The sequence below is a fragment of the Astyanax mexicanus genome, chromosome 13 (genome assembly GCF_023375975.1).
Source record: "Astyanax mexicanus isolate ESR-SI-001 chromosome 13, AstMex3_surface, whole genome shotgun sequence".
In the NCBI taxonomy this organism is placed as follows: Eukaryota; Metazoa; Chordata; class Actinopteri; order Characiformes; family Acestrorhamphidae; genus Astyanax; species Astyanax mexicanus.
In genome coordinates, this window is record NC_064420.1 from 42,826,855 (window position 1) to 42,948,750 (window position 121,896).

The 121,896-nt window shown below is 37.1% G+C and overlaps 4 protein-coding genes across 9 annotated transcripts in view; all 4 read left to right on the top strand.

Annotated features, from left to right (window-relative positions):
• Positions 1-7,308, top strand: part of LOC103041955 (integrin beta-1-A) — a 14,237-nt gene extending 6,929 nt beyond the window's left edge. The window contains exons 9-14 of the mRNA XM_049486358.1: positions 600-740; positions 1,671-1,861; positions 2,930-3,156; positions 4,898-5,108; positions 5,879-6,060; positions 6,909-7,308. Of these exons, the coding sequence (XP_049342315.1) occupies positions 600-740; positions 1,671-1,861; positions 2,930-3,156; positions 4,898-5,108; positions 5,879-6,060; positions 6,909-7,042 (1,086 nt within the window). The 3' untranslated portion in view covers positions 7,043-7,308. The remainder of the gene's footprint in view (positions 1-599; positions 741-1,670; positions 1,862-2,929; positions 3,157-4,897; positions 5,109-5,878; positions 6,061-6,908) is intronic.
• A 1,387-nt stretch (positions 7,309-8,695) lies between these two features.
• On the top strand, positions 8,696-37,115 carry LOC103037486 (La ribonucleoprotein 4). Of its 3 annotated transcripts, none has more exons than XM_022676881.2 (17): positions 8,696-9,491; positions 16,272-16,398; positions 17,586-17,729; positions 17,841-17,928; positions 18,770-18,906; positions 20,119-20,222; positions 20,746-20,856; positions 21,003-21,056; positions 21,611-21,823; positions 21,937-22,037; positions 23,189-23,230; positions 25,032-25,232; positions 26,960-27,011; positions 27,108-27,266; positions 31,297-31,421; positions 31,567-31,759; positions 33,198-37,115. In XM_022676881.2, exons 1-17 carry the CDS (start codon positions 9,339-9,341, stop codon positions 33,600-33,602), a joined length of 2,409 nt encoding a protein of 802 aa, XP_022532602.2. In that variant the 5' UTR covers positions 8,696-9,338; the 3' UTR covers positions 33,603-37,115. The 3 variants fall into 3 exon arrangements, with proteins under 3 accessions (XP_022532602.2, XP_022532603.2, XP_022532601.2); XM_022676880.2 differs by having other exon boundaries at positions 8,697-9,491; positions 31,294-31,421; XM_022676882.2 differs by lacking the exon at positions 23,189-23,230 and having other exon boundaries at positions 31,294-31,421.
• Positions 37,116-39,604: 2,489 nt separating this feature from the next.
• asb8 (ankyrin repeat and SOCS box containing 8) lies at positions 39,605-46,552 on the top strand. Of its 3 annotated transcripts, XM_007243376.4 has the most exons (5): positions 39,605-39,701; positions 39,877-39,951; positions 42,069-42,252; positions 42,514-42,618; positions 43,679-46,552. In XM_007243376.4, the coding sequence occupies exons 3-5, from the start codon at positions 42,124-42,126 to the stop codon at positions 44,312-44,314; spliced, it is 870 nt and encodes a 289-aa protein (XP_007243438.1). In that variant the 5' UTR covers positions 39,605-39,701; positions 39,877-39,951; positions 42,069-42,123; the 3' UTR covers positions 44,315-46,552. The 3 variants fall into 3 exon arrangements, with proteins under 3 accessions (XP_007243438.1, XP_015459833.1, XP_007243439.1); XM_015604347.3 differs by lacking the exon at positions 39,877-39,951; XM_007243377.4 differs by lacking the exons at positions 39,605-39,701; positions 39,877-39,951 and adding an exon at positions 39,717-39,824.
• Positions 46,553-53,201: 6,649 nt separating this feature from the next.
• On the top strand, positions 53,202-121,204 carry atf7a (activating transcription factor 7a). Of its 2 annotated transcripts, XM_022676878.2 has the most exons (12): positions 53,202-53,274; positions 79,429-79,500; positions 93,254-93,350; positions 95,638-95,768; positions 96,032-96,199; positions 98,649-98,806; positions 106,613-106,706; positions 106,823-106,942; positions 107,285-107,434; positions 109,474-109,662; positions 109,956-110,061; positions 113,113-121,204. In XM_022676878.2, the coding sequence occupies exons 2-12, from the start codon at positions 79,453-79,455 to the stop codon at positions 113,340-113,342; spliced, it is 1,491 nt and encodes a 496-aa protein (XP_022532599.1). In that variant the 5' UTR covers positions 53,202-53,274; positions 79,429-79,452; the 3' UTR covers positions 113,343-121,204. The 2 variants fall into 2 exon arrangements, with proteins under 2 accessions (XP_022532599.1, XP_022532598.1); XM_022676877.2 differs by lacking the exon at positions 53,202-53,274 and having other exon boundaries at positions 79,082-79,500.
• The last annotated feature ends 692 nt before the right edge of the window (positions 121,205-121,896 follow it).

Genomic DNA, 121,896 nt, shown 5'->3' on the forward strand with positions numbered 1-121,896 from the left:
GGTCTCAGTTTATGTCTTGTCTCTTGTCAGGTAGTTCTAGTCGAGTCAGTTGATTTCTTTTGTTTTGTATTTATTTTAAGTTTGTGATTTTATTTTGAGTTTATTTCATTAAAATTATTGCATTTACATCTTCCCATTCCCATTTCTCTCTAACCATGAGAATTACAGACATGCTGAATTGTTTATGTTGACTGTTCCTGTACAATAACAGTATATTTGAAACATTAATACAGTTGTTTAATATTATTTAAAAAAATAATAGAATTATTTTAATTACTGTGATAGTTTAGCTTAAGCTTGAGTTAAATATGGAGACAATATGATAAATTAATTTATGAATAAACGAATATTAAGTGAAATAAATATTATTAAATGATGAACATGCTGCACTAATGTCTCTGATATCAAAGGTTACTTTCTTAAAGGGGCAGAGTTGTCCCAGGATCACAGGGCGGACAGATCATTCTTGGACACGTTTTAATAGCTTGATATTTTATGAAAATAGCTAAATTAATTATCAAAATGATTTTTTTTATTAATTTGAAAGTGGTGCTCTAGTTTGAAAGCAGTGCTAAAACTAAATGTTGTAATTGATACAGGATTTGGTTTCTAAGTTGATCCTGGAGCATCACAAAGCTCCAGCAGGACTGGACATATCCTACAGCTCAGAGTGCAGTGATGGCACTCAAAGTTACGGTCAGAAACGAGGAGAGTGCAGAAATCTGGACTTTGATCAGCAGGTAATTCAAATTTCACCATTCAGTTCAATTACAATTCTCCAGAACCTGATTCAGTGCATTATACAGTCTTAAACATCATCAGTCCATTCAGATAAGATTCTTTAGAAAAAAATTCAGTCGGACAAAATGACAGTTAATCTCATTTTGTGTTGAATCAATAAGTTTGGAAAAATATTAATTCTTTTTTTAACAATAAATACATGCATTTGACCAGTTCACACACTAGCAAAATATACACAGACATAATAAAGCAGAACCCATATTTTTACTGGAAATATATATATATATATATATATATATATATATATATATATATATATATATATATTTAACCAGATGTGAATTTTCTGAAGGAAATAATCAAGTAAAAGCAAAAAAAAATAAATAAAAAATAAATTTAAATAAATTATGATTACAATAATTTTCTATGTTTGTTGGTTTCTGAGATATTGATCTTTGATGAAGAAGAATATAAAGTAGAAGAAGCCAACAGATAATATCAGGTTTTTCTGTGCTGTTATTACCACGTTAGTTATTACTATTATGTTATTACAATGTTATTACAATTTTACATTACGATGTTTTTATCATTGTCCTATTGCAATGTTATTCACTATAATATTTTTCATGTTATTACAATTTTATTGTGTTACTACTGTGTTATTACTGTGTTATTGCTATTGTGTCATTACTCCAACACAATATTACTTTATTAGATAGATATTATTAGATACTAGAGAGAATTTGCTGCCTCATCTTATAGTTTGTGAATAAGTAGGCTCTCCATATATACAATATATGTGTATAAACACTGTTTCAGAATTTCTTGTAGATTCTGGTGTAAATGTTAAAATAGTAAAATTGTAACGCTACACTCTTCAGGTTTCTCTGATTCTACAGTAATGCTGAGTTTAATCTGTTCTCCTGCAGATTAATTTCACAGTGACTGTGAGCACTTCAGTGTGTTTCTCCCACGCCAGATCCTTCACTATCAGACCCCAGGGCCTGACTGAGGAGCTTTCTGTAACAGTGGAGACACTCTGTGACTGCGACTGCAGGGACACTGAACGGAGGTCATCTTACTGTCATGGGAATGGAACTTATGCATGCAGCGTCTGCAGGCAGGTCCCCTTTTAAACCTTTATAACCCATCTAACTATTATTAAAACTCAGTTAATTATTTTTACAATTTCACAACATAAGTTAAACATGACATCTACGTTAATTTATTAAATAATATATATTTTTTAAATAGTAGTGTATATTCAATGATTTGTATACAGTTAAAATGTCATATAAATAGCCCCTTGAGTAACTTTTTTCTAGTAATTATTCATTACATAGTTTTATCTGTATAGAGATACTTCTGTATTTTCAAATGTCTGCAACTGTAGACATCTGTAGCACGTTTTTATACACACAGTAATTTCACTGATTTTCTTTTATAATTTGTATTATATACTATGATAGATGAGTTGGTTTTTGCTTGTTTACTAAATGACATTACTTCTTACTTTACATATTTAGGGATGTATTGTAGTACTGTACTTTAGGGTCCAGTGTATTAAATGTTCTGTCTAGGTTGTTGGGGTAGTTTGATAGGATTCTATGATTGGGAGATCGCTGGTTCGAATCCCGTTCATGTAGCTTGCCATCAGCTGCCGGAGCCCTAAGAGAGCACAATTGGCCTTGCTCTCTCTGAGTAGGCAAATGGCGCTCTCTCCCACATCATTCCAAAGGGTGATGTTGATCAGCACAAGGCTGCGTCTGTGAGCTGATGTATTGGAACTGACTTTACACAGTCACAGTGTCAGAGGAGGCATGAGCTAGTCTTTACCCTCCTGGTGTTGGGGCATTACTAGTGATAAGGGGACTCCTAATAAGTGGGTTGAGTAATTGGCCTTATTACAATGCGGAGAAAATGGGATAAAAATTAGTTGGTGTTGGGTTGGAGAGTGGATAAGGGCCTCCACCAGTGTGTAATTTCTGTCTCTCTCCCTGTTTAAATCAAGTTGTCAAATGGGACTATGAACATGGGATAATGAGACTGTACACATTCTACTATCTATCTAATTTTCCTTTAATTATTAAAAATGAAAATGTTTAGAATCAAGGATTATACTGTAACATAAGGCACTAAAGGGTTTACCTGTGTGTTGAACAGTAGTGTTGATGTGTTTGATGTGCAGCTGTGATGAAGGCTATGTTGGACAGACGTGTGAATGTGAGAAGCAGCAGAATGCAGACTCCATATTGTCCATGGAGGCTTTATGCACTCCCTTTAACAGCACAAACACGTGCAGTGGTCATGGCAGCTGCCTGTGTGGGCGGTGCATTTGTCACAGCCACTACAGAGGCCAGTACTGCCAGTGTGATGACACCAGCTGCAATCATCACAAAAACCTCATCTGTGGAGGTAAGAAAGGCTTTAGTCTGTGAGAAAATGGGGATTTACTGCTAGCTCTTGTTTCAGTGCTATGTTTGCTTTTGCCAGTATTCCATTTGCTAGCAAAAAGCTTTTATGTTGCCAGATGTTGCTTGATGTTGAGAGTTAAAAATATAGAGGTATACAGGGCTTCCCCCACTTTTGATTCTGTAAAGACCAATGTTCGAAAAAAAAAATCGTGAGCTAAAAAAAATATAATATTAAATATAAAAAAAATCTTTAAAAGGATGTATAATTAGCCAATTTAAGCATTCTTCCCACATCCTACTTTACATGGTGGCCCAATCCCATTTCCCTTTTGTACCCCTACCCCTTGTTTTCGAGTGTAACCCTTCCCCTTGGAATAGAGTTAGAAAGGAAAGGAGTGAAATCCTCCCCATAAGAATTGACACAACCCTTCAAGCACCTGACACAGATATGATTGTAGCAATAAAGTGCTGAAGTTAAGCAACCTAGCTGCTGTTGGTTAACTAGTTAACTTTAGGGCTTTACCGTATGTCTTCAGAAAGGAGGCAGTTGGTGCAGCAAATAATATTATTATTATTGTCGATTTCTGAAGCTCTCTATGATGGGAAGCTGAAATGAGCTTTTACTAGCTTTCATTTTATTTGACTTTTCTGTTCCACCTTAAATTCTGCCATCTGTTGCACCATTTAAGATGGAAAGTTAGCTAGCTTGCTAGCTACTGCACACTAAGAAAAGTAAGTACAGATTTGTACTTAAAAGGGTACAAAGCTTGTCGCTGGGGCGGTACCTTATATTGAGGTACAAAAAAGTACCTTTCAGTGAAAGTCCTTTTTTGTACCCATGTTTTTTTTATGCCAGTATAGATTATAAAGATAATAAACATTATCATCAACTGAATATGTGTCAAGAACTTCATGATGCAAAATTGTCTGGCTTTCAAATTAAAAAATGTGCAAATAAAATATATATTGTTTATTAGTACAGTGGTACAGAATACTGAATGTACCTTTTGGCTGATTAAATGGAACAAATTTGTACTTATTGCTGTTAGGAATTACTTTGAACTTCAGAGGGAACAAATCTGACCCTGTAAAGACCAATATTGTACCTTTGAGGGTACAATTATGAAGAGTGTACCTTTGAGTACAAAAAAATATTCATATCGTACCTCTGTTTTTTAGAGTGTGAGATTAAAGGCTTGCAATTTTTTAGGCTTATTTTGAATGAAATGGCCATTAAACATTGTACTTACACCTTTATGTAAGGCATATATAGTATATGTAGGTAGTATATAAAGGTATATATAGTGGATATCTAATTTTTTAACAAGGAAAATATTTAAATTTGTGGGTTTCTTTTGATGCTTGTTCCACCATCTTGCCAGTGATTCTAGACCCTCTGTTTTAAGTATGCCTCTTAAAAAACTTCACTTTCCCATAACCCTCCAGCCTAACAGGAATTGGGACACAGAGGGGTAGGGCCAAGTGGTGAAATGGGATTGGGCCGGTGTGGAGGTTCTTAAAAAATGAGTGGATGATTTGTTTTGACACTTTTCCTATATTTTCATATTGGAGTCTTGAAAACTCCTTTGCTTCTATACTCCAAGATTAATTCCGTTTTCCATGTAAGTGGTATAAAGGTAGCAGGTGTGTCAGTGACCGGTATTAGTATTTGAATATTCACACAATCATTAGCTTATCTATTGATTCTGATCTAGTGATTTTCTTCTGTTTCCCCTTTGCAGGAAATGGGCGATGTAACTGTGGCACTTGTGAATGTTACCCAAACTATGAAGGGCCTGCCTGTGAATGTTCTACCATCACAGATGAGTGCCAGACAGGAAACGACAGCATATGCAGCAACCATGGGTACTGTGAATGTAACCAGTGCATATGTCATCCAGATTTCAAAGGCAAGCACTGCACCATGTCCCTGTATCCATGCCTGCAGTATGGGTAAGCACTAAAAAACACCAAGAGCTCTGTTTTCAGATTGTTTTGACCTAGGCGAAACAGACTCATAAAGTTTATGCTCAGGAACCAGAGATTCTACAAATGTTGCGTGGGCTGATTGGCATATTATACTCAGCAACCAAAGATGACAAAGATGACGAAGCCTAAATACCTGAATGTGGGGCAAGCTTTTGGGACAGAATCGGTTATTGATTCATACTGGAGCCCAAGTAATTTTTGCTATCTGGGAGGAGCCCTGTAACTCAGTTCTTTACATTAATCTAAAAGCTTAGATACTGTCATGCAGGCCAGGTGAGATGTAGACATGTGCAGGTACTTAACATAAAGTTATTAGCAAAGTGGTCAAACTTGCAAGAGTTACGTGGGATAATCATGGTAAATAGAGCTGCAAGACACGGGAGGTCCAAAATAGTGCAAGAGGGCAAGAGGATAAAGAGTGAACAAAAAGGCAAAACAGGTCGGAAACTAAGGAATACAAGGTACAAATGAATAACTGCAACGGGAAACAGAAACAGAGGGGTATTATAAAAGGGGAGGGGTATTTATACAAACAGGAAATGGCAATAGGAAACAGTCACGTGATCCAATTTGTCTGGAGGGTAGAGCTCAGGTGCATACTGGGAAATGTAGTCTTTAGAGCGAGAGCTAGAGTCCAGGACATGCAGAAAGTCAGCGACAGGACTAACAAGTACATTGTGACAGTAAAATAGAAATGATCTTTTTTCTTTTGTTGGTTGTTTTTTTTTCCCCAGGGCTTGTGTTCGTTGTAGGTTGTCAAATGTGTTAGAGAAAGAAAACTGTGAAGAAGCCTGTTCCTCTACTGAACTCATTCATTCCCCTGATGCAAGAATCTTTTCATGTGATGATGAAATGGTATTCTTTAATGTGGAGTCAAACAGTGAGACTGTCCAAATCTTCTACAGGGAAAAACATAGTGAGTTTCATATCCCAAACATCTCACAAGACACATTCTGCTATTTAAATCTTGAATGAAGACATGCAGTGGTTTTCAAACTGTGGTACATTTAGCATTGGTGGCCTACAAAGCATCCCAAGGTGGTATAAAAGATGACCTAGTACTAGTAAGCCTTAATTGTCTTCTGTCTTAATAGGTCTGAATGGAAAATGAAGTTACAAGTATATAGTGCCTTTCATATAGTGACTTTACAATCAACACTCAATCATATACAGTCAGCCCTCATCCACACACCAGCAAAAAGCGGCAGCTTATCAAACACAGCATAATCTTAACTGGACACAACCATCCACCTAGCAGACTGCTAGGCACTAAGGCATTATTGATTCAGGACTGAGTGCCAAGCCATATTCTGTTAGGGAAAACTAAGAGTCCCCAGAGGAAACCTCTGCAGACACAAGTAGAACACTAACAAGAGCCCAGTACTGACAGCCACCCTGCTGCCAAATATGAATTGTATATGATTCAAAACAATGATCCAACTATCTACCGCACTATTGCTAAAAAAAACAGCTCAAAACCAGTTTGTCATCCAGAAAAACATACCCTATGTTGGTTGGCTAGCTTATTAAACTAGCTCTTGACCAGCAGAGAGTATGTATTTTCTAAATGACCAGCTGGTCTTGAGCTGTATTTCTTAGAAGGGGTTACATGTACAAAAATAGTATTTGGAGGTTTTAGATTGATCATAGGTGATACATGGTACAAAAAAGTTTAAGAACTATAGCATTATTGGAACCAATGATATATAAATAAAGGCTGCAATCAATATAACGGCTTCAGTAATATATGATCTCTATTTTCAGGTATTTTCCAGAGAGCCATGTTTGGAACTTTAGTGATTTTCTGCAGTGGAGTTGGAGGAGTTGTCATTTTGGGCACCACAATGATCTTAACATACCTGGTACTGTTGAACATCTACTACCAAATTGTGCCTTAAAGGGACAGTTTACTGAAAATGAATCGATTATCATTCATCAGATCACACTGACCGACAACCCTGTCCCAGCTGTCTTCATGAATTCTGTATTTGTGCATCTTTTTCAATATAAGACTCTGTTTAAAACAGTCCAGTGCCTCTGACACTTTTTGATTAAAGTAAAACATGTCTAATAAAAAAAGCTTCAATAGGGAATTCCTCTTTTTCAGACTTTCAAAACTCAACTGTTAAAATGTAAATGACATCCATAGTGGGTTTGATGTAAATGGCTTGTTGTAGAGCTAACAGACTTCAATATTACCTTTATGTTCAAGAATTTTCCATGCATATAAAATAATTGTTACTATATAGAATCACTTGTTGACCTACAGACCTTGTTCTGAGTTTTAAATGTTCGATAGAGCTGACAACTCTCATGTGTTTTGACTATTCGACAGAACACTGGCCTACTGGCTATGATAACAAGTTCAAAATATTGGACTTGATATAACACAGTGGATCAACACCAGCAATTGACATGACTCTCGAAACCATCACGGACCATCAGTAAATTTAGCATTTCATTTGGAAATAAAGGGAGCATAGTCTGAAGGAAGAATGGAGAGACACACAGTCCAAGCTGCTTGAGGTCTAGTGTGAAGTTTCTACAATCAGTGATGGTTTGGAGAGACATGTCATCTGCTGGTGTTGATCCACTATTTTTATCAAGTCCAAAGTCAGTGCAGTTTTTTTCCCCACAAAATCTTACAGCACTTTATGCTTCCCTCTGCTGACAACTTTTATGGAGATGCAAAATTCATTTTCTAGCAGGACTTGGCACACTGCCCACATTGCCAAAAAGTACCAATTGTTCTTATATAATACTCTAATTTTCTGAGACACCTAAGTTTTTTTTATTGGCTGTTAGCCATAATCATCAACAATAAAATAAATTCACGCTTAAAATTGATCACTTTGTGTGTAATACATCTATAGCCTATAATATATGAGTTTCACATTTGAAAGTGAATTACTGAAATAAAGTACATTTCCACTGTATATATATACAACTCTGGGAAAAAATAAGAGACCACTTCAGTTTCTGAATTAGTTTATCTGATTTTGCTATTTATACGTATATGTTTGAATAAAATTAACATTGTTGTTTTATTCTATAAGCTACGGACAACATTTCTTTCAAATTCCATATAAGTAAAAATAACAAAAAAGATGCTTTCAGACCTCAAATAATGCAAAGACATGTTCATATTCATAGAGTTTTAAGAGATCAGAAATCAATATTTGGTGAAATAACCCTAGTTTGTAATCACAGTTTTCATGCATCTTGGCATCATGTTCTCCTCCACAAGTCTTAGACACTGCTTTTGGATAACGTTATGCCTTTACTCCTAGATCATCCATCTCCCTCTGGATTATATTCCAGAGGTTTTCAACTTGGTAAAATCAAAGAAACTCAACATTTTTAAGTGGTCTGTTATTTTTATCCAGAGCTGTATATACTGATGTAACACTGAAACGAATGAACATTAAATAAACAGACATATGCAGGACTTTTACTTTAGAAAGCGGATGTCGAAGGGAGATTTCAGAGGGCAGGAGGAGGTCGCTGGGGAAGCTGGGACGGCGGCGGAGCGCATTAATGTCCGCCCGCTCGGAGAGAAGGTGCGTGTCCGCTGTGTCCGCTCGGGCTGCCCCGTCAGGAATGCGCCGCATGGCTCTGGCGCCTGTGTTACCGGAGAGGGAGACGCGCTAGAGACGGAGCTGCGAGTGTACCGCGCCTGGGTTCGCTGCTGGGGTCGTGTGGGCTGTTTGCACGCGTCTGTCTGCGGCTAGTTGCTTCGTATTATCATAATCATCACAACCACTAGCTACTACCACTACAACTAGCGTTAGCTAACACCACCATCATTCTGCTTCTTCTCGATATACTGAACAGACCGCTTAGCTTAGCCTGCGAGCAAGCTAACTAGCTAAGCTAGGTTAGCTAGCAGCTTACCGTATAGTCTCCATAGGCTTTAGCTAGTTAACTTGCTAGTTAGCTAACTAGCCAGAACACACAGAGCGCGCTAGCTTGGCTAGCTTAGCGATTCCAACCAGCTGGAGAAGTTAGCTGAGCTAGCTAAAGCGGTGGACGCCCCTTACGTAGTTAGCTAGCTAATTAGCTTAGCTTAGCTGGGTACCGTGATCGCTAGCTAAAGAAGGGGGTGGGTGATACACATACACACACACGTGGGGGCCCGGCCGGGGAGAGGAAGACGGAGGCGACGCAGCGGGAGTGAGCGCCAGGGAGCGGCCGATGAGTTCAGAGCAGGGCGGAGAGCCGCTGCAGGAGGAGGCTGAGCAGCCGGGACCGAGAACCCGCGGGGAGGACGGGACCGGGCCCGGCACTGGGGCTGGGACCGGTGCCGCACCCGGGACCGGCGGAGATTCGGGAGATTCAGGTGAAATGGTGAGTAGTCTGGGCCTTGTATTGGCTGTATTGCTTGTATTGTATTGTGTGTGCTCCATCCTTAATTCGCTTTGTAGCTAAAAAGCACAAATTGCACAATTGCAAGCCGCTTCAAGAGCCAGAGACACTCAATAGTGTCCTGTCTATTTGTGCTACCCATCAATATGTGCTACGTAGCGGTTCTGCGCAGGCGCTGGACACCCAATGTTTTATTTTTTATGCTTAGCTTTTTTAGGGCGTATTTCACAAATTTAGAAGTGTTACATTTTCTGTTGGAAGATTATTATTGTTGTTGGCTTGAGTGCGACTAATTGTGTTTTAATGTAGTTTGCATTTTATATGTTTACATTCATGCACCCTAAGCAATAGTGCATCCAAATACCTGTCTTGATATTTCCTTACTTAAATATAGGTTAGAAGCAAGTTTGAATTTCTTACTGTAATGATGCTGCTGAAATCTATCTATAATCTCTTATACAATTCTAACAATGCATACATTGTGTGTATATGTAACTTGTGTGTAATAATTAACAAAACATTAAACTGGCATACTACTTATGCTTGGATAATTTTCCTGAAATTACCTTTCTCCTTGTTTGAGCAAGGAAGGCAGCTGTAACTTACCTATAATACACCATACACTAAGGTAGCACGTTTTAGATAGATTTCACTATTCGACAGAACACGGGCCTATTCTGAAAGGAGGTTTGATAGACAGATAGAGCGAGAGGGAGGTGTGTTAGCTGGCTAGCTAACCCACTAGCTTGATAGCTGCCTAGCTAAATAAGGCCAACGGCGGGCGGTGTTAATTTGGTCTAGCATTGACACACACACACACACACACACACACACAGCTATACCTAAATGGTGGCGAGTTGTTCATGACGTGAAGCTTCAGAGGGTAGACAGATAGCCTCAACGACACCTGGCCAGCTATTTGATAGTGAATGTAGAAAATAAACCTATATTTCTATTTTATAAAGGAGCTTGGCGTGTGAAGGTGTAGCTACACGCCTTATTCCATTCAAAAACTCTTTAGTTAGCTGGGTAGTATTAGCAATTTTTACTCTGTATCCTAGCGTTAGCTAATGTAGCTTACGATCTGATATAACCTTCCTAGCTAGCGTTAGCTTAGCTAGCCACCCTTATTTGCTGTTTGTCAGTACATTTCAACGTAGCTAACGTACATACACTGTTTAACGTTAGCTAGGTTTACTGGCTTTCCATTAAAAAAACATCAGCTATAACTGCAGTTTGCTAGCTTGTTAGTAAAGTTAGTTTAAATTGCCTAAGCTTGCCTGTCATTCGATATTTCTTTAAAATATAGGTTATAGCTAATATTTACGACTTTAATCAATAGGGCTAATATAGTTTGATTTCACGTGATTATTTTGTAGCTACAAGCCTCTATTATTATGTTATTAGCTATGAACTGTCCATAGGTTAACTCAACATGTTGGCTTGCTGAAAGTAAATAGCATACTACATTGCCAGTTAGCTTAACTCAGACCCCTAGCTAATTACTGTTTTGTTTTTTTAAATATGTGTATGTACACTACGTATTTCATTAAAAAACATTTACAAGCCATTTAATTGCAGTAACGGTGCTGCAAAGGCCACTAAAATGTGCAAAACATCCTTTTTTTTAATTAAAATTCGACTAAATTTTGCAAGGAGAGAATTTTCATTATTAGAATACTGTCAAACCAGATGGGGTTTTGTTAAGAGGTTAATAACTTATTATTTATGAACATTTTATATAGGTTCTATTATTATATTATAAATATGGCTATCAATAATAGCTAAGTTAGCCTAGGTTAGCTAGGTTAAATGGCCTAAGATAGCTGTACAACTTGCCTGTCAGTCGACATTTCTTTAAAATTATAGGGTATAGCTAATATTTACGACTAATCAACGTTGCTAATACGTTTTTTGTCTTTTTGTGAACTTTTTGCTCGTTGTTATTCACTTATTTTGTAACTATAAGCTTCTATTATTATGTTATAAGACATGAACTAAGGTTAGATTAACTCAATATGCTGGCTAGCTGGATCTGGATGGCTAGCGTTAGCAGGCTGGCTAACTAGCTAGCTAATTTGCTGTGACAGGCGTTATTGAACTGTTTTTAATGTTTGTTTAACGTGAATGAAACCTACAATATTCTACAGTATATTATAAAGCAGATATATGCACTAATAGTTCGTTGTTTAGCTAACAAATGTCTGCTAAAAGCTAATGCTGTTTGATGGATGGCTAAGCTACAGTTGCTGACTAGCTAGCCTAGCAAGCTTATACTGAGTCAATCATATGACAACAAGCACAAACCTTTAATTCATGCAGAATAAAGTAAATTTACAAATCATATCCTGACAATATTTAACACGTGTTATACCTCTAAACATTCTGTAATTTGTTCAAATAAGACAATTCATGCTTTTATTTGTTTATTAAAACACTGTAGGAATCAGGGTTTCCAGTCTGAGTGGAGCAGAGACAGGCCTCATAGCCTCTGTTTTTACCTAAATTCATCATCCTGTTCCCTGTAATTAATGCATTCTGTACACTCTCCTAAAGCAGCTGTCACTGACTTATATTTGAGGGTTAAAGAGACTTTTACATGTAGCTGTTTTGGTGTAAAAGCTTGAAAATTGTACAACAGCTGTTTCTGAAATTAGAGTTGTTGTGGAGGAGGAGCACAATCCTTTTGGAGCAGGTGGTTGCTCACAATTGCGCCCCCATTCACATGTAACATGTCCCTGTGTTAAATATTTTAACATCACACGCTGTAACCAAGTTGGAAACCAGGCTGGGAAAGCCTTGCTGATTTATAAAAATAATAAAGGATGACCTTAATAGTTACAATAGGGCAGTCATTTAACCCCTTTTACAGGCAAGCATCTTTGTCATTTTTCTTCCTGATATTACATGCCTATTTCTTAAGGATTTCTATTAAGGCATTACGTGTGTAATTTTCCTGTTGAACAAACATTACTAATAATTGTAAGTGTAAAACATTTGAAATCTGCAAATGTTAATGTAATGAATACCAATAATACAATTGGCACTGTAATGAACTGAACTTCATTTTAAGATCAATATTTCCTATATACAAATCAAACATTTCATGTCCTCCAAACCTTTAGTTTCATTACGGTTGTCTAGTTTTCATGTCGGTTTTCAAACATTCAGAATTTGGGTTTATTCCTGCTTCTCCAAGTGTCTTGTAGAAATTCACAATGTAGAATAACTTATTTTACTGCAGAAAAAGGTTTTTTTGTATTGCCTACACTTGTAGCCCAGGCTTGTTAGTGTTATCACAGGTCATTCCTCTCTGCTGCTGTTAAACTGTAAAAAACATATGTCTCTGTAAATCATATGCACAGACCATACCCTTAAGCTATGTAGAATTTTAATATATTTTGTAAACATGCCATAACATGTTTACATGTAAAATACATGTAAAACGATCCAATTATTATTTTTCCTTAAGTTTTCCAGGCAGAGATTTAGCTTAGTTTTGGACTACACAACATTTTGAACAGATATCTTGATTTATATCTTAATATTTAGTTTGTTTCCTCTTTGTACTTTTGTGCATCTTGCTATCCCACAGTGTGTTGCTGCTGTTGCACTGTACTGTTTCCCCGCTATGTGACTAAATAAAATAAATGCGTTTCTTGAAAATCATTTTGATCACCAACAGTATCAATCATAATGAAAGATTTATCTCATAGCACACCCTAACCCCTTAAAAGCAGCGTGCATCTGCACATTTGAGTGGCAGTGCGGTGGCCTGTGCGGCACCTTTACTGCGTTAGGCTAAAAAGCTGGGATGGACTTCTGCATTCCAGGAGAGCAGCCAAAAAGACTGTCAGCAGTCTTTATTTCCAGGTGACTATATTTCCTGAATCCTTGATGAACTAGTGACATTCATTTTCTTCTAGCAAGCCGAGGAACCCCCAGACAATTAGGGATTTAATGCTTCCTTCTTTAATTTGTGCTGTGCAGAGCCACATTAAATCTAAAGTCTACACTGAAGAATCTTATACACAACGATACAGGAATTCTGAAATACTGCTAAATGTTTGCATTCCTTTAATTTTGAGATTTTTCTGTTCCCCTAAACACAGCAGTCTTCTAGTTGCAGTTCTATTTTGGGCACACATTGTCATTTTTGTTGAAGTGCATTGTTGTTGTACGTTGGCTGAATTAATCCTTTGCATTAACCCAAATTAATTGTACATGCAGTTATTAAAAAAAAAAATGAAGTGCAGCTATGTCCTGTTTGACGGAACCACAGTACTAGCACCTGTTAAGCACCAGTCTTATAACTTTTTTTTTATTTATGTATTTGAAAACATCTATAATATAATATAATGATAGAGATTTACACAATATAATGTTACTAAATGTTATTAGTTGCTCAGAACAAAGCTTAAGTAATTATATTCCTTAATAAAATGTAAAAAAAAAATAAAATAGATGATTATTCTGTATAAATTAGCATTTGTAGCATTCTGTAGTAAATGCAATACATATTTTGTGTTCTAGCCCTGTGTTATCTGAACATACTGCTCTGTTTTAGTTCATTAAATAGTTGACATGAGCAATCTTCTAATACCAGTATGGATATAACTGTATATCCCTGCTTTCTAGCATATTTAAATCATGCATATGCAGTTGTGATCTATTATTTATGCAGTTGTGTAAACAGGCTAATAAGCTAAATATTTCATGCAGTTCTGCTGCTTGCCTGAAGTAAATGGAGCTTTTGAATCTGTCACCTGATTTATGTAATTTAACTCTTGTAGAATTGCAGTCTTACTGTCTGTTTTTTCTTTTCGAATAAAAGGTTGCACTTCCAGAATACAGTGAATATATAGCGTGCTTGAGTTAAAGAGTATATCTCTCAGTAATTGCTGCTGTGCAGTCTTCTCAGCACATTTAATAAACAAATGCACACTTGGGTTCAGTAATGAATGTGCGGAGGTGGGATGTGGTGAGGAAGAAGTGCTGTAGAAAGAAGCCGGCTAGGATTCCTTCATATCTGAAGGTAGTCGGCAATGTAAGTAGATGGTAAGATCCTCACAATTTCAGCACTACTTAAGATGGTAAAGACAGAGTTACAGACCTAACAAACAAGAAGTTTTTAGCCTCATTGGGCGCACTAGCCACGTTAGAACAGAAAAAGTCTGGTTTTATAACTGAAATCAATGGCTGAAATGTTTGTAAATTAAATTGTTTAAGGTTTGCTTACTGTTAAAAGAATATTTTTTCCTTTGTGTTAATAGTTAACACTGTATGTTAAGTGATATCAGTATAGTCTTGAGTTCACATTAGTAGTGATGTCCTGTACAGTCTGCAACAATATGAAAAAGAACTCCAAAACCAAGCCCACTGAGCAACTCAACTATTTGTAATTGAGTTAAAATGTTCAGTTAATCTGCTAAGTGAATGATTTGAGGAAGGGCTTTGCAAGAACAAGGCTGAAATTATTTTAAAGTGTGCATGAACAATTGTCATCACAGGATGTGCAAAACCTTGTGCTATATCAAATACCTCAAAATATATAAAATTAACTATTAACTAAAAAAAAGTATTTGGCAGGTTTTGACCAATATAATTAATTCCACTTCACTACTGGATACAGAGAGCATTCTGAATTTCAATGACCCATTTGATCACTAAAATCTGGTAATATTATACAGGTGTAATTTTCCCTACATCAATTCAATGGCAGCAGCCCATTGGTTCCCTCTCTGAACTTTACCTATGTTGCTTTAAGCGAGTCTTCTGTTGACAACCTAGACATTAGAATGCCTGCCAAAGGTTGTAGCTGATAACAGAACTACAGTGTGACTTTAAACAAAGGATTAGAGATTGTGGATAGGTCATGTAGGAAAAGGACTGGTAATTAAAATAAAGTTTACTAGCTTATTTAATTTATTGCTGCTGTTACTTCTGGAGACACTGAGTACTGTTGTATAAATGATACACAGGCCAGTGCCAAATAACTATGAATAAGTCTATGAATAAACTGTTCTGCACATTAATAGGTTGCTTGAACAGGAAGCACCTAATTTCATTGATGTTGTTTAATGGTTATCAGGTACAGCCTAGTTTACATCATGGTTTGGACAGAATGTGTTTATATATGATTGAAATGATCAGCTGTGACCCTACTGAATCTGTCTAGTTCTAATCCTTATTAAAACTTTGATCAGGCTTGAAGTCAGTTTGACGTTAAGAGCTCAGTAAGGAAAAGTACCCCTATCAATTGGCTAGCCTGTGTTGGTCAGCTGTTGTGATGGACTTCTGGGATTTTTTTAAGTTCCTATATCTAAACTTCCTGCAGTTTAAATTGCCCCAAAAAATCATGGTGGTAAATGATATTATTGTTATTCTTTGATACATTTGAAGACATAATATTATACATGCAATAATGCAGTAATACCCAATACCTGCAAAAGTCTTTGTTAAATTTCTGCAACTTTTAATGTTTAACTAAATTATGTAACATATTTACTCTGATGAACAAAAGCAGATGTAAAAGACATCTACCAGTAAGGTCTTCACCCGCTGCCGTCTGTGCAAGTTTATTATTTAACAATTAGCCTCGAGCCAAGTAGGCTCGTTTTCTTGTTGTTAACATGTTGGTTAATTTGCAGTGCTTTGCTGCTATAGAGTAATATCGTATGTCTGTACATTTTTGTTGAATGTATTGGTTAGTTGTTGTTTAAATGGGCAATACTAACATGAATCTGATGTTCTGTCCTGCAGGTGACCTCAAAAGGAGCCGGGCTGAACCCTAATGCCAAAGTGTGGCAGGAGATTCCAGCTGCACCAACTGAGGCTCCTGTGGATGGCACTGAGGCCTCCCCCTGGTCACAGCCCAGTATGACTGAAGGTAAATTAGCAGGGTTTGTGGAAAATTGTGCTTTTATACAGGTGGACAAAATGCAAGTGGTAAAATGTAATGTAATTTGTTAAAAAAATAAAAAATAATAAAAATGAAATCGTAAAATGCACCAGCAATATTGCTTCTATGCAACATACAAAACACAGTGTGTTTGTTTAAGAACAGATGTTGCTATATATGTGTAATATTAAACAAATACAGGATTTTACACCAGTAAAACATAATGAAATAAGTGGAAGAAATGTAATTAAATTAATTCACATTGTGTATCAAACAATCATTATTTGGAGCATTATTTGTCTGTATGTGACCTTGCACATTCTAAGCCCATTGTGATGATTATTTAGAAATTATGTGTTGTCTTTATATATAGTACGTTTGTTTTTTTAAACCTTATGTATTTGCTTTACTACATGTTTACTCTTTGTAATCGATCTAAATTTGTTTAGTGAATAAATAAGTGTCACACAACAAGCTTTATCCTATCTACAACAATATAAAGCACATGCCAGATTTAGATTATGTCAAAAGCCCTATCCGGACAGGAGTAGTTTCTCAGGGGGATGTCTGTGAAAAAAATATTTCACGCTTCTACTCAGTGATAAAACTTTTGTATCCAGACTACAATTAAAAAACAGGAGGACCAGTTAGTTTTTTGGCTTTTTCATCACTTGACATCGCGTGCAGTAGCTCCTCCATTTCCACTTGCTCTTGTGTTTACGTGAAGCTCCATGGAAATGCACGTCCACAGTGTATTTATGGAGCGTGGCAGCAAAGAAATAGCTATTTCCTCAAACACAAGGTGATGAAACAGAGATGTGAATCTGGACGGGACTAAAATTATCAGAGGACCACAGACTTCAGCGAAAAAACGTAGGCCTGAGAAAATCACATACATGTTCGTTCCGGACAGGAATAAAATCACAGAGGACCCCCCATAAAAGAGAAAATTACCCTAGGACCCCCTGAGAAACTAATCTCGTCTGGCTACGGCTAAAGTTACAATAAGCAAAAAATCTCAAGTAATTTGGAAATATTGTCAACTTCAATATACTTTTCTCAGTACAGTAAATTAATCTTCCACATTAAGAGCATCATTCTGTCGCTGCCTGTACTGCTTGTTAACAGGACAGTTTGTGCCTGACATCTGTTCTGGGTTGCCTGTGTTTATTCAGAGCCCAATGGATGTAAACCATACACGTCTGGGTTCTCTGCGCTCATGGACAACGGCAGCTCTGCCACTGCGGAGGGTGTGGTCAATGGCTTGGATCCCCCTCATCCAAACTTCTCTGTTTGTGAGCCCAACAGTGGAACTAATGGTTAGTAGCATGTATATTAATGCTAAGTTTGCTGTAGTGCTCAGTGTCACTGGGCCTGTGTTGTTGGAATGTCTCAATAGCTGATCTGTGTGTTGTGTTTCTTTTACACAGTGGAGTCTAAACTCTCTGAGGAGCAGCCGCTGTCAGCAGAGAGTCTCCGCGAGTCCCTCAAGAAAGAGCTGGAATTCTGCTTCTCCAGGTAGGTGTGGTCTCTGAAGCCACAGTGCCGGAGATCAGGGGTGGACGATATGGCCCTAAAATAATATCATGATATTTCATGTAATTTTAGCAATAACAATACTCTTTGCAACATAACAAAACAGTGAATTAGAAAAGTAATTTCAAGAATACATTAATGCGACAGAATTAAAATGAAATTTCATTAGTGCATGCAATATGATATGGCACACCCCTAACTGGGATATAAAAAAAAATACAAGAATTGTATCATATTTGTAACATAATCAATGATCCAGAATGTCATGAGACTAATAATAATGCACTCCAAATGTCTCCATATATTCAGGATTAAAGTAAAATAAATTATACTGTACAGAATAATCTGCCTCTAGTAGATATATAATGGGTAATTAGAACAGTGGAAATTTGGGAATTTTTCTTTTGCTAAAAACAGCCAAAAAGTAGTACCCTGATGTGATAACTAGGGGTGCGTGATATGGCACAATATTCAGAAATGTTGGCGATATTATTGCGTATGATACGATATGGTACACCCCTAATCCCAGCAAAACTACCATCAAGACACAATGCCTTTACCCCAGTTGTGCTATTCTAATTTTTACTTTAGGACTGCTATTCACAGATTTACCTTAGAAATAATTTTTCTGATTATGCCTCTACTACTGAAAGTCCTAATGTTACAGGAAACACTGTGACGTGACTTTAAATAAATAAGTTATTGTTTAGATTTTTGGCAGAATATTTTCAGTTGCTAAATATTATATCCATCACTGCTGTGCAGTTAAATGTCATTCCTGTTCTGGGTCTTTGGTCTCACTTTCTGTGTTTATCACCAACAGGGAAAATCTATCAAAGGACCTCTACCTAATATCTCAAATGGACAGTGACCAGTTTGTTCCAATTTGGACTATTGCCAGCATGGAAGGAATTAAAGTTCTTACTACTGACATGGACCTGATCCTGGACGTATTGAGATGTAAGTGCTTCCTTAGATTTAAAAAAAAAACTAGATTCTGTATACAAGCCTTTTGCCTATTCATGTGATTTAGTCTTTTTTTTTTTTTAGAGTAGAGAGAAAAATATTCTTAAATTAACGATATTTTTATTTTAGTTTTTGAGTGTTCTTTAAAGACCTGCAGTTATCTTAAAATTTTGAAGTTTTGGTTATCTAGTATAAATCAGTGCATCAGATTTGTAATAACACCTTATGGAGTAAAGAATGGAGACCAGCAGTTGTTCTGCTCCTTTAAGTCAGTACCTGCGTGCATCATCGCAGTTTGCTCTCATTACTGTAGTTGCCACTAGTATACTGGAGGGGAAATTAAAACCGGTATGCATTTTTCACATATGCCAGAGGCACTGTGTGGTGCTGTGTAGAACAAAAATCTGTTGCAAAGAAACATACTGGCACAGCTCATTAGCTAAAAGCCCCTAGTTAGCATAACAAGCTAACACACTGGAATAATGGTAGCTCAGCTCTGTGGAGTCAAATGCTCATCTTGCTCTGTCCTGCCTAGAAAGAAATGAGAACAGCACTTTATCTGAGGAGCTACAGTTGCTGTTTCTTTCAAATGCAATATGTGTTTTTACCTGAGTAAAATAAAAAAAAAACAGCAATTATTCACTTAGAAAGAGACAAATGGAATTTCCCAGACAAGCCCAGAATCAGTCCTGGGTAAAAGTCATCTTCAGCTGTTTTTTCTGCTAATGAAGTCTTAATGTTTTATATATCCTATCAGTAGAGCAAGTCACAAACCTATATAAAAGCCCAGTCATGCAAAAAAAATAAGAAATAATAATAATAATTCTTCCTCTTTCAGATAGAAAGACTTGCATAATCACAGGTCTATATTCCTTTGTCCATTATATCATACACTGGACACACCTCTTAAACATTGAAGTTTAGGTGTCTCATTCGTTCTTATTGCCAAAGGTTTATACAATCAAGTACCTAGCAATGCAGTCTTTAGTGAAGTAATGATTGTAAAGAGCTCACTGAACTTCAGTGTGGTTCTTTAATAGGATGGTGCTTTCTTCCCTCTTAGATACATCACAGTCAGCTGTGAGGGATATTATTGAGTATTATTGAAAAATGGAAGCATTGAGGAACCACAGCATGTCTGTGTGATGAGGAGCAGTGTGCTGATCAATAACTTTTTTTTTTTTTTTTTTTTTTCTCCCTCTGCAGCATCTCCTATGGTTCAAGTGGATGAGAAAGGAGAGAAAGTGCGGCCGAATCACAAACGCTGTATCATCATCTTGCGAGAGGTTCCAGAAACTACCCCTGTGGAGGTAACAAGAATGGCATTTCTACCAAGTGTTAAGAAAACTTTAATAGGTTTAAGAAACACCTCTTCATCAGCATCTGAAGACAGAGTTCCACACTGCTGTTTAGTGGTCCAGGTTTAAATTAAATACAAACCTAATCAAATGTATGCCACCAATTGTTATGTCAATGTATCCGTTATCCATCTTTCAGAAAGCAGCTGAAAAGTGTAGCTGAAACAGTTTTTCATATTTTCAGCTGCTTTTTGAAAGGAGGTGAAGGGCTACATGCGAATGCCCATAACCTAGCAACAATCATGGTGACTACTTTGCAAGATACCACAGCAACCACTTAGCAACAACGTAGCCCATAACAACCAGATTGACAGCACCGTGGAAACACCTGTAATATCATTGCGTCCAACTAGCAGCAGCATATAGCAGCTGCCTTGAAGTAAACTCAATTTACTAAATAAAAGTAAAAATAACTAGAAAAGTGTTTCCACAGCTATTGTTCCTAGTTTAATCTCATCCTGTACTCTGTATCCAGGAGGTGGAAGCCTTGTTCAAGAATGAAAACTGTCCTAAGGTCATAAGTGTGGAGTTTGCACACAACAATAACTGGTACATTACATTCCAATCAGATACGGATGCTCAACAGGTAAATATTAATTTAGTTCTGTGTGTTTAAAAGCCTTGACCTTTTACATTACTTTTATATTTCTGCGGGTTAAATATTTTATATACATGTTTATATTGATTATTTAAAGGTTTGGTAATTTATATTTCCATTTCCCCTCCTCTCAGGCGTACAAGTATTTAAGGGAAGAAGTCAAAACATTTCAGGGAAAGCCCATCATGGTGAGTCTGAGAAAAATATCTTCTTATTGGAGTACTTTTCTACTAGTGCATCTAAAAAAAAATGAACTTCGTTAAAAAGTTAATTAATTTCAGCAATTCGGTTACAAATGTGAAACTCATTTTATAGATGTATTACACATACAGTGGCCAATGAAAACCCAAAAATCAGTGTCTCAGAAAATTTAAATGTTATATAAGACCAGTTGGTACTTTTGGCAGTGTGGGCAGTGTGCCAAATCCTGCTGGAAAATGAAATCTGCAGCTCCATAAAAGTTGTCAGCAGAGGAGCAACAATTTTGTGGGAAAAGACTGCACTGACTTTAGACTTGATAATAAAACACAGTGGATCAACACCAGCAGATGGCATAATCATCAACAGTAAAATATATAAATGTATGCAATAGATCACTCTGTATGTAATGCATCTATATAATGAGTTGCACATCTAGAACTGAACTACTGAAATAAAGTAATTTTTGAATAATGTTTTTTTTTTTTTTTAAGATGCACTAGTTTTTACTCCTGATTTAATATGTCGCCCCTGATCTCCACAGGCTAGAATAAAAGCCATCAACACCTTCTTTGCAAAGAACGGCTACCGCAGCCTGGACTGCAGCGTGTACCAACAGCAGTCACACACACAGTCCCAGTACAGCTCACCACTCTTTATGCAGCCGGTTTACAGCCCCCAGCAGCAGTATCCACTATACGGCATCGTACCTCCCACCTGGACTCCATCTCCAACTCCATACTTTGAGACTCCTCTGGTGAACCCTTTTAATCAAACCCCTTGAGCTTATCATAAAATAAATTATTAAATGATATTTATTATGTTCATATGAAATCATATAAATCTAATCCTGTTCTTCGGTTATTTCAGGCACCTTTTCCCAATAGTGGGTTTGTCAATGGCTTTAACTCACCTGGACACTACAAAACTGGATCTAACTCTCTCATTGGACGCCCCTTCAACAGAAATCGGTTTGTTAAAGTTTAATTTTATCTTTTTGACGCCTTTTTATAGCATGTCGGTCAGTAATTATATACTAGTTTTTATCTGTGCATGCCTAAAACTTGGTAAATAAATGTTATACTCATTATTTTAACCTCTAAAACTGGAACATCTTTAGGCTCGGTCCATTCGTATCAGTGTTTCCATACACACAGACAAAAATACATGCATGAGAATGTAAACTCTGTGGGGTGATAGTACCTCAAAAAATCCCAAATTATAAACTTTTAACAAAATTGAAATCTAAATAAAGCATTATGTATTTGTTATAAAACAGTACTTACATTATACATTGGAATCTAGTGCTGTCTGTGTGTACAGTATCTCATAAAAGTGAGTACACCCCTCACAGTTTTGTAAATGTATCTAGCCTAAACCTAAATGAGCCTCTGTGGGGCATCCTCAAACAGAAGATGGAATAGGACTAGAAAACTAGGTGTCTAGCAAGCTCCTTGGTGGCAATATGGAGGATCTCTGGTGAATTCCATACCTTAGAGGGTTAAGGCACAAAATATTGACACTAATTGGGCACAATTTGGCCATTTTCCCTTAGGGATTCACTTGTTGCCAGCGTTATTGGCATTTAAACATTTAATGGCTGTGTGTTGTCATTTTATATACTATATACATATACTATAAGATGTACACTGACTACTTTACATTGTCAATTCTTCAGTGCTGTCCCATTAAAAAAATAAAATAAATAAATAAATATTTACAAAAATTTTGAGATACTGCAGATGCTAGTTTAATAACTTTTGTAGGTCACTATATAGGGAGTACGAACGTATTTAAAATTCTGGCAGAAACAATAGGTTTTGTGGTGTTAATGTCACTTAAATAAATCTCCTCCTTGAATGTTTTCAAAAAAGCGTCCAAAAGTGTCCAAAAACTTAATTTTGTGTGTTAAAGTTGTAAAGTTGTCTTTAGAAGAACACCACGCCTCACCATTAAGGGTCCCTGCAGCCATATTTCCAACACGTAGCATTCACCAGCCTATCTACTGTACAGTAGATAAGACAAATCCTGTAAAAGTAAATAAGATATAACCGGTGTTTGATTAAATGTGTTCCTGTTGGTTTTCATCTCCTTTATCTGATTTTTCTTATTGTCCCCACAGTGTTCCACTCTATTCAAGAAAGAATGTAATAAATGCCTTCAGGTACAGCTGTTAAAACTTAAAACATCATATCTGCATAATCATCACTTCATCCTTTTCATACTTCATAAATAAATCCCCCAAATGAACCATCCAGTGATGATGCATCACATACATACTGTACCGCCTCATGTCAGCTCTGGTTGACATCCATCAGCTTTCCCAATCGTTTATTTTAACATTTCATCTTCATTTGATTTTTAAGTGTCTCTTTATTATACATTTATGCTGTAAAGCTTTTGTTGGTTTGGAAAGAAACTTTTCAAAAAATCCTGCCATCAAAATTCAGATTTGATTTCTTGTGATTTTAATATTCTTTTTTTATGTTTTGTTTTGTTTTTTATTGTGTAAATAAGCCATATTGTTTCTTCAGTGTCTCTTCTGTGTCCAATAACCTTTTGCTCATCATTTTCATTATCATTGTAACTAACACTGTGTTTGCTTCTCTTTACTATGCTTTGGGTGAACTGTAGCTCTCAAAGTAACAGCTAACAGGGAAGGGAAAACTTTTAGGGTTAAAAGAAATTCCCTGGCTGGTGATTTAACACTAACAGTTTGACTACAGAAATCAGCTGAACCACTCTAGCTTTATATCTTAAATATTTTATACTGTTGGACCAGTTTCAGTGTTTGGCACTTACTTTTTACAATCTCTCACCATAGGTTATATCCTGATATGGGGTTTTGATTCAAATTATTGCAGTGCTGTAAGAAAGTCAATATAAAGCCCTGGAGAAAAATAAGAGCACTAAAATGATTTTCTTTGGAATATAAAGAAGAGGAAGATGGATAAACACAAGCCATCAAAACAAGCTGAACTGCTTGAATTTTTGCACCAGGAGTAAAGGCATAGATTTATCCAAAAGCAGTGTGTAAGACTGGTGGAGCAGAACAGGGCAAGATGCAGGAAAACTGTGGATAAAAACCAGGATTATTCCACTAAATATACTCCTAAATCTTTATAAATATAAAAAATTATTTCCGTTATTTGCCGTCCGAAAGCTCTGCATCTTTTTTTGCTATTTCAGCCGTTTCTCATTTTCTGCAAATAAATGCTCTAAATGACAGTATTTGTATTTGGAATATGGGAGAAATGTTGTTTGTAGTTTATAGAATAAAACAACAATGTTAATTTTACTCAAACTTATACCTATAAATAGCAAAATCAGAGAAACTGATTTAGGTACTGAAGTGGTCTCATTTTTTTCCAGAGATGGATAGATATTGTTTGGATGGATAGATATATTTTTTTGTTTGTTGTTTTGCTGTGGAAAATCATTAAGTAAAAATAATAGTACTGCATTCCAAATAAAAGGGTCTCTGACAGAAAACAAAGGTTACATGTTAACACTGAGATTAATGGCACACAGTGCATACTTTTTTTTTTTTTTTTTTTTTTTTTTTTTAAGGAAGATAGGAAAATATAAATATATTAAAATTAAACCCTCTCAAACAGCTTTTACAAGTTAGTTTGATTTAGGAACTAGTTATTGATAAGTCTCGAACCTTACTGTTTGTGAGAGCTGATATAATAATACAAGACATACCATAACACTTCTATATATTGATGTTTTCTTACACACATGCAAAATGATCAAAAACATAGTCTGTGTTTGTCCACTGCCAGGGAATTGCAGTAAATGATTTATTGTAAACTTAATTGCAGATATATTGATGATAAGATGCTGCATGCTGCCCCTGTTGATGGATCATAAGCCATACTGTTATAACAGTCTGATTTATATAATAGTAGATGATTGTTTATCATTCCGTTAAAATCTAATATTAGCCTGTGTTTGAACAGGAACCATGTGAAGCCTCAGACAAGGACTAATGAAGGATTGACCTCTACTGTCCCACCTGTGCCTCTGGTGGACGGACTCCGCAGTCCGCAGCCTCCTGCCACCACTGGCCCGGTGCTGGGGTCCACTGAGCTCAGCTCCTCTTTCCCTCACTTGGCCTCCACTGAGACCACAGACGACAGCACTGTGTCTGGACGAGGAAGGTGCGTAAAAGTGATTAATGATTGGTTTTAGCAGCATTGTTCAGCATTTTAACCTAAACACATTCCGAAGCATTGTGGTGGCATTGAGGTTATGTAATGTACTAACAAAAATGAATATGCTGGTTAAAAATGTACGTACTACAGGAAGATATAAGGAATAGCAGATGTTTAAACACATAATATGCCTCTCAGACATATCTGCATGAATGAAGGAATACTACCTTCAACAAAGGCTATCCAAGACTGAACTACTGGTGCTACCAGCAAAACTAAAATGGGCAACTCCCCACACTGCTCACTAAGCTCCACTGGCTACTGGTGGCTGCTTGTATTAAATTCAAAGTCCCTACATTCAGCTGCTTCTTTTATCACAACAATGTGTTTACATAAACATTTAGAATGAAGACAAAACCAACATAAAGTACAAAAACAGAATGAGAATGCATTTAGAAGTAGCAATTGCATGTTTCCATCACAGACATCTTTGAGGGGTAGCTTAAATAAGAAAGTTTACTTCCTGACTAAACCAGGAGCAAAAAATTATATTTTTTACATAATGCTGCTTTAACTTGACCATTTAAGGCAAATTTAAGTTATTAAATGTTCTCCCATGTTTCTCCCTTCAAACAATTATAGACAGATCAGCATAAAATGTTTTTTTTTTTTTTGGTAAACTTGAAAGTGTGCTCACACTGTAGGAGCACTGAATTAGTTTTCTGGTCCCCTTTTGTGCTGATTATCTCGGGCCACTTTTTGTTTAACTCACTTAGATTTTAATTCAGCAACACCACTGCTTTACTTTGACTGTACAAAACAGTAAAAACACTACTATTTTCTGCAGTTTTAGTTGCATGTATTCCTGTACTTTTGTCTTATTGTCTTTGCTTTCATCCATCACTGCATCACTATAAACACTATAAAAAAACTATATTTTATTTATGATATGGTCCTCTTTCAAAATTTCCAATAGTTCTTTTTGAGACTGCAAAAATTGAGTGAAGCCATCAGTGAGAATTGTAGCTGGTTGAGACCAGCTTTGGAATTCTGTGCATTAAACAATATGAGAAGAATCACCACTTTCATTTCTGAGTTACAGAATAAATCTCTAACAAACTGAGACAATGATTCATTGATTAAAGCCCACATTAAATTCCGGAGCTGTCCAAGTGTGAAAATATCCTAAACGGCTATTGTAACTAGATGGGAAGGATTAGTCTTTAGTCATAGCTTAGCATCATGACATGTCAATTATTACACTTTAGGGTATGAGTGAATTATGTCTAGCCGATTATTGACTTACTTATTAACTGAACAACTTGTAGCACTGTGCAAACCGCTAAAAGCTTTTTGTTCAGTCATTACACTGGATAAAACACATATAAAAGAAATTCTCTCTATATATATATAATATTAGAGAAGGGGGAATTCAATTGTTTTCATGGAGAGGGGGCAATGCTTCAGAGTATGAAGCATTCTTTATCACTCTGTAAAGAATTATTTCTCTCCTACATTTCCATACAGCTCTCAACCCTTTTGCCCCCTCCCCCACAAAAGCCCTAATCCTCCGCGTCAAGCCCGGCGTGAAGTAAGATTAGCTGGTCGGAGCTCTCGAGAGACTGGGCTGACTCATTGAATTAATTGCCGCCCAGAAATCCACTCATCACTGCTCTGATGCATGGCTGCATCCGCTTTACTGTAATACTGAAGTTATAAATCTGTGTTTACAGGAGGACTACGTACAGAGGGACTCGGAGGAGGAGAGAGGATGAACGTACCACGGTAATATTTGTGTTAAAAATGAGTTTTATTATTTTTATTTTCTTAATAAAACCTCAAGCTTTATTTATTCCTCCTCTTTTTTATTTCCTCCTTCAGAGGCCTGTTCCACTCGCTGAAGTGAAAGTTCCGCCACCCAAGTTCGACCTGGCTGCCTCCAATTTCCCTCCATTACCTGGCTGCTCTGTAAGCCCACAGGGGGAACCTGTGTTGGAGAACCGCATGTCTGACGTTGTACGGGGTCTAAACAGAGACAAGGTTAGTGACTGGGTTCAAACGGTCATGAAAAACCTGGATAAGTTTGAGAAAAAATAAAATACCCAGAAAATTTGGGAAAAGTCATGGACATTTTATCTACAAACCTTTGTGTTTCAGTTTATCAATGGAGAAAATCTATTTTGAGCTAAAAAATACATCAGCTTAAAGTTAATTCAGTAATTTAACCCTATACAAAACTCTCAGGATCTGAAACACACATTTTATTAGAAACTTTGTGTGGTTTTCAGGTCTGTGGGACCCGTTTTCATTTTTCATCAAATGATACTAAAAAAATATTTTTTCTAACTCAAACTCATTGGCATTGGCTCACTTTTTGTGAAAAACATATATCAAAACACATTTTCGATAAACACACACTGTACACCCCCCCACACACACATTTATATTACATACAGTCTGTTTGGCCAAGGGCTAATAAACATTGCTTCATTTGTAAATTTGAAACTTAACAAATGTTCTACTCATATCTTGAGTTTAATTCATTTTCTTTTACATTTTATTAAAAAAGTAATAAAAAAGAGTAGCACTTTTTGAAAGAAATGTAACATAAGAAAGGTAAAGGATATTAACCATGTAAGCTGTTTATATTGCTAGCAATTTAGGTGAAGCAAGCATGTGTAAAGCATTTTAATGTAAAATTGCTTAATTTTGCTGAATTAAATACAAGTAACAAAGTAAACGAGTAACAAAAATATGAACACCACACAAGGGTTAAAGATTGTGTGTCAACATTTTATCTGATTCATTTTAGGCCTACTATAATCAATTTTAATCATATAGTTTTAGTTAATTTTTGGTTTTATTGTCCATATCTGCACTCATGTTTTAAAATCTTGTGGTCATAAAAATTAGCCTTGAAGGCATGGAAAAATCATAAGCAAATCGTGGACATTTATTGGTTAAAATGTTGTAATGTTTAAATAAAGTAAGGGAAAAGGCTTCATTGACTTTAATTTAATTATCAAGACTTACAGGTGTGCCGAGATTTAATTGGCAAGATGTTTCTCGTCAGGTGTTAAATGTGTCTCGCGAGACTTAAGCACAGGTAACCAAAACAAATGATTGTTTATTATGGAGGCAAACAGCAGTGCTGGTCTACCTGAGCTTAACTATAATACTATAGTACACTCACCCTGTGTTGGGTGACTGGAGTATGGAGGGTTAACACGTTTGCATCATATGCAGAAACCTTGCATCAGCCTTGCTTGCACCCACGCAGCATCAGGATGAGGGATACAGAGGCAGGTGCGTTTTTAGAGCAGAGAGGTCCTCTCTATACTCTGAAAGGGAGTGAGCTACTGTATACAGTTGTGGTCAAAAGTTTACATACACTTGTAAAAAAACATAATGTTATGGCTGTCTTGAGTTTTCAATAAGTTCTACAACTCTTATTTTTCTGTGATAGAGTGATCGGAACACATACATGTTTGTCACAAAAAACAGTCATAAAATTTGGTTCTTTCATAAATTTATTATGGGTCTGCTGAAAATGTCACCAAATCTGCTGGGTCAAAAATATACATACAGCAACAAAATTTGTCAATTTTGGTGATGTAGCGAGTTGTGTCAATCAAATTAGCTTCATGTCATGGCCTCTTCACTTCTTGTAAGTGATTCTGATTGACTACAGCTGTTGACTTCTCATGAGCCCATTTAAATAGGGCTCATTTGACCCAGTGATTAGACTCAGCTACAAAAGCTACAATGGGAAAGTCAAAGGAACTCAGTGTGGATCTGAAAAAGCGAATTATTGACTTGAACAAGTCAGGGAAGTCACTTGGAGCCATTTCAAAGCAGCTACAGGTCCCAAGAGCAACTGTGCAGACAATTATACGCAAGTATAAAGTGCATGGAACAGTTGTGTCACTGCCACGATCAGGAAGAAAACGCAAGCTATCACATGCTGCCGAGAGGAGATTGGTCAGGATGGTCAAGAGTCAACCAAGAATCACCAAGAAGCAGGTCTGCAAGGATTTGGAAGCTGATGGAACACAGGTGTCAGTCTCCACAGTCAAGCGTGTTTTACATCGCCATGGACTGAGAGGCTGCCGTGCAAGAAAGAAGCCCTTGCTCCAGAAAAGGCACCTTAAGACTCGGCTGAAGTTTGCTGCTGATCACATGGACAAAGATAAAACCTTCTGGAGGAAAGTTCTCTGGTCAGACGAAACAAAAATTGAGCTGTTTGGCCACAACACCCAGCAATATGTTTGGAGGAGAAAAGGTGAGGCCTTTAATCCCAGGAACACCATGCCTACTGTCAAGCATGGTGGTGGTAGTATTATGCTCTGGGGATGTTTTGCTGCCAGTGGAACTGGTTCTTTGCAGAAAGTAAATGGGATAATGAAGAAGGAGGATTACCTCCAAATTCTGCAGGAAAACTTAAAACAATCAGCCCGGTCTTGGGCGCAGTTGGGTGTTCCAACAAGACAATGACCCAAAACACACATCAAAAGTGGTAAAGGAATGGCTAAACCAGGCTAGAATTAAGGTTTTAGAATGGCCTTCCCAAAGTCCTGACTTAAACCCCATTGAGAACATGTGGACAGTGCTAAAGAACGGGTTCATGCAAGAAAACCATCACATTTAGCTGAACTGCACCAATTCTGTCAAGAAGAGTGGTCAAACATTCGACCTGAAGCTTGCCAGGAGCTTGTGGATGGCTACCAAAAGCGCCTAGTTGCCGTGAAAATGGCCAAGGGACATGTAACCAAATACTAATGTTGCTGTATGTATATTTTTGACCCAGCAGATTTGGTGACATTTTCAGCAGACCCATAATAAATTTATGAAAGAACCAAATTTTATGACTGTTTTTTGTGACAAACATGTATGTGTTCCGATCACTCTATCACAGAAAAATAAGAGTTGTAGAACTTATTGAAAACTCAAGACAGCCATAACATTATGTTTTTTTACAAGTGTATGTAAACTTTTGACCACAACTGTATGTGCGTGCACGCACACATAAAATAAACATGTATATACATCTATTATAAAAAAAAAACACACTTAGATTATGGAGATATCAGTACTAAACTACAGAGTGCATTTATAAACTCATAAATGCATGTGAAAAAGCCTGACGCAGCTGCCTAAATGTACACTTCTGCATTTTTTGCCCAATCTCTCCATCTCATTACAGTTTAAACCACAAAGCTGGGAATATGTGATCAGTTCAGTGGACCAATCACAGCTGCTGCTATTCACATTGCACTGCATGCCACATATTTACATTTCTGTAAATAAGTATAAGGAAAGAAACCAAGATAACACTTAGAGCATAGAGCACTTTGCAGCCATTGCTGATAGAGATTAAGTCATAGGTTGACAATAGTTCTAAGGACTAAAGGGACTCCTGTGAGATCATACAGGAGAGAAGTTGTTGTGTTTATGGTAAAACCAGCTGCAGCACTTGCATACTGCGTTTAATAAATCATACATAATTCATAATCAGAGTAAAACCTTATTGATCTCAATTACGGCAGAAATTCAGTTTTCCATTTTGTGAGTTTATATATATATATATATATATATATATATATATATATATATATATATATATATATATATATATATATATATATATATATATATATATATATATATAAATATATAACAAAATTTCCAGGTCATGCAGCTTGCCATCAGCAGCCAGAGTTTGAAAGCTCCATTGGCCTTGCTTTCTCTGGGTGGGTAGATGGTGCTCTCTTCACATCACTACTAGTGTGATGTTGGTCAGCACAGGCATCTGTTAGCTGATGTATCAGAGCTGGGTCACTGCGCTTTCCTCCAAGTGCTCTGGCTACCCAGTGGTGCTGCTACAACGGCAGTTTGTGAAAGTGGCGGTGGCCGATTTCACATGTGCTAGTCCTCACACTCTCCTTGTGTTTGGGGCATTACTAGTGATTGTCATTTGAATAGGGATTGGGTAGTGGTTTTTACAATTTGGGTAGAAAGTGGAGTAAAATTAGAAATACATTGTAAAGATATAACTTCCTCTTTCCAGCAGACAGATGCTAACAAAGAGTCTACTGTGAGCCCCGCTGGTCCATCCTCGGAGGAGACTACTGTCCCCAGGCTTATCCAGCCTGTCAGTAAACAGACTGTTCATCCTGTGGATCCTGCTGCCTGCAGGTGAGACTGATTATTTTTATTATGTGTCTTAATTGCTCTGCTGTTTTGCCTTTAGGATAGACAGATGTAAAAGCTCATTGGATCCTCTTCATCTTCTCTGTTGTTGCAATGAAAGCTGAATCTTTCTGTTTCTTCCATCTTTTAGCCCAAACCCTCAGGAGAAGAAACTGGAGAAAGCTGAGCCCTTGGTCCATAAAGAGATGCCTGTGAACCCAACCCCCACTGCCGCCATTTCACCAACCCCCACGCAGCCTGCCCCCGCCCCCAAGGCTCAGCCGAGTCCAGCCAGTCCTGCAGCACCACAAGCCAATGCTTCCCTCTCCAGCACCGCCGCCCCGGTGAGACTCGGCTCCATCCTTAGGCTTGGATTTGTATTTAGAACGATGGACACCAACTCTAATCCTAGAGCAGTGTTTCTCAATCCTGGCTTTGGCACATTTAGTGCTTTCCCTACAAACACACCTGATTCATCTAATCCCCATGTTAAAACAGGGAATCCTCTAAATGTGCATGACAGGGAGGTGCCAGAACTGGGATTGAGAAACACTGTCTTAGATGGTGTGGTTCCAAGAGTTGCGTACTTACTTATGCACAGTTTTTACTAACCAGAGGCTGAACAGTCAGATCATTTACTATTGCTGCTTATGTGTGCATTTAAACACCTGTAACCAACTTTATCATTTGATTTGTGATTGATACTCCCACATAAAAAACACTAGGTGAAATGTCTGTGCTTACAGGAAATGTTTTGGGTTAAACAGCCCTCCCTGCTGGTCATTGTTTACATAGCTTTTCAATGATAATATGGCATTTAAGCTAAAATAATAAAATATTAAATGAATATTAATTAAATGTCTTAATTTTCATGTTTAATTGCAAATTACACTCATACATTTTTTTTATTATGTCCGAATATATCTACCAATTTTGGACCTATGTGCTAGCAAATTTAAGATTGAGCAATAGCAAAACTTGGCATAATTTCCTGCCAATAATTAAATCATTAATTTAACTCAATGCTGAAATTTAATCAATACAGAATCATGAATGAGATTTCATGATTTTTTTTTTTTTCAATTTATTTCAATAATTTAGTTCAAAATGTGAATTTATATTATATAGATGTATTACACACATTGTGATCTATTGTGTTTATTTCTTTTTAATATTATGTAAGACCAATTGGTATTTTTTGCAGTGTCTGTGTGCCAATTCCTGCTCGAAAATGAAATTCACATTTCTTTAAACCATCACTGATTGGTGGACACTTCACACTAGACCTTAAGCAGTTTGGACTGTGTGTCTCTCCACTCTTCCTCCAGACTCTGCTCCTTTAATTTTCCAAATGAAATGTAAAATTTACTGATGATCAGTGATGGTTTGGAGAGACATGTCATCTGCTGGGGTTGGTCCACTGTGTTTTATTATCAAGTCTAAAGTCAGTTCAGTTTTGTTTTCCCACAAAATCTTACAGCACTTCATGCTTCCCTCTGCTACTGACAACTTTTATGCAGATTAGGCAGATTTCATTTTCCAGCAGGACTAGACCAATTGTCCTTAGATATTGATTTTTGGTTTTTGTTTTCATTGGCTGTAAACCATAATCAAGAACAATAAAAGAAATTACACTTAACACTTAAAGTAGATCACTGTGTGTAATACATCCTAATAATATATGAGTGTACAATGTAACAAAGGCACAAAGCTCTGGTCTGGTTTTTCAGGAGTGAAAATGGTGAAAGACTCATCTCTTTCTTTCTTGTTTCTTGTTTTCAGGAACCTCGAAAGCTCAGCTACGCCGAGGTGTGTCAGCGACCACCCAAGGATCCCCCTCCTCCTCCACCACCTCCCCCTCCAGCCACCAGTTCTGCCCCCGCCAGCGCCAGCTCTCAGCCGCTGAGAGAGCTGCGGGTTAACAAGGTGGAGGAGCAGTCCAGCAGGCCTGCTGACCGGCAGGAGCGGCCTCAGGAGCGAGGAGGGGACTGTAAGGCCAGGGAGGGCCGGCTGGCCCGCGACTCTCAAGGCTTCTATCGCAGCAATGGCCCACCCAGATCCAGCACAGGGGGCTACAAACTCCGCGAGCAGCAGAGACGCCCACCTTTCGCCCGCCGCACTTCTCCCCAAGGAGGACCCAGACACACTGGCAAAGAGCAGAACATCCCCCCTATATCGCCAAAGTAAAGACTAAACAGAATCCTTACAAATGTATGAATATATACACATACATCTATATATAAATAAATATATAAATATATATATAAATATATATATATATTAAAGAGATGAAATATAAGTTTAAAATCAAATGGTAGCCACCTCTCCTGCCTGGAGCACATCCAGAGGGACAAAAACTAAACAAAAAAAGAAAATCTTATGACATGACAATGCACAGACTGGGACATGCGGGCATGAGATCGTTGGATGCGAGAATAAGCTTGATGAAGGAAGTCATCATATAGGAAAAGGATATGTACGCTTCTAACTTGATGGTGTCCCCTCAGAATGTAAATCAATGCTACTTTTTTTTGGTTTTATTTAGTTTTTTCTTTTCTTTAATATCTCTTTTTCATTCTCTTCTCGAGAAGAGGGCCTTGTACCCTGTTGGGGAGAGGTGGGACCCAGGGCAATGTACCGGCTCAGTGCTGTTGAGCTGAAACAAGCTAAAAACGAGCTAAGAAATATATATATATATATATATATATATATATATATATATATATATATATATATATATATATATATATATATATATATATATATAAAGGTGGTCTGCAAAAAACATATGCACTAAAAAGAAAAAGGAACATGCATACTGTATGACATGTACCTATACAAAGATATCACTTTGTTGACATGCAATGATTCATCTGATCTTTTTGTTTTTTGCTTTTATTTTATTTTCTCCTTAGTTTGCATTTGCAGGGCACTGGAAGTGCGAAGTAGTGTGGAGTGATTGGGTGACTGAGGAAAAATGTACATGGACTTTGAGCTTTGGAGTGGACGGATGTGGTGTTTTTTGCAGTAGTGTTAATTTTTTAAATCAATTTTTGGGGGTTAGATCCCATCTAGAACATGCAAAAGTGTGTTTGAGTGGATTTTGGAGAATTAGCTAGGAGCTACAGTGAGGTTTGGACCTGTTGGTCTGGATTTTTCTCTTTTTTTTTTTTTTTTGCATTTATTTGCGTGACGTTAGCTGATTACAGTATGCTGCCGGAATCAGAGAGCCGGTATTTAGAAATTGTAAAGCGCAGTATAGAAAGCTTTGGATTGTTGAGCCTCGGTAATGATTCATATACATCGCTTATAAGGTCAAAGCTTGCCAATGATGATGCGGTGGTGTTGAATGTCTGGTTTGCTGAAGGTTGTTTTTAGTTTCCTTTTCCTTTCCTTTTCTTTTTAAAGCTTGCTTGAGTAACCAAGAGCCTGTGAAGGATCACGATCACAGTCGGGTACTTTGTGTCATCTCATTTATGTTCAGAATTATTATTATTTTAATTTTTAATTTTTTTTGTGCATTATCCTCCCAGAATGGCTTCTGAGCAAGCCCATATTTCCTGATAATCAGGCAGGCACGTGGCTGTGTTTACAACATTTATGTTGGTTTGGGCTAACGCGAGACAGGCTAAGCCAATGGCTGCTTTTTGGTTTTGTTTTGGGTGACGTTTTTTTTTTTTTTTTTTTCTCTCTCTCTTTTCTTAAAATCAGGACATTTCAATATTAATAATTAATGACGAGTAGCTATATTGTGCTTAGTAGATTTGTCAGTGTGATGTAGGTCTGGAAAACCTGAAGCCTATTTGATTGATTGACTAGTGATGTCAATATCCTTTTATATATCATCGGATGGTAATTGGTTGATGATTCATTATGGGAAAAAAAAAAGTCTGGGCAGTTGGTTTTTAATTATGATTATTTTTTATGTTTTTTTCACATCCATTAACAATCCTGTTTATTTTTTATTTTATTTATTTATTGTTTTTCCATTTTTTATTAATTTCATTTAATTTCATTTGTTTGCTTCTGACCTTGGTGTGAATGACAGCAAGTACAGGACAGAACCTTGAAAGTAAAGAATGAGCGTCTCTGGGGTTGCAGTGTGTACGAAACGTAAAATAAAAAAAACAAACACGGGTGGTCTGGCAAAATTCGTCGAGCCACGCCAGAATCACCTGCTCAGAATATCTTGAGGTCTGATTATGCATGAACATGCTCCCCCCCCCCCCTTAATCCCCAACTAAGAGACTTTTTTCATAGGTTGTTTAAAAAAAAAAAAAGAAAAGTTATTTATGGAATGTACTGGATTTCCTTGCTGAAAGAATGAGCGTCAGAATGCATTAATTTTTATTAATTCCAACTATAACAGGTTTCTGTGAGGCAGGGGGCAACAAAAAAAATCACATCTTCAATGTCTTCATGCTTAGTATTCATTGAGTGTCCTCCAATTCTAAAAAATCTTTTGAGCGCTTCTTTCTGAGCACTGAAAGTCTGATAAAAGGAAAGATCTGCTGCTTCCTTCTCTGTTCAGATAGCTAGAGCAATATCTGAAATTCCTTCGCAGGCGTTCCCGTGCGAGATTCCCGAAGGCTCCAGCGGAATAATGTTGGGAATGAAGAGTTTGGGATGATTAGAAGCTGCATTGAACTCAGTCAGCCTGTGCGCTTGGTTGATCTAGACTAGATTTGCTCTCCGAATCTGTGGAATCTGCACTAAAGCACATGAATATGAAGAGGGCTGCTTTTCTGTGTGTGTAAGCTCCGCCCCCTAACCTTTCTTGGACTGCACCTTCTGGGCGGCTCGCTTTCGGAAGCAGGGACTTTGTCGTCACCGCCGCCGCCAAAAGAAAAGTGTAGGTGAAGGAGAACTGGTGCTGTTGATAAAAAAAATACAAGATATACAATGAAATCAGAGGGAGATGCAGTATTGCTGTTTAATTCATTGTTTAAGTATTGCTTTTATGGAATTATAATTATTTTTTCTTTTTAATTTATTTTAATCCTGCTGCCCTATTCCCCTCCTCTTCATCCCCCTGCCTCATCCCAATCCATGTAGGCCGGGTTCCTGACAATGTACAAATATAACATGACATTGGGAGAGAATCACAGATTTAACATTTGTATATTTTTGAGGTTTCAGCAGAGAGAAAATACTTGATGCATTTACTAGAGGCTTAGTAATGCGGTAAATAAATAACGAATCACTGGGGCTTTTATTGTTTATATATATTTTTCTTTTGTTTTCATTAATGAATTTGAGCAGCTAGTGGTTTAGTGTAATGAAACAAAAATGCACTAACTTGTTAAAAAAAAATCTTACTGTTATGTAATGTGAAATCATATTAGAAGCATAAGATAATGATATTGATGTTGACAGGCTTGCAGAAATCTACGGGAATAGCATTCTCCTTAATGCTTGGGGTATTACTGTTAATTGACTTTAGGGGTGGTGTGGCAAAGGGAGGAATTCTTTAATAATGGATTGAAAGTGTGGGAGACACTAAATTCTAGCTGTCTGCATAAAAATGTCACAAAAAGAAAATAAATTATTTTGTTTTGGCCTTAGAGTTTCGCTTCATTTTTTTTTGTTGCAGTCATCTTGATTTACATTTACTAACAGTTTGCCTTTTGACTGTTAAATTTGCTTTTACATGTTAGGATTTGTATGTTTTCAAATGCATTAAAACACCAGTGTGACTCATCTCTTTTTCTTTTTTTTTTTCTTTTATTTATAAATTTGAGACTTTTACACTGAGTAAATTCATACTGTTAGACAGGCTTATACATAAAGGCATTCCTGGTTAAAGTACAGGACAGAAAAGATGTGTCCTGACTCGGTTCCTGTTAATTTTCTGAAGTTACCTTATTGGAAAGAAAATCAATAACATATTTAGCGTTGTTGCTATGTTAAATTAGGCAAATAAATTTGACTGTATTATAATGTTGTTTACTCAGTCTTTATTTTCTTCTGTAATTAACCTACCAAAATGGATTTTGGAGATCTTTTTGCTTCTGGCCAACAACATATATAGTGTTTAGATTTACTGGTTGGAAGATTTATTTTATTTTGTTATTTTAATCCTGTAATTAAATAGTAATAAATTGGAATCGTTTCCAGTACTGTTTTGACTAAATGTAAAGACCCTTCTGCATCTTAAGTTAAAAATAATACTAACCAAAGTAATTTTCCATTGAATTTGAACATTTTGTTTCATCTAGTGACCTAGGAGTTGCAATCACATGATCATATTAATGATATACAAGAGGAAAGGCTGAGTTTAATCATCTATGCAGAAAATTACGCTTGGGCTGTGTATTGGAACTTGGCCATCCAATACATATCATGAAATGAGGGTTAAGATTCAGTGCTTCGTAATATATTGCTTTACTGTAAGCAAGTTAATCTATTGTCTAAATCATGTATAAAAATCTAAATGGAAAAAAGGTTTGCTTTTTATGCATGCTTTCAGTTTAAAAGAAAAAAATCTTAAGAACTGCTGGTTTAAAAACAATAAACTAAGGTCCCACCTATCACAGGAGCTCAGGGATTTTCCTGTGTTGTGATAGGGGCTCAATTATATTTTTTAGAGAGCGAGCACATGAATACATTCACAGTAAGAAAGTGACAATTAGAACATCCTGATTGTTCAACTAATCATGAGTAGAGGGCAATGAGGTTTCTGTGTGGCACTTGAAGCATTATAGAAGAGTGTCCAATAAACACAGAAAAATATAAAACATGTTTGACTCCCTACTACTCTACAGTCCGTCTTTGCTGGATGGTGTGAAATAATGACAGTTCTGTTTGATGCACGGTTTGAACATTGACTTCTGTTACATGTGGTGGGTTAACTCCAGAGAGCTGCTGAGGTGAGTTTAAATAGGGTTCACTCACTCATTAACTGTGATAACATTATTAAAACTAACTGGCTTTGAGTTTGAGATATTGTACTCTGTCATAGATAGATATATAATAAATAATTGATATTTGTTTATTGATTGATATTTATGACAAAAGCATCACTATATATGAAGCCCATTGTATTTTTCTAACAGATGCAAGAGCCATTTTTTATTCTTATATATTGCAATTTATTAAGCAAATGGATAAATTATGAACCAAACATATGGAAAAAAGGTGGTTTACATTAACTAATATTCACATGAATAAAACATGAAACCAGGGGACTCTATACTCCCTCCTGTTGCTGGCACTCACTCCTGTAAACTGGCACTACTGGAACTCACTCCTGTTACTGTACCTGTTAATACAGTTAGAGAGTGGGGAAAGGTAACGTAGGGGTGGGCGATATGGCTCTAAAATAATATCACGATATTTCAGGGTATTTTTGTGATAACAATATACTTGGCGATATAGGAAAACTAAAATAATTAATTCATTTCAGGAATAAAGTATAATAGTATAACAGTATAATCAAAATGTTGCAAAATAAATAATATAGCATAAAATATAATGCAGCAAATAATATTGCAGATTATTTAGTGCATGCATATAAACTGCAAACTAAAACAATTATACAATAAATACACCTAAAGCTTCACAGTAAATAATAGACTACTTTTAAGACAGAATATCACGATATGGATTTTTTATATCATGATATTTCTGTCACGATATATTGTATACGATATAATATTGCCCACCCCTAGTAACATGCTATATTTTCAGTGTTCTAAGTAGTTTTTATAATTTTTTTTTACATAATAAATGCACATAATTTACATTACATATATTGCTTTTGCTGTTAGGTCAATATACAAGACACCATGCTTAATAATAAAATGTATTTTTAAGTTATTTTGTGTGCACATTTTACATATAAATTCCTTGTAACAAAATAGCACAGATTCTGCAGAATATGCCATATTTTCTTTTGGAAATTAAGTGAGCAGAGTCTGGAGGAAGAGCGGAGAAACACACAGTCCAAGCTGCTTGAGATCTAGTGTGAAGTGTCCACCAGTCAGTGATGGTCCAGTAGATACAGATACAGCATTTAAGTACTCGAGTACAGTAGTGAAGTAGTTCTACTTCATTACTGAGCTGATTATACAAAAATCGATGCGGTATTGCAAAAACATAATATCGCAATACTTCGATATGGGATCGATATTTTCATACACCCGCTGCTGGAGAGTCTCAGAATGAGGGCTGGGTGTACAGAGTGTGTGTTTAGAGGAGGAGGAGGGAGCATGTGCTGACTATATTAGGAGTTCAGGAGCTGTGTGTGGAGCAGATATCTGAAACTATTAATAGCTGAGCCTGTAGGTATGTATATTTAGACACTATAGACCCCACTATAGAGCAGTGTGTGTGTGAGCTGGCTGGTAGTGGTGTGAATATAATGTAAGGTGTGTGAGTGAGAGCACAGACCGGGGAGATGCAGGTTTGGTAAGTCACTTCCCATCAGTGACGTTTGCATGGCCGTGTTGTTGTTGTGCAGAGTCGGGGAGGGAGTCAGGGAGGCTGGAAACTTGCCGGTTAGCTGAGCTGAGCTGAGAGGACAGACCTCCAAAAGGTAGTTATGGGTTCTGTTATATTTCTGCACATATATCTAAAAGCTTAGCAGCTGGATACAGGCATTAATACACCCAGTTCTGCAGGTTAGAGCTGTGTAGTTTTAGACAGCCGGTGTTCTGTCGAGTTGCGCTACTTATCGAAACGTGCTACGTAGCGGATCTGCGCATGCGTTAATTGTCATTTTAATATTTTTACGTTTTGTCCTGATAAATTTTTTTAAAAAATTATATATTTTTTCTTGGGTCCATTATACAATCTAAGATCTCTGACATTTTTTGTTTGCTTGAGTGGGAGATTTTTTTTTACAACCGTGTAAAAAAATAAAAAAAATAAAAATATAATAAATTATAACTACAAAACGGCTTCTAATCGCCTTCAGCTTTACCCTAGTGTAGCAAATTTATGCTATTATCTAGGCTATTTAAATATCTATGTTCTATTTTTTGTATTTTTCCCCTTTAGATACGCTAGAGTAGCACAGTTTGACAAGGTCTCACAATTTGACAGAACACCGGCTGTATTAGCTAGGTTAACAAGAGCTAGCCCCGGCTAGCAGAAAAAAAACAAAACAAGCTAAGCTAAGCTAAGCTAACACTAATAATAACAGCCCTTTTTGGAGAATTGTGTTAATGTCATGTGTTTGCAAGGTTAGTCCTGCAGTAAGTAATGTGTTAGAGAGATATTACAACATTTAAAAGACAAATTGCAGGTTGAAATAGTGCGATATTATGAATATAGCTAATCTAGTTAGCTTAGCTAACGTTAGCTAGCTAGCCAAGTTGTCACCTCTGTAGCTAGCTAGTAGTAGCCAAACTAGCCAGCTAATGCTGTCAAAAAACTAGACGACTTTGAAAAGATTTTGAAAAGACTTTTAAACCCTTAAAATGCCTTGTCCCGTATACAGGCTACCGGTGTAGGTGATATAAAATACCTTTTTATGCAGTAAAATTAGTGATTTACATTCGGAAAATTTGAGGGCTTTGAAATCTCCTACATGACACTCGCAGAAGCTGCCTGTTTCTCTCTACTCCACTTAATAATTCCAGATCAGTAGCAATAATCAACCCAAATTCTGCATGTTTGAAAATAGACGTAAAAACTAGACAAACAAAACGAAACCAAAAGTTTGGAAGACAAGAACTGTTTGATTTGTTTTCAGGAAAGTATTGCTTTTAAAATGAAGTTCAGGAGAGAGCCAATTATATGATTTTATTCAATGTATTTTGACATTAGCAGATATACTTAAATATTGTTTTATATTTTCTATTACAATAACAGTTATATTTATCTGTAATGCTTTAATAGAAATTCTCAAGATTTAGTGGTGTAATGTCAGGCAGACAGTTGACACAAATCCTGGCCTGACACCTTCTCACATCTAAAGATAAGTCACCGACTTTTCACTCACAGACTATGATTTTACAAAGACTGGGGACCACTAATTGCAGGACTGCAACTAAATAATTTCTGAGATTATTTCCCATCCTTTTCCATATAATACATACTACATATTAAGTTAAAAATACAAAAATGTGTTTATCAATACTGTGATTTATCAGAGACTCACAACTTTTGTCCCCATCAAGAGTTTATTTTTCTGCCACTCTGTTAGTTCTTGTTTTTTTTAAGAATACATTATGTGTTCAAATTTGCTTATCAGCTTCTCCTCCCCAACTTTTTTGCTACAACAATGTATAGCAAAGAATAACAGTTTCCCTGCTAGACAATACTTCTAGCAAAATTGTTTGTATCAAAAATAACACTGCACAATAAGACAAAGTAGTGCAACATGAAATAACTTTAAATATAATGACTTTAAAGTGCTACCTGTGTTTAAAATACTGTACATATTAAAATAAAGAACCGTATAAGGCATGTTAACTGTGTTCTTTTTTAAGAACACATAAAATATTCTTGCTTTGCGGGTTTCTGTAGCTCTCCTATTGGTTGTTAACATTGTTTATGTCATGTCATTTGCAGGAGTCGAGTCTCAAGACTTACGACAATATTAAAAAGACTGAATAAAACTTTTAAGATGATGACTCATTTCATTTTCATTTGACTCACAGGGAAATTTAATTCTACACATTTCACATGTTCTTTCTTTCTTTTCAGCATCTTCCTGTTCTGAGGTGCCACCCGGCCTGGGTGCCATGTCCTTTTGCTCCACATGAGCTCGACTATGTGGTACATCATGCAGAGTATTCAAAGTAAATACTCCCTTTCAGAAAGGCTCATCAGAACCATTGCAGCCATCCGCTCATTTCCACACGATAATGTGGAAGACCTTATACGCAGGGTAAGCTTAATACGGATTACTTTGTCATTTTGGAGCATTATTATGAGCACCTGTAACTTACATTTCATTATAAATCTATGCTACAGCACCTCAAATACTTACAGCTGTTACTGTTTTAGTTAAGAACTAAAAGGATTTGATACAGTCTTTAGAGGAACAGTGACCGAGCTGCTGCCTCAGCTGCATCCCTTGCTTTGAGACACTGTCTTACACCACGTTGTCTGGTTATAGTTGTTGACCATACCATAACTTTCTTTCCAGGGTGCAGACGTGAACCGGATGCATGGCACCCTGAAGCCTCTACACTGTGCCTGTATGGTGGCCGATGCAGACTGTGTGGAGCTTTTGTTGGAGAAAGGTGCAGAGGTAAAACCCTGTAGATATATAGAAAGCATTACACACTGATGGCTTTGTGATTAAAGCTTTAATTGTACTTTAATTTAATCAACAATGCAGTGAAATACAGTAAAAATGTGTCCATACATAGGTGTTGGTGGTTTGAGTGTGTGTACACTGTGGTGTTTGCTGAGCACTGAGCAGAACTCTTAACCACTTTGTTGTTTGTTCTGAGAACCGCTGACTGCTTGTAATGTGATTGGTCCACAATTCACATGGTTGCCGCTTGCACTTCACTACCCCTCTGTACGACAGCAGCACTTTATACCAAGTTTTTTTTTACAGTACACTTTTACAAAAGGTTTCCTCCAAGGTTCTAAGTAAATGCAGTGGTTCTATATTGAACTGACAACAGAAATAAACTGGTCAGGGACATATATGGACTTTTGCACAGACAAAGGGTTCTTGGCGTAGCTTTAAAAAAAAAAAAAAAAAAAAAAAATTTGTAGATGGTACCGAAAATGGTCCAAAAACTGTTTTCAGGACTATATAGATCCTTGTAGTTTATATTGTGTAATTAGTATAGTGGGATTGTTTTTTAGATTAAGATTAACCTTAAGGAGCCAATTTCCCAAAACCTTTGCAAAACAGAAATGGTTGGTATTGCAGTTTAGCCTGTGTGACCGTTTTTGTTTGAAAAGATGCCTATTTAAATGGAAATAATACACATGGCCATTTAGTACTTGTTTACTTTGTGTTAAATATTGGCTATTTTGATACTGTTGTTTAAATAATAACTAAAAGTTAATAAAAAAAACATAAGATACATAAGATGTTTTTTTTTTTTTTTTTTTACTGCATTGCCAAAGTATTGAATCGGGAATTGGTATCGTCAGAAACTCAAAATCAAATGACTCAGACTCTGGAGCAAAAGAAAATATGTGATTGTGATGCCAACGTTTTGCTTATGATTTTAATTGTTGTATTATTGACACATTTCACATCTGCCTTCTTAAAAACAGTTTTTATGCAGATTTATTTTTTTTTTGCACAGTAAATGTAATCCACTCATGCTCTGTTTTAAATACAGGTCAATGCCTTGGACGGATATAACCGCACAGCTTTACACTACGCCGCAGAGAAGGACGAGGGCTGCGTGGAGCTTCTGCTGGAATATGGAGCTCATCCCAACGCACTGGACGGCAACAAGGACACGCCCCTACACTGGGCCGCCTTCAAAGACAACCCCGAGTGTGTGCGTGCCCTGCTGGAGAGCGGCGCCTGCCCCAATGCCCGTGACTACAACAATGACACGCCTCTCAGCTGGGCGGCCATGAAGGGCAACCTGGAGAGCGTGCGCGTGTTACTGGAGTACGGCGCCCAAGTGCACGTCACCAACCTCAAGGGCCAGACGCCCATCTCCCGACTGGTGGCTCTGCTGGCGCGGGGCCTGGGAACGGAGCAGGAGGAGGAGTGCCTGGAGCTCCTGTGCCGAGCCGCAGGGAAGTTCGACATCCGCAGGGCCGATGGCACCTTGCCCCGCGAGCTCAGCAAAGATCCTCAGCTGCTGGCCCGCCTCACCGGCATGGTGGCCCAGCCCCCTTTGCTGCGAGCTCTGGCCCGCTGCGCTGTGCGAAACAGCCTCGGTGTGCAATATCTCCCAACTGCTGTAAAACAGCTACCACTGCCAGAATCAGTCAAAGAGTATGTACTCCTCAGAGACTGAGGATAGGGGCATGTGCAAAAATGAGAGAACGGACTGCCTGTAAAGCAAGAGAGGAGGTAGTAGTTGTTATTTTCTTTTAATTGTATTGGAATGCTTGCAACAATCTGTCTGTGTGAATGAGAGAGCTTGTTTTTTTTTTTTTTCTTTTTTTTTTTCTTTTTTTTTTCATTACACATTTTTTATTGTCATAAACTAATATGGGTTGTGTCTGTTTGAAATTCACTGTACTTAAATTTACAGAAATTGATCTTTAGCTGTTACAAAACAGTTCTAATCCATAGTATTATAATACTAAAAAAAGGGTTTTTTGCATGAAAGAGAAGATACGTTAATTAGCCATAACATTAAAAGCACCTCCTCGTTTTTACATTTATTGTTCATTTTTACAGCTTTGTTGATCATATAGGAACCCTTTATTTCTATAATTAACAACTGTAGTCCTGTATCTGTTCCTCTGCATACTTTATTACTTTATTAACCTCCTTTCACCCTGTTACCCACAGAACCACCACAGGTTGGCTATTATCAGTGCAGATACAGTCAGATACAGAAACTCTGTTACCTGTTTATTTATGGTTGTTGGACTATTCTCAGTCCAGCAGGGGCACTGAGATGTTTAAAAACTCTAGCAGCACTGCTGTATCTGATCCAGCACAACACATACTACTAATACCCACCACTGTGTCATTGACTGCAGTGCCCACCACCCAGATTATACTTGCTATGTGGTGGTCCTGTAGGGTCCTGTAGGGTTCTGACCGTTGAAGGACAGGGTGAACAGAGGATAATATCTCTAAAATAAGTATGCAGAGAAACAGATACAGGACTACTCTCTGTAATTATAAAAAAAACTACAAAGAGCTCCTATATGCTCAGTAGAACAGAAAAAATGGAAACAATTCAGTAAGTGTAGAAACTAGGTTTGTGATATTAAAGGAGAACTCCGATGTAAAATGTACTTTTGTGTAGTAAAACATGATAAACAGTACTTACCTTTGTTAAATAGCCCGCTTCCTGAGATACAGTACTTTTGTACTTTTTGCCAAGCACTCTATACAAGGCTGCATCGGGGCATATTTTGCCCCAATAAATCGCTTTTTACACCGTTATCCAGCTCAAAATAGCTCCACACCTCCTTGCGAGAATCCGGAGAGCCCTGACAATATACTGATAATGACAGACATATATACATAGACTCCGCATAGTGTAGCAGCTGGTGCCAGGAGTCTATGTATGTATATAAATCTATTATTTTCAATGTAGTGATGGTGGTGCTCGTAGCTGAAAGCTAGCGGCACGGGATGTAAACAGTGGTTTTTAATAAGCTTCTTGTGCACTGTTTAAGTTCTTAATGCCTCGTTGTAAATGGGGTATATATAAATACTGCTGTTGTACAGAGTGCTGGGCAAAAAGTACAAAATGGCTGGATCTCAGAAAGCTGTGGAAGAGAGGAGGTGGGCTACTCAACAAAAGTACTTTTCAACATGTTTAACTACACCAAAAGTTAAAATTAAAGTCAGTTCTCCTTTGATATTATGGCTGACTGGTGTACACTACTTTAAAATATTAGAAAATTGAAAGATTTGTTGTGAACTTTACCTTGACATATGTTCATAAACACACGTGTTGCGCACAAAACAGAAGTTTGCTTATTGGAAACTTTTAAATTGACCTTTCCTTTTGCCTGTTGACTCTGCATTGGCTTTTAAATGAAAAAAAAAACAAATGCTTGAGTAATTATTATTTATTAATCTGAGTTCATTTTAGCTCTGGAGATTGTATTGTATATCTTTCATTTGGTGCTGGGGTACAAGTTTATGTGATGTTTTCAGATGGCATTTTTGAGATGGCATTTTTTGATTCAGTTAGTTTGTTTTGTAGAGGCTGCGAATTCTTCAGTTCTGAATCTGACGATGTTAATTATGATGATGATGATGATGATGATGAATTATCTGGTTTAACACAGCATGATCATTCCATGTTCAGACAACCCATGACTGGTATATCTTAAAACACAGGAATTATACAGAGCTTGTACCCAGCTAAACCTTTGAATCTTGAGTGAAACCTAAGTGACTTCCCCAAAAATGTTATCGCTGTGGTCTCTGTTTGTACAGTACAGTGGTAGCCTGATTAGAAATTGTTAGTAAATGTGATGCTTAAAGCTGAAGTGTGTGCAGCCGGCCATTACTTCCACACCAAGAACTACAACAAGTAAAAGCCTTTCTGCTATTCACACACATGGAGTTTTCCACTCATTATTTTCTGCAGGTTTGGTTTTACAGCTGGGGCAGATGTTCGTTCATCTGTGCACCAGCAGAGGGCTCTAGACCATAAGCTAGACTGGGCTAGATCTCTCACAGAGAGGCCAGTGGGGCTTCAGGGTGATATGACCTTTTTTTTGTTTTTAATCCTACATACGTTTAAGGGCGGCACAGTATATAATTTCAGCGTTTTCATTGCAGTGTGCACATGCTTAATAGTCACAAATCAGAAGTTTAGAAATCAATATTTGGTGGAATAACCCTGGATTTTATCACAGTTTTCATGCATCTTGGCATCATGTTCTCCTCCACCAGTCTTACACACTGCTTTTGGATAACTTTATGCCTTTACTCCTGGTGCAAAAATTCAAGCAGTTCAGTTTGGTTTGATGGCTTGTGATAATCCATCTTCCTCTTGATTATATTCCAGAGGTTTTTAATTTGGTAAAATCAAGGAAACTTATTCTTTTTAAGTGGTCTCTTATTTTTCTTTCAGAGCTGTATATCAGTGTGTATACACAGAATATAAACTGACATGCCACATATTATGGAATAGCAAGTTGTTTGTCTGTTTGTAGAGTTTGTAGAGTAATGCATTGTTATTATGACGTCTTGCCAGTACACAAATGTGACACTGTTAATCAAGAAATGTTAAATGCCCACACATAACTTCAGAAATGAAATGTCCTTTTCATCTGGCACCCACTGTCAGACTGGCTGACCAGGGTTCAGCCTCACTCACAAGATAACACCTCACAATTTATACAGATGTGGCCGCTCCCAAACGTCCCCCCATGGTAATACTTCATGATCAATTTACATACTGCTGCCCAGTGCCCATGCTTTTGGCATGTGAGTTTATTTTATTTTGTCCACATTTGTTTAAGTTAGTTTTTTTTCCATTTTAACTTCTGCTATTACATAAATACTTGTATTGTTTTTTGCATTATTAAACATTTATTTACTAGCAATAATAATTTGCAAAATAAGTAAGCACCAGAAAAGAGTTTTAAATATTTCTTTACAAATATTTTTGTTTAAATTAAATACTCATCAAACTAAATATTCATGATAAGTTTTGTGTTTCCATCTATTTATTTTGTTATTTATTCTACTATTTTTTTTCTATTGATTTTTTGTCAGTGAATATGTCCTGCAGTTTTTGAAAGCCAAACTGTTCCAACTTCACATTATTCAGTCTGATTGTGCAATTGAGACAATTATAGTATAGTGCAATTATAAGTTTCAAAAGTTTGTGCATCTTCTTATATCAGAAAATCATAATATATTCACTTGTCTGCCTTCACACATATGCACTTGAGTGACATCCCATTCTTTTTCTATAGGGTTTAATATGGTGTCTGCCCACCCTTTACAGCTGTAACAGCTTTAAAGCTTCTGGGAAGACTTTACACAAGGTTTAGGAGTGTGTTTATAATCATTTTTACCATTGGTCAGACATGTTCTATCCCAGGTGTTTAGTCAAAGTGAGGTCAGGACTCTGTTCAGACCAGTCAAGATCTTTCACACCAAACTCACTCATTAATGTCTTTATGGACCTAGCTTTGTGCACTGGTCCAAAGTCATGTTAGAACAGAAAGGTAGCATCCTCAAACTGTTTCTGCCAAATTGGGAGCATAAATTTTCGCTGGAATTAAGGAGCCAAGCCCAACCCATAATCCCCCCTCCACCAAACTTTACATTTGGTACAATGAAGACGAACAAGTTTTGTCATTGCATAAACAGTTGCAAAGTTATCTTCATCAAAGTCACAACAATAGACAAACACAGTCTGTTTAAACTAATACCACACAAAAAATATGTTTGCATGGTTTTATTAAAGACAACATGTTAAAACATTTAATGACCAATTTATGCAGGAATCTATGTAATCCCAAAGGGTTCACATGCTTTTTCTTGCAACTGTACATTACTGAAAATAGCATGGGATCTAAAACAGAACCCTGAGGGACCCCTTTAGTTTCTGAATGAAGACAGCTTCAAATGATCACAGCTTTCCAGGGCTTTAAAACACTGTAATCTGTCTGAAAGATCTCCAGTTCTGAAACCATTTAATGGCACTTTGTTCAAAGCTGAAGTTGTGTAATTTTTTTGGCAGCAGTGGATGACTAGCTGTATCAGAAGTTTTTGATAAGTCAGCATTGCATCTTTTCGCAAGGAACAGTAATAAGACCGTTTAAAAAAGGCTGATTCCAAACTTTTGAACTGTAGTGCATATAGAGATTGTGTTTTTAATCCCATTGTTCAACAGGGCTTGTGCTTTTTTGTTTTATTCTATTTTAGCCGCTTGACTAAGTACAGGACGTCCTCTTTAAGAGAAGGAATAAACCGCTCAGGAAGGAAACGGCACTAGGACGGAATAAAGGCCCTCTCTCCGTTAACTTCCTCCGTTCTACACACCTCCATTTTGTTGTGTCACACTATCAGAATCTGAATGCATATTTGTTTTATCAGGTGTAAACAGATGTACTTTGGTGCTGCAGTTTGGCCGTATGAGAAAATCAATACAGATTCTTCATAGGACGTGTTGTGTTAGGGCCGGGCTGACCTGCTGTAAACACTCTGTCTATCTAAAACAGTGCCCACATGCAGGAGCCTGGAACAGATCCAGCAATTATGCAAGACATTATGGTCGGGGATAGATAAATATTTAACGGCATTGCTTCCTTCTTAAGTTCACAAAAAAAAAAAAAAAGAAAAACGAGAGAACCGTTTCAGAGAGCAGAGATAATGAGCTGGCGGCTTGACGTCAGCGGTGGTTATACATTTTGAAAGAGACTGTTAGATAAAACGTCTGGCCTTTTCATTAAATACAGTGTTATATTTATTCTTTTATGAAGATTTACTATGAATCATGCAATTCCTTACCAACCATTTATCACATTTGTTGTTCACAGCTAGGACGTATATTAATCATTGGATTACCGGTACACATTTTGAGGAAAATGTGTAAAGACCTTTTTACACCTGACATTAACATGTGTTTCTAGTTACTGGATCACATTCAGATTTTATTTATTTGCATAAAAAGTCAGGTGTAAACACCACAAAGACATGTGATTGTAATTTGGATTATAATTGGATCCCTCAAACCACATTCAGAGATGGTCAGAGACCGATTTTGTTCACATTCTACACAACACATCAGTGTAAACAGATTCTGGTCAATGCATCTAGATACTATGCAGATACAAAACGCATGTTAATGCCATGTGTAAACAGAAATTGATATTTAAAAGGGAAATATTATGCAAAACTCACTTTGTGCTTGCATTTGTCTTTCTACTTTGGGGTCTAGACTGCACCTATAAACACTCCAAGCACAAAACAAAATCCATTTATCTGTTTTCTGTGAATCAGCTGCTTTTATAAGCTGTTTGGATGGCGCCCTGCATAGAAACCAAATTGTATAGAACCTGCATAGAGCCAAACTGGCACCACCACACTCACCTGTCAATCCCAACCAGAGCCCCACTCACTAGATCAGTTGAAAATCTGTCATTTCTGACTTTGTCTTAAAGCTCACCTTCCGTCGTTTTTTCTTTCATTTTAAAATGTCTAGTTGTGGTCTCTAGTATGAATGAATGACATGTGAGCCGTTTTTGTAAAAAAAAAGTGCTCAGGTGTCTCTGTATAGCTCTTTTTTAATGGACTGTTTTAGGGGTGTGTAGAAAATGACCGGATTCCAGCTTTGCTCATGAATATTCATACATGCAAACAGCATGCAAATATCTCTCCTCTGATTGGCTAGGAGCACTGCGACGCCCCTCCGCCGCTCTGCCGCTCACTGCCTCCCACCTCCTGATGAGCGGTGATGTTGCGTCGCTTCAGCTCCGCCTCTGGGAGTTTCTCGAGCCAAGGTGGGCGGGTCTGTGAGTTTCTGCCTACGTAGGCAGAAAGATAATTCAAAATTCACCCGTTTTTCGGAGGGGGGGAGGGGGGATTTCTTTGCTTAGCTCCTGCAGACAATGGGGGCTGCAAAACAGTTTAATGTGCAGGTGTACACATTCAACTCGGAGAGACCTACTGTATTCCACAAAAAACAAGAAAAATTGGATTTTCGCGGAAGGTGAGCTTTAAGGAGGGATCTGTATCTACTGTCTGTGGCAAGTCTGCAGATAAGAGAGATATAAGTACTTTTAAATAATGAGTTTTGTGCTTCTATTGCAGTTAAGCATGAACTAGCTTGTTCTTGTTTTGCCATTTAGCACAAGCTAAACACTTAAAGAGTAAAAGAGCCCTTAAACGAGTTATTCTGAAAGGAAATGTGACTGGCGAGAATATAGATGGTGAGATCTCTTTATGTGAGAATAATTTTGTGCAAAGAACTTCATGGACATGTTTTGTAGAGCCCATAAACCTATTCTAACTTGTGCAAAAAGATGTGTAATTTGTTGCCTTTAATTTCTATGTAATGTTGGTCCAAATAGAGTAATACACTATTTAAATTTATAGTTTTATTAAAGTTTTTGTGTCAGTGATGCCACAGATGTACACGGAAAGTATAGACATTTAAATCCAGGCTTCCTGCATTGGCCCACATCCCTACTTCCAAATGTGTCTGTTCATACAGACAATTCTAACCAGTTTCTGCCAAGCATGATCATTACCATCCACTGCACTGTCCACTGTGGGTGATAATGCCTTAAATACTCTATTTTAATGCACATGAGACACTGGATTGAGAAATGTTAAATATTCCATCCATTTGCACCCACTATCAGACCTCCAACTCCAACTCTCATAGTTCACTTCGCTTTGCCATGAGCACAAAGATCAGTGGTCATCCTCACTCACAAGAAAACACCTCATAATGTATACAGATTCCAGATCAATGTGTATACTGCTGTCCCATTACTTTTGGCATGTCCTGTTTTAGTACATAAAATATCCACATTTCGTTTTACGCTATATTAACCTTTGCCCGACCTTCCTCTACGTTTAGGGGGAAAACGTTTGTGTTTCTTTCTGTTCTGCAGATCATTATAGTGACGTTTGTTTTGCTAAGGATACATCCTACACCCTTCTTTAGTTCTTAGTCTGATGCCTCATATTCAGCATCGCTTCAGTGCACTGGGGGAACTCCACACTCCGCACATTTCTCTTCATTTCTCATTTTATTACAGCAAATAACTGGTCTGGCAACAGTGGACTCAAGCTGTTTGAAGGACAAGGCGAACAAATAAAAACAGACATCCACTGCACAACATGTGACAGTCAATTGTGCAAAAAACAACGATGCACCATGTATGAAAAATGAATCTTTATCTTTGATCAAACTATTAGTATTCACACATTCAGTCTTTACCTCATCACACACTGCAGCAGGGGTCAACTGAACGATATACCAAAAAAACCCGATCTCTATATACTTATATTTACATTAATTTTAATATTGACTTCCTCAATATTACTTGGCATGATGCAGTTTCTTAAAATAATAATTATCTAAAAAATAACACATCATCTCAAAATATTGAGAAATAATCTAAAAATAATCATTCACATGTCAGAAAGATGATGTAGTATCTCAAAGTAATGTAATTGCTAAAAAGTAAAGTAATTGAAAAAAGGAGTTTTTTTGTTACAAAATGCAAAAAAAAGAATAATATAAATCTTTTTTTTATTTCTGATTGTGAGGGGGAGAAATAAAAAAATGGAATAATAATAATAATAATAATAATAATAATAATAATAATAATAATAATAAACCTTTTCTATTTTCCTCTATATAAATAGTGGAAAATATGAAATAATAAAGTTTTACACTTAATTTTTTTATTTTCAAATTTTTTATTTTCAAATTTTTCAAAATTGAATAAATAAACTAATTTAGCAGTTCAATTTTCTGACTGTATCAAGCTAAATTCAAAATGAAAAAGAAATGAGTTTTCATCCAATTTTTTCAAATATTAAGTTTTTCATTTTAGCCTAACAGAATTTTAAGAATAATGAAAAGTTGAATCTCCTCTTGATTATTAGATTTGGCCAGTTTTGTGTCTTGTAACACAAATCTGATGGTAAAATAAAAAAATGCAAAAATTGGCAAATTACAATATTAAGAAAAGATTCATTTTTTTTGGATTGTGAGGGGCAGAGATGAAAAAAATAAAATTGAAAAAATTGACGGAAACTAATTTATTGTAAACTGCACAACATAAAAAAATGAAATAAGTTCTTACATTCAATTTTCTATTTAAGCATTTAGCCTTATGGTCAGAAAATTGAATTAATAAACGTTACACTGACCAATGATGTACTCTCTCAAAGTGATGACTTATTACCTCAAAATTACTAAGTATCTCAAAATAATCACTAATGTTCTGAATATAATACATTAACCAAAAAATCTTAAATTGATCTTTTTGTCCATGTCATTAATGTAATGTTATTACTTTTTGAGATACTAAGTGTTCTTTTCTGACACACTAAGTAATTATTTTAACATACTGATTACTTTTTATCTACTTTCCCTTTGATTGTAGATGATCAGATAATCAGTGGGTGCAGGATTCAACAGTCTTTGTTACAAGCACGAAAAAGTGCCGCCTCAAGGTGGAAGGGGTGAAATTGTGCACGCGAGGTCTCGCGAGATTTTCGCGGGGAGGGGAGTGTCGGATTCCAACTGAGGACAGAGAGAGAGAGAGAGAGGGAGAGAGAGAGAGAGGCGCCGAGGTGAGTTTGTAAACATTCAACTAACTGTCAGATTAACTCCGCTAGGGTTTACTGGGGGCTTTAGCGCGGCTGTGAAGGGCTCTCTGCGGGGAAAAGTGAACTTTAGCGCGTGTTCGCTGTGTTGACAACTTGGGGCTAGCTACGGGGCGCTAGCTAGCATGCTAAGGTAAATTGGGAAAATCCAGGTCCGGAACGTAAAAATCCGCCCCAGGGTTTTGTTCCGACTACCTGGTCGGCTCTGAGCTGCAGCAGAGCCGCCCAGGTAGTTGGAACGAAACCCTGAAGCGGATTTTTACGTTCCGGACCTGGATTTTGGTAATCTAAAGTAAAGAGTTATAGTAGCTCCAGAAGTAACTAACCTATGTAACTAGTATAGCCTCTGTGTTTTAGTTGTTTTAAAGCCTTTACAAACCTTTTCACAAACTCCTGGTGTTGTTTTCTCAAAGCCTGGACGTTTAGAGAGACTCCAGGGCTCTGATTGGTGTGGACACGGCCGTGAAAGGGGGCTCTGGGGCGGCCACATGCGGGAAGAGGCAGCGGTTGGGTGGCTGGGTGTCTGGAAGCTCAGTGATGGGGCAGATAGCCACTGTTTGTCCATTAAGACACAAGAAGGCAGTTTTCCAGGCCTAGTCCCAGACTCTAGACTTAATCCCAGCCTAAGTAATCCTTGTAAACATGTGTTTTATATATTGACCTTTAAATGGGTATAGTGCACCTAGACATACTGTCTTTATATTGTGGAATAATTTCTGGATTTTTTAGATAGTTTGAGATCTTTCTGACATGCTAAGTCATCATTTTACATAATTTCTCAATATCATAAGATACTTATTGTGGGATACTTTCTATATACTTTTAAGATAAATTGATCTATTGTATATTTTTTTTTTACACAGTAATTATTTTGAGGTGCTATGTAATTTTCCTGACATGCTAACTAAATATTTTGAGATGCTTTCTCAATATTTTGAGATATTATCTTCATATTTTGGCAGCATTTCGAGATATTTTGAGATGGTTTGAGATCATGTATTATTTTCAGACAGAAGTCATTATTTTTATTTAAATTCTTAATATTATAAACTATTATGTATACCAACATATTTATTTAGCATGTAAGGCATGTAAATGCCATAGCACCTCACTATTTTGAGGTGCTACATAAATATTTTGAGATGCTTTCTTAATATTTTGAGACACTATCTTTATATAGTGGGATCCTTTTCGGATATGTTTGAGAGTTTGAGATACTAAGTAAATTAGGGGTTCTAAGTCATTGCTTTGAGATGCAATGTCATTATTTTAAAATACTATGTGTTTTTTTTACATTCTAAGTCATTTTTTTTAACATAATTTCTCAATATTATAAGCTACTTATTTTAATATCATTATTTTGAGGTGTTGTACCATTATCCTGACATGCTAAATAATTTCTTTGAGATGATTTCTTAATATTTTGAGATACTATCTTTATATTGTGGTGGGATTATTTCTAGATATTTTGAGGCAGTTTGAAGTAATGTATTTCTTTCAGACACTATCTTTTTGTTGTGGAATTATTTCTATATATTTTTGAGATAGATTGTGATACTGTATTTTTTATTATTTTGAGGTGCTATGTAATTTTCCTCGCATACCGAGTCAATATTTTGAGATATTATCTTTATATTTTGGCATAATTTCTGGGTATTTTTTTGATGTTTTGAGATTATGTATTATTTTCAGACAGAAGTCTTTATTTTGAGATGCCCAGGCAGTTGGGATGAATTTTAAAATTCTGGACCTGGATTTTTCCGTCTAAAGGAGAGTAATGGTAATAGGAGGTCCAGAAGTGGTATGGTCTCTTTGTTTTAAGCTGTTTAAATGCCTTTACTGTTAATTTTTTAAACTGTAGTTGTAGTGTGGACATGGCAAAAAAGGGGGCTCTGGGGCAGCCGCATGCGGGAAAATACAGCGGCTGGGTGGCTGGAAGTTGGTGTTGCTTTTAGCCTGGAAGCTCAGTGATGGGACAGATAGCCACTGTTTGTCCCTTTAAACACAAGAAGGCAGATTCCCAGACAGGGATTAAGCCCAGCCTAATCCTAGACTATAGACTTAATCCCAGCACAAGTAGTCCTGGTAAACATTTTGCTTTATAGATTTCCTTTTAAGTGGGTATAGATATGCATGGGGTTGGGCAAAATAGTTTATTATAACCAGACATGTTTAAAGTACTTAAGTAAAAGTACTAAGTACTATTGAGCATTTTTTTGTACTTAAGAATTGCAGGTAGTTTATTGTAAAATGTAGGACGGAAGTACTGAAAAACTTCCCACTGCCTCCTGTAATTACTGCATAACGCAGTACTGTACAGTAGTGTGTTATGTAGTTATTACAGAAAGCAGTGGAAAGTTCTCAGAGTGATATAAGATCAGCTTGATCTCTTGATTCACTCAATGATGAGGAGCTTCATCAGAGCATGCAGAGCATCTACCACTCTGGCAGTAATAATGATTCCTAACATTTTTATAATTGTAACGAGTAACACACATAAAACAACGATATGAGTAAAAGTATGTATAGTAATGAATTAAAACTACTTCACTACTGTACTTAAGTACTAAAATCTCACTGTTAAAGGGTGGAATATACATATATACATGTTTTAGGCAACTGGTGAGCGGTGACTGTGACAGGAGCCGAACTGTGATGGCTAGATAACTGTGTTAGAACATCTGCAAAACATCAAGCAGCTTGTGGGGTGTCCCTGGAGTGCAGTGATCAGGTGTACTAGGGTTGCACAATTTGGACAAAAAATGTGATCTGTGATTATGCTGTTGGATAAATTGGATCCTAAAGTAATTTAATGCTCCTTAAATGTTGGTACAGTCCTAGTCAATATATACCTACCAAAAGTGCAAACAAAGTTTTCAAATAGAGCTAACCTACAGAGCCCTGTGTGAAAAACACATTTTTTTAATCAAGAAATTGTTTAAATAGGACCTGTCTGACAAAGCTAAGTAGAGATACTCAAAAGATACTCAAAAGCTAGACTTCATGCCAATATACAAAGAAATTCCTTAACAAATGAGAAAGCAAGTAATTAAGATGTATCAGTATGATACAAACGTTTTGGAACTCCAGTGCACTACAGTAAAAGCCAATATCCACAAATGGCGAAAACGTGGAACAGTGGTGAACCTTCCCAGGAGTGGCCGGCCGACCAAATTTACCCCAAGAGCACAGCAACAACTCCTCCAAAAGGTCACAAAAGACCCCACAACAACATCCAAAGAACAGTAGGCCTCAGTTAATATCAGCGTTTGTGACTCAACCATAAGAAAGAGACTGGATAAAAATGGCCAAGACAAAAGTCAAACTTTTTGTAGGGTGTGTGCCCCATTACATATGGTGTAAAAGCTACACCCCAGTTGTTGCTAATAAGTGTGTCCCAACCAGTTATTAGATTTACACTGCATTTTGTGTTTACTTGTGTTATCTTTGACTAATATTTAATTTTATTTGATGATCTGAAACATTTAAGAGTGATAAACATGCACAAAATAAAAAAATCACGAAGGGGGAAGCACTTTTTTCACACTACTGTATGATGACGTACATTGATGTGCAAAAGGTTGGGCACTCGTAGTCAAAATATCTTACTGTAAATAGGTTATGGAGTAAAGGATGAGATGATCTCCAAAGGACTTAAGTTGAAGCATTTCTTTGAGTTTTTTTTGTTTTTGTGCAACAGACCTAACCATAGCTGGTTAGAGGATGCAAATTACTCTACCCAAACTTTACCTAAAGCTGTGCGTGCAAAATCTAAGTGTGAAATACACTAGCGCATTTCCTGTGCTTTCTTTTTTTTTGCTGTAGTGACAACATTAATACTGTCATTTATTCTTTTAAAAGCAGACCTGCTGTTTTTAGTTGTTAAGTGAGAGGTCAAATGGTTAGCTTAAAGGAAATTACATCCAAAAAAGTATTAACTACATGAAAAGTGTAGTTAATACTCCAAACCATCACTGATCATCACTGAATTTTGCATTTTATTTGGAAATCAAGGGAGCAGAGTCTGAAGGAAGAGTGGAGAGACACACAGTCCAAGCTGCTTGAGGTCTAGTGTGAAGTTATATATATCAGTAATAATTTGGAGAGACATCGAATTATGCATCAAAAATGTCAAAGTCAGTCCAGTGTTTTCCCATAAAATCTTACAGCACTTCATGCTTCCCTCTGCTGACAACTTTTATGGAGATGTGGATTTCATTTTCCAGCAGGACGTGGCACACTGCCCACACTGCCAAAAGCAGCAACTGATATGATATTAAACTTTTCTGAAACACTGATTTTTGGGATTTCATTAGCTGTAAGCCACAATAATCAACAATAAAAGAATAAAAAAGGCATAAAACAGATCACTCTGTGTGCAATGTATCAATACAATATATGAGTTTCACATTTTGAACAGAATTGTTTGAGATGCACTAGTACATTAAGTACACACCTACTTATATATGTTTATATATGCCTTGTTTAAGTAGTAGTAGTGACCATAATAATGGTGACAAGTCACACAAGCTTTTTGTTTTTTAACTTTAGTGTGTGGTTCTTCTGTTTACGATAACAAAAGGATCAATATTTATGTTTAAAACACGCACGCACACACTTTCCAATTGGTTGATTCTCTGGAACTCCAGCTGTTGGAGTTTTTCTGGCTCTGCGGTTGGTTCCTGCAGTGTGTGAGAGTTTTCAGAGTCGCAGCACTTCAGTGTAAGAGGAGAGGCTGATAAAATGGGGTAAATGCAAGTGAAACGCCTAGTGTCATTTGAGCTGTGAAAGTCCTCCCACGTATCTCCTCTCCTGTCATCACCTATTAACCTATATGTCTGAGGAACAGATTCTGAAGTGCAAATATGGGTCAGCAGAGGAATCCATCTAATTCCTGCACTCGTCTAAAAAAAGAAAAGAAAATCAATTATCCATACACAATACGTTTCCTCCTCTGAGGAAATACACTCTCAGGCACCTTTTGAACACTTTTGCAGCTGTTACTGAAACTGCTTCAATTAGCTGCGAAGGCCTGCCGCTCGGTTTCTTCTGCTCTGGCATTAAACCCACGGGCTGCGCTGGTCTGGTTCACAGCATGTGAAATAAAGAGATGAAGGAAGGAAGTCTGTGGGGCATTTTGTGGTCTTTCCCATGATGAAGGGACTTGTGAGTTGTCTTTGACACCTTCTGTTCATGGACAATGTTGTGTTTTTTTCGGTATTACTGCCGTTACACAATGCGATGATTGAGGATCTGATTTCATCATTGGTTATTTAAGCAAATCAGTTTGCCGAAAATCAGTTTGCCAGTACTAGGAGTGCACGATATATAGTTTAAGCGTAGTCATCACAATGTGTGCATGTGCAACAGTCTCATTGCAGCACGTGCAATTAAATCAAACATGTCATGTTGCAATGTTTTAAATCTTGACACAAGATGGAGATACACAGCGCTGTCTCTGTGTCTGTGTGAGGCTGCTGCTGCCTGAGAGGCGTGAGGGGGGCCTCCATCCACATGGTCGAAAGCTGTGCACCTCAGTTCAGCACAGTTTTGCAAAGATATTTCCAGTTACAGCTGAATTTACGCTTTTAATTCCAGAAAAATGCTCTTATTTACCTTTTTAAAAAGCCGTTTAAAAGCCTGATTAAAGGGACGATTACTGTTGTTTTGCTGTTTTCCTCGGGTTTTGAGAGCGTGGTGCTGACTCAGCTCCTGATCGGTCTGGATGCGAGACAGTGCGTGGGTGGGGGTGGGGCTGGTGACGTCGTAGGCCCTGCATTGTTTAATAACGCGATAATATATAGTCAAAAAAGAACATTTGCAATGTAATTTTTTTTCCAGTAGCGTGGAGCCCTATCCTACCAATATCTCACATTATAGCATAAACCTTCGGTGTTCTGTTATCAATGTTTGTTGTTAGATTTTAAGATGAAGACTCGGATTAGGGGTGGGACAATATATCAATGTTTGGATTGTTTTGATTGTATCTTAAGCTGCATTTACACTGCTATGTCGCATCAACACACAGCCCTCTATCCCATTCATTTTCAATAGGAAGCTTCGGCTTCTTCAGACACAGTCGGTGCGGTGGATCATAGGTCTGACACATCGAGTTCGAGGGATTCGATGCGATGAAAAGTTGAGCTGAGGTAAACTTTATGCAAATGAATCCATCCAGCATGATGCGTCTGTCCAATCAGAGAGCAGGTGTTTGTCTCATACGTGTCCTCATACGTGAAAAGAAAAGCCAATCACTGAGATTTTAGGCTTGCCTGTCTTTTATGATCAATCCCTGCTGATTTACAGGGATTCTGATCAGTGTAATACAGCGTGGAGAAAGGCTGTTGAAATTGTTGGGGTTTCTGGTGGGTTTTGAAAATATGAATATACTGTATAATTTAATTGGAAAAGTTTGCTTTTGTTAGCCTATATGCCTCTGCTCACTAGACAGTGTTATGAAGCTCAGTCAAACATTTATATTAATAAATATATATTAATATTTAATAGTTTATGGTAAATAAAACTTTTATAAAACCATTTCCCATTTATTAAAACTGTTTAATTGGAGGATGCAGGGAATACCTTTGTAATGCCCACGTGCGACCAGTTGAAAGAGGCCAGTGCATTGATTTACGTTGACGTGACGGAGCAGTGTAAATGCAGAGTTATCATTATGCGGCTTCAATAATCAATATTTTTATTGAAACATAGCAATCTAAACTCCCTGAGAACGTTTTCACACCTGAAAGTGCAGACCAGAGTCTGCACCAAGGTTCAAGATTTTGTTATACTGAGTATATTTTTTTCGGTTAGTTTAGGTTTCACACTACAGTTTATTTAGTCTCACTGTACTTCATATTCATTGGTTTGTAGGATGTTGGTTATAAGTTTGGCTTTGAGTTGCTTTGTCAGTTGTTGTGACAAATTCTAGCTCTCTGTCAGAATCTGCCCCCCTTTAGGTACACACTTTTGCCCTGCAGCAGAATGAGTGTAAAAGATTCTCCTTAGATTCCTTTTATTTATGTTTATAAATAAGGGTTAATCTACTGTTAGAGAAAATACATGAATTCTCAGTCTTAGCGTTTGTGTTCATACAGCTGTGTGATTTGCCTGCACACCAAGTGGAGTCAGGTTTCAGCACAACACCAGTTCTTTTATTATCTGGTTTGTTTAAAGACTGACTCAACCTTCTGTAATTGGTCTGAAAATCTGAACCATCTAGAAAAATGTTTCACACTGCGGTAAATCCATATAGTAGATCCAAGCAGAGTTTTATATAGTCATATCGGAGATATATAGTCCAGCCCTGCCATGTTCTGTGTGGGCTTCTGCTGAAGATTAGCTGTCACTATATTGTAGAACATTGTAGTTCTAGCGGCTACATAAACAACTCGAGCCACTGATCCATTTTATAAATAGTTCGGGACCGGATTGTTTCCCATTTCATAGCAGAATGCGACTCTGGCTTTGGGCTGCATTGTCTACTGCCTTGGCATGGGTTTAATGTTGGGCATGCTGCAGCTATGCAGACATGCATATAAAGTTTCATTTGTTCCCTATACCAAAGCTCAGGTTCACCGAGGTCACATAAATCCATACCAGCCATGCAGACTGGATCTTTTGATGGCAGGAAATTCAGTTCACTTCATTTAGCCTTCGTTTATCGGTCTTGTTTGCAGTACAGTTCATTAATAGGGCTGTGTATCTGAAAAACCTTGGCAATATGATGCACATCATGATACACCGGTTACAATTAATTATTTGATACTGTAAGCAAGACTTTTTTTAATTCAAAGTATAGGAACATTATATATGTAAGAAAGTAAGAAATGTAAGTTTTATTTTTTTCCAATAAGAACAGTGGGGTCTGAGGACAGAGTACAATGCTGTTGCACAAATTGAACCACTGTCCACCATTGAACCTCAAACCCTACATGTAAAAGAATAGTTTAATATTGTGATACTTCGATATATTCATTTTTTGTACACTCATATTAAATCTTCTTACCTTTATTGCATAATGGGACAGTTTCCGAAACAGGGATTGAGCCTACACAGCATTTTGATTAGAAATTTTCCATTGAAAGCAAAATTTAGTCAATAATTTCTTATATTGGGTCACAACTGACAATGTGATTTAGACCAATTCTAGGTTTAAACCATGTCAGGGAAACCAGCTCTATTTTACACTGACAATCCAAGTCATCGGATAGCAGTGTGTTAATTGATCAGGAATTGTTATGCCAAGGGATGGTGTGAGAATGCCCATGCTTGTATAAGTTCTAAGGTGTTATCTTGTGAGCACTGTAAATACTGGCCAGCTTGTTCATGACAAGGGGATGAAAATCAGAAATAATGTGTTATTTGTTGAGTTTGATAGTGGGAAAGACTTTTCTGCCATGTCTCGTAGTCCCTAGATTTGAAGCTTACAGGGGTTGCCAGATTGACACACAATGACAAGCGACGACGAGTCTTACTCTTTAGCTGATCAGTGAATATGTTCCTTTTTCAAATGCCTGTCTCTACTACACTAGTGGTGGTGGTAAATTACCTAGCTATGGTTAGCAAACTTTACTGAAGCTCAGTGATGACCTGTTCAGCAGAAAAATAGCCAGCTTGCCTGTTTCCATGGTTGCAAAATACTGTCTGTGTGCTGTTGTCTATACCTGGCAACCCAGGGTGTTGAACTGGGACTGGGGGAATAGTGGTGGGCAGACTTGGAGGTCACAGCACACACAGATTACTGTGACCTACCTCACAGTTCAAATAACAACATTCTGACTGAAGCTCTGCCAGTGGTTTAACCTAATATCTAAGGATACATCCTAACTATATTATGAAATATAGTCAAAAAATATAATCCTTAATTTTCATTAAATACTCTTTAAGTACCAGAAATAAATAAAAAAGACATTAGCACCCACGGTGGACAGAGCAGTGGGGGTAATTATGGTAACAATTGATGTATGCCTAGAATTGTCCATGTGAACATATATCCCAAAGTTCAGTGTTGTGTTTTCTAGATATAGTAATAGTCAAGGGCACATAATACAATTTATTTTCCCAAATGTATCAGTAATCAAGTAAATTAACTATTATTTTGCCTTATAATTAAGGTCAAACAATAAGAACAGACTTACAACTAAACCATGCAGAACCTTTCATGTAATTTTAAAATGCTTAACTGTAAAAAATGTCAAAAATACTTTTCAGGGGAAGGAAACACTCTTATTCTATAGAATTCTGTGTTCAGCATTTCTGTCAGGCCATTTATCATGAAGGCATGAACAGCTGCCCAATTCACATTATACTTGGTTCAAAGATGCTATAAATTGTGCTAAAATGTTTTATATAAGAGCAACGATATTATAGTGTTTGTGTTACTCTAGTAAAAATAGATATATCTATAATCTCTGCCCACTCATTGAGAATGTGAATGGATTGTTTTTTACTGGTTAAGGAATCAAGGTTACTCAGAAAGAAGTGGAAGAAGGGGAATGAGGCAGAAAGAGAGGGCATTGAGTTATTGCAGGAGGAGTTGAGAAGTAAGTTGGTAAAATTGCGGAGAGCAGAGGCTATGAGGAAAAGGAGGAAGAAGAAGGAGCGTGCTAGGATAGAGTTCTTTAGAGATCCATTTAGGTTTGTTAAGAGTCTGTTTAGTAAGGAGAAATCAGGAAATCTAAAGGTCGGAAAGAGGGAGTTGGAGGAGCACTTTAAGAGTGTTTACACAGAGAAGGAAAGGTCTAGCGACCTGGACCTACCAGCAGACATGCCTCCGTTAGGTGATATAGAGTGGAAAATGGATGTTAACCCCCCTAGGTGGAGTGAGGTTCAGGAGGTGGTGAAGGCTGCAAAGGCAGGTTCTGCCCCAGGGCCAAATGGGGTTCCATATAGATTATATAAAAGTGCACCAGATGTTTTGAAGTTTCTATGGAAACTAATGGCTATAGTGTGGAAGAAGGGGATTATTCCAAAGGAGTGGCGCAGAGCAGGTGGTGTTCTTATCCCAAAAGAAAAGGATTCTGTAGCTATTGATCAGTTCCGTCCCATAAGCTTGTTGAATGTGGAGGGTAAGATCTTCTTTAGTGTGGTTGCACGTAGACTAGCAACGTACCTGAAAAGAAATAATTTAATTGATACGTCTGTACAAAAGGCAGGAATTGCAGGTTTTTCTGGTTGCATAGAGCATAATAGTATGATTTGGCATCAGATTCAAACAGCAAGAGCCGAGAAAAAGGATCTACATGTGGTGTTTTTAGATCTGGCTAATGCTTTTGGTTCGGTACCGCATGCATTGTTGTGGAAGGCATTCAATTTTTTTAGGGTTCCAGAAGAGATTTCAAGGATAGTTAAAGCCTATTTTGAAGACATACAGTTTTGCTTTAGTGTAGGGGAGTGTGTCACATCTTGGCAACGACTGGAAATAGGTATAATGGCAGGTTGTACAATTTCACCGCTAGCGTTTACGATGGCAATGGAGGTGATTATTAGGGCTTCTAAGTGGGTCGTAGGCGGGGAGAGGCTGCATGATGGCACCCGGCTCCCACCAGTTAGGGCGTTTATGGACGATATGACAACATTAACGACCACGGTGCCATGTACCCGGCGACTGCTAGGGAAGTTAAATGATAATTTTAGGCTGGCTAGGATGAAAGTTAAACCGAGCAAGTCTAGGAGTGTATCAATCGTTAAAGGGAAATTGATACAAGAAAGGTTTATGATGGAGGGAGAAGTCATACCATCTATATTGGAAAAGCCAGTTAAGAGTTTAGGTAGGTGGTATACTGCAGCACTGAATGATAAAGAGCAGGTGGAAGGGTTGAGGACAGAAATGGTGGAGGCCATTAATAGAATTGATAAGTCTTTTCTGCCAGGTAAATTAAAATTGTGGTGTCTGCAGTTTGGTTTGTTGCCTCGTCTAAGGTGGCCACTTACAGTTTATGATATTCCGATTTCTGAGGTTGAGAGGTTAGAAAGGGTTATGAGCAAGGCTATAAGGACATGGTTGGGGGTGCCGCGTTGCCTTAGTAGTGTGGCGTGGTGTGGGAGAGGGATGCTGGAACTGCCGTTGACGAGCTTGGTTGAGGAGTTCAAATGTGCTAAGGTAGGACGTGAAATGCAGTTGTTAGGGTCAAAAGACGGGCTGGTTAAAGCAACAGCACCAGTGACTAGGTCTGGGAGAAAGTGGAATGCTCGAGAAGCTACTCAAGCCGCAAGGAGGGCACTGGAGCACAGGGATGTTGTGGGGCAGGTGCAAAATGGGAGGGCAGGATTAGGTTTAGGTGATTCTTGGAAAGCATTCGGCAAGGCCACATCACCTGAGAAAAGGCGTATGGTTACAGGGTTTATTCGTGAGCAGGAGGAGGAAGCAAGGAGGGCAAAAGCAGCAGGGCAGAGTAAACAGGGGCAGTGGATGAGATGGGAAAGTGTAGAGAAGCGGAGAATCACCTGGCGAGAGTTATGGGGATTGGATACAGGCCGTATAAAGTTTATTTTGGGAGCTACATATGATGTTCTGCCAACGCCACAAAACCTTGCTCAGTGGGTGGGTGAGGATCCAAGTTGTAAGCTATGTGCAGGAAGTGGCACGCTGAAGCACATTTTGTCGGCATGTAAGGTGAGTCTATCCCAGGGGCGCTACACATGGAGGCATAATCAGGTACTTAGATCTCTTGCAGGTGCACTTGATAAGAAACGGTTAGAAGTTAATAACATGCCCGTGGTAGGTTGCAGTAGGGTAATAACGTTTGTGCGTGAGGGGCAGCATAGTGGAGAAACAGCACAGTGCTTGAAAACTGCTGGTAAGTGGGCCAATGCACGAGATTGGAAGTTATTAGTGGATGTAGGTAGTAAACTGCAGATCCCAGAGTGCATTCTGGTTACAACCTTGAGGCCGGATGTAGTGTTGTACTCTGAAAGTAAGCGGATAGTGTATTTTATAGAGCTGACTGTTCCGTTTGAAGACGAGGTAGATGGAGCTTATGAAAGGAAAAGGCTGAAGTATACAGACTTGGTGGCTGAGGTGAGAGAGCGTGGGTGGCAAGCGTATATTAGACCGGTAGAGGTAGGTACTAGAGGCTTTGTTGCGAAGTCTGCCACAAGACTGCTGTCTGAATTCGGAATTAGAGGTTGTGTGCTAAGGACTGTAGTGAAGGAGTTGTCAGATGTAGCTGAAAGATCTAGTCAGTGGTTGTGGTTCAGAAGGGCTGAGGCTGTGTGGGGAAGGGAGTGAGTTTGTGCTTCTACAGCAAGCTTGGAGGGGGGTGGGTTTGGGACGCCAGACTTCACTGTTGAGCCTTCTGGAGGTGTCGTGGGCCTAATTCAGCGAAACACTGACGAAGGAAGGTGCCTGCCTGATGACCCCTGAGAAGAGCTTGCACTGAAGTTTGTGTTTAAGTTTGGATGAAGGGGATTGGTGTGGTCCTGCTCTTGTAATAATTTGTCTCATGAGTTTTTGTAGACGTCTGAGTACTTGGCAGTTGAGGCACGGACCATGAACATAGTTCGCTATGCTTCTGGATTCTTGTCGAGCCAGTATCAGATGGTAGTGGTTGCTGTGTTCTGCTCACGCAACTTATAATGTGATTTATTGTGTGTGATTGTGCTTAGGTAAGTGTGTTGTTGCCATAGTTAAAGGAAGTGAGCTTAGATTAAGGAGGGATTCTATGTGTTCATAGGTTATTTTTTGGTAGGTCTGTTACTTGGCAGTTGAGGCAATGGACCATGAACATAGTGTTAGGCTGTGCTTCTGGATTCTTGTCGAGCCAGTATCAGATTGTGGTGGTTTTGCTATTGTTGTTAGTTGAGTGAGTAGTAGATCCTGGCTGAGCCCTATGCATAACCCCAGCTGTTAGGTGCAGGATTTGTCGATTTCCTGTATTATATTACTTACTGAGTTTAGTCAAGCCTTACTAAATGCCTTCCACAACCATTCATTCCACCCGCACACACTCCACACACTCTCCCAGCTCCACTTTCTGTCTCACTTTTTGTGGGGTCTCCCCTACCCTCTGGCAACTCAAGCTCCAGATTCCTCATTCTTGGCTGCAGCGTGAGCTATTAATACAGTTTGTTTAGTCAGTTTCCTAGCAGGCGGCATCAAACAGTGCACGCCCGGGGCTGATTATAGCCGGGCCGCTCTGCTGTCCACCTGCTGAGTAGGAGAAATCTTAGTTAATAGCAAGATGCTGCTTGTCTGCGGTCGACCGGGCCGAGTCTAGTGGACCAGTTTAGAGACTCTGAGCAGACCTGTGTACTTCACAAAGCTGATTTATTCAAGACAATCTCTGTTGCTGTTGTTTATCAGATGTTGTGTTTCTCACTGTGTGTAAATGGTAAATATAAGACTGTATATATCTCTGTCGAAGTAATTACATTTTTAATTCAACTTACTGTATAATATTTGGAAATTATTTCAATACATTAATAATATGTGTCATGTTATGTGTTTTTTGTTAAGTTTGATAGTGGGTTCAGATGAATGGGACATCAGTCAGTAATAAATGTGAGCGATTGTGTGAAATGGCTCCAGGAGCCCAATTTTCAAACACTAGAAAGAGTTTTCTGCCATGTCTCCTTCTCCCCAGACGTAAAGCTCACACGGGTTGCCAGATTAACAAAAAGTGACAAGCGACGATGAGTAAGCTTACTCTGTAGCTGATCAGTCTATATATATATATATATACCTTTCCAGATGAATGCCTCTACTATGCTAGTGGTGGTGGTAAATTAATTAGCAAGGGTTAGCGAACCTAACTGAAGATTAGTGATTACCTGTTTAGCAGAAAAATAGCCAGCTTGCCCGTTTTTAGAAATATTTGGAATATTTGAGATATTTTAATACTACAATAATTTGATTCCTCAGTTTTGCCTGTTTTTTGGTGGTGACTTTTTTTGACCAGGCAGTGTACAACATAATATAAAATGCTTCAATAGCTGTGATATCATTTTAAAACAAATTTCCAATATATCCGTATGACATTATTTACAAAATATTTTACTTGGCATTTTTCTTTGTTTTTTTAATATTTTCCTTATTGATATCAGAATATTTTATCAACTAAAATTAAAATTATATATTGGGATATACACTTTGGTTGTATTGTGCAACCCCAATGTTGTTATACACTTACTGTCAAAAAAATAGTTGCACCCAAAAGGAATCAAGTAACACAAGGAATCCCAAAGACTTGGAATCACGGAGTGATTCAGAATAGCAGCTGGTTGTCTTGAGTGACGGGTCCTGCTTTTGCCTTGGTGGAGACGACCAACAAATCTGTGTATGAAGGCCTTCAGTCAGCACCAAGATCATTTTGTTGTACATAAGGCTTGCTGTCATGCATGGTGTGGGTCCTGTGGTCTTAATTATAGACTCTTTGACAACCCAACATTCTACCTTTTCTAAATGCACACTCACCTTTTTTGAATGACTAATCCAACAAGACAATGCTCGTTCATGTACTGTTGCTGTCTCAAGAGCTTGCCTTGAAGATACTATAACATGGCCAGCTGAATCACCAGATCTAAAACTTATTGAACAATCAAAACTACTACAAAATCTGCAGAAAGTTTGTGAAAATATTTAACCTGCATGGGATGGATTATTGAAGGACATCATTGGGAATGTCTACATGCATTACACACTATTTCTGTAGGTATAGCTCAATAAATATAACCAAGACTTATAGCCCATATTAGTCTAAATGTATTGTTCTTGGTTGTTCTTTCTGGATGCAAGTATTTCTGCAACTATTTTATTGATAAATAGAGTATTATCTTTATTATAAGTGTCATGAACTAATCTTAATATGACAATCATACCACTTATCACAATTATTTCTCAGACAACATACAGTATTGATAAAAAAATAGTTATTGTTCCTAACTGTAAATCCTAGTCTTAATCCAGATTGGTGATTTCAGAGTTGTACCAAAGACAGATAGACACCAGCCTTTCAGATTCAGAGATCAAGACCTCTGTTCTCATGATCTCTAGGTGAGATTTCAAGCCAAACAGTTGGTTTCAGGCTTTTGTACCAAGAGCTCTGTTTAAATTAGACTTTAAATCCTACTTATTTCTATTATTTTTATAAAGCAATATAACTCATTTTTAATGTGATTTTTTTATGTATCATATTAATATTTGAGATGATGTTATCCTCACTCACAAGTTCTACAACTCAGCACTTAATAAAGGAGCACAACTCCATGTCGGCGCTGTTAAAAACAGTTGAGCTGGATAACACCAGACCTACAAAGCTTAAAGCCAAATAGCCGTTCCTAATGCCCAGAGTCAAAATGTTAATGACACACACAAACACAGCTGTTCAATTTGACTTGAGTTCCAGTCCTAACAGTTTTGACTTGATTGTCTGTGTTTTCAGCTTGTTTAGTAGTATCCTAAGCTACTCTCTCTCTCGCCAAGTGACTGTTGTTTAGCTGTTAATGGTAAATGTGAATTAGTTGGCTGCTCTGTAGCAAAACATTTTATGCACAGTATGTATCACAATATTTGAAGCATTTTAATGATGCATGATACATATCCTAGTATTTATTCAGTGTTTCCGAGGTTTTCCAACAAGAAGAACTGAACCAAATAATGCAGATAGGTTATAAAATACAAGAGGAATAATTAACAGAAATAATCTACTACAACAAAAATAAATCAATAAAACTGAATAATGGCACAGTGGGCAAAGATCCAATATTATTTGTTATTGTGCAGTTTATACAGTGGCTATAGACTCTTTAGTTGATCTAAATTCCATTTATGATGCATGCAGTGTTCAGGCCAATTTATTTTACTGTACCTACAGTACAGTAGGTTCGATGCACAAGTAGAAATTGGCCGTGGCCTGGCACACACCTTCCCTGTGGACAGCAGCAACTGTGATTGGTCTGCTGACCAACATGTTCCCCGCCCATAGACAGCGCATGGACTCTATACAAAAGTATAAACCAGCCTTAAATAATTTTAGTATCTGACACTATGATGGTTCTCTGGTTTGAATCCTGATCAGACGAAAAGCTTGCCATCAGCTGCCGGAGTCCTGAAAAAGCACAATTGGCCTTGCTCTCTCTCTGGGTGGGTAGATGGTGGTCTCTCCCCTCATCACTCCTAGGGTGATGTGGATCAGCACAAGACGTCTGTGGGCTGATGTATCAGAACCGAGTCGCCGCGCTTTCCTCCGATTGTTCTATGATGCTACTTGGCAGCAGTTCAAAAAAGAGGAAGTGGTTGACTTCACCCTCGTGTTGTGGCATCACCTGTGATCGGGAATATATATCTGACTAGCAGCTGAATGTGTTGGACAGTTGAAACGACAAATTGGGAGAAAATGGGGACGAAAAGAAAAGAATTATAGTATTTTGAGGATTAGGGCTCCACAATATCGGGCAAAACTGACTTTGTAATAATGCTTTTGCATTGTGATGATGCTAAAACTGTATATTGTGCAGCTCTACCCAGGATACCTATAATATACGCATCGTATCGCAGTGTATTGTTCTTCATAACAGTAGGATCACTGAAGATCAATAAACATTTCTGCAGATTGCTCTGACCTACAGTATATTGTGTGTAGATTATAAAATGTTTGAGTATGTACATTTATTACAGGTTTCATTCTTTTCAGGACAGTATTATTTTAGTTCAACAGTAAATCTTATTTTTTTTTTCCTGGTATCAGTAAGCTTAGTCATCCTTTCAGACCCACAGTGGTCAGTTGTCTCAGAAAAGACAGGAATACCTGTGGATTTTTTTTTTAAATCTAAAACAGAGTAAAGCTTTATTATTTTAATTATTAATGCTTTGAATGTAGTTCTGGTGGTCTACCAGGTATTGGACAGTTGATGTGTTTGTATAATTTTTTAAATCAGTTTTAAAACGACTTTTCTCATTTTTTTCCCCCTGCTTACGATCTCCTTATTGATGCAAGTGGATTATATTCTATCTAATTTCCTCAGAAACTATTCCATTAAAAATGAATAACTTGTATCGAATGGTAATTTTAACTGGAATAAGTAAATTAAAGTTGGTTTTGAACAGTACTGTATGATTATTATTGGCTGTCGGTTGTATTACAGTTATTGTAGACTGCTCTCAGTCTAACAGATCTGCTGCACTGCAGTATTTTGCTAATACATGGCGAATGTTGTCAGTTTTTTCGTCCTCAGCTTGAAGCTTTCTTGGACGAGGCTCTTCACACAGGGTATAATGAGTGGGTGGTGTTGCTCATTTGTAAATGAACTTCTCGCACATCTCTGTCCAAATAGGTTGTGTGGATTGCATCCATCTTGAAAAGGCTTGGCACCGGGCTGTTGGCCTGCTTGTTGAGCTTGTGAGGTCTGCTAGGAATCAAGCTGCTTGGCTTGTGTTGTCACTTTGATCTCAGCTGGAAGGAAAGGGCCTTTCAGGGGCAAACAAGATGCCGTTATTTTCTTTATGGAAAACAGAACCTGGCATCTTTGCCGTGGAGGCTAATTTGGAGTTGGACTGCACGCCATTCCACAGCAGAAGCTGTCACTGGCCGTGGGGAATTGTGGGCTAGGGTTATTGTGGTGGGGGAAAGTGTTTAGAGAAAGTTGTGAAAATTTGGACAGTTGGAAAATGATTGTTTATTGGCCCTTATGAGTGTGTTCATGTTGCACACTTCATTAATCCATTCTGATTTTTTTTTGCTCAGAACAGATTTGGCTTGTTTGACAGTTTGCATTCATAAATGTGAGTGATATGTAACTGTCTGTAATGTGAATGAATCTGTCCCTGAAATAATAAGCATGCACAAATTAAGAAGTTTATACACTGTGCCTCTGCAGATAGATAGATAGATAGATAGATACATAGATAGATTATAGATAGATACATAGATAGATTATAGATAGATTATAGATAAATAGATAGATTATAGATAAATAGATAGATATATAGATACATAGATAGATATATAGATACATAGATAGATTATAGATAAATAGATAGATTATAGATAAATAGATAGATATATAGATACATAGATAGATATATAGATACATAGATAGATTATAGATAAATAGATAGATAGATATATAGATAGATAAATAGATTTAACTTTATTATCATTGCTTAGTACAGGTACACAGCAACAAAATGCCATTAGTATCTACCAGAAGTGCAAATAGTGGCAGTAATGCAATAAAACAGTGCAAATGTGCAATAAATAATGTCAGTTTCTTTGATTTTGCCAAATTGAAAACCTCTGGAATATAATCAAGAGGAAGATGGATGATCACAAGCCATCAAACCAAACTGAACTGCTTGAATTTTTGCACCAGGAGTAAAGGCATAAAGTTATCCAAAAGCAGTGTGTAAGACTGGTGGAGGAGAACATGATGCCAAGACGCATAAAAACTGTAATTAAAAACCAGGGTTATTCCACCAATTATTGGTTTTTGAACTTTATGAGCTTTATAAAACTGAGTAGGAACTTGTTTTCTTTGCAACTTTGCATTATTTGAGGTCTGAAAGCTCTGCATCTTTTTTGTTATTTCAGACATTTCTCATTTCCTGCAAATAAATGCTCTAAATGACATTTATTTGGAATTTGGGAGAAATGTTGTCTGTAGTTTATATAATAAAACAACAATGTTCATTTTACTCAAACATATAGCTATAAATAGTAAAATCAGAGTAACTGATTCAGAAATTGAAGTGGTCTCTTAAGAGCTGTATATGTACATCATATATATACATCTGTGTAAAAGAGTTGAATGTTATTTACAGGACTAATCAATAATAGTAGTTGCGTGTAGGGGTGAAAGAAAATATCGATATTGTAATGTATTGTGTTGTTTTTTGATATTTTGTCCTATATATTTCCATATATTTTATTAGATAGACAGAACACAGTATTCATTTTAAATTATTAGTTCAGACAGTGGTTTAGTGTTGTACTCTCCCATTGTAGATCCTGTTGTTCTGGTTTTCTTTTATAAAATCTTGCTTATAGTATCGCAGTATATCACAATGTATACTGTTGTATTGTGATACATATTACATCGCCAACTTCTTCTCAATCAGCAGCCCTAGTTGTAGTTGAGTAGAGGAGGTTTAACGTACTATTAGGAAAATTATTACTTTTTTATTAAACCTATCTAAGTGGAGATCTGCAAAAGCGCAGTAGCAAGAACAAGCGTTTTGTGCAATATTGAGCCAAACACTCAAACAATTTGTGAGGATTTTAAAAGATTTTAACAGGGTTTAATTTTGGAATGGGCAATTCGATTGTTCTTCAGTTTTGAGTGTTTTGTTGTCTCCCAATTCATAGAGATGGTCTGGTCTAGAAATAACTGCCTGATGACTTTGCAAAGATGGTCACAGATTGAACACTTTAACTGTATCTTTAACTATATTTACTTTGGTGTCGGTCACCAAGAGCACAAATGCATACATACAGGTGAATAGATGCATTAAACTAAAGGTATTAAAGGTATATCCAGTCTAGTACTTCACATTAACTTGACTCAAATCTGGGAAAAAAAATCTAATCTGCATTACATTTAAGGCAAATAATCTGATGTAAGTCTCTTAAGCCTAATAATTTAAACATATGCTTTGACATTTCACTCATATGGTTCATTCAGTGGCCTAAACTGGTCCACTGCCAGACTGGTGAACCAGTGCATTCTTCATTCTTTCATTCTTTCATTTGAGTGGTGGTGTTTTAGAAAAAGTATATTGGAACAAGGTCAAAAGCTGTGAAGGCTGTGTGAAGGTTTGCAGAAAAAATGCTAGTTCAACAGGAACAGAAAGAAAAAACTAACAATTGAAAGAACTCAATTCATAGATAATGGCAAAGTGGTCTGACATTCAGTTACTGTGCTCTCTGGATCTTTTGGTTTTTAAATGCTTTACAAACTGATATTTTTGTGTTTTTTGAGTGCAGCACACAAAAAAGTATTATAATTATTTGATTATATGGTTTTATCCAGCGTTTGCCAAGATTATCCTGCCTGAGAAGAGAATGGAATGTAAAATCAATTTGTAAAATACTATAAAAAAGTAAGAAAACTGCAGATTGAGCTGACCTGCAGTCAGTTTCTTGTAATACAGTTCCCAATACACGGGTGGAGGTTGTAGCTTTTTTATAGTGTAGTTTAGAGACTGTACTTTACTTGTGGTGGACGTTGTGTAACACACTCCAGACGTCATTCTGAGCTTTGCGGGGTATCATGAAACATTGATGTTCTCTTCCCCACCTTGCCTTTATTTAAATTTAATGAACATGTTATTTTTCTGGAATTCCCAGACTCTCCATGCATGTTTAGAGAGTGTGAGGTAGAGTGAGGTAAACTGAGGAGGAGGAGGAGGAGGAGGAGGAGGGTAGCTAACAGAGACTCAGATAAAGCACCCAAACCTGAATGCCCTTTTAGCTTTTAGCAGATCAGCAGCTCTACTGTACTCTACTCCTAAAAAAAGTCTTTTAGTGATGCCATAGAAAAAACACTTTTGGTTCCTTGAAGAAATATGTTTGCAATGGGAATGTTTAAGTAAATAACTAGCATGTTAATCAAAGTTAACATATAATGCAAAAAAATTTACAAATTCAAGATTCTAGTTTTCACCTTCCAAAATCTGAGACACTGGCTCCGCCTCTCTCTACATCTGACTGGAGGTGCTGTGTGTCCGTTGCCTGTCTCACATCACTTATTGGTTGATTCTGTTTGCATTTTTTGTAAAACTGACCAATAGACACTCAGGAAATCACTAAGGACCCGCCCATCACATCAGAAACCTGTCAGTCATCATCAGAGGTTTCAATTCGTATGATAAGGAAAAAACAAAAAAATAAAGTATCTATTAGGTAATGATTACTGTCTCCTTCCCAGAATGCAGGGAGGTACCAGCATTAACATTTTTTAATCACAGAATATTGTTATATTGTTATTAGTACAGTTTTTGACATCATTGCTAGAAATCTAACATTGATCCTTTTTTTTACTTGTAAATATATACTATTATTATCTTAATTCTCAAAAAAAGAATTTTAATAACAACATAACACTATAAAGAACCCATATTCTGCTGCTACTCTGCAGCTGCATATCCCCCATCACTAGTGATGCCACAACACAAGGAGGTTGAAGACTAGCACATGCCTCCTACAACAGCAAGTCAGCGACACAGTTCGGATACATCAGCTCACAGATGTCTTGTGCTGATCAACATCACCCTAGTAGTAATGACGGGAAAGAGTGCCATCTACTGTACCCACCCAGAGAGAGCAAGGCCAGTTGTGCTCTCTCAGGGCTCCGGCAGCTGATGACAGACAATTTCCTTTTTTAAAAGTAATTTACCTTATGCTCAGCCCAATTATACATTCCTACAATAGATATCTCTAAATCCTCCAAAACGTATAGAATCTCACTTTAAAATGATCTTTTATTAACTATAATTGAGATAAAAGGTTGAGTTTATCATGATTGAAATCATTGTCATGTGACCCAGTGTTATTTATAGGGTGTAGATACACTATGACCCAGGTTGTTGGATCTTGACCTTGAATTCAGTTTCCAGTCCTGGGTTGTGTAATCACTGGAAATTAAAGGAACAGTTAATAATAATGATTAATTGGCCATTCAGTGTCCGCGATTGGATTCAGGGTCCAGATTAGAAGGCCTTTATTCTCTGGAATTATCTGGAAACCCTTTTTAGAAGCTTTATTTTTATAAGAAAGTGCAGACTGTTAAATTATGAATGTAACATAATGTAAAATCAAAGTACCGCTGTAATTCTTTCAAGTATTTCTGCAGTTTTCATGTGTTGCTGATGTAATAACTTAATTTTAGTCAATGTAAAATAGTTATCAGTATTTTTACTAATGTTATAACTTTTGAAAAGAGTTTCAATTCAATTCAATTCAATTCAATTTTATTTATATAGCGCTTTTTACAACAAAGGTTGTCACAAAGCAGCTTTACAGGAAAAACAGGTCCACGCCTCTTATGAGCAGCACCACAGAGATGCCAATTTTATGGTGACACAGTGGCAAGGAAAAACTCCCTTTAAGAGGAAGAAACCTTGGAAGGAACCAAGACTCAGTCAGAGGAACCCATCCTACTCGGGTTGACCCGCTCAGTACAAACAAACAACAAACAAATAACAGAACAAAAACAGTACAGAGAATTAATGTGAACTATGGCTAATATAACAGGTACTAATTTATGAATATAAGAATGTGATGGGCACAAACTATAGAGCTATGGCTAATACAGAAACAGATACTGAGTGTGTTAATGTTAATCAGTGCAGGGTTGCAGAGCCGGAGAACAACACAGCGGCCAGTGGAGAGCCAGGCTGGGAACATCAGGAACAGGGCATCTCCATACATGTAAAAGAGATAGATAGAGAAAACAGAAAGGAAAGGAAGAGAAAAAAAAGCAGAAGTTAGAAGGGTTGTGAAATAATTCTGATTAGTAGAAGGACAGGGCTGATTCCTGAAAGCTGGAACCACAGACGGACACATCCAGGAAGACCGGCCGGCCAGGCGTCTCAGCACATGTGAGAAAGATAGAGAGAGAGAACAGAGGGGGAGGGAAGAAAAAGGGGTTAGAATGGTTTTATAAAACTCTGCTGGAGTGGGATGGGCACTGGTAGCAGCAGTTTCCTCTCCCTTAGTTTGTTTTAGTGAAAGCAAACCAACATGCATCACAATCTAAATTTCTAAATTTCCTTCGGGATAAATAAAGTATCCACCCACCCATCCATCCATCCATCCACCCATCCACCCATCCATCCATCCATCCATCCATCCACAAACCATGTGAGAACTAGGGGTGGGCAATATTAATGTGGGCAATTATATCGTATACGATATATCGTGACACTAATTTTAATCATGATATTAAAAATCTATATCGTGATAATAGGGCTGTTCTGTCTTAAAAGTAGTCTATTATTTACTGTGAAGCTTTAAGTGTATTTACTGTAAATTGTTTTAGTTTGCAGTTTATATGAATGCACTAAATATTCTGCAATATTTTTGCTGCATTATATTATTTTATGCCATATTATTGATTTATGATTATTCTGTTATACTATTATACTATATTCCTGAAATAAATTAATTATTTTAGTTTTCCTATATCGGCAAGTATATCGTTATCGCATAATTACCCTGAAATATCGTGATATTATTTTAGAGCCATATCGCCCACCCCTAGTGAGAACATTCTCTTTTCTTATTGGTCAGACCTGTCTGGCACAAAGTGAGAAAGTTAATACAGGAAGAAGTTTTTTTGTGTTTCTGTACATTTTGGCATGGAGCACTGGCGTTTTTTATAGCTGCAGTATATATCTGGAAAATATACCCAGTTATAATACTCTTTAGTTTAAAATTATGGAGTATAGCTGGATAGTTGGAATTGGATTCAAGCTTTGGAATTGCTCACCCCTTTGTTGAAGCTTTATTTTTAGGAGAAAGTGAAAAATAGGACTGTCAAAATATGAATTAAACATTCTTGACATTCTTTAAAATTAGTCAATAAATTACATAATGGCAATAATTATTGCCTTACTGTTCTCCATTACAGTGAAGCTGTAGATCCCTGTGAATATATTTTATGCAGTTTCTATGCAGTTTTTTTTTTTTTTTTTTGGCATATTTTGGTTTGAAGTCTTCCTTGTTTATATTTTCCCAGTAAACTGTTTTGGAGTCAGTGGAAGTCTTTGCCTGGTTTGTTATTGTTCAGCATTTTGTTTTAGTTTGGTCTAGATTACTCAATTACTAATAGAAATGATATCTACAGTATTGTGCAAGATTTGTTCCCGTGCTGGTCTGCAGTCGAACAGCTCTGTACGAGTGCCTGGAAACTTGTTTTGTCTGACTGGAAATTGCGGGCGAGTAGCTCATGTTCCTCGTTAGACTAAAAGGAGAAGGAGGGGTTTTGGGAATGGGCAGCCAATGCACATGCAAGTCATTCTCCTGGATCAGAGCGGCTCATTGCAGAAATGTCTCTCCAAGATTAGCGTTATTATGCTGCCCGGCCTGCATTGTATCGCATACTCTCGTTACGTTGTGCTCGCTGCCTGTTGAGTTCACTTATCACTGATAGATTTATCTGTGGGCTCAGTTTAGTCTCACTCTTGCTGCACTTTTTATTTTATTTTGGTTTATTTTGCTGTAACTCTGTGTCTCGATGAGTATTTGACAGGCTGAGTCCATCTGAGTGTGACCGTACTGTTGATATGGAGTCTTATTTCCTCAAAGTGGATCTGTCCAAACCCACAAATACAAGCTTTACAGAATGTTGGCAGAGTTTCTATTTAACATAATGAGAAACTGTAGTGCAGTCCAGCCTCTGTCAGATACCTACATTTAATGTGCTATTAGTATGAAATGATACTTATTTTGTGTGTGTTAAAGATTATACTGTAAGAATAAGGAGGATATAATCAAGAGCACATTAAGTATAGACTTCAAGAGTTCCGGGGAAGTTCCTACTTAGAAATCTGGAGCTTGTAAGTGCAGCAACATTAACACTGCAGCGGGTTTGGTGGATTACTATGTAAGGTATTTTTTATATTAGATTCTTCTGTGTGAGTGTGTATGAGTATGAGTGTTTATGAGTATGAGTGTTTATGAGTATTTATGGGCATGAGTGTTTTGTGTATTAGTATTTATGTGTATGAGTGTTTATGAGTATGACTGTTTGAGTATGAGTGTTTATGAGTATGAGTATTTATGTGCATGAGTGTTTGTGTATGAGTATTTATGAGTATGAGTGTTTGAGTATGAGTGTGTATGCGCATGAGTATTTATGTGCATAAGTGTTTGTGTATGAGTATTTATGAGTATGAGTGTTTGAGTATGTGTTTGAGTGTATGAGTACTTAAATGAGTAAAAGTATTTGAACGAGTATTAATGAGAATGCATATTAATGAGTGCTTATAATTGAGTATGACTTTATGACTGAGTATTTGAGTATTAATGAATTTGAGTATTAATGAGTATTTGAGTATTAATAAGTATGAATGAGTATGTGTATTTAGGAGTATGAGTATTTGAGTATTTATGGGTATGACAATTTTGCGTATGAGTATTTGAGCGTTCTTCAGTGCGATTATTTATGCGTATGAGTATTTATGTGTATACGTATTCATAAGTATTCGTTTTTATGCATATGAGTGTTTGAGTATGTTTATGGGTATTAATGTGTATTTATGAATGAGTATTAATGAGTATGATTATGTTATCTAATAAGAATCATTAATAGCATGTACTTGTATTTTTGTTGCATGTGGGTGAGTGAGTATGGCTATAGATTTAATTTAAATTTATAAACTATAACATATAATAACATAATGTTGCATAATCAAAGTAACCTACAAAATGTTCAGTTATTTCTTCAGTTTTTATGTGTAACTGATTTAATAGCTTAAATTTAGTCAATTTAAAATAGTTACCAGTATTTTTACTACTGTTACAACTTTTCACATGTAAATCTGGCAGTTATTCTTTACTTTTTTACTGTTTCTTCACCGTTTTATTGTGTCAAAAATGAACAATAAATGGACCAATATACAGTTTTTAGCGGAGATATCAGGCCTGGATTTTTGTGGACTGGCTTGTGGTTAGTTAGTGAAACGTGGGATGTTTGTGCTGGTGTGTGTGTGGGTGTGTGGTGAGTAAAACACATTCGGAGAGAATCAGAGGTGGGGCCAAATCAGGAGGGGCGGAGTGACGCCCAGACAGAGAAAAGGGAAAGAGGGATGGTATGCTTTGCGCAAATCCTGGCTACCATCTCATTTGTAAACTCTTCCTCATTGGCCAGCCAGATGCCCCCAGTGTGAAGGAAGTATCACTAGGGAAACTTCTACTTGCTGTGCTTCAATGTGTGTGTGTGTGTGTATGTAGTGTGTGTGTGTGAAATGTGTGTGTGTAGTGTGCGAGCGTGTGTGTATGTTTTCTTCTCTGCTTGTGATATTTTTAAACACCCTTCCTGCACTGACTAAGCCTACGAGCAGAGCAGCATCTCTTCTATCTTTATTTGGAACAACTACTGGAGGCTACTGGAGTGTTTTTGAGCTGCTGTGAAAGACCTACATCAACTTCAACAATGTTCTCCTCTGCTCCTCTTCCACAGTTTCATTGCAAGCTATTTGCAAAAATGGGGGATGACAAGCCTTTTGTGTGCAACGCTCCTGGCTGTGGACAGGTGAGTCTGCTTTCCATCTCCGCCTATCTTGGGTTTCAGGGGTGGGTGTGTTTTATAGACGTGTGTATGTGAGGTGTGTTCACCATGCTTATCCAGAGGGCACGCTCCTCAGCTATTGTAGTGTGAAGATTTATGTGTTGAAAGTGATGCACAAATGGACTGGCTGCTGATATAATATTCCCCAGTAAACGGAAACAGTTCCGCCTTATTATCAATCTTCTATTGGAAATGCAAGTGGCTTATTAAAGATTGTATGATGTGAAAGTGTGTCACAGTTTAACAGTTTACAACAAACATTAAGCTGAGTTTCGGTGAGGAGGAAATGCATTAAAGTTTCCGTAATACTGACCTACGCAGTCATTTTAAAACTTGTTGTAGGGTTCTGGCTTAAAGAGTATGATGCAACAGGCATCTTGAATTCATACATTTCTTGCAATGCAAACTTATGTTTGACAGTTTTGGCTTTTATATATTTTTTCTATATCAATATATCATTTTTGACATCAATTTTCAAAACATACTTTGTTAGTTTCCAACAAGATTCCAATAAAAAAGTGAAAATCTCTGCTGAAAACAAAGTTAAATCTGATCTATTTTGTTCAATTTGAAGTGCATATTTGGTTAGTAGTGCATGTATTGGTTAGAAATAAAACAAAGCATATATTATAATATAGACCAAAATCATTTTATGTGTGCTACATGTTGTACTTGTAAACATACAATGTGACACTAATTTTAAATTAGATAAAAAGCAGCATTTCTGTAGCATGTTGACTTTAAAACAGCTTTGAAATCATTATCATCAGTGATTCAACACTTACATACTTAATTTTATTGAATAGAATGAACTGCTTAACACTGTGCAACCAGAATCATGTTGGTGTTAAATCCTGTAATATTAATCTACCGCCTCAGTCCACATGCTTCTGTCACTTTACTTTTAGTGAACGTTTTGTATCTCTCAACTTGTCCAGAAATGCATGTGTAAAATGTGTCCTTACAAAGCTTTCTGACTGTGGGAGAAGTCCTATTCTCACATATCACTGCATTAAATGTGAAGAAGTATGTACTCTGTTGGGGAGTAAACTTAATTTAGCTTGGATTAATTTTGCTTAGTTGGTCAATAAAACAATTAATTCCTTCAAACCTCCAAACTTCAAAAAAAGTATTATTTTAGCACAGAGTAAAAGTACAGGGGAAGCACTGTCTAATTTGCATGAACACTTTTTAATTCAGTTTAATTTATGTCATTTAAATGTATTATTGACTCTGAACAGAACGTTCATGTAAAAAGTTTAAAGTTTAAATACACATTGATAGATTGCATGTTTTATTCTTTTTTTTTTCTCATTGTAAAAAGTTTAAATATCTTCTGCAAACAAACCTAAATGTTAGATTTTAGCAATAATATATTGCTTGTTACTGCTGTTAATATATATATATATATATATATATATATATATATATATATATATATATATATATATATGAAATAAAATATGAAACAAATCATTGCCTTTTTATTAAGCACATATACAGATATGTTTTTACTTTAGTTGATCAACAGAATAACATGCTTTAACATGTTCTCAGGGATGCCTACTACATTTAAACAACATTTTTTGCCTGAGATGCTTTTGTTAAGTTTGGAAGTATTCTGTTAACACAGAGTTAGTGTACTCTGTAACTGCAGACTTATTATCATCATTAATGCAAACTTTAGTATCTTGTTCTGTCAGACTGTGTAATATATTGTGTTTTATCAGTTTGATCTGGGATCAGTATCAGTATCCATATCAGTGAGGTGCTATCAGTTACAGTTATCAGTGCAGATAGTTCTACATTGTTGTGAGTTCTCTAAATGCTGTATTCATTCTGCAGTTACTCTGCACAGAGAGCCATGTGGTCAGAGAGCAGCTCTGGCAGCCGTGTTGGTCACAGGCAGGCCAGCTCGGTCACTTCTGCACGGCTCTGTGAGCTGTGTGTGTGTGTTAGCTGTGTGTTAGCTGTGTGTTGTGACACTGCAGGCCAGGGCCTTGCTGAATCTTCTGAAGCAGTGCTGGAGTCTGTGAATCAGAGGCTGGGTAGCTGAGTAATCTGCGTTCGGTGGGTATATTGTAGAAGTTGTAGAAGTGTGCATTGACTCAGTGTTTGTGCAGACATGCTGCTGAAGCCTGTAATTAGCAGTGATACGCTCAGCATGAGGAAGAAAGCGTAAGAGGAAGAAACGAGCTGCCGCCATGAGCTGACGGCGTGCACCGAGCCATGAGGGCACTGCAAACTGAAAGCGGAACTGAATAAGACAGCCTATCACACTCGGCAAGATGAGAAGAGTGCAGTCTGTTTAGCGGTCTGATTTGAATATTTTGTTAGTGCACTTATTTCGAGAGGAATGTGTGAAAGAGCTGAAGGCAACGTGCCATCACAGTTAGACTACAGCAAACATTGTGCACTGGCTGGTGTGTGTGGGTGTGTGTGTGTGGGTGGGTGTGTGCCTGGTTAAACAATGCGAGCATGTTTGTTAGAGGAGAACAACAGGAGTTTGTATGAATAATTCATGTGCAGAAGTTGTTTGGATTGTTTTGTTCTTTTTTAAGCCCAGATGATGTTATTTTTGAAAAGTTTACACAGTTCTGATTAAAATAACTTTGAGCACAAACTAAATGTTGCTGATGTTCAGTGGCAGACTTGGGCTGTTTGAAGGGCAGGGGCTAAAAAAAAAAAACAAGCAGGCTAAGCGCTGCCACTATGATCGGAAGAACGCTGGTTCGAATCCCAGTCATGTAGCTTGCAATCATCTGCCGGAGCCCCGAGAGAGCACGATTGACCTTGCTCTCTCCGGGTGGGTAGATGGTGCTCTTTCCCCTCATCACTCCTAGGGGGATGTTGATCAGCACAAGATGTTGTTGGTTGGTACAGAGATTTCAGACCTCATTAAGAAGGTCACTGCTCATCCTGTCCAACGTTTCTGAACTGCAAAGATTACAAATGTCTGTAAAGATGATTCTGCCAAAACTGAAGGCCTTAGTAAAACTCTTCATTCTGGTTGTGTCAGTGTCACGTAGTATCACAGAAGGACTACATCATCTTAAGTTTCTTCACATTAACTGGAGTGAATGGAAACGCTGCTTACATCATTTAATTTTTTTCTGCCAGAATTTTGTAATTACACATAACATTTGTAAAACGATTGAATTAGAAGCTTGGCTAATTAAATACTTTTTTTTATATATCTCAAGCTAAAAAGCTGCAGTCAGACTCAGATAGTCACCCTTGGAACAAAGAGCATTAAGAGCCTTCCTAAGGGCCAGACTGTTTGAAGGGAAGGGCCTAAGCGCTGTCACTATGATCCGGAGATTGCTGGCTCGAATCCCGGTCATGCAGCTCGCATCAGCTGCCGGAGCCCAGAGAGAGCAAAATTGGCCTTGCTGTGGCTAAATGGTGCTTTTTCCTCTCATCACTCCTAGGGTGATGTCGATCAGCACAAGGGGTCTGTGAGCTGATGTATTGGAACCGAGTTTCTGTGCTTTCTTTGGCCTAACTAAATTGGGAAGAAAAAAATTGGGACATTTTTAAATAAATCTGAGAAAAAAACAACAATGAAAAGTTTTTTTTTCCCCGAACTTCCTATTTGTAAGGTCACCTATAGGACACCATTTCATATTCTTCATTAGAGAAGCACCTGACCAGACAATCACAATTTCTCACCTCTGGGAGAACCCCATTAAGGCCTTTCTTTTTTCTGTACTGGAGATGTACCTTTTGGGACATCTATAAAAGGCACTTAGTAACTGCATCCCATAGATAGACTCTTATTAAGACAAATTTTCTAATTTTCTTGATCTGAAGGGCACATCCTATTTTAATTCAAAAAGAGGAACCCTGCCAAGCACTCAATCCCCTTTCTTCCATAAAAATGACAGCCAGTAGGAAACTTTGTCAATTTTTTCCCCATTCTATTGGACACTTTAGTGATTATGGCCCCCCTGCACACCCCGAGACCTCCACCCTGATTTGTAAGTCTGTGTGCTGGTCGTGTATTGCTTAATATATGGTTTCAGAGGTTTTAAGGAGATTTTTCAGCCAAGTGGGACTAGTATATTTAATGACTTTTTTTTCAATATTTGTCCATATTAATAATAATGATAAAAACACTGCATTTTAGTTAATCACACTTGGACAATACACTAGCTCATTTCCATTCCTCAGGCATTTGTGAATTATAAAAAAGTCCAAAAATTAACAGAATAAAAGAAAAGACCAAATATTACAAAATAAATTTTATGCTAGAATGTGATGAAACTCTTTTTTTTTTTTTGAAAAAGAGTATTGGAAGTTTTGAATGAACATTGGCATATTAAGTCATGAGTCACATGATCCTCTTGGTCAGTGATTGGAGAAACGACAAGCCTTACAGATGATCCATCTGCTGATTCAACAGCTTTTTAGTTTTTGACATTCTGAAATAGTGAAACTACATGATTTTAAAAATGTTGATAAACATTGACTTTTATTGTTAAGGGAGTAGACAATATTCTCTAAACCAGTCGTTCTCAAAATTTTAAGACCATGTACCAATAATGACCAAACTAAAACCAAGCTAAAGTCAATTCACAAGAAAACACATGCCAGGGTTCCTTAGAGTTTTACTGTAGTGCCTATGAAACTGCTGTAATAATTATAGTACTGTATGTTGTTGTGGTCTCACATACAAGTCAGTGTAGTGTTATGAAAATTAAACATTATTTTGCGTTGTTGCTTGTTTCTTTTGGTATAGTGTACTGGATAAAACTTCTAAAAAAGCATTGCAGGATAGGGTTCAATTCCCCAGTCAGGCGAGCATCAGCAAAAGATCTTAACAAACACCTCTAAAAACACTATAATCATGTACCTGTGCAATATGATTCAGATAAAAGCATCTATCATAAATCTTTTCACTTGTTCTACTGTCATGCTTTTGCTAACATTCAGATGCTAACCATGATATAATCTTGTACTGTAGAGTTGTGTAGTTTGTAGCAAGCCACAGATCGTCACCAGCAGCGTTATCAAGATGAACCGTGAGATGCAAGATGCCTTGATATTCACACCATAATACGCTCTATGAAAAGAATAGTTTCGGATCTAAAACTGGCATCATAAGCCTAGGTGTAAAACACTTGATATACCGCGCCCATCCCTGACTCACGAGCGTCAAATTCTGCATTGAGGCACCAAGTGAATAAAACCTTTGTGATGTTAACTGACCAGGGCTGCTTTCGCTACTGTTTTTTTTTTTTAATTATTTTATCTATTCATTTTTTACCATTTTCTCCCTAATTTACACAGCCAATTACCCAACCCACCATATCACTAGTGATGCCCCAACAGCTGTTGGGTAAAGACTAGCACATGCCTCCTCCGATATATGTGAAGTCAGACTCCGCCTCTTTTAGAACTGCTGCTGATGCAGCAGGAAAGCGCAGTGACTCGGTTCTGATACATCAGCTCACAGATGCCTTGTGCTGATCCACATCACCTTTTGGAGCTCTCTCTGGGCTCCGGTAACCGATTGCAAGCTACATAAACAGGATTCGAACCAGTAATCTCCTGATCATAGTGGCAGCACTTAGCACGCTTTACCACTCGGAGCCCCATTTCAGTACTATTAAGCGTATTTGCAGAGTGATATGTCCAAATGTTTGTTGACACTCCTTTCAAAAAGAGTGCATTGTGCTGAATTAAGTTGTAGATATGTGTATCACTGTACCCTACACCCTAGCCCCATGCACACCTCCCCAAAAATTTAACTACACATTGTGTTACTTGGACAGCAGTAGCTGTGATTGGTCTGCTGAGCCTTGTGTTCCCAACCACACATTCATGCCTCCAAACCTTACTGCAATGTTTCGAAATATAGTAGTAGTAGAAAGCGTTCCCTGGGCAGAATACACATTTACTCCAGCAAAAACAAGACAATGAATGCACAGGTGTGTTTAAATTTAGCTTTCATTTCCTAATTAAATCAACGTGTTAGATTATTTCTTTATTATGATTATAAATAGTTTTCTTTGAATAAAAAAAATCCAGTCATAATTGGGAGCTAATCCATGGGTGACACAACCATTTACAAGAGAATATTTTGCTGTTGTTCTCAATCCTGGTCCTGGGAATCCATGTCTCTGCTCAAACACCTGATATAATGAATTTCTGCAGTATTAATTAATTAGTCTAAACTCGTAAAATCTTAGGATTTGGGTGTGATGGAGCAGGAAAGCACCAAAAACATACAGGACAGAGAACAGGGCAAGGCGCAGGGCCCCTTTTTTTTCTCTTTGAATGGGAAATAAAAAAACGATATCTATCTTTAATCAGCCACACATTCTTCTTGCACATCTAATATTCATGCGCATATATGCAAATATGTTTTTTTATTAATAAAATGTTTTACATTTAAATAAAAATTAAAAAAAATCCTAAAAGGAACGCTCCTTACTCAGGTGCAATATCAAACCCTTTTCCCCCTGCTTTTATTGGAATTTTAGACATCCTATTTGCCACAAACATTATTATTGCATTATTGTATTAAACATTAAACATTATTGTATTAAAAAAAGAAATGTTGCAAAGGCTACAGTTTTGTGTTTTTATCTCTGGTATGATGGAGTGTTGAGGGGACACAGGAGCCCTGATCATTCACAAAGGGGTTCTTTCACTAAAATGACTAAAATTGTAATTTATTACCTATACTAACATAATCAAAAACATTTCAGGGCATAGTTTAATAACCAAAAAATAGATTGTTGCCTGAGGGCAACACCATGCTATAGAGCAGGAGTTCACAAACTTTGGACCGTCTACAGTGGGATGCTGGGTTGCACCAAATAAAAATATTATACGTAGTATCTCTTCTATATCAAATTGAAAATTTGTGTCCATTTATCATTATGCTTTTTGGCATATTTTACTATAAAATGTGTTGCATTATTATATTAAAAAAAGAAATGTTGCAAAGGCTGCAATTTTGTGTTTTTATCTCTGGTGTGGTGGAGTGGTGAGGGGACACAGAAGCGCTGACCATTCACAAAGAAATAAAAATTCTTATATTAAAAGAATTAAAAGATAGAAAGGGACAGTTTAGTAACTAAAAAAAGTATATTGTTGCCTGAGGGCAAAAGCATGCCATAACCAGAGGGTTAGGGTTAGTGTTATCCCTATTTGCATGCTAATCATGTGGCCACTCAGAGCTTTCCTAGATTTCCTAGATTTCTTTGTTATGATTAGTTTTAGTGCCTTTGAAAAATAAGAATAAAGGTTTCATGTTGAGTCTTTTTGAGTTTTTAGTCTAGAGTCTACAAAAGGGAGTTTTCTAACACGTCACCCTGTTCAGTTTTTGCTAATTGTAAATGTAAGCTCTGTAGGAAGCCTGCAAGAGAAGCTGATCTTTAGACACTGAGAGATTGCCTCACTGTGACTGTTAGCCTGACTGCTAACCACTAATAGTAACAGAATACCAGCACATTTATTTCAGCTAAAATAACTCCTTTGTTTCCGTTTCCCAAAAGTCATGCTACCCCTTTTCTTAGAAACTGACAGATTCTACAAATTTGGTTTCGTCTTGTACAAAAGGGAAGTTGGTTGAAGGAGTTCTGCTGCTGCTGTTGCTGTGAGGTGGGAAATATCATTGCACTTTGTCCTTTGTGGTGGAACCTATGTAGGACGCTACGGCGTACCCTTGGTGTCAGGGAGGAAGGCCGTGAGCCATGCAGTTGTTGTATTGGTGATGCCGGTACATCTAAAAATAAGCACCTGACACTTGACTGTGTTTCCACTTCGTTCTCTCACGGCTGGACTGTAACTGTGACATGCTGCCAGAAATAGTCTGAAGAAGACGGCAAAGGCTAGAGCTTGATGAATCCTCCTACAGCCCTGCCTGAGTCACCAGCAGCCATGAAACCCACTCAGTGAGAGACAGACGCAGACAGACGGACGCAGGCAGAAGCTTAGCTGGAAATACTAGAGCTTCCATCTTGACTTTTGGCTCCTGTGAACAGACCCAAGCGCAGTTTACTGCTTTCCCCTGCTGTTTTCTACCTGATTATGAAGCCTTTCCTGAGTTAGGACTCTCAAATCAAGTTTTTTTTTTATTATTAATTTTGTTAAAATAAAACAGGAATAAAACACACATAGACAATCAAGAATTCCTACAGTGTATCACAAAAGTTTTCACATTCCTGCAGATATTTAACCCTCCTGTTATGGCATATATTAAGTTTAAAAATCTAGGAAAAATAGTTAAAAGTATTTTTTCAATATAAAACTTCTTCTGCTTGCCCTAATTAGTGTAATCAACATATGATACGAAAATGGTTCATCTCACATATTTGCAACCACCCCCTGCAAAAACATAAAATTTAAAAAACTAAATTGCAATGTTATGTTTTAATGTAAATGTAAAACTGTTGTTTTATATGTTGGTCTTTCAAAAGTAATAAAGTAGTGAAGCATTAAAAATAAAAAAATATATAATATTTTTTTTTTATGAAAAACAAATGATTATCCTAATTGAACCACTACCTGTTAGAGGTAAGGAACTCCATTGCACTAAATATTGATAGAATAATTAGCAATGGAGTTAGTAATAAAATATGTACTATTTACTCAATTTTTTTTTTTGGAGTTTTAGACATCTTTTGGATAATTAAACATGCACCGGTTCAAAATGACCCTGGAAAACCATTTCTTCTCTTGACAAGTGAACATAATAGGAGGGTTAAGTATATCTTTTTATGGGACAACACTGACAAAATGACACTTTGACACAAGTGTAAATGTATTCTTCCTTTAAAATAACTCCTCAGAGAGTTCTTTGCCATGAGGTGCCATGTTGGAACTTTTAGTGACCAGTGTGAGAGATTGTGAGAGCTGTACTACAAAACTGAACACACCTGCTCCCTATGCACACCTAAGACCTAGTAACACTGACAAGTCACATGACATTTTGGAGGGAAAATGACGAGCAGTGCTTGGGATGTAGTCTCTTAGGGGTGTACTCACTTTTGTTGCCTGTGGTTTAGACATTCATGGCTGTATATTGAGTTATTTTGAGGGAAGAATACATTTACACTGTTATATAAGCTGCACACAGACTTCTTTTCATTGTGTCAAAGTGTAATTTTTTCAGTGTTTTCCAATGAAAGGATATACTTATGTAAGGGGTGTACTCACTTTTGTGATGCACTGTAAATACGTTGCTGGACAGACATAAACAAAGAAGCCTGGGAAAGCCTTCATTAAAGAAAATAAAAAATAGATGCATCCATCAGGTTCTGTTTCTTACTGTAAGAGAGACCAGAAGGTGAATCTAAAATATTCATTAATTTACAGCACTGGGAAAAAGGACACTGTATGTCCAAATGTTTATATAAATATATTCAGCTACTTACACTGATTTGAAAATACATACACATAAAGTGGTCTAGTCTCAGTGGAGAAGTACCAGTATTGCCAATACTGAGAACTATGTCCTCTGGAATGAGCTGCTCTGTCTAGTACTGTTTGGATTTTTAGTGGGATACATAGGAAGGAGGTGATCCTCTAACCCTTTGAGCTCAGTAATACCATTGTTGCTAAATGCTATCAAATCCTGACTATCGAATAGATAGTCTTCCAGGGGAATAGAGACAGTTGCTCAAACAAAAGTAGGACAAACTATTTTGTTACCCTTGATTTTGTTGTCCGTGTAGTGTGTATATATATGTTTAGAATTGCACTACTGAACTTTTTGCACTTTGTCACATTTAATTGCTGTATATAATCATGTTTTTGCTTGTAAATAATATCTATAGGATGTATTACTATAATCATGTTCTTATTGCAATTATTGATGTAAATTTAACATCATTTTAATATTTATATTTAGTTAATTTTGTCTTGCCTTATTTTTATTTTCTCTACTTTTTTCTTATGTCTCATAGATGGCAAGGTGCAAAGAAATAATTAAATTGTATAAGAAAACTAAACTTATAAGCTCTTTGAATCTGAATCTTGAATCTAAATAAAATAGTACATTTTTAATTTAATTTCAAAAATTTAATCCAAAGCATAAGATAAGCTCTAGAATGTTGGTGCTCTTTCTTTCTTAGGATTGTGATCAACCCAGGGAGTAGAGACCAGAGAAAACAAAAGCAGGATCAAGTTTTAAACTTATTTTACAATAGATAAACTGTTGTCCCATTAGTTTTGTTCATATATTATATTATACATAGTAATAATAAAGTAGTATAATAGTAGAAGACTAAATGCTAAACATTGAACTTGTTTTTTGAATTTTTATTCAGTTTCCACTTTTTCATAATTGCATAAATTACATAGCAGACATACTAGCAAAGCACATTATTGTTGGAATAAATGATTCCGTCTTTTCTTGTATTTTTCAGAATAATTTCAGTTAAATATTTAGTACTTTGCCAGTTAAGGACATACAGTTTCACCCATGTTAAAAAGTTTGGCGTATGGAAGGCCATTCCCACCACCTAAAATTAACAAAAAAAATCCACCACATTTTTTTTATTATTATTAAGTAAACTGTTATCTTATTTTTTTTTTAGATACTTAGTAATTATTTTTGCTCTAGCAAGTCATTATTTTGAGATACTATCTCATTATTTTGAAATACTATCTCATTATTTTCAGATACTAAGTTATTATTTTGAGATAGCAAGTCATACTTTTGAGATACTAAGTCATTATTTTAAAATACTAAGTCATTCTGAGATAGCAAGTTTGTTTGCGTTTGGAGAAAAAAGTTTTTTTCTTTTAAAAGAATGACTTACTGTCACAAAATCATGAGATAGTATCTCAAAATAATGAGATGGTGTCTCAAAATATTGACTTACTATCAATAGTATCTTAAAATAGTGACTTACTATCAATAGTATCGTAAAATAGTGACTTACTATCTCAAAATAATTCAATAGCAGTTTACATTATAATAAGAAAAGGTGGCGTGAATGGGCTTCTATAGTGGCGCCTTAAGTTAAACCTTTAGCTACTAAATCAGCCAGTTAGTCAGATTCAGTTGGCAACCAGGTGCTTTTGTCTGTCTACACCCAGGCTTAACTACTCTCAGGACTATTTGATGAATCTAAACATCACCTGTCTGTCGATGTAAAGCAGTCTAGAATTTCTTAAAGAGCAGCACAGGGTGCGATATTTAAAGAGTTTCAAATATAGACATGAAACCAAGTCATTGAGCTCTACCAGGGAAAGGGCTGAAAAGCTATTGATAAGTCCAGGGACTCCAGCAAACCACAAATATCACCAAGACTGTGGCAAGAAGTTACCTTGAAAGTTCAAGCTTGAAAAAACCTACAGTGTGGCCAAATTAAAACAATTCTTAATAGAATACTGTGTAAAATTTTCTCCATAGCTGTGTTAAAGACTAAGGTTATCACAAACGCTTTAATTACAGGTGTTTTAAGCCCAGGTGGCAGAACCGGTTATTAGGTTTACTGCTACTGTAAACTAACTTGTGATTACAGAGAAAATGAACACACTGCTACTATTAGCCATCAGTAAAATAAGTCAATTTGTTGTATAACCTCCTGCCCACAACTATAGGAGAGTAATGGAGGTGAATTAATCAAAAACTTGATTTTGAAAAATATATACTGATTCCTTCATATATTGTCATTTTGTAGATCAGAGGTGGCCAACCTGCAGCTCATGAGCCACTTTGCCTTTTTTTTAATAAAAGAAAATATATACAGCTCTGGGGAAAAAAGAGACCACTTAAAAACGATGAGTTTCTTTGATTTAACCCAATTGGAAACCACTGAAATGTAATCAAGAGGAAGATGGGTGACCACAAGCCATCAAACCAGGCTGAACTGAGCTTGAATTTTTGCACCAGGAGTGGCATAAAGTTATCCAAAATCAGTGTGTAAGACTGGTGGAGGAGAACATGCCAAGATGCATGAAAACTGTGATTAAAAAACAGGGTTATTCCACCAAATATTGATTTCTGAACTCTTAAAATTACTTTATGAATATGAACTTGTTTTATTTGCATTATTTAAGATCTGAAAGCCCTGCATCTTTTTAACATAACATAACAATATTTTTATTTGGAATTTGGGAGAAATGTTGTCTGTAGTTTATAGAATAAAACAGCAATATTCATTTTACTCAAACATCTACCTATAAATTGCAAAATCAGAGAAACTGATTCAGAAACTGAAGTAGTCTCTTTAATTTTTTTTCAGAGCTGTATTTGTGTAAATTCATAATCTGTGGCTCCTGGTAGTAATGAGATTTTATTTCTGTCTCTTTGTGTTTGAAAGGTTGGCCACCCCTGTTGTACTATAGTAATCAAAGCCTTTATTTTATATGTGTTGATATTAAAACGTTTCTATAATTCTTTTTATACTTCTTAAACTAATAAATAAGCCTTAATATAAAGTGATAAATCAGTAAATAAATACATTTAAATGACCATGATGTTTTGCAGTGAAACATCATGAAACATCTCAAACCAAGAATACCTTAATCCTCCTGTGCAGTACAGTCTGTGACATTGAAGCAACATGGAGTAGAACTCAAACACTTGAGCCAAACGAGCAATTGAAGCAGCTTTTACCAAAGAATATGCTGTGACCATTATTCAATAAAATAATCATTATTCATTAATCGTCTTTGGGATTATTATATCAAATTAATCCTGATATTGATTTGAGGTAATACCACCCAGGAACAGCTCTAGGGCAGCGATACAATGCTGTACTTACAGAGCATTGTATCACTGTGGTCTTAACTGTCTTAAGACGTGACGAGTCCATTCTGCTGATGCTAGCCTGTTCTTATTATTTACCTCCTGAAATGCGCTAAATAATGGAACACAGGATGGATAGAGATGGATAATGGAATACAATAGGGTCGTAAACAGAAAAGGAAAATGAAACTTTTAAAGGTGAAACCCTGAAAACCAATCCAGTTAGCTTGCCTCAATTGTGAATTGTCATCATTGTGAATTGTGAGTCTGCTCCATCACATTGTTAGGTACACAATGGCCTGTAGTCTAGAGGGCACTTGTTATGTCCATGTATGTGAGTTAGATGTAGCGGAGCGGTGCGCTTAATTCGACAGTAGGCCAGGTTTGCTCTAGACATATAATAGCTTTGTTTAGTTAAGAGTGGCTGAGGAAAGCACTAACATTTAAACCCACACTATTCCGCACACTGTATCAACAGGTCGCATGCTCATCATCTCCACGTGGCATACACTTTTGTTATAAACAAACATAGTGGAACAGTCTCATGCAAGAGCAACAGCCATGTAATCACCTACCTAAAGAAGCCTATAGAAAGCTAAGGTCTCTGGTTCACTCTCTGTAAAGACACACTGCCCAGGGCTGTAAGCTGAGACTCGAGACCAGTTCTAAGACAGGGAGTTCGCTTTACAGTAAGGAGCCTTTGTTGTGCGGTGTGCGCTGACACTTTAGACACACTTTACATTTCCAGTGTGCTGCGGACCTTCGGCGTGGCACGGATTCAGTGAAAGCTGATCCCTCAGTAAGGAGAAGACGTTCTTGGCTCACAAAGACCCAAGACAAATCCCCTCCCGTCCACTCCCTGTTATTTGTTTCATCATTTTTACAATCCCCGCATTTTTCCCTCCGCCCTCCTCCTCCTTCTTCTCCTTCTCCTCTTCTCTCTTTCTTACCACTACCAGATTTTCTCATTTCTTCTCTTTGTTTCTTTTTTTTTCTTTATAGAGGTTCACCAATGAGGACCACCTCGCTGTCCACAAGCACAAGCACGAGATGACCCTGAAATTTGGACCTGCCCGGACAGATTCGGTCATCATCGCAGGTACTTTTTTCACACTGAGCTGATTAACTGGAGAGAATGCCCAAATGTAATCCAGTCACTTATTTCTAAAACCTTAAAAAAAAAAAATGTAATTGTCTCGTCTTGCGTTCAATAATCCGGATGCTTCTTCTTCTTCTTCTAATTTTTATTGGCTCTTCTTCACATCATACATTTATACAGTGATAATCTCAGATGGTCTGTGTAACTCTTCTAAATCAAAATGCTGATGAGTTTCTTGTGTTTGAGTTGATAGATAAAATAAAACTGTAATTTAGGAGCACAGTGTTCCGTACACTTTAGTATTAAATACAATTATAATTTTCTCTGATTTAAACTATATAATAGTTACAGATAACATCTAGATAAATATAATCTAGTGTCTTTTATTCCTCTTTCCATAAAGAAAAACTGTTTGTGTGACCAACCACATTGTGTTAAGCCTTTAAATCATGGTTGGTAGTGTGCAAATGGTGTGTGGGGTGTAAGTAAGTAAGTAAGAAAACTTTGACTAGTTTGTGGTTGTTTTACCCCCTTTTAACATGATATTTAACTCAAGCCTGAATGATAAAAGGATAAACATCAAGCTAATATCACAGCCAGTAATTAGACCTTTCTAAATTATGTTATTTAGCATTATATAACATAGAATATATGGACACAACATAATTTTGCTTACCCCATTATGATTTTTTCAGCATGGATAACCTAAATATTCTTAATAATACAAAGATTATTGCTTTTTAAGAGTGTGTAATTGTATAATTATGCTATTACATTATTATTTTAACAGTGATATAGTGCTTGTTGATGAGTAAATGATTTAGAATAAGTAGAGGGAAGTTTTTTCTTTCTTTCTTTCTTTTTTTACTATTGGTCCAAAATCAACCAATCAAAATTGTATAAATTTGGTTGCAGGTCAGCTCTTCCCTAGCTCAACCAATCATTACAGCCAGAATTTCCATAAGAGCCACTAAAACATGGGTGGTAATGTAATGGTGTTCAGTGTACGTGGCTCCTACATTATCAGATCAAGCAAATACAATACAACAAAGCATTCAACAGAGAGCGAAATGCAAATGAGATTTCAATACCAGTTTGCATTAATACTTTACAGACGAACGCCACTTCATACTTCTTTATTTATCTTGACTTAAAGCTGTTTTCTCTGGAATAATGGTGCTCCATACACTCTATTTGAGGGGATTGAGTTGGGGAGTAGGGGATGAATAAGGTGGGATGGTGATTATAACATTCTAACAACAGCCTGACCAGTGCTCTTGTCACTAAATGCAGACAGATTGTTAAAGTCAAGCTCCAAAATCTAGTAGAAAGCCTTTTTTGAACAGCAAATAGATAGATGGATAGGTAAAACTATTTATTTCAGAAGAAACGCTGATTTTTTTTATATCTATTTTATTCTTATTTTATTTTTATTCTATTTTAACTTTATCTTTATATTTGGAACCAGACCGTGAGATTACAATTTTGTTCCACCTCATGTACCACATGCGATGTGAATAACAATAAAGTCTCCTTGAATAGGTAGGTGTCCCAATACAAGGTTGCATAATCTGTTAGTAAACCTTATCTGGACTCCTATCTAGATAGTAAGAGTAGGACTCTTTATTATTATTTTATTTTATTAGTATTAATTTGGTTGCAAATCAATGAGTAGGCCTGTCACGATAAGAATTTTTTGTGGAAGATATATTGTCCCATAAATTATTGTGATACACATTATTTTTTGTAATTTTAAGACTATTAAACAAAATTTTAAATAATAACTAATCATAATTAGTCTGGAAATGATATACTTATTTCTTCACCTACTTTAGTTCACACTGTGTGTATGTTATGGAGTCACAGTTGTTGAAGCATGACTGGCTAAAATACTGTTCACTGTTATATGTGTGAACAAACATACAAATAAACACAATAGACAATATCACGATTATCAAAAATGATTGAGGTTGTGTTCATTAATTTATACGATAAATCAATATTGCAGTTATTGTGACGGGCCTATTATTGAGTGAATCCGGATACTTTTGTCCATATGAAATAATTCAATGTAAACTAAATCATCCACTGATCCGTATGATCATGTAACTTGTGTAAGTGTCTGTGGAGGATTTCAAGAATGGTGAGCAACAATGAATCAGTCTGGCCGTCTCATCCGAGTTGCATAATACACAGCGCGGCCATTTCTTGCTTCACAGCCGAAAGGGGAATTTTATTTGTATGCATTTCATAAGTAACGAGACCCGTTATTCTCCTGCCTCTCCAGACCAGACGCCGACTCCCACTCGTTTCCTGAAGAACTGTGAAGAAGTGGGCCTCTTCAACGAGCTGAGCATGCCCTTCGAGTCGGAGTTCCGCAAGGCCCAGGAAGATGACGACAAGAGGGCCAAAAACCCTGTGAGCAGTGGGACTGGGTGGAGGGCTTCAGTCAATCAGACAGAGCTGTTCCAAGCATGAGCAAGTCCGCAGCCTGTGGCCAAAGAGAGGGGGGGATTTATGGGCTGTGGACTGCTATCTGCTCCAGTGTCTCATGCTGTCTCGCCTCTCCCTTCCCCTCTGCTCTTATGCTATCAATCTCCTCCTCTCTCTCTCTCTCTCTCTCTCTCTCTCTCTTTTTCTCCTTCTCTTTCTCCTTCTCTTTCTCTCTGTCTCTCCTACAGCTGCCTGCCCCTGGCTCTTCAGCTCTGGACATGACTCTGCAGACGCCCTCAGATGTGGTCAAAGTGAAGGAGGAGGAGCTTGTAGAGGTAGACTCCTCCCCTCCGGCTAGTCCAGACTCCATCTCCAGCAGATCAGACAGCAATAACGAGTCGTATATGAGGGGAAAGGTAATATATAACACAACACATAACATATGCAGTATATGGACAAAAATTGTATAGTGCTAATAATGTTTTGTATGTATCGTATTTTTCACACTAAAAGGTGCACCGGATTATAAAGCGCACTGTCAATAAACCTCTATTTTCTGGTCTGTTTTCATACAGTCTTTTTTAAAAGGCGCACAGGATTATAACTAGTAGTAGGAACAGGGCTGTAGCCACGTTTTCCTTTTAATTCAGCAGGTTCACCTGTCAAGCTAAGCTAAGTTAGGTAAACAAAACTGTAGTTCTTTAAAAAAACTTTGCAGAAGAGTCAGAAAAGTCAAATGAGTGCTGGATGTTAATCTACACAGATTTCTCTCCTGAAAACTGTTTATTTGGGTGAGTAAAGCACTTCCGTTTATTTACAGTAAGCCTCGGTTAGCAGCTAATGCAGCCGACAGCACTATACTGAGGAATCCTGAGTGTTCCCGTAAGCCAGGATGATATCAGCTAGTGGTTTGTTCCACCTAGCTTGTTTGAACATGGTAAACACGCAGACTACAGTCCAATATACTATCCTCTGAACAGCAAAAGAGCTAGCTCTATGGTTAGCGGTTAGCGGCTAATGCTAATGCTAATGCTGCTCCAGCAGTGCTACCCAGGGTAAGCAGTAGGCTAGCAGCTGATAATACTCACATCTAGATGGCCAAGGAGCTAGCATCTAAGTGCGTTTAGTGGCTGATGCTAATACTGCTGGAGAACTAAACTGAAGCTCCTGTATAATGCTGTACTTCAGTGGAGTGGCTTTACTGCTTCTTACAACCTAATTGATAACATTCATACACAAAGCACACTTGATTATAAGGTGCACTGCCTATTTTTGGGATAATTAAAGGAATTTAATAGTGCCTTACAGTGCAAAAAATATGGTATCTTTGTTGCTTTAGAATTCCTGATATGTTTCTAGATAAATTTGACCATCATCATGCAAGGAGAACCAAATAAAACAAGTTGAACCAACATGTTAGACTTGGTCATATATTTATGAAGGAAAATAATCCAATATTAAATATCTGTGATTAGGGAAAAGTGTGTAAACCTTTAGGATTAGCAGATCATTTGAAGGTGAAATTGGATGAGTTGGGTGTTTCCAATCAATGTTTCCATTCAGGTGTGAGGTTTAATTTAGGAACAGCAATCTATCAAAGTCTGTTCTTAACATCACATGTGGAAGTGTATCATGGCACAAACAAAGGAGATTTCTGAGGACTGTAAAATATACTTTTTTACCATCTTTAAAGAGTGGATTTGGATTTCACCAATTCACAGTCAGACAGATTATATACAAATGGAGGAAATTTAAGACCATTGTTACCCTCCTCATGAGTGCTAGACCAACAATAATTACACCCATAGCAAGGCTGCAAGTTCACAAAGAAACAGGTTAGAAAGGTAACATCTAAGCAACTGAAGGGCTAATGTTAATGCTCATTATTCCACCATTAGAAAGACCCTGATCAGCAAATGTGTGAATGGCAAAGTTGCAATGAAAAAAAAAAAACAACGCTCTCTAAAAAGCTTTAAAAATCTTTCAGCAAATTATACAGAACCAGAGATTGAGGATCATGCAGCAAGACAATGACCCTAAGTACACAAAAGGCATTCAACCGAAGAATGTTTAAGGAGAATAAAGTAAATTTTTTTGAACAAGAAGACCTCAGTCCATAGTTAAAACTGTTTTGGATGGAGGATTGGACTAAAGTTGAAGTTCCTCCAAGCCAATGTTCAGAACTAATCAACAGTTAATGGAAATGTCTAGCTGATGATAATGAATGCCTGATACAAAGGACAGCTAAGCTTTTGCCAGTCACAGATATGTAATTTTGGATATTTTTTGGGATTGTTTGTTTCATTTGATTTGGTTCTTCTTGCAAGACAATCAGATTAAGTTTTAAATTAGTTTTAGGCAGAGATTCTTTCAGATTTTCCAGCACTTTTATGATATGATAATCCTTAGTTTTAGTAATAAATAATTTTTTAAGTAATTGGCTGGTGAGTGGGTCAGTTTGCGTACTGCAAAACGTGTATTATAAAAGCCAGCATCACAAAAATGACACGTTTTATTCATCCTCTGCTAAAGCTTAAGCCGTATCTGGCCCAGTTTATGAGTCTGTGTCATGTGGTCACAGAGTCGCAGTAAAGCGAAGCCATAAATACCCGTTGGTAGGGCAGTGCCAGTTTTGAATTGTATTGTTAGCGCTCAGAATATTAAACTCGAGTAACAAGGGGCTGAGAGAGTGGGGCAGAAGTGATGGCAGGTTGTCTAAGGAATGTCTTTATTTGTATGGGCAGAATGTGTGCTGTGACTGCTAATTTTAGATGTTGGCAGTTTTTTATTATTAAATAAACCTGGAGTAATTATCAAGCTTTTAAAAGATTGTTTCTTATTATTTATTACTGTTTTCCTGTATAGGAATCTCCTCCAAGGCCACCAGTGAGTTCAGCTCCCATCCCTACAATTGTACGGCCAGGCTCCCTTCCACTACACTTGGGCTATGACGCCCTGCATCCCACCATGCCTTCACCCACGTCAGTCATCACACAGGCCCCACCCTCTAACCGCACTCTTGGGTAAGAGTCAAGCTCTTGACGTTCATTGTGTGTCTGTTTAATGGTCAGACTGTATGTAGAAATTAGAGGTGTCAATTGATCAAAAAATGTAATCAGATTAATCACAACAATATTCTGTGAATAACTGTGATCAATCACGCTTGTTCTTCTTAAGATGCAAGTTTTTAAAGTGGATATTTGGAATGTATGAAATGTAAAATGCAATCATAGTTGTGTCAGTGATGTCAATTAAAATACTAGTATATACTTGTATGTTTGAGGGGAGATCAAGCTGATGATAAACTTTTTTTTTACTTTATAATAAACATCTCAGCATGGTTGTAAGGATTCTGAATTAGAACTTTGAAATTTGCTGAGTATAAAAGAGCTTTTCACACCTGTAGTTGGTTTCTATCGTCCGGATCAGTTGATGAGTTTGTTTATTGGGAGAGTTTCTCCCTCTTGTTTGGTTTGGTTTCACACAAGCATAAATCTAAACTCACCAAAATGTGCACCAATAAACCAAGTAAATATAGTGAGAAGATTCTGTGTTCCAGTGTGTATATCTGTGCAGTGTGAAGCTGCTTTAACACAGAATGCTGAAAACGTGCCGCTGCGCTTTCAAACAGTGGCTGCAAACAGTGAACACTGCCCTTACCATGCGTGTTAACAGCATGTAGCAGCAGAGACAGCGTTTGTACATAGCAGTATATTATCTGGATAAAATATGAGATTAATCTGCACCTTATCAGAAATTTAGCTCAATTAAAAAGAAGTATATGCATCAAGGAACATATCAGAGTTCAAATAAAGCCTGATACTGTGTTGTGTGCCAGATAAATGGGATGTTCCATTTTCATAGTTGTGCGGGTGTTTAACATTACTCAGTCCACAGGATAATCTCATGAATATGTGTGAATACATTATAGACGGCATTACCACTCACAGTAGACAGTGCAGTGGGTACTTATGATTGTGTCCAGTGGTGTCTAGCTAGAATTGTCTGTCCAGACAGACAAAGAACTCAGGAAACCCACAGTCAAAAGTAGCAGTCAAAAGTTTGGACACACCTTCTACATTTTTAGCAGATTAATATAAAAGACACTAAAACAATTTAGGGGCACATATGGAATTACATAGTAAACAGTAAAAACAGAAATGTTCGTCCTCCAAATTAATCGCCTGATTTAACCCTGATGAACTGAGACGGTGATTTGAGGTGATTTAATTGGGATGAGCTGGAGCTTCACAGCGTGAAGGACAAACAGCAACTATTGTTCAGCACCTCCAGGAACTCCTTCCTTCAAGATGCTGAGAAAACTATTCCAGGTGACTCTCCCTCATGAAGACACTGAAATTAAAATTAATACCAAGAGTGTACAGATCTGTCCTCAAAGATAAATGTGCTACTTAGAAGAATCTAAAACAGGGGTGTCCAAACTTTTTTTGTTGGGGACCAGAAAGAGAAATATATTTGAAGTCACGGGCCAGACTCTGTAATTAAACAAATAATGAAATATACCACTTTAAATAATACTTTTTTCCTGATTATTTCATTTACTCACCATTTCACTTGACTAACTGGCTTTATCTTTGACAGTGTTGTGTTAACTAAGATTTTTCAAATTGATGTTTAATTTCATGATGTCTCTTAATATAAAACTCCTTAATTACGGCAACTTTTAGACTCTTTGGCCCGTTTTTCTGCGCTAGAAATGCACACTCTCTCCGCTTTTAGACTCTTTGGTCAGATTTTCTGCGCTAGAAATGCGCACTCTCTCCGCTTTTAGACTCTTTGGCCCGTTTTTCTGCGCTAGAAATGCACACTCTCTCCGCTTTTAGACTCTTTGGCCTGTTTTTCTGCGCTAGAAATGTGCACTCTCTCCGCTTTTAGACTCTTTGGTCCTATTTTGTGCGCTAGAAATGCGCACTCTCTCCGCTTTTAGACTCTTTGGTCCGATTTTGTGCGCTAGAAATGCGCACCCTCTCCGCTTTTAGACTCTTTTGCCCCGTTTTTCTGCGCTAGAAATGCGCACTCTATCCGCTTTTAGACTCTTTTGCCCCGTTTTTCTGCGCTAGAAATGTGCACTCTCTCAGCTTTTAGACTCTTTTGCCCCGTTTTTCTGCGCTAGAAATGCGCGCACTCTCAGCTTTTAGACTCTTTGGTCAGATTTTCTGCGCTAGAAATGCGCACTCTCTCCGCTTTTAGACTCTTTGGCCCGTTTTTCTGCGCTAGAAATGCACACCCTCTCCGCTTTTAGACTCTTTGGCCTGTTTTTCTGCGCTAGAAATGTGCACTCTCTCCGCTTTTAGACTCTTTGGTCCTATTTTGTGCGCTAGAAATGCACACTCTCTCCGCTTTTAGACTCTTTGGCCTGTTTTTCTGCGCTAGAAATGTGCACTCTCTCCGCTTTTAGACTCTTTGGTCCTATTTTGTGCGCTAGAAATGCGCACTCTCTCCGCTTTTAGACTCTTTGGTCCGATTTTGTGCGCTAGAAATGCGCACCCTCTCCGCTTTTAGACTCTTTTGCCCCGTTTTTCTGCGCTAGAAATGCGCACTCTCTATCCGCTTTTAGACTCTTTTGCCCCGTTTTTCTGCGCTAGAAATGCGCGCACTCTCAGCTTTTAGACTCTTTTGCCCCGTTTTTCTGCGCTAGAAATGCGCATCCTCTCCGACTCTTTTGCCTGTTTCTGACACCTAGCGTTCAAACTTTTAATCTCACATTATAAAAACCTGCTTAACGGCTGGCCAACTTTCATTCTATTTCTAAAATACCTCGCGGGCCGCTCCTAAAAAGGAAACGGGCCGCAAATGGCCCGCGGGCCGTAGTTTGGACACCCCTGATCTAAAGTATAAAACATATTCTGGTTGTTTAACTGTTCCTGTATATCTATAATGTCTTCGATATTACATTTACAATGTATAAAACCCTACAAAGAAAGAAAACGCAGTGAATAAGAGGATGTGTGTTCAAACTTTTGACTGATCATGTACATGTCACAATATTTTTATGTAATATCACTTAACAATCCAAAAGCTGTCAATAAAACACAGCTCTGAGGGCGAAAAACGGTCGGTGTGGCTTCCCTCGGCTTTGTTCCTGCAAGAGAAAACAAATCGTGTGGACCACATAACATTCAACCTGTCGGGACAAGTAGGCTTGTCTACTGTCAGTCATACTGTGCATCTACAGCACACAATGGGAGGATGTAGTCTAGACTTATAGCTCTTATAGCTCAGTTCTGATAACATTTCAAATGTAAGAGAGAATTGGTAAATGTTCAAGTTGACAATGTATCTTTGAACTGTTGTTTAACATTGAGGGAAAAAAAAACATCAAAGGAGGAATATGCGTGATCTAGAGCAAAGATAAAATCTCTCGAGTGTCTCTGTGGCTTTTCAGCTCTAGAGAGAGCTCAGGCAGTTGAAGGGCATGAATTGTGACCCTGATCTAGCTTTATATCTGCTGCATAATTCAGTTTGCATAATTCTAAACCGAGCAGATGACCTTACTGCTGCTAACTTATGCAGTTTCCAATGACTTTCATGCAAAACAAAGACGAACTTGTGCACAGCACTGTGTTATAAACACCTCTAACCTTCAGGCATCTTCTGTCTGTCCTTGATCTGTGACCCCACCTTTAAATAAGCCTGTTAACCTCTTAAACTCTACAAAACCGCACTGTAGTTATATTTCTTTCTTTGGTCATGACTTAGGAACAACTCAGCCAGTTTGCATTGCTTTGCATGTAGTTATTGGGTAGTAATCCTTAGGGTGTAATAAAAAAGTCAAGGTTTGGCTGTACAGTATCATTATTACAGCATTACAACCTTAACACAACACAAGGTCAGTGTATATGCAAGAACCAATAGGTATTCTGATATTTATTACAATGCAAGGGCTACAATTAAATACAGCTCCAGTTTCTGAATTAGTTTCTCTTATTTTGCTATTTATAGGTTTATGTTTGAGTAAAATGAACATTGTTGTTTTATTCTATAAACTACAGAAAACATTTCTCCCAGATTCCAAATAAAAACATTGTCATTTAGAGCATTTTTTTGCAGAAAAAAATAGAAATGGCTGAAATAACAAAAAAGATGCAGAGCTTTCAGACCTCAAATAATGCAAAGAAAACAAGTTCATATTCATAAAATAGTTTTAAAAGTTCAGAAATCAATATTTGGTGGAATAACCCTGGTTTTCATCACAGTTTTCATGCATCTTGGCATGTTCTCCTCCACCAGTCTTACACACTGCTTTTGAATAACTTTACGCCACTCCTGGTGCAAAAATTCAAGCAGTTCAGTTTGGTTTGATGGCTTTTGATCATCCATCTTTCTCTTGATTATATTCCAGAGGTTTTCAATTTGGTAAAAGAAACTCATTTTCAAGTGGTCTCTTATTTTTTTCCAGAGCTGTATATGGCAAATTGTTGTGATACTGAAAGCAAGACAATGTAATGCTATTGTTTAAATCAAATGTTTGAAAAGCTGTGATGGTATAAAAAAAAAAATATTTTAAAAATATCTGAGAAAAGAACAGGGGCATTTAACGACAGTACCACAATGTTTTCTAGGGGGCGGAGTTTAAACACAACACTAAATGGCACCAACCTTTACATGTATGCTGTACATCAAAAAACTGCCATAGTAGTATCATTTTTTTAATATGTATAAAAGAAAAATCACAGAAAGAGCAATATCATATGCAATGTCGTATAATAATTTTATAAACAAAAAAAGGAGAAATTGAACATTCTTGCTGTTCTCATGTACCAGAGGTTGATTGTATCTGCTCATAATGTTTTATTGCTATTCCAGTAATTGTTTTTATTTTATTTCAATTTTTTATTCCATTTCCTCCCCAATTTACAACGCAAATTACCCAACCCACTCATTAGGACTCCCCCTCTCACTAGTGATGCTCCGACATCAGGAGGGTAAAGACTAGTACATGCCTCCTCCGATACATGTGAAGTCAGACTCCGCCTCTTTTAGAACTGCTGCTGATACAGCATTGCCGAGTAGCATCACAGCACACTCGGAGGAAAGTGCAGCGACTCGGATCTGATACATCAGCTCACAGACGCCTAGTGCTTATTGACATCATCCTAGAAGTGATGAGGGGAGAGAGCGCCATATACCCACCCAGAGAGAGCAAGGCCAGTTATGCTCTCTCAGGGCTCCAGTAGCTGATGGCAAGCTACATGAACGGAAGTCGAGCCAGCGATCTTCCGATTGTAGTGGCAGCGCTTAGACTGCTGGACCACTTGGAGTCCAGCAGAATGGATTATATTAATATCATGAAATGTTTGATCAATGACTTTTGGTACAGTCTGGTGAAAATCTAAATATTTATTACAGTAAAAAAATTATATTGCAAATATTTTCCGGTATCAAGCAGCTCTAAGTCACAGAGAGTAAGAGATTAAGGTGTTTTGGTTTTTTGTGACTCGTTATCTGTTTTACACCGACAGGGATTTTACAGTCATGAAAAACATGGAAAAGTCATGGAATTTGAAAATAGCAATTTCCAGGCCTGGATAAGTTTTGGAAAAATAAAAATACCCAGAAAGTTTTGGAAAAGTCATGAAAATTTTCTCTACAAATCTTTGTGTTTCAGTTTATTGATAGAGAAAATATATTTTAAGCTAATTTTTTTTTAGTAATTTAGCCCTGCATGATGGAGCTGTCAGGATCTGACAAACATTTTATTATTAAAGATTGTGTCAGATTCATTTTAGTCCTACTGTAATCAATTTTAATTATAGTTTTAGTTGATTTTTGGTTTTATTGTCCATGTCTGCACTGTTTTAAAAAAATGTATGGTCATGACAATTTGCCTTGAAGCCATGGAAAAGTCATGAAAAAAAATCATGGAAACTTATTGGTTAAAAAGTGTTTGAACCCTGACTGGTGTGATTGTGGTTTATGCACTTTACTGTGTTGTGGATGTTTAGACTGTTTGGTCAGTCTGAGTCTGTCAGATAAAATAATAATTTCATTCATAAGCGTGGCTCATATTTAATTGCCTTCCGCTCTCACAAAGCCTGTTGTCAGCTCATATGATGAGTCAGCCCCTGTTGTCGTTGATTCATCACTTCAGTGACGTTTGGGCAGGAACGGATGTTTAGTATTAAGTTGTTAGGTTTGGATCCTGGAATCCGCCATGTGTGCTGCATGCTGTAGTGCAGTCCCTGAATCATACAGCCAAACACAAGCAAGTCTGCCGTAGACATGGAGTGTACACGGAAACAACTCTCACACACATGTGAAGCTTTATAGGCTCTGTGCCAGACGGGGTTCTGCAAGGGCGTCTGGAATTGAGTAGAGCGGTATCTGATAGAGAGCTAGAGCTTGAGTTCTTCAGCCAAATCATGTATTGATTCCTGTTAGCTTTAACTTTGACATATCAGATCAAGTTTTTGGCTGAAACCGAACAAAATTAAACTTTTGTAAAAAGTCGATTATCAAACTTGTTTTTTCTTTTCTTTTCTTTCATTCCCTTTCCAACAAGTTTTTTTTTCTTTTTTTTCTCCAATACAACATTTACATAGCTTTGATGTATTTTTATCTTTCTTTTTAAGAAGGAAGGAGTTACAAAACTAACCTCTTAAGACCCGAACTCTTGCATGAAATGCATTTTTATTGCTATTTGGGCTAATTGGAACCTAATTAGTGTAAAAACAAAGAATTATCTTTTTACATGATGTAGTTTTTGAGAAAAATGATGTCCACATATGAGGACTTTAGTTTTAGATTTAGATAGAACACAATGAAGTCGCAATAAGTCATGATGTGCAAAACATTATTTTTGTGCCTAAACAAAGAAGCATTTTTTGCCTGAGTGGAAAACAAAAGTAAAAACAAAAAGTGCTGCTTCAACACAAAGACATAAAGTAAAAAACATAAACATTTACTGTATGTACTGTTCATTTAAATTTCTGAGCAAAATCGAAACTGTAATGTGTTAATCTCTTCTGCCACCACTAGGTGACAGTATAATGGCCTCATAAGAGGACACCAGGCCCTTGTAGAGTAAAATTTTATTCTCCTTAGCTACAACAAAGCTAAATAAATTTAGCCTAGTAGTGCTGTTGTAATTGTGAATTTACGTCAGCAGCAGTGCTATTCTTATCATACATTCATGCACTCAAGTTTGGTGCACCAATGTGCTATGTTAGCTAGCTAGCTAGCTAGCTACTGTCCTAGCCCTGTTAAGCTCTTATCTTTCAACTTGAAAACAGATAGGTATGGAAGATGAAGCTGATAACAAGCATGCTACGTGATGCTAAATGCTTTATTTTAATTCATTCATGCAAGTGAAGCTAAAAAAGTAACTTCAAACTGCTGTTTGATAGCTTTTTTCTTTCGGCTCCATCCTGCATTGTATATAGCAGAGCTCTGTTATGCAGCAACACTGGGAAGAAGGGGTGGAGTGTGGGGCTGCAGCTGCTGCTGCTGAAAAAAAATCCTAACATTAGAGAAAACACAGAAATATGACTTTATTCTTATTCATTATTTATTCTTATTCATAAGTTTGGTTGCATCTCTAGTTAGACTCTGGCATTAAGGCATTTGATGTCAAAGAAAACAGGTCTCACTGGCCCCAATGTGATTTTTGTAAGTGGAGAGGGATCGAATAGCATAGTTTCTTCATTTAGTACGATATGCACCCCAGCTACATATGTGCTCATGATTTTATCAGGGGGGATTAAGATCGATTCCACTTAGATATACATGAATCCAGGCATTTATACTTTATTGACTGTAGTTCAGTACTAGTAAAGCCCTTAACCTCTGTCTGTCTGCTCTATCTAAAGGTCTCCCACAGGGCCGTACCCGATGATGATGCTCCCCAACGGTCAGGCAGTTCCTCTGCTCCCAGGCCCAGTGCAAATGCCATCTGTAATATCTGTAAGCACCAGTGAACCTCCTCCTCCCCCCCCCCCCTCTGCTCAGAGTCATCAGAGCCTGTTGGTATTAGAACTTCATGTCTTGTATATATGATCTGCTCTGTGTTTTCTTTCTAGCTGGCTAGGCCCATGTGTATGGTGCCCAACATTCCAGGAATCCCAGGCCCTCCGCTAGGGGGAGGCGGCAGTGGGTCCTCGTCCCCATCTGGTTATATCCCCCACTCCGAGGCCAAGATGGTGAGGATACCACATGTTTTGTCTCCCTTCCAAACCCAGACTCTTTGTGAAATAGTCTGTGAGGCAAGCAAACATGCTCTGAAATTTTTAGTCCGGCCATGAGAGGATCTCACATGGGTGACACTTTTCACAACAAACAGGCAAACACTGGCTCCTCTGTTTGCTTGGGTCTTGAAAATTGCAGACTGCTTTCTTGCAACAAGGCCTTTTTACACTACGCATAACTCTTAATACGCTCTAAAATTTACGTCAGATTATTACAGCTGCTAATTTCGAGTTAGAGAATGTCCTAAAACTCTATGTCCTAAAACTCTGTCCTGTTCTTGTGTTGTTCTCTTTCAGAGACTAAAAGCAGCCTTATCTCACCAGTCCTCAGCAGCCCAGGGATGTGTCGGTGTGGCCATGGGCTCCAGCGCTATGGTGCCACAGAGGATGGAGCAAAGCCAGCTATTGGTGCAGCATCCTGACGCCCCATCCCCTGCACAGCCACAGGTCTGCTAATAAACACAAGCACGCACAATATACAGCATAGTATTGCATCTGGATTTGTGTCTTCTAGGTCTAGAATGGACTAGATCTAAAATGATAGAGACACTAAATAACATGACTTCTAACCTTAAAGGAGAACTCTGGTGTTAAATTGACTTTGGGTATAGTGATGTAGTATAACAATAACTAAAATATAAGAGTACTTACCTTTGTAGCATACACACCTTCGCTCTCCTGCAGATTTCCGAGATCCAGTAAGTTTGGGCTTTTTGCTCGATCGCTTAACAACGATCGCAATAGCTTTTTACAGCATTATCCAGGCTCAAAGTAGTTCCACACCTTCTTGGTAGAAGAGAGAGAGAGCTGTGACATTTAAAACGAGGCATTAATAAATTAAAAAGTTCTTAAAAAACACGTTTAAATGTTTACATCCCGTAGCGCACACATAATAATAATAATAATTATTATTTTCATTAATATGCCATACCATATGTCTGTCTTTACTAAAGAGCATAATACATAATTCTCTTAGTTTTTAATACTGAACTTTAAAGCAACCAGAAGCTCTGGAATATGTTTCTATATGAGTCGAGTGAAAGTGTTTCAGTATGGTTTAAGTGACACGCCGCTAGTGGCAGAAAATAGACCTGAAGTGTGATCACAGAGCGTTCAACTTTTACATGCCCATATTTGCCCAGTGAAAAATAGTTTCACACTGCCTGCTTATCTTCTGAAAGTGCGCCTCTTTAATGCCAGTTGTATTAATTTACAGAGGATTCAATTATGTAGCACAAAAGCAAAAAAACTGTGACTGTGTACACATACAAGAAAAACACACACAATTACAAAACATTTATCAAATGATCTCTTAGACCTTTTCTAATGTTTTATAGATGATCGTGTTTTGGCCAAATAGTTTAAATCATTCCACAAATTTCTCTCCCTATATTTTACTGAAAATAGGAAATATCAAAAGACTGACAAGTTGTACACTGATTAATTGATTAATCTCTGAAATTGTAATAAAGTAAATAAGTTAACACTTTATAATAACTTGCATTAATATAGAATTAACTAATGATTAATATCTTTTTTTTTTCTTTTTTTTCTACATTTTAAGGAAGAAAAACTTCCTAACATGTTTTTTTAATACTAAACTAAACACGTTGGGATCATTAACTGGAATTGATGAACATTTTTCAGGTTTTATATTTTTATTACTATTACTACGATTTATTAATGTTGATTATATTCAAATTCTGATGAGCTAAGGATTTGTTAACATTTCTAAATATAAATATCAATGCTGATGCATCAATGCAACTAATTGTCATGTGTAATAATGTGTTGATATTCAAATGTTGATGAACTTGTTCACATCTACTTATCATTAGTTAACCACCAGAAATAACTTTTATAGGGTTACAAATGTGAAAGAACTTTTTGAAAAGATTCCACCAGCTAAAATACTTAATTTTCTGGAAATTCTTCATATGAAGACTCTGATTTCTGATGAAGTCTGTAATGCTCAAGTTATGAACATTGTTGATGCCATAAAATAGCCAATATGTTGCTGATATGGCACAAAACCCAAACAAACAAACAAACTTATCATTAGTTAAAAGTATATTAATGAAAGTTATTATAAAGTGTTACCATAAATAATGATTTGCTATGGGATATTTCCATCAATAAATACATTAAAATAAAAGCACGTATTTGAAATATATTAATATTATAAATAAAGAGAATCTAAAGTTTCTGAAATAAAGGAGCAGATGGCATGTATAAAATAAAATTGTTGCAATACAAATAAAATGTAGAAAATGTACACTCTGGAGCTCTATTACAGTATGAAATATATTGATAAAATAAGGCAATAATAAAGGAAAAAAAAAAAAGAATTAAAAGTAGAATATGTGTAATAATATCCGGTTAATTAAAATGTGCTTGGATTGGATCTAAAGCTCACTCTAATAACTGTGGGTTGCTGAATAGTGTTGTATTAATCAGGGGTTAATCACAAGTCCCGACGTGTCCAGGTTTCTCCAGCTCAGCCCACGGGCGGCAGACGGCGGCGGACGGTAGACGACGACCCAGACGAAAGGAGGCAGCGCTTTTTAGAGCGTAACCGAGCGGCCGCCTCCCGCTGCAGGCAGAAACGCAAGGTGTGGGTCAACTCTCTGGAGAAGAAGGCTGAGGAGCTGACCTCCATGAACGTGTCCCTGACGGTGAGATTACCAGGCACTGTCTCTAACTCAGGCCCGAGGCGTTTATCTCCTTCAAACTCTGAGACGTTGATGTAATGTTGAGGTGTTTCTGACTCACTCGAGAGAGAGAAACATCTGAAAATGCAAACCAGAGTTTAAATGAGTAATGTGTTGAATGAGTTGTTCATGTCCTTGATTGCCTCTTTGTTAGACGATCAACTGGCTCATACTTCTCCTCTCTGTATTTGTGTGTGTCTGTCTGTGTGTGTGTGTGTGTGTGTGTGTGTGTGTGTGTGTGTGTGTGTGTGCATCAGAATGAGGTGTCTCTCTTACGAAATGAGGTTGCTCATCTGAAGCAGCTGCTGCTGGCCCATAAGGACTGCCCTGTCACCACTCTACAGAAGAAGGCTGCATACCTGGGTGAGTCAGACCATGAGAGAAGATCTGTAAATCATAAATCATGACTGGTGGCATGCTGAGCTTCTCAGCCATCTTAATATATGTACATGTGTACTGTACATACATGAAATGATTCTGTATGGAAAATTACTAATCCATATTCATAGTTTAAGGTTTTATTGATGGGTTAAGATTTGTACAGTTTATTTTCTATAAACATGAATGTGATCAGCAACATTGCACGTGCTGTGTATACATATATATATATATATATATATATATATATATATATATATATATATATATCGCTGTCCAATAAAAAGCAAGTATCTTCAAAACTCTTCAAAATGACCTAAAATAAACTCTTTTTACATTGACTTTCATTAAAAGTTTACAAGGTTTTTTCTCTCTCTCTTTTCATTGGACAGCAACGATATACGATATACAGCTCTGAAAAAAAGAGACCACTTCAAAACTATGAGTTTCTTTGATTTTACCAAATTGAAAAACTCTCAAATATAATCAAGAGGAAGATGGATGATCACAAGCCATCAAACCAAACTGAACTGCTTGAATTTTTGCACCAGGAGTAAAGGCATAAAGTTATCCAAAAGCAGTGTGTAAGACTGGTGGAGGAGAACATTCCAAGATGCCTGAAAACTTTGATTAAAAACCACAGTTATTCCACCAAATATTGATTTCTGAACTTAGAACTTTATAAATATGAACTTGTTTTCTTTGCATTATTTGAGGTCTGAAAGCTCTGCATCTATTTTTGTTATTTCAACAGTATTTTATTTGGAAGAATTAAAAAAATGGAAGAAATGTTGTCCATAGTTTATAGAATAAAACAACAATGTTCATTTTACTCAACCATATACCTGTAAATAGCAAAATAGGAGAAACTGATTCAGGATCTGTGAAGTGGTCTTTTATTTTATTTTATTTTTTTACATTAATAGAGATTTCCATCAAGAGTGCAACTTGTGGGCTGTTTGATGGTTTTAGGTTTTGCAGTGTTAGGAGTCCCATTTTATTCTTGGGAGAGTGCTGCATGGTATTAGAAAATGTATATGATTTTGCAATATTTAAAAAGTGCAGGAGTTTGATTTTGATTTGATATTACTCAGAAATCACCAGAAGTAAATGAGCAAACATAATATTAATAATTAATTCTGTGTACATAATTAAATAAAAAAATACATATATCTGCATATCTGTTAGATCTGTTGGGGTAAAGGAGAATAAATGCAAATTTCCATTTGTATCAAGCAATATGTAACATGATGCATTATTTAATTTGCCTTGCGTGACATTGCATGTACTGCAGTGTGAACATTGCATGCGTCAGTTGTTTTTCAGTGATTCTAATAATGTATGTGTGATAATACTGTGCAGTTAAAGGAGAAATCTGGTGTGAAATGGACTTGGGTAGTGAAACATGATAACAAATATGAACTTTTGTTAAAAAAAAGCCCACGTCCGTTACCCCCCAGCATTTTAAATACAGCGCTTTTAGCCAATGCTTCCAACAGGTTTCTTCTGACTCTAACTACAGGAGTTGGACAATGAAACTGAAACACCTGTCATTTTAGTGTGGGAGGTTTCATGGCTAAATTGGAGCAGCCTGGTGGCCAATCTTCATTAATTGCACATTGCACCAGTAAGAGCAGTAAGAGTGTAAAGGTTCAATTAGCAGGGTAAGAGCACAGTTCTGCTCAAAATATTGCAATGCTGGTGCATCTGTGACCAAGACAGCAAGTCTTTGTGATGTATCAAGAGCCACGGTATCCAGGGTAATGTCAGCATACCACCAAGAAGGACCAACCACATCCAACAGGATTAACTGTGGACGCTGTAAGAGGAAGCTGTCTGAAAGGGATGTTCGGGTGCTAACCCGGATTGTATCCAAAAAACATAAAACCACGGCTGATCAAATCACGGCAGAATTCAATGTGCACCTCAACACTCCTGTTTCCAACAGAACTGTCCGTCAGGACAATAAATTATTGTGGTGCTTCAGTTTCATTGTCCAACCCCTGTATGTATTAATTGTTGATTTAATATGTTTTAATATATTTTTTAAATATTTTATTCCTTATTATTTCTCATTTATTTTTAAATGTTTTCAATCCCTTTGATGTTGTACATGCATGTACATCGGCAACATTGTAAATGAGGGTCACCCTCAATGTTTTTCCCCTGAAAATATAGGTCAGGGATGGGCAACTGGCGGCCCGGGGGCCGCACACGGCCCTCGTCATCACTCAGTGCGGCCCGCGAATAGATCAAAAATAATTTAATAATTTCATAATTAAAAAAAAAAAAAAAAAAAAAAAAACGTAATTCTACTTTTGACCGCTAGAGGGCGCTGCCAAACAACCACGAAAATTGACATTGACATCCAGTCCATAGTGAGCCAGCAGGCCAAACCACAGCTCTCTCATTAGCTTCAATAAATGTTGGGCCTCTGTGGTCTAGTTTTCTGCTATTATTGAATGAGCTATTTGCAATCAGTTTTTAAATCTTTTTTGTTCTTTGTTATAAATGAGTTCAAATGCCTTTTGCACTTTTATAAGCAAATGTTTTGTCCTTGTTGCTTATGAAGGACTTGTTATAATGAACTTATTTTACACAGAGGAACTACTGTATTTGCAATCAGTTTTTTAAGCAAACTTTTTGTTCTTTGATATGAAGGACTTCCTTTTTGCACTTTTTTTAAGCAAACGGTTTGTCTTTTGCCGTATTAAAATGCATTAATATGCAGAAAATAGTTGTTGATAAATGTTGGTGCTGTAAACATACAGATATAAATTTATATAAAATTTGTTCTTATTGAAAATCATTTGTAGCGTTTTTCATATTCAATTATTTGAAGTGCGAGGTCATGTGGCCCTCCAATGGTCATGCTGAAAAAAATGTGGCCCTCTCCATCATGGAAGTTGCCCATCCCTGATATAGGTTGATTAATTGATTAATTGAAACGCATTTTCTGAAGATCAGAGAACTTTAGAACTTTAAGAACTTGAACTTAAGACCTATTTTAATCTCTGTTTTCCTTGTTTTCTCCAGGAGCGGAGTCTATGAAGGACGTCTCTGAACCAACAGGCTCTCCTGCTCCGGTTATCCAACACAGCTCATTAGCCCCCAGCCCGTCCTCCTCGGGGCCCAACGGCCTGAGCTCGCGGGCGGCTGCCGAGGCCGTGGCCATGTCCGTGCTGGCGGGGATGGGGACCCAGCGGAGTGAGAGCGGGCCCTCTCACGTCATCATGGCCACACAGCCCCACTCCTCAGCCAGATGATGAGCCCGCAGTGGTCTGCCCGGGACTCTCCCTGCGCCGCGCCGGGAGAGGAGCGGAGGAATGTGAGGAGCGAGGGATTGAGGTGAAAACGAGAAGGGAAGAAAAATAATGCTCCCTCCTTTCTCCTCCTCTCTCCGGCCTTCTCTCATGCCATCACGCTCTGGCCTGGAGCTCATCTGAATTCTGGGAATGACTTAAAACTTAAATAGACTTTTGGGAGAATGCGAGAAGCTTCCTGTTCACTATGCCATGGACTACAGGGGCTGGACTCCAATCTTCATTAGATAAAAAAATATTTTATCCTCATCCTCATCTTCATCCTGAACCCCCTAACAAAATATCCACTCTTCCTCCTCATCCTCCTTTCCTTATCATCCCTTGCCTCTTGCCTTCTATCTCCGAGCTCCTCAAGCTTCAGAGGATCGTTGGAGAGCAGAGTACTTCCTTTAGATGATCATCATCATCATCAAAATCATAATCATCTTCATAATAACCAACCTGCTCGGACATGACCTCACATAACCCCCCTTCTTTCCCCTGCATAGACAACATGCACATATTTACCACAGCGTACAAACTCGCAGAGCAACATGGATGTCTCATTAGTGGCTGTCATAGAAGTGAAAAAATATTTAAGATACTGCCACGGTGCACCTGGTGGTGTGCATGTCCACACTTGCAGTGCTCCACATTTTACTCACTAAAATGAGGCTTAGGGGAGTGATTGGCATCACATCTTTGCAATACTTTTATATATAAACATAAGTGTATAAATATATATATATGTGTATCTGGTTTGCGTGAGAGGAAAAAAATGTTCTCTTAAAAAAAGAAAAAAAAAAGTTTTCTCTGAATCTGGTCCCTAACATTTTAGAGCCGTTTGCATTTCACGGAGACCAAGAGAACGCCTCGTCTGAACTTCACCAAGATCTGACCTCATTTCTACCCCTTTATAGTATGTTTTATATAATATACAGAACAGTTTGTAATCAGAACGAGTGCATGGGCTTATGTAGGTGTGTATGTCTCTGTTTCTCGGTGTGTGTGTGTGTGTGTGTACAGGAATGTATGTCTGAGTATAGCTTGTAATACATAGTTTGTAATTCATTCAAAAGGACTGATACACTAATGTTGGCATGCAGAACTGTTTCATTGTTCTTTTTTGTTATTGTGTTCTTCGCTATATCTTCGCTTTATGTTTGGTACATCCTACACCTGCAGCATGACTTTAGAACTGTTTTATATTTGTTTTGTTTATTCTTTGGGTCTTTGGTTCTCTCTCATAGCGTTGAACTAGAATATTATAATTGATATCTCTTTGACCCTGTTTACACCTGCTCACTTCATATATGTTGAGTATCAGGATTCTATCTGGACAAGGCCAATCCACATTAGAAATACAAATGTGAACACATTTAAGAAACATTTTAACCGGATACAAGCAAATCTGATCATACAAAACACGCCAGGAGCTGATCTGAGACACATTTAAGCTAAATGCTATAGCAGCGTATATCACAATCAACATGTTATAGCATGTTATAGCAGCGTATATCGCAATCAACAGGTTATAGCATATTATAGCAGCGTGTGCCGCATTTAACATGTTATAGCATGTAATAGAAGCGTATACCGCATTCAACATGTTATAGAAGCGTGTATCGCATTCAACATGTTATAGCAGTGTGTATCGCTTTCAACATGTTATAGAAGCATATATCGCATTTAACAAGTTATAATATGTAATAGAAGCGTATATCGCATTTATCATGTTATAGCATGTTTTAGCAGCGTGTACCCATTCAACATGTTCTAGAAGCGTATATCGCATTCAACATGTTATAGCATGTCATAGAAGCGTATACCGCATTCAACATGTTCTAGAAGCGTGTACCGTATTCAACGTGTTATAACATGTTATAGAAGCGTGTACTGCATTCAATGTTATAACATGTTATAGAAGCGTATATCGTATTTAACAAGTTATAATATGTAATAGAAGCGTATATCGCATTCATCATGGTATAGCATGTTATAGCAGCGTGTACCGCATTCAACATGTTCTGTAAGCGCATATCGCATTCAACATGTTATGGCATGTTTTAGCAGCGTGTACCGCATTCAACATGTTCTAGAAGCGTGTACCGCATTCAACATGTTATAACATGTTATAGAAGCGTGTACAGCATTCGATGTTATAACATGTTATAGAAGCGTATATCGCATTCAACATGTTATGGCATGTTATAGCAGTGTGTATCGCATTCAACATGTTATGGAAGCATATATCGCATTAAACATGTTATAATATGTAATAGAAGCGTATATTGCATTCATCATGTTATAGCATGTTATGGCAGCGTGTACTGCATTCAACATGTTGTAGCATGTTATAGCAGTGTGTACCGCATTCATCATGTTATAGCATGTTATAGCTGCATGTTATGGCAGCATATATCACATTTAACATGGTATAGCATGTTATAGCAGCGTATATTGCATTTAACATGTTATAGCATGTTATAGCTGCATGCTATTGCAGTGTTATAACAGTGTATATCGCATTCAACAACCAAAACTATTCCTGGTACAACCAAACGCTGATGAGAGCATATTTGTATGCTCTGTCTCACACAGCAATTACATTTCAGTCTGACTAACCACACATACATTTATCTACCAAGTGTAGCCAAATGCATGTGGCTAAAATTAAAAAAAATAATTAGGATACAATCCAGATTAAGGTCAAATGAAGGGAACAGTTGTAAACTTGGTCAGGGTTTCTTTATAGGAGTTACAGCCTAATCTAAGACCTCGGTTATACCTGGGTTGCTTCATGCATCTTAAGCATCAAAATTATATCTGGATCATATAAAAATGTAAGGGTATCCAGAGGGTATCTAATCCAGACCGACTTAAAAGGTTTCTATTACATATGTGGGCTAATGTAGTGTTAGGAGTCCAGCCCAAGGACTGGTGTATCACAGTATAGTCCCAGGGCTTCTCAACTACGAATTGAACCCCAGTCTCCCACAAGATGTGGAGGCTTACAAGCAGGCGGTGGTGTTATCCACTGCGCCACACCAACCACACTCAAAAATATTTAAAACAGATACAAAATCAGTAGCAGCTTGCATAAAGGAGAACTCTGGTGTGAAATGGACTTGTAGTGAAACATGATAACAAGGACTGTATCCTAAGATTTTAGATATATGCATTTAAAACGTGGTAATTTTAGAGAAAAGTGGCATTGCAGTATTTCATTCAAAAAGTCATTCTGTGAGATATAATGCAATATAAAAAAATATTTTCGAGACATATTTTTTTCTGATTAAAGGAGAAATAAAGCGTAAAATTGACTTAAATTGAAACATGATAACGAGTACAAACTTTTGTTGAATAGCTCACCTCCTTTCACCTCCAGCATTATGAAATACAGAGCTTTTATCTGATGCTCCCAACAGATTTACAATGATAGCGATAGGGGCAGAGCATTAACTGTACAAAGAAATCACTAGTTTGGAAATTTCTATTAATTTAATGTTGCAATCTCTCCCCCCTATTGAACCTATTCCTTTGCGCTCATTAGTCAACTTATGATGATTTTATTACAAGGTGGTGCACCCAGAGACCTAACTGAAGGTACTGTGTGTATAAACAGTGTTTTTTTTTTTAACTATCTGTGCATTTTCAAGGCTCTCAGTGCCTCATTTTAAATATCAGAGCCCTCAGAATTCTATCAATGAAGTGTGGAGCTACTTTGAGCTTGTTAATGGTGTAAAAATAGATATGCCCCTATCACTAGCACTGTAAGCATGTTGGGAGGATCGGCTAAAAGCTCTGTATTTTGGAATGCTGGGGTTGAGTGGAGGTGGGATTTTCAACTAAAGTTCATATTTGTTATCATGTTTTACTGTAACCCAAGTCCTTTTTTTTCCATTTTGGATTTCTCCTTTTAATCAGAAAAAATATGTCTCTTAAATACTTTTGAATTGCAATATATCTCGCAGAATTAAATATTAAATTAAATATTGCATTGCTACTTTTCTCCAATATTACCACGTTTTAAATGCATACAGTCCAGAAGCGAATCACATGAAGTGTCCAGATGTAAATGGGGTTTAATTGATGATGCCACCACCACCACGTTTCACTGTTCCATCTGCCATTATTTTTTTATTTTGTATTATTATTATTTTTTAGCTCTACTGTATCTACTGGGTTATTTGAGGGGCACTGAAGCTCTAAAGAGCTCAGATCTCTCTCTCTCTCTCTATCTTTCTCTCTGTTTCTTTTGTTTTTAATCATTTCTCCTTTAATTTCTCTTTCTTTCTAAATGACGGGATACAATCTTCCCCTGTTGCTGCTGCTTTCTGAGCTACCACTTGCGATTCTACTAAAAGTCATGTTAAAGCCTTTAAAAATTCTTTTTTTTTTAAACAGTTCAGAAGAGAAAAAGAAATACCAAAAAAAAACTTGCTGCCTCTACTTTACCCCTGAGTGCCCTCTTGCAGGCAGTTAGCAGTTATGCAACGACTGTCTGCCGAACTACTTGTGTTTATACACACCTCATGCACACACACACACGCTCACGCTCACAAATGCATCGGAAAAAAACACACCCTGCAGTGCGCGATGTTTGATGAAAAATAAAACACCAACAAGAGACGAGAAGAACAGATTCTGCCTTAATCGACTCACAACAGTGCCTCTCTGATGCCCCGAGAAGCCAGCCAGGTTCATCAGGCAGGCTGCCCAGGTTTTGGTTTGTTTTTTGCCCATGAGATCCGAGACTTTGCTGGCTGAAAAATATCGCCAAAAAATAAAGGAATCTATCAGGAGAAGTTAAGAGCTTTATATTTGTACAGAGAGCCGTGGAGGAATTATTACTGATGCCTTTTTTACTGCTTTAACACTGCAGTGGGAGCGTAAAAGGATAATTACAGTGTGTTCTTGGGGCTGTTTTTGCTTCCACCTAGCCCTGCTAGAGCGTTACTACACCACAATACAATACAGAGAGACTTTTTTTTAAAGGGGAAAACTTGTACCAGCTGATGCTCTTTGTATTGAATTACTTTGTATTGATTGTGCGTGTGGATGTGTTTGATCAGGCAATAATATATCATATCAAATGGTTGGATTTGTACTGTTTGTCTGTTACTTGAATCCTTTATCCTGTCGGTTGTTTTTTTTTTTTTTTTTTTTTTTTTGCAGAGTACAGGGCTGCAAAAGAGAGAAAGGCATCAGTACACAACATAAGGGCCTGTTTAAATGCACTAAAAACGTCATAATGTCATAACGAAAAATCTCAAATACTTTTTTACTTTTCATTTTTGTCATTGTTGTTGATCTGCCGCTGCTGGGTTTGTCCTGATCTCACCACACACTCACACACATATATATTCATCAGTGATGTGATTTAGTGTAGTGATTCTCTCAGTCTTGGTTCTGGAGGCCCACTGCTCTGCACACCTTTTGGATTTTAAGTTTTACTGCTTTTCCTGCTTTTACTACCCCTTTTTTCAACTATAATCTATCAGCATATGCTAATTTTAAGCTGGATTCTCAACAGGTCTTTTATATTTTATCTTTTAAATCTTCAGCCAGCTAAGTTAGAAAGCTACTATCTATTTAAAAGAGACTGGATAATTTTTTTTTAGGTTTTGTCAGTTTATGAGCTAAACTGATTGTTGGATCAAGTGTGTTGAAAGCATGGAAAATACTACAAACAAAAACAAAAACATTTCAGGGCATTGGACCACCAGGACAAGGATTCAGAAACATTTCATGAAGTGCGTTTACATGGACTTCATAATCTGATTATAATCAGATTACTGCAGTCATATATCTGATTATTCATGTAGAAATGTGTAAGAGCTGGATTTAAGCTTAGTAAGCTTAGTACTCTTAACTGGAGTGTTTTTGGATTTCTCAGTCTGTGCATGTGCAAGAACAGACCTTGGGTTTAACCCTTCTATTATTTTAATTTTTAAAAGCTATTTAATTAGTTAACAAACAAATATAGCATGTGAAATAAACTTGGGTACAATTTCTAATTATTATCTAATAATCTTTTGGAGGGTAAAATTGCTGGAGTACAATCCCTGACCCCCAAGATAAAAGTTGTTAGTCATTTTAAAGGTACATGGCATTTATGTAAAATGTAATGCTGTAAATGTTTAATTATTGATGTACTTAAGTAAACCCTTGAAAAGTTAATGTAAATGTGTTGATCAAATAACTGATAAACTCCAAGGTTCTGCAGTAATCAGATTTTGAAGTGCATGTATACATACTGAATGAGCGCATATGTACGTGTATATACAGCTCTGGAAAAAAAATAATAATAAGTGACCACTTAAAAACTATGAGTTTCTTTGATTTTACCAAATTAAAATATAATTAAGAGGAAGATGGATGATCACAAGCCATCAAACCAAGCTGAACTGCTGGAATTTTTGCACCAGGAGTAAAGGCATACAGTTATCCAAAAGCAGTGTGTAAGACTGGTGGAGGAGAACATGATGCCAAGATACAGGAAAAATGAGATTAAAAAACAGGATTATTCCACCAAATATTGATTTCTGAACTCTTAAAACTTTATGAATATGAACTTGTTTTCTTTGCATTATTTGAAGTCTGAAAGCTCTGCATCTTTTTTTGTTATTTCAGCCATTTCTCACTTTCTGCAAATAAATGCTCTAAATGACAATATTTTTATTAGAAATTTGGGAGAAATGTTGTCTGTAGTTTATAGAATAAAACAAGAATATTAATTTTACTCAAACATAAACCTATAAATAGCAAAATCAGAGAAACTGAATCAGATTCAGAAACTGAAGTGGTCAGAGCTGTATATATGTTTGTGTATGTATGTGTGTGTGTGTGTGTGTATCGAGGCTTTATGGGCTGTTTTATAGGTCGACACATATCTCACAGCTACTGTCCCGGTGGTGACCTTGTAGCTCTGCGTTCTGCATTGTACTCTTTGCGCTGGTTCTGCACGGGTTCTGCTGTATCCGGCTTACAGAACCAGATAAAAAAAGGGGAATATATGGAAAAAGGGGGAGATGAGGGAGAAGAATGTTGATCTTTCAATATTAGCGTTTTTTTATTATTATTATTATTATTATTATTATTACTGGCACTTTTTTCTAGGTTTGTTCTTCATGTTCATGTTGTGCAGCGAGGACTACACAAACGTCGTAATCTGTCGTGATAAAGGCTTCTTTAACCCTTTTTGTTTGTTTGTTTGTTTGTTTGTTTTTGTAATACTGAAATCATTTTTAGATGTTCTGTAATTACTTTAATTTACTTTTTTGTTTCTCTCTGTTTTTGTCTCTTCTTGATAAACATGTAATCAGATTTATTTTGCAGATGTTTTATCTTCATGTTAATTTTTTTTTTTTTTTTTTTTTTTGGAAAAGTAGTGAGAATGCCTTAAAAGAGATTTTGTTTTAACGTGTTTTACTGTTTCCCTCTCCCACTGATGCTGGCAGCAAACCTGTAACCAGAAGTGTGTCCTTACTGGATTTCAGCTCCAAAAATTCAGTGTAATATTCCATTAATTTATTAAGGGATTAGTTAATAAGAGTCCATTTGAATATAATCCCTCTGGTATCACTAGTAAAGGCGAAAGACGATGGTGATCAACACGGTAATGTAGTTGTATGTAGAGAGTTCTGATTGTTGTAAGGGTAAGAACGCACTCCCGGTCGGACTGATTAGTTGTAGACGTCATCCTCTTACTGTATATATGTGTACTATATAAATGTATTTACTTTTACATGCATGTTGAAGTGGGATAATATGAACACTTGCCGTGCTGCAGTTTTGATTAAAGAAAAAGCAATTAAACAACACTCAGATATCTGTGACTGTGTTCATATGCATTTTATTTATTTCTTTAATTTATTTATATTATTTTTATATATGCATATTCATTTATTTTGGCAGAAACAGTGGAAAAAACATGAATAAGTGGAGAAGAAAAAGACCAGTGCAGAAGTGTTTAATCAGTAGCTTCACATGATGATATACACTGATGTGTGTGGTACATGAACCGCAGTGTATAAATATTGATCATGCTCCATAATCTGATTATGAAATTTGATTATGATCTGTTATACTAGCACATCTTTAAAAAAAAGTCAGATTTTTTTAAGTTACTTTATTTCAGTAATTCAGTTCAAAATGTGAAACTCATATATTAGATGTATGTATAGATCTATTGCACACAGAGAGATCTATTTTAAGCGTTTACTGTCTTTTATTGTTGATGATTATGGTTTACAGCCAATGAAAACCCAAAAAATCAGTGTCTCAGAAAATTAGAATATCATATAAGACCAATTGGTAATTTTGACAGTGTGGGCAGTGTGCCAAATCCTGCTGGAAAATGAAATCCACATCTCCATAAACGTTGTCAGCAGAGGGCAGCATGAAGTGTTGTAAGATTTTCTGGAAAAAAAAACACACCTTGTGAAAAGGAAGTATACTTAAGAGCATTAAAAGTATGTTCAAATTAGGTAAAGAACACCAAAAGTGCATTTTC

What these genes read in the sequence shown, in the direction of transcription:
- asb8 (XM_007243376.4), top strand. Translation starts at nt 42,124, where the DNA reads ATGAGCTCGACTATGTGGTACATCATGCAGAGTATTCAAAGTAAATAC. An exon ending in TGGAAGACCTTATACGCAGG is followed by an intron (nt 42,253 to 42,513) that starts GTAAGCTTAATA and finishes CTTTCTTTCCAG; the next exon opens with GGTGCAGACGTGAACCGGAT. An exon ending in TGTTGGAGAAAGGTGCAGAG is followed by an intron (nt 42,619 to 43,678) that starts GTAAAACCCTGT and finishes TTTTAAATACAG; the next exon opens with GTCAATGCCTTGGACGGATA.
- LOC103037486 (XM_022676880.2), top strand. Translation starts at nt 9,339, where the DNA reads ATGAGTTCAGAGCAGGGCGGAGAGCCGCTGCAGGAGGAGGCTGAGCAG. An exon ending in ACAGCCCAGTATGACTGAAG is followed by an intron (nt 16,399 to 17,585) that starts GTAAATTAGCAG and finishes GTGTTTATTCAG; the next exon opens with AGCCCAATGGATGTAAACCA. An exon ending in CAGATACGGATGCTCAACAG is followed by an intron (nt 20,857 to 21,002) that starts GTAAATATTAAT and finishes CCCTCCTCTCAG; the next exon opens with GCGTACAAGTATTTAAGGGA.
- atf7a (XM_022676877.2), top strand. Translation starts at nt 79,402, where the DNA reads ATGTTCTCCTCTGCTCCTCTTCCACAGTTTCATTGCAAGCTATTTGCA. An exon ending in AGTCGTATATGAGGGGAAAG is followed by an intron (nt 96,200 to 98,648) that starts GTAATATATAAC and finishes TTTCCTGTATAG; the next exon opens with GAATCTCCTCCAAGGCCACC. An exon ending in CCCACTCCGAGGCCAAGATG is followed by an intron (nt 106,943 to 107,284) that starts GTGAGGATACCA and finishes GTTCTCTTTCAG; the next exon opens with AGACTAAAAGCAGCCTTATC.